Here is a 144179-nt window from a genome sequence, read left to right on the forward strand (position 1 = left end):
ACCTCTGTTCAGCTTCTTAAAATCCAAATCCAAAAGTGACGCTGTAAACGTCTTCGGCCTCCCCGCTGCCCCTCAGGCGTAAAAACGCGCGAGGTCGGGTTGCAGTTTTCTCACTGACAAAACAACGGTAGGGAGCTGCTGTCCCATTAAGGGGGAGCAGCCTGGCAGGCAAGAGGCAATTCAAAAAGCAATAGCTTTTACGATGTTTGCTGTCACCGCCTTTATAACTGTCTCCTTTTGTCCCACACAATTACCCACATTATCCGGACCCGAGGCCTTTTACGTGGCAAGTCTCGACCAGCCCTTTCTACAAGCAGCCAAGAGCTTGTTTTTAAGCACAAGGAGCAGCAGCGAGGGGGAGAGGGAGGCCTGGTTTTTGGATACGCCGCCGTCAGCAGCCCACGCGGGTGCGGGCCCTCGGCGGCTCGTGCCGTCTCCTCGGCCCGGTGCTCGCAATGCCGGCTCTCCACAGCGAGCTGTCGCCAGCGGAAAGGCTTTCCTCGGCACTCAAAAGCAAAGCTTTTCATGGGAGAAGAGTCACAGAGCAATGACTGCGGAGACGTGACCTACGGAGCTGACCACGGAGCGATCCCTTGTACTTTATTTACTTATTAATGTTTGCAACGCTCATGTAATTATTTACTGAAAAAGAAAAAGCAAGCAAACTTCACCAGAATAAAATTAAAAGTGGCTTCACACCAGCTCTTGGGAGAAAGCCGGCTGTGCCGCCCGGCTGAGCGGTGCAGGACCATACACGGCCGGTGCCCGGCCACCGCGGTCCCTGGGTGCTGCGGCACGGAAACAGTGCCCTGGAGCTGCCTTACCTCGGGTCGCCCCGAGCCCTCCTGACCCCAGATACTGTCCACAGAGTCCAGCCTCGCCGGGTTTCCAGGTCACCGCTCCAGGAAGAGAGGAGACGTGGCGGCTGTAGCGCTCACAGCTTCCCAAGGGTTGCCAAACAGCTCTTCTCTTCACTTGAGGGAGAGACAGCTGGTCTCGACCAAACCTTATCTGCGGCATTTCCCTGCTTCTTTCCTCCACATCCCAAAACCATCGTGGGCTGAGATCCGTTCTCCGGGGTACAGATCCTCTGGCTGTGGCTCACGGTTTCTTCTCCTTTTCTCCCTGTGCTCCAGGCAACTTGCTGGTTACCTCAGCTGGTCCCAGCATTGCACAGAGGCAGGCAGATGGGCAGGACAGCTAATGCTAAAGCTTCAGGGATCACAAACCCACCTCCAAAAAGTTTATCAACCTGTGTGTTGACCCAAAATGTTGTATGATTTTTACAGGGCTGACTGCCCCAAGGCCTGGGGGAGTTCAGCCCGGCTGCAGGAGCTATGCTTTTGGTGCCTTGCCAGCCCCAAAGTCACTTCCAGCTGCGCTTCCTGCCCTCCCAGCCACCCTCTCCACATCTGACCTTACTGAAGCTCGTCCTCACTGGCCCCCTGCACCTTTTCCCGCTCCCTCTGCCTCAGTTTCCCTCTCAAACCCCTCCTTGCCCTGACTCCTAGATGAGCAGCTTTACCGAGTGCAGAGCAAGGCTCCAGCCTGCAGGATGCACGCAGGGCTGAACTGCTGGGGTCTGCCTTGTTCCCACAGTGCGAGTCTCCTGCTGGAACCCCAACATGGCTTCGCCTGCGAGCAGCAGCTCGTGGGACTGCCTCTCTTGCCAGGGCAAGGCCCCAGCCACAACCAAATCCATGCAGCTCTCAGGAGAATAACACAGAGGGAGCAACCCCGCAGGCACTGGCGCAGAGGAGCAGCTAGGTGATTGGGACATCTGCGGCCAACTTGCCAAGCAGTGACTGATGCACCAAAACTGCTGCATCATGGCATTTATCCGTGCAGGCACGAAGCTGCTCGCCCGCTGACAGCTCTGGGCTGGCAGCTGGGCTCTGCCTGGGGCAGGTGCCTGACTGCAGAGCAGGCAAGCCAGCTCAGGCAGGGCTGTACTCACTTTGCCCCACCACCGCTGGTGCAACCTCAACGGCTTTACAGAGGCCAGGGCTCCTGCCACCTCCTCCCCTTGCATGCCGGGGAGCACCCAGCAGCGCCTTTGCAATGGGAGAGGTGCAAGGCTGCAGGTCTCGTGATGCAGTGAGAAATAGATCAGTCACCTGGAGTCAGAGCCCTTCTGGCTTTTCTCAGCTGCTGGAGATTGACACTTGAGTGTCCCCTCGGAGGCAACTGAACACACGGACTCAACACCATTGCTGGGGAAACACTACACCCTGTTCCTTTCCCCCCTTCAGATTTCACTCCAATTCCCAGCAACCGATGCAGCTGCAGCAGCCGTCCTGTGCTCTACCTCTCCCTGCCTACGACACCCGGAGCTCAGGTGTCACCTCAGCTACCATGTCCACCCCACGCCAGCCCTGGGCCCTGCCACCCCGAAGGTTGTGATCTCCCTCAGGGGGACTGCTCAGACAGCAGCTACAACCAGGTGACCGGAGACCCAGCTTTGACACTTGGACATCAGGGCACCTGCTGCCCAAAGCCTGTGCTCTTCCTGGGGTGTCACAGCCCCTGGCAGCCTGGGCCGGCTGTGAGGCTTGGAAGCCAAACTCTCCTTCCACCCTTGGAGGGGGCCTCTGCCCTGCGCGTGCCTCTGACCAGCAAACAAAAGGCCAAGTTCGCCACTCTGCAGGCCAACGCCAGGCACATCTATTTACTCAGCATGTTGTCCAAGAGAACCAGTGATACAGCAGGAGCACTGCAATTTAATGCAGTTGACACTGCTCACCAGATTGCTTTCTCGGGTATATTTGTGCATGTATCTGAAGCGTGCAGGATGGACACATTTGAGACATTGCAAAATAAATAACACTTAATCTACCAGGCATGCCATCAATTCAGAGACTGTGTGCACAGGAGAAGGGATCGATGGGATAATGGAATATAGCCCTGCGCAAACAAGAGATCGCAAAGTGCAACAGCACCTGCCACAGCAGCTACTGAAAACTATCCAAAAAGGAAAAAGCCAGAAAAGCCTTCCATGGTTCCGTGAACTATGCAAAGCTATCCAACCAAGGAACAAGCAGCCCTGGGGGTGCTAAGTAGCATAGCCCAAGAAGAAAAAGCAAAACAATTGTTTGGGGAGACCTCATACTTTATTAGACCAATTCATTTAGCTGAAGAAAAAATAAACACGAACCACACAGAGGGGCATATAAGCTTTGTGCTCTTGCAAAGTCTTGAAGAAAATCTCTTGCAATTCATTTTAATAGACAAAAGACCCCTGGTGGGAACTGAAGACTGCTGCAGAATTCAGATTTCCCATATGAAGAGATGAAATCTTAAAAGCTCAACTGAGTATTTGTTATATTAGAGCCTCAAATCACACCCTAAGGACATAACCAAGATTTTCCTGTGAGGCTGACTGGTTTGGGAGTTCAAAGTTGCATCTTTAGAAATTTACCTTTGATCTAGTGTGATTCTCCTCTGCAGATAAGAGCTACTTCAAACACACATTTTCCTTTAATTCACTTGATTAATAAAAAAAATGAATGATGAGGTGGCAGGAGGAGGAAGGCGAGATTGTGTAAGCATACATGCACGCACACCACACCACCTTTGGAAGAAGATGCTTTCAAGTGCCCAGGAAAGAGGCGGTAGTGCTGGCTGCGATTTCACAACTCACAAGAAATGACCTGCAACAGGTCCAGGGTCACGCTGAAGTTTTCTGCAAGGCACCACCCTGCTACAGCAATCTGACTGTATGTCGGCTAACCACCACTCAGCTGTGGTATCTGTTAAAGGGTGCCAACGCAGGAGATGAAGCATGCTGCATCGCTCAGCACTTCAACGCGTTGCCTGTACCTCCCCCAGGGCATCCCAGGATTCACCTTCAGAGCAGGGAAGATGACTACAGTGCTCGACTGCCGCCTGGCTGACAACACACGTGGAGCTGGGTGAGGTCCTGCAGCATCTCGCTACACTCGGGAGACAAGCTCCATGAGTGCACATTGCACAAAGAACTAGAATATTACATGCATTTTTCTAGTCCAAAGACAATTCTGCCACCTATGCTGTTTCACACTGAGCCCTGGGCCTGCCTACACAAGACAGGATGTCTGAGGAACAGACGATAGGCCAGTGGCGGTATTTCAAGATAGCTGAAGGAGTGACGGCACAGCTGAAGAATATATGGAGTTCAAAGGCTGTCACAGCTGCACTAAAACAAAAGGCTTGTTGAGACATTTTCTGAACAGCAAACAACAGAGAAGACAAATGCCTCTTTAGACACTAGAGCAAAGGCAGCAATAGGATTACCCTCAAAAACTAGTTTGGACTTCATTCAGGTGTTCTCATCACCGTAAAGTCAACATCCATGAGTCCATAGGTGATGGCAGGAGGAGGAGTGTCATTTACCCACAGCTCCTCCCAGAAGGCACCAATCCTTCCCGCTGTACAGGCTAGCGATTACAGGAGATAATATCATACCAGAGACAGAGACTGGAATCACTGCAAACATCTCAAGGAGAGACCCGTAAAGGTTGTCACCATGTTGCACAGTCTTAGTGCTATCTGTCTGCAGGGACAACACAGGCATCCAGCCACGCATCCCTCTTGGCATCTGTTGCTCTCCAAGCCAGTTCACAAGCTCCACCACCTGCAACTCTCTCCCCACACAGCCATTAGATACCTCATCTGCTACTGCACTGGAAGGCAGTGTCCCAATGCTTTCATTTAAGCTCTAGTGCCAGCACAGACTGTCTGGCACTACAAACTCACTACCCATTTGAGCTTACTTATGGGTTTCCTCTTTGGTAAATTTTTCCTTCTCCCCCTCTCTCCCCCCCCCCCCACTTTATTTCAACACCAAAGGGAAGAATTCTAGTGAAACAAAATGCCACACAGCTTCCACACACACACACAGAAATTCAGTGGGTAGCTTGAAGTCAAGCAGGAAATAAAAATGGAGTCTGACACTAATTATTTCTTATCAGGGAATAGCAGCCAGCCTCCTATTGGGAATGTTTCTGTACTTTGCATAAGACAGTGAGCAAGATCACTTTTTTTGTTTTATAGATCCTCTGTCAGTCAAAGGAGGAAAAAAAACCCAAGAGGGGTGGAGGGAAAAAATGTGTTTACTGTATAAAAGACTCATCATTAGAAATGAACATATAAAATGTAATAGCTTGGTTTAAAATACATTTTCAATTAAAAACAGCAGGCAAAACAAAAAAATCAAGTTTCATAAAACATACATGACATAGCTGCTACTGTTATAAGACCCGTGTCCCAGAATATCTTATAGTGGAAAACAATTGTCAAATTTAGTTCACATACTTCATTAAACAGTAAGAAGAAATAATGTTCGTGTCCATTCTACCTCTATGGAAACTCTAAATCTACTTCCCTGACCCTAGACCAAGTTTCTGTAATAAAACTTCCATTTTTCAATAAAAATGTGTAAATATATATGTATTTCTATGTATCATGTTTAAAAATTCCCTTGCCATAGTTAAGATTATTCCCCATAATTCATGAATGGAAGCCCAAATGGCAGGTTCATATCAGCTTGGTATATATCTAATTGCTGCCCTGCTCTGCAGATCGTGGATTCCTACATGGGATTGCATCTGCATGCACAGTCTCCCCAGTGCTGTGCAGGAGAAGCTACAGGCTCACTTCTCTCCTTAGGTTTCAAACCTACAGGCTGCTTCCACACGCTCGCAGTCCTCGCTGTAATCATGCGGCATTTGCTCAACGCCAGCCCAGGGAGTTAATCACAGAGCGAACAGAAGAGCACACAGTGCCCAGAATGTCAGCAAGCCTCAGAGCCGGCAATGAAACGGAGGGGGAGGGAAGGAGGGAGGGAGGGGGAATGGACTGGTGAATGAACCAGCTCAGGATTGGTCCAAATACAGATCCTAGAATACTATAATTCATGCAAAAATCAAAAAAGTGTGGGGAGGGATTTCAAGCGGACTTCTAGTCTCAGCACCAAAGCAGAATCAACTATACCTGTGACAGTCCAGAAATACGTTCATCCAGCCTGACTCTAAGGACTGCTGATGTCAAACTCCACAGCCTCTCTAGGCAACCTGCTCTTGTTGCTAGAAAAAACACTTTTCAATGTGTAACCTGAATTTCTGCAATTTAAGCCCACTACTTCTATTTGCAATGGACTTGGAGAACATTTTCACACATTTGAAGGCTTTGCTTTCTTCAGTCTCCCCTTCTGAAGACGACGCCTCACCACACAACTCATCCAATCCTTCCTCACAGGCCACATTCTCTAGAGTACCAAGCAGTCTGGCCACTCTCCCGGGGTATCAGATAGACCTGCACCCTGCTTGAAGGGCAGGGCTCAAAACTGGGGACAATATTCCAGCTGAGGTCTTAGTAATGCCAAGTAGAGCAAAAGGCTAGTCTTATACTTTTTGCAGGCTATGCTCCTGTTTATACAACTCAGTGTGGCATGTGCCTCCTCCTCCCTAACAGCATCACATAGCTGACTGACATTCAGTTATGATTCAACCACCTCCAGATCCTTTCCTGCAGGACTGCAACCAAGGCAGTTGGTTTTCAGCCTGCATTGGTGCTGATTGTTCCTTCCTGGAAGCAGGACTCCACATTTGTCCTTTCCGAATTGTATCCTGCTTTTCTGGACCATTTCTCCAGCCTATCCAGATCATTCACATCCTACACAATGTGCATGCAGCTCTTCCCAGCTCTGCGTTGTCTGAAAGTTTTATAAACCTCTTCCACTACCAAGATCATTGAGTGAAAACGTGAGTGATACCAGACTCAGCACTCATCCTTATCTCTGCAAGTGATGGTCACATTCCACCCTGTGATTCAGGTTTTGCCTTAGAGATGAGTTGCCATTTACCTCTCTCTCTCTCCCTTGCAACTAATCACACAGTGCCTCTGCTTCATAAGCACAAACACCTGATGAGTAAATATTTTACAGTCTACGGTAGAGTGGCAGTTTTTGAGGTTTTCAGCAATCCCTGTTGCCAAGTGGGACTACACTCAGGATTTCTGCTCCCAGCTGCCCTTTTTTGGTCTCTCCCCCTCAGCTTGATGCCTTGTGATGTACACGAGGAACAGTGCCCTTGCCAGCTTACAGCCCCCGTTTCCCTGCTACTGCTTGGCTTACCGCACTGGGATGTGGCCTTCCTTTCTCAAAGGTCAAGTTGTTGACATCCTAGGACCCTGCACACGGGAACGCATGGGTTCACCTAGCCTGAGCTGCTGTGGCCGGCTGTGCTAGACTCCACGGAAAGTTTGCAGGAGACTGAAGTATGCTGCTACACAGTAATTCACCATCCACGCGAGTTTCTTTCTGACCCTGAGTCAGATTGAGTTTTCAAGTAACCTTGAGTACTGAGATTTCAAGGAAACTGCACATGCTCTTCTTGGGACCATCCTCTCAGACTTGGACACCCAGACCACCTCCAAGAGTAGCAGTAACACAGCCATTTCAGAACTCAAACTGGCAGCTCTTAGCAGAAGCCAGAACTACCATCACCTGCCTGAACAGAAGGGTTTAGAAGAAAATCAGTACCTTTTCTTCCATGTAGGAAAATACATGCTGAACAAGTAGGTCTCTGTGCGTTCTTTGAACATACAAGCGCGTGCTCACCTTTGGTGCATGTTAAGGGTTTGTCCGTTTTTAAATAACTACATTAAATATTGGTTTTTCTCTGTATATGGCATCCTTTTAGATGGGCTTCATTGTATATATTCACCGTATATACATGAACATCATATTTTTTATATATTATATATCACTTGTATGTACACATTTACAAACCTTCAAAAATATATTGCACTTATATACAATATAGCTTCATCTGACGAGTTCACACAGTTACTAAGGCGGGTTCTTCATAAGCAAGGCAGTTTTACATTCCCCCCAAATTAACCAAGTGATTTCAACAATCTGCCCTGTTCAAGAGTAAACATTGTAAAGTCTTTCTCCAACCTGCATGCAATTCCTACTAGTATCAAGTAGTAGTTTTGCAGCTGTATCTAGCAGAAAATAGTCCAATAAAACGTTATTAGTTGACGACAGGCTCAAACATGGATACTGAATAGATAAATAAGATATCACCACTCTAAAAAGCCACCATCCAGAGGTTTTTCCCCCTCCAGTATTTACTAGTGTTTTATACATGCTCTCTATTTAATTCCTGATCTTTGCTTGCTCATTTCAAGTGCAAATAAGGTCATGAGCATTACAGTGTTCCTTGGAAAGAACAGAAACAAATGTATTAAACAAAAACACTGCTCTGATTCCCAGAAGAAGTCAACACCTGGCTTTCTTCTGGAGCAGATGATTAGTGTTTTACCCAACATACTACATTATGGGAAAATGTTCACTTGAGACCTTCGTTTAAAAATCCACAGAGGATCAATGATCTTAAATCTCAGTGAGAGTGAGCTTGTAAGATCCTCCAACTTCCTCAATCTGCAACTGGAAAGTATCTTCATTAGAATAGTGCTTCACAATGTTATCATCCATGTTGACCAGAATTCTGGGAAAAGAAAATAAAGGGGGAAAATATTAAAGTTCCAAATGAGAAAAATTAGCAGAGCTACAGTCAATCTCAGTAACTCAGGATCTCTGCTCACCCATCTCTCTGACCCATCAGTTTCTAGCAGATCTGGCTTACTTCGGGTAAGTAGCTATCAAGGCTTGCAGCTACTTTCATGATCTGACAGAAAGCATCAAGTCTAGCTCTAGAACCAGGGAGGGAGACTGAGCTCCAAACTGGCAGAAATGCTTTTGAAGCTGGAGGCACTCAGACAATCCTTGGAGCTCCGAACTAGTTAGTTTGATGGTTATAAATAATTAGCACAAAATCCTGCAAAGCTTGCAGTGAAGCTGCTGATCCCTGTGTGCATATGCAAGGTTCGCAGGGGTCCATACCCCAACACCATCCCCAAGATAAGCTCTCCTTAGCGGTGGTTTAGTTACCACCGATTCAAAGCCTTTGCAGCTATTTGGTAAGGCTGGTTTGGTAATTCTGCTCTGAATGTACAGCTCTTCAATATATATTCCAAAGCTGCTTAAAGGACTTCCTGTACAAAGGGGCTTCAGGAAAGAAGGCTAAAAAACTGAAGCAAGTTCAGAGAACCACGATGATTAGAGTTCAGACTCTTCCCCCTCTCACAAGCTCAACTCTGGTTCAAATAGCAATTAACTTGGAGAAGTCCTGTCGCCTGTATTTATACAGGAAATCAGACTACATGTTTCTTTAGGACCTTTTCTGTCTTCTGCTCTGTGAGTTACACTGGAACAGGATTAGCACATTAGTGTATGTGTGTGCACACAAAGGCATTTGCACATGTAAAGCGTGTGGAGGGATTACAAAGCAGATTTGTCTAGAGGCTTGAAAAAAGGAGTTATTCTCAGACTGTTGTTGTATAGGTACATACTCACCCTTTTTTACATTTTTTGAAGATTTTTCCTATTTTATCAAAAGGAACATCGTACTTGTCAGATATCTAGAACAAAAGAAAGCATTTGTGAAGCAAGGAGACTGCTAGCACCGCCTTCTACTTTGTAGAGGAACAGTGAAAGGTCTGCAAATCAAAATAACTGCTCCATCCTAAGGTACATACTAAATCCTGAACTATAATATAAGCACAGTGATGAGAAGCCATCCTCTGTGGAGCCTGCTGACTTCAATAAAAAATAAAAATAAAAGTGTTCTAAACCTGGCCACTGCCTTTTCATATTGCAAAATGCTCCTAAAAAAGAAAAAAAGAAGAACAAAAGACCACCCTATACCCTGGTTCTCATTTTCTGTTGGCTCTCCGTGCTCTTTAGCTCACTGAAAACCATTTTTAAATTCAATGTCAGAGGGATCAGGTGCAAGCCAGTCACTACAGCGGCCAACATAGGAAAAAAAGCAACCAAGGAAAGCACTCTGCTGGTAAAGAGAAAAAGATCAGAAAGGCCTCCCTTGCCCAGCAGAGTGACCTCTCTGTGAAGTCACAGCCACTACACGTGGCCCTCGATTGTACAAACCTCCAGAGTCATAAGGTCAGTGTCCTAGGTCTGATTTGCTTTGGCAAACTGCTGTCACACTGACAACAAGCACCAAACCAATATGTTGGTTCAGAATAAAAAGGTGTAGGAGGTCTCTCCTGTCTACGTTTGCGATCTCTTCGTTGCCTGCTTTAAGAAATCTGAGTGAAACAATAAGCTGCAGTTTCACTTAAGGACAGGGAAAGGGAGGATTTCCACGGCCTTCATTCCTTCCCTGCAGTAGTCCTCATCTCAAGCCTTCTCATGCTGGCAAAGCCTTATGCCTCAGCACACTAACAGTAACAGCTCACAGCTACTGGAGCTGCTCCCAGTAATTACACATCAATAAAATCCTCTTCTGCCTCTTATTCCTCACCCAGGTTTTTAGAAGAGAGCGATCTAAAAAAACTTTGCAATCCAAAGTCCCGCACCTAGGAGAGTCTCATGTTTCAGAGCCATTTCTGGGTCCCAAAGCTACCAACAATACCCAGCTGTACAGCCCTAAAGCCTCTGTCCTCCGAGCCTTGACAAGGCATTAGTCACAGAAAGAGACAGCCAGAAACATCAATTTTGAACTTGTGCCAAACATTACACCATTCCTCAGAGTTAAGCTCTATATTTCCTTTGTAGCCTTACAGCAGCAGGGGTAGCGGAAGGCTATTTTGGAAGTCAAGTAGCAGAGACTATTTCACGGATATGCATGAGGATATATAAAATCCTTCAAGCACACTGAGAAACTGGGACTTTTCTTCTTTAAAGAAGAGCTCTTTACAGGCAAGTTAGGAAGGGAGAGGGGCAGGCACCTGAACAAGGCTTGGAAAGACTGAAATAAACTCAAGTCACGGAAGCCATTCTGGAAATCATTCCATCTTCTAATTTAAGTTTTATCTCTGATATGAGGGACCGTCAAAGTAGGAGTCTGCTGACTGCTTTTGACATAACTAGGAAGAGACAAACAAAGCTTTTCATGCAATTTGGCCAAAAGAGAACTCGCATGACAAGCAAACCTAGAAGCCTGTGTTTCCAGTATGGAAAGACATTCATTCTGGACTAATTCAGGTATCCAGTACTCAAGCCTGATCCAAGCCAGGAAACATCTTCCTATTAGCTCCTATGACTGCCTGGTGTATTACAACTGAATAGCCAGGGATTACACAGTCACTGTTTCCTAAACCAGAGTCAAGGACTGTAAGACAGCCTTATTACTTACAGCTTCCATTAAACCTTTCAGAGAGGGTGTCTTCAGCATAAGTGCATCAAAGACTTCCTCCGACTCTTTTCGGACATACAGCAACACTGGAAAACAAATGAGAGAGATGAATTTACTGCACAATCGCTCCTCAAAGATCTGTATACAGTAGTGGCTAAGTATGGAGTAATATACATTAAAGATGTCAGAGGAAACATGCATAGCTAGGCTAGCATGAAACATACTTTTTGCACATAGAAATACTGCATGTTCATGCATTGAACATCTTTATTGTCAAAAGACTTTCGCATTTTTCTCTATTGGATATTTTCTCTATTATTTCATAAAAGACTATATTTGAAACACAAATGAAGAAAGCAAAACACAGAGCTTTGAGCCTCTAGGGTTCTACCTATCTCACAGGTCACCTGCCATAAGACTGCACAATAATACAGTCCAACAGATGCCACCTTCTCATTTCTAATCCTTTATTGGTACACTCCCCTACTCCTCTTACACAGTCTCATCTCTCCTACTTTCCCTTGCCATGTTCCAGTAACAGTCATATGCTCCAGCTGACACAATGCAGATTTAGTTAGAAAAGGAAAGAAAGAATAAGAAACTCAATCAGGTAAGCATCCCTGGAGTTCTCAAGCTTGGCAGACAGTCACTGTACGTAACCACCAGCCTTGTTAACAACTGCATTAAGACTGAGAAATAAGCCAGAAGAGCAAGGAAGCTTGCACTTGAACAGCTTTTGCTGTCTTTAATCCCATCTTCTAACGGCCAAGTATTGCAACCTGGATTGTTTATGAGGGTTGATCAACCACAGCTTTGACACACCTGTGACATAAAACAATTATTGGGGTATTTAAGTCAAACAAGGTGAACTCGGGCCAGCACAGCGGCCTGATGAATTACTGCTAGTGGATAAAGATTTAAGAGACAAGGACAGCATAAAGCCTCTCAGTTACAGCACAAGTGTGACGACAGAGCAGCCAAAAGAAGGATAATCCCATAGGTCTCATTTTATGGCATGCCACAGTAAGAGAAACCATGAGGTCTCGTATCCTTAAAAAATAAAAACAAAAAAGCACAGACACACACACACAAACCTATCCTTCCTTATTGGTTTATCTAGGCTAAAAAAATGCAGCCTATTAAGATTAGGCTTGCTAGTTTTGACTTTAGTCACAGGCACAAGTTTAATTCTTGGCTTGGCATGGTCCTTCCACATGACTGTCACCATGCAGGTAATCCTCTACATAATCAACAAAAGGGACCTCGTCTTTCACGACAGCATGACAACATCAAATTTCATATCGAATAGCAAAGGCTGACAACAGATTTAAAATAAACAAACAAACCGTTCAGTCTGGCTCTCAACTAGGAACAGCTGATTTTCTAGCACTGTGATAGATGCAATAGTTTTGTACCTACAACCAACTCTCGGCATTAATCACCGAGTCCTACAGACTGTTTCCAAAGTATTTTGTACTGGATTAGGGGATGAATTCCCTCCCCCAGTCTGCCATGGAGGCAGTGTAAAGGAAGAGACATAGAATAGGTAAGCAGTTCACCAAAGTTTAGAGGCAATCAGTGTTTGAGCTGGAATCAAAACCCAGGAATTCTCGTAACGCAAGAGATCTAGAGAATTTGACTACATCCTGATATACGTGATTACTACTATACTCAAAGTCAGAAAAATCAGGCTAAAATATACTCCAAAATAAATTTAAATAACTCTTTTTAACCTCACATCTATGTCTCTATCATGATGGACAAACATTCCAACAATTCAGTCTTTGAAAGAAGAAAATAATACCTCTTTTTGGTTCCTCTATTCTGGCCATCTTATTTGGAGTAGCAATAAAATCCTCTTCACCAATGTAAGCTCCTCTCTTCAGGTTGGAGCTGTCATTAATAGAGCAAAAAGTTAGCAGCAGTATAGTTATGGGAACTTAGCTCTCTGCCTGGAAGTAAGACTTCAGTATTCTGAAGTAGCACAGCTCTTACCTTTCACCTTCCAATTCTTCTGAAGCAACAGGAAGGACCTTTTAAAACAAAAAGATTTTCTTGACATAAGCAGGAAAATGAATGCTGATTAGATACCTAGCTAGAACCTCACGTGGCATTCAGTCCTCCAAAAACATTACAAAGGGCTCCAAATTCTACAAAACAAATTCGCATAAGGCCAGGCCCATTTGCTGGGGTAGTATAGTCCTGTCAGCAATACTCTTCCATCCCTCTAGGCTTTACCTGTTAATAGCAGCTTAGCAACAGCTTTGTTTGCATTAACGATTCATTGGCATGGAACAGCAGATGTTTAATAGCATCAAGTTGTTGTTAAGGAAGAGGGAACTTCTGAACCCATGGCAAGAGCTGTGAGGGCAGCTGGATGGCTCACCTACCTGACTAAACCATAAGCCCATTAATACAGGAGATGGTAGGGAAAAAGAGGCTGTGAGGTAGGGAGCCTGCCTTGACTGTAGTGCTAGAAGTTAAGATGCTTCTATCCTAATAAACACTGCCTTCATTTTAGTAAGCAAGTGATACTTTTGCTTAGAATTGTGAACATTTTATCCAGAACCAGAATTCATTTCCTCTTATTATCTTTCAGCCCTGTATCAAATGATACTGGCTCAATCTTCCAAAAGCCAGTAAGCATCATCTTTATCTCTTTACAAAAAGAGAGAACTGAAAGGGGTCCAAAATGCCAAAGAAAGCCAATTAGCTCTTGTATGCTCCTATACAGACTGGCAGAGAGTTCTCTGACAGAGTCAGTAGTAAAGCCTCCATAGGCCCTACTATGGAACGCACTGCAGATTTTCTCCACTATGAAACATGTGGAAAAGTTTGCCCTGAGGATACAAAGTTTATTCTCAATCCCTGTTAGGAGATGAGACAATGCCTTTTAAAAAAAAAAAAAAAAAAAGTAAGATTTATATTATATTAGAGCATGCCAGAAATCTAAACACAGGAAAGTTCAAGATTTTGTAACTTGTTTGCGCTCTGTTTCCCCCCCCCCCACACACACACACCCTCTTTCAGTTTCCTGTCAGCTGGGACTTTCCAGGAACACTGAGGCAGGGTGCTCTGGCAGCCCATCACAGAACTGACACGCTTGCCGGTTCCAGAGTACGGCCTCTCACTGCAGCAGCAGGTTGGAGAGCCCAAGGTCTACAGCAGTTCACCAGAAACCCAACAGTTTTTACAAGAGAAAACCAGCCTGCAGCTAATTCAACAATACCTCTGAACTGGAGATGCTTTGGGAAAATCATTTCAGGTTCAGGGAAATGGGAGTTCACAGGAAAACAGTTTCTTCAGAAAACATACTCCAGCCAGTGCCGCTAGGAGCGATATCTCATTTGAGTCCTCATTTGAGTCCTCATTTGAGACTTGGCCTGTAACTGTTTACAGCATCACTGCAGACAGTTTGGCATTTCATATTTATGCACACACACAACATCCTAGACTCTTTATAGATACATTCCATAGCCCTCTTCATCCCCACACCCACAGGTTTACATACATGAGCACCACGCTGAAGATTTGCAAAGTGAACATCAGGAATGAAGAGGACTGGCTGAGTGTCTAGATCCATGAAGGGCTTGAAGACTGTGATGTCTGTACGCTTGTGCGAGGGAAGCATTGGCACTTTGACTTCAGAAACTGGAAGGAGATTGGAATACAGAATAGTGAAGATACTGACAGGGCTGTGGATTTCCTACATCATTTAAAAGGTTAAACTTAAAACTATTAAAATCATTGAGCAAGGATACACCATGGTCCAGGTAAGAGAGAAAACCCCCTGTGGTAGAGGAAGAGTTTCACCTGGTGAAAAACAAAGATCCAGAGTTTGGACCCTGAGGAAATAGCTTGTGTCAGAGAGAAGTGAGAATTTACTCCCTCTTACCGGGATGTTTGACCTTATTTAAATATTTTTGGCTAGAAAAGTGTCTGACCACTCACCCCAATACAGAATCCCAGGTCTTCTGTGTGCTAAGTGCATTTTCCAAACAGAGGGTAAAAACAAGTCCCCCCACCTTCTCCCTATCCATTCTCTCAAAAGGTCTCTGAATTTCCCCAAACTAGAAAGGCAGAAAGACGACAAACAAGGAGAAGAACTGCATCTCGTCTAGTTGCAGTTTGGAGTCTCAAATAGACAGTATCGCAAAAGCATTAGCACATTAAAGAAATGGTAGCAAATACAGTCACATTTCAAAAGATATGTGGTAAGTGTTGCATCTTGATTCCACATTTTCAAGTTTCAGGTTTTGTTGTTCTCATTATTCATCCAAGTCACCCTAAGCTGTCAGATCCCAGTTCACCCCCACTAGACCCACAAGGATGAGCGTCGTCTCCCACAGAGCACCGTGGCTCTCACAATGCGCTGGCTGAAGTGACAGAACGCACAAAGGCAATGGACATCACCCACAATGCCACGTCCAGGAGGGAGGCAGGCAGTCAGGGGTGCCCAAACTGCAGATCCCACAGCTGGCTGTCACACTTCAAATGTGCCCATGTGGCACTGGCCCCAATTAAAGTTTTCCATTCATTTCCACCGAGTGGAAACATTTAGATTTTGGATTAAACTAACTGCAACCCAAACACTGCACTTCTAACATCTCCAGTGCAACATTTTTTTCTTCCAGACCTCTGATTTCACAAAGGCTGATCAATCCCTTTAAAAATAATCTTGACGCCCCCCCCCCACAATTTCCACTACTCATCCATGCACGCACAGTATTTCTGTTCCTGGAGGTGGCTATAACTGCTTATGGCTTAAAATAATAAACTCCCCATGCAACAGTTAAGCAGCAGTGGATTGTACTTTCCAGGAAAAAAAGAAAAAAAAGAAAAAGGTCATGTTGGGCTAAGCCCAAGCCCAGGAAATTCACACTGAAAAGCAGCTATTGTAAAACTGCAAGACTGTAGAAATCACTATTGAAATTGTGTTTGCCCTTTCCAGGCGTTACACAAAGCGCTGTGTGTGGTAATCTTTCGGGAGTCATTTGGGGCTATTACATTTGTGAAATGCTAACAGTGCGTTAGAGTTACCTTTTATGATGTACTTAAGGGGAGGGGGGAAAAAAAAAAAAAAAACACCCCACACACAGCCCTTTCTGCAACTGCCCTTGAGCAAATGGGTTCCCTCATACCATCATCTTCTTCTGAAGCTGCTCCAGCAGCCAGTACTTGCTGCGTCAGGAAAATCCTGCCCAACAAGCTGTGAAGCAAACGCTTGCTGAACCAGTTGGACTGTTAATAGGCCAGTGCTGACAAGCACACCAAGCAGAGCAAGGGATAGCGTGCACCTGCCTCATGCAAAGGAAGAGCAGGGAGATGCATTTTCCTCTAAGCAGGTTTGTTAATGAGTAACTAGTCATCAAAACATAGGCTCTGTGGGAGTCAAAATACAAAAACCTCCGCAGCAGCTAAAGGAAAGATGCTTGAAAGGAAGTAGCTCAACAGCCTTTATGAACTAAGAGTACTGTGGCCTCCACATCACCTTGACGCATCAAGAAATTATTGGTATTGAAATTATTTAATAGTTTTATTACGAAACAGAAGATTGAGCGTAGGGCTAGGAGACTAGGGGCTCAGTCCCAAGCCTGCTGTGATCTTGCTGCACAGCTGTAAGCACATTTGTAATAGAAGTTAAAATTAAATCTCACCCTCACCATGTCACTTCAGCTGTTACAATATATAACCTAATTAAATATGTAGCAGGACCCTGTTTTGGGCAGGGAGAACTGTGCAGAAGTGAACTCCTAAGTGATCCAGTATGTTGCAAAACTATTCATGGCTCCAAAAACATTGTCTTAAAGCAAAAACTACTTCATAGTAGGATAAAATTTGTCTTATTTATAGGAGAGAGCTACTCCTCACGTTATTTGTCACCAAAATGAGATATAATATTCTAAACACTCACAGAATAATTTCTACTTACAGGCATTCAATTGAGAGCTGGGGTCACTGCATTTGCCTTTTCTTTTGCTTTGTTTTCGCTCTTCATCCCTGATCTTCCTCTCTGCTCCCTGCCAGGCGAGATGAAGGGAGGGGAGGAGAAAAGGTCTTTTCAGTTTGTTTTTTGGCTGCCCAGGCAGGGACAGCAATCCTTGACATTGGCCAGAACAGCCATTATTGAGAGCTGCCCAGTGTTTTTTGAAGTCCTGTCATGTAACGAAACCAGCAACCTTTCCCAATACACAACCACTTGCTTTTCTTTCAAACCAGGTAGGGGTATTATGACAAAAGATAGACAGTTGTTATAGCTGTGGGTATGTGTGGGATAAAATATATCTGAAATGCTTAAAACAATAACAATCTGCAAGTTCTCCCTAATTAGAAGGTGCACTAAACAATCATTAAATCCTGATCTATAAAAAAAAATCAAGCCACACTTAGACCACCTCTCCTCCTAAAGGTGCAAGATACTTACCTGCATGTTGCCCTTGGAATCAGCATTAGCTGTACTAGCCTTTGCAGATCTAAAGCTGTAGACATCCATTAGTTTAAAGTAAGCATTACTTTTTCTCCTTTTATGAGTGCCAGGCTACAGTGGAATCCACAAATAGCTAACTGGGTACTTGCCCACACACTTCCTGACCCTCTAAACCAAGCAGCGGTGGGGAGACATACGTGTATTCCGCAAGGCACCAGCGGGTAGCTATGATGGAGGGAAAGAGGGACGAATGGTTTGTCTGAGGCTGTGGACTGTAACTCCACACACTGGAATCATGCTTGCTTCTCCAGCTCTACACAGGCCTCCTGCGCGGCTGTGGGTTAAATCAGGGAGGTCGCGTTGCCAGCTGCACAAGGTGATAAGCCCATATTAGATCCCTAATACTCAATCCTGGTGTTAACATCAGGTCACTGCCTAAACAGGAGCGCACGAGCTCAGTCTGTCTCTGTGTGCCCTCCTGTAAAGCAGGGTAACAGTTACCTGGCCACAGGGGAATTACAGGAAGCCGTTATTTCTTACTCCCACCCCTGCAAAGCTGGCAGTAACACACCTACATGCGTGCACAGTGCTGGGGGGGGGAGAGAAGAGATTAGCCATAGCTGATGAGATGTCAAAAAAACATGTAGCAAGGGGGTGGGAAACAGTGCCTAATGCACAGTGTGTCAAGGAGAAGAGTAATAGGGATTTACCTCACAGTAAATCAATACCCTATGCACAACAGGATGTTATTGCCTGCTGGGTAGCAGAGGGGATGTCAGCACCAGAATTAAAAGGAGAATTAGCCTAAATATCTCATGCACATTAACATCTGTGACCTTCCCCCTCCCAGCTCATAGCAGAGGGGCAAGGAACTTAAGTCAGCTGCTGGAGGAAAAACATAATAATAATAAAGTACTAGTGTAGACACAGCCATTGCCAGCTTAAGACTCAGCTCAGCCCCCAAAAGCCCAGGAATCCAGAAGAAGAGGTTTAAAGTCGATTGAAGCTCCCAGGCTAGTGAAGATGACCCACCCAGACCTCAGCAGAAGTGAGCCTGAATCTATCTGCAACCTCCCCTACCAGAAAGGTTATAACATCTCAGTCTGACAGCAGAAGTGGTAGAAAGATTAGATTTAGCTGCAGTCCTATGTTTTCCATCTTTCACAATAAATCAAAATTCTGCTACTCAAACACTGTGCTACAGACCACCACCATCTTGGTAGCAGATAACATACAAAACGCCAACACAACGCATTTCAGGAAAACCTCCTTGATCCTCCCATGTCACACAGTCACACAATCTTGTTTTAAAGTCAACTTGTTCCAGGTTACAGGGGCCTAGGGAAGAACATCTCAAATCCACATAAAAAACAAAAGTCAGGTTTGACACAGGCCGTTCTGCTACATCTACCAGAGTCAGCAGAGCTCAGCTTGTCACTGACAGAGCCAGGATCAGATACTTCACAGCTGCAGAAAAAATAGGCTAATAAGGAAGTTCTCAACTTCATCACCTAGAGGATAGCCTGGAATGCAAGATTTCACACTCTTGTCAGTATGTTAAACACTGCAGGTGATTTCCCCCTCCCCTTTAAATCTTCCGGTTCTGCAACAGATTCTTGGGCTACAAAAAGAAAGCTACAATCGGGAGCATGCTGTCATTCCTCCCTCCTCCAGAGGAGCCTGGCTTGGTAACAGTAAGTACATGGGGAGATGGTGCAAAGCAGAGTCACTACACAGCCAGAACGCACAGTCAGACCCAGGGTCTTCAGGGCACCGTGGGATCCCCAGCTTCGTTACACACACTGCCTAAGACAGACTTCCACCGAAGATGGGAGAGCTGCTCCCAAGTGCCACTACACATTCACTTTGGCTACAGCTCTGGTATACAGCCTGCAAATAACTGGGTGAGCAGTTGCGGTAGCCTTCCACGTGGCCCGACTTGGAGGGCTTTTCCCAGCGAGCAGCATACCTACAAGGTGCCTGCTTCTAACCTGCAGCTCCAGCAGCTGAGCTGCCAGACAGACTGTCAACAGGGCAGCATAGCAGAGCAGAGGCTTTTTTCCCCTCCAGTGAAATAGCTGGACTGCCTGTCAGCGAGTTTGATGTCTGTACGTTCGAGAAAAGAGGCAGGGTGTTCAGCTGGCAGAGAAATGTCACTGCAGGCAACTTCCACTCCTAATACTCTCCCATTCATGGAAACTAGGGCAAAGGGGCTTGAAGACACAAGGGTGTCAGGGGACACTAAACCAAGTCTAATTATGGCACACCACTCTTGGAAGCAGTCTGAGCTCACGACCCACAGCATGCAGGCTGCCCCAGCGCTGACAGAGGGAGAAGCTGGAAAAGCAATGCTTTTCACAGATCTGCAGGATTGCGGCTTTGAAGTCTTGTTTCTCTGCTGTTGGGTTCACCAAGTAGGTCAGACAGGAAAAGGGAAGCTGCTGTAAGGGAAGTTGCTCTTTACAGGAGCTTTAGCAACTTCTAGGGTGCATTTACCCAGCTGGCGAAAGCAGGACAGAAGGATTTCCCTCCTCTCTTCCCCTCATCCCACTAGGGCAGTGTAGCATGTACTTTGCATCATGCAACTGAAGAGTCTCTATGTTACTATGCATCAACTGCTGCCTCCAGTCACCTCACAACACTTCTCTCCTCCCTGTAGTGCCTCACTCTCCTGTTCTGACCATTTCTAAACATCTCCCAACAGCACTGATCATTGCCATAAGAGTAAAGGCAGGTCCTAGAGGAGAGGCACTAGCTGTGGCCCATGAAACCCTGTACTCAATCTTCTCCTCCCTGGGGGGTGCTTAGCTGAAAGCACTGCTTATACCAGAGAAGCAGGTCTCTCCTTGGTACAGGTCAGCCCCCTCCCTGCATCGCCCAGGTACTGCCAGGGCGAACCTGAACCAAACTTGTGCTGTAACTTCCCAGACAACATTATTACATCTCTATTTAGGCCTCAAAACCACCTATGATTAGAGGAGAGACATTCCTCCTGGGCACAGGCAGGCCCACTTCCACACAGAGAGCGGGGGGAAGAGAGAAACCTACAGTGACATCTAGGCTTGGGCAGCAGCCAATAACTGGGAACAACCAGTAGCAGTTCCCCTTCCCTGACCTAAGCAGGGAAGCTCTCCTCCTTCACTCCATTGCTATGCAAAGGCCACCGCACAACATTAACCAAATTGTCTGACCTCCTGTTGGATACTTACCGATTTGTGCATAAAAATACAAACTATAGAGGATTGTCTTCCAGTGTTCAGGTTCAAAGGCAGTTCAAGCATGCAGTGTAGACCCAGCCTTAATAGGCAAAAGGCTAGAGCAGGTCTACACAGAGGTGTTGGAGTTAAGTAGCCAAAGTATGATCGTTTTGTGCTGGTTTATTCCAAATAGCATGCAGACTTGGCTCCCTGTTAATAAAGCAGGGATAAGCAGCACTTCTACAGAGAAGAGTGGTAACGTGAGGACAAATACATTAATATCTGTGCATATGACAGCAACAATGGTCCTATAGACATTCAAGTTAAGCTGACTGATTACTTCAGATTCAAAGCAGGGCTGTTGCTGGAAAATGGCTGCTCTTTCTGAAATGCTGATTACAGGAGTCTGGAGAGGAAAGCCAGCATCAGGGTTTGTGGGTCAGTATCTGCTGTAGGATTCTGTAGGAACACAGGGCTGCTCACTGGAGTGCTCCCCCAGTGCCAGACCCGGCCTAGGGCATTTGCAAACACAGTTTGATCCAACATGGTAACTAATAACATTCAGCTTGTCAGCATCTATCCCTGGCCCCACCGTCTGGTTCAGGCCGGATCTGAAAGATTGAAACTTCCACATCATTTCAATAGAAATAATGGCACAGAATCATCAGGCATCAACCCCACATTGACCACATGTTCACAGCATGTACAACAGGCAGATTAAATGCACAAAGGTAATCTCCTCTCGCACTCCCCTTCCAATTCAGGTCAAATCAGCAAAGTACCCAGAAGAATAAACCAGGAAGAAAGGTAGAAAAATCAAAAGGAAAATACAGGATACTGTAGTGTTACTGTATAACTGGATTTGTTGAAACTTACAACATAGATTCAAACAGTTTACTTTAAGCTATGTACTGACTGCATGTCTGCCCTTTTATTAACTAACTCACCTTCTTAGAAGTGGTGCAAGCATGTCAGTAATTTCAGTACCATGTCAGTAATTGACTGGACAACTTATAAGTAAAAGATCCCTCCCTTCCCTGAAGCAGGTTTACACTCACTGGTATTCTACAGAATAAAGTTCAATACTACATATAAGACTCCAAGATAATCAAAGAGTTTTAGATGACAGACTCTCCTCAGGCTCATTGTAAGAGAGGGGGTGGGGGGTAGGGGGCCTACAAGACTTGGGCCTGAATAATATCTGGGAGACCCAAGCTTTGTAAGCCTCTCCGTATTATAAAGAAAATAAAAGAACAAGATAAAAAAAGCCAAGATCTACCACACAACAGAGGGACTGGCAAGTCCTTAAGACAGGGCCTTTCTACATACAACAGGAGCAAAACAATATGATAGGGACAGGGTCTCTCCATATAAAAGCTGAGGGAGACACTATGACAGAAGAGCATCAGAGAAAGGGCAGCAACTCTGGAGAACAACATTCATAATTCTGGAAAATTCTTGGTAAAATTCATCACAACAGGAGACTTCTCAGAAGGCACGTGAAGGAAAATGACCAAACAGCCTTATACTGAGGACTACAGACAGCTTCTCCTAGCCACGAAGGAAAGCAAAGAGGCCTCTAAAAACAGAGACAGACAATAAAACTTGGCAGGATGGGTCGGTCAATGGGATACCAGAGCAGGGGCAGGTTGGAGAGGGCTCCATTTTGGGATGTAAGCAGGGGTAGAGCAATGGCTTTGGTAGAAGGACCTTCGCAGCAGCGTCCTGGGGAACGACAAGGCAAGACTGCACAGTACGTGACCAGTGCAAAGCCAGGACAAGAACCGAGAGGGGCGATGACGAGTCCGCTGAGAGCTGTAGCTGCGCAGAGAAGCATTAGAGATCTCACTTGTGAGGAGTCCTTGCTAATGAAGGCAAAGTCTGGATGCAAAGACTGAGAGGCCCTAATCAAATAGGATGCCAGCAAAATAGGAAGCCCCTGTGGTTCACAGGGATCAAAAGAGGGACTGGGGAAGTTGGGGGCAGTGGTCATCCCAGCCTAGAAAGATCTTGGTTGTTCTGGAAATAGCAACACCGCACATTAATTGCTCTGCTCCTTCAAAAATCTGTTCAGAGGGGAACAGGTTATGAAGGCTGAAGACATAATTAGGTTTGCAAAGAGGGGACACTTAAGCTTTTATAACTGCTTTCAGCTCAGCTCCTGCTTTGCTTCTTTTGCAGCCTCAGGTGATCAGTAACTCTGGAAAAGGTGTCTGTTCTCTGAGCGCTAAACATGTTAAGCGGAGCAGTTAAATTACAGCACCCACCTAGCCTATAAATTGGTTTCATTATAGTTCTGTATTTCACAAGAGCACAATGAAAACTGTAACGTATTGCTGTTTGCGAGATGTGCAAAGCTTTTCATTTTCAAAAATGAAACAAAAAAAACAACACTGTAAGAACACACAAAGAAGTTTGAAAGGAGCCACACAACATAGTTTGGGCAAAAACGAAAGCTTCAGTTTGTTCAAATCAGTTGCAATGATTTCTCCTCCTACTGAGGACTAACTCCATTGAGCCTTCTCATGTTTGGAGTGCCAACATTCAGTGTCTTCCTCCACTGACCAACCTTCTTCCAAAGTCAATGCTGACACAGTGCTTGGGAACATTTCTCAATGCTTCACCATTCTGAGAGCAGCAGACTTATCTGAGGTCACGTTAACATCTCTGAGCCAAGCAAAAACAGTTGAAATTTTTTTCTTGCAAAGGCTGAACACATGGAGTTTTCAACGAGTCAAAATAGCAAGTGGCAGAAAAAGAAAGGAAAGAGTCCTTTAAACTGGGGAACAGCCTTTCCCAAAGTGTCACTGCAGACTGACCCCAACCTTACCTTGTCACAGAAGACTTTGATTTGGCAGTAGGCTCTGTGGACTGGTTTGTTACTTCTGTTATTGTAGCTGTAGGTGTCAATTTGAAGATTCAGGGGCAGGCCTTTAACTCCCTTTTGAGAGGAAAAATCTGTGCTGAGGCAGTTCACAGAAATGAAGACCTGCAAAAGAGGAAACAGGTACCCGTCAGCAGAGACGCATAAACTCCTGGCAGGCCACTGAGCAACAGACTACTCAGCGCTGGGATCCAAATGCTGGTCGTCTTCACTACAAGTAGGACCTCTTGAGCTAACAGATAAAATTCACAAAAAGCAGTATTACGTTCTTAATTCTTCACATAAACCAGTCATTGCAGGCAACCAAAAACACTTTGCCAGAGTGAATTTAAACAAACTATCATGTTTCACGAACAATTCCACACATCTTTCCTAGATACTTCTGTCCAAGAGATCTCATTTGCCATGATCGAACATTTAGCAAAAGAAATTCTCTGATACCTGGTCTTCATTGGCCAGTGTTTTACCATCTTGCTAGGAACACGGCCACACTTAGAACAATTTACATTAAATTGGACAGAGGAACACAAGCTTAGCTATGAGTGCAGCTTAAGCTTGAAATTACTTGTTTCGTCCTTTAAAAATAATATTAAAAACTATTATGTTAGAGAAGTACTAACTTTATGCACAGGAACATCCCATCATTTCAGTGGAAGAGCTCCTGGGCTTTACAGTTAAAGATGTGAACATCAACTTGAATATTCCCCAGTATAACCTACAATATCCTCTTGATGCTCAGAGCAAAAGGGAGGGAGTAATGTTTCCATTACTCTAAAAAAATTGAATTATGGGAAAAATGAATTAAGAGTGATTTTCAGCATGTATAATTTCATTTTTATAATTGCCTAAAAACCCCAGAGAACAACTTTTGCGCTGCTCAAGAGTGAAGAAATTTTCTGATGTGTGTATGAACAGCTAGACCAGAGTACCTTCTGTCCAGAACATGTACTTGCTTTGTGCCAAGCTTTCTCCAGACACAGCGTGCATCACTGGTATGTCTCAGAAGAAGTTGCAACAATTAATTACCAGGAATTTATGAGCTAAGCTCTTCAAGACCCGTAATGGTTTCTCTCCTCTATGCCTCAAGAGCAGCAGCAGCTGGGAACTCATGCCTCAAAAAAGCAAAGCCTTGGGAGCCAGAAGTATCTTCTCAGAGATTTTGCAGGAATCGCTGTCCCATCACCTAATTGCTCACTTATTTTGCATTAAGCACCAGTCTGACAATCACTGCAGTGAATTAGTGCCACCTTCTGGAACCTTTCTAGTATTACAAAGTCTCAAAGTTGACTTTGAAATGCTTAACAAGTTTCATTTTGATATGTTTTGCTAAGTGCTTATCATTGTAGACCTATACAAAGAAGCCAATGTTCTTCATTTTTTTAACAAAAGGGAGAAAATGGAAATTGAATAACCTACATCAGGTTAGTGATATAAGCTTTTGTTTTTCTTTTTTTCTTTGCACATAGTATTATAAAAAGCCCCCACAAAAAGCATTGTACAGATAGGCACCTTCCCTCATTACAGCTTTAGTCTGAAAGTTCAAGTTTCATATGCAACTTGCAACCCCTGTGAGCACCACGGACACCAAGTTTGCAATCCCAGTGCAGCTGCTCAAGTTGGGAGCTGGTGTATGCAAATAACACACACAACTTCACAGACTTGAGAACACCCCCACTGTCCCACTTGAGTGGGGACAGATTGAAACGTGTGAATTATCTAATAAATGTCAGGAAGTCACACTGGCAGAAACCTTCCCCCCCACCAACCACGACTACCCGCATTTCAAGTTCTACAGCCCAAGATGCAAAACTGCACGAGATGCAACTGGCGCTGAAGCAGTACCTACGGTAAGCGATTGTTTAACACTGATTCTGCCCACTCGCCTTCCTGCTTGTGTCAACATCCTAAAACCCTTGTTGTTTTAAGGCAACGCCTCAACTTTTTTGAAACAAGTAAATACATCACAGTCACAGCCAAGAGCGTTATTTCAGAATAAACTCAGTCTTCAACAGACTAACTCAGATAGTGTTTTGCCAACTTCTATCCACCCCCTCCCCTTGTTACTGCTTTCAACTTTAAAAGGGCATTTTGCTTGCAGCACTGGCACACTCCAGGGGAAAGCTTGAAGGAGTCTGGAATTGCTTTCACCCTTTTCAGAACTATGTAATCAGATACATGCACAGCCTGAACAACAGTGTTTCTTGAGCAGGGTTTTTTTTTTGTTTGTTTGTTTTTTAAGAAAGCCTTAACTCTGGTGTTTGCATAATTTTACATTTTAAATTTTAATTTTAAGTTTATTTACTCATAATGAATATTCACACACAGCCCTTCCATCTGTATGAAAAAAGACTGTTCTTTAAAACATGAATGAGCAGCCGTTCCAAAAGGTTCACAGCCTCAAAGTTTTGGGGAGGGGAGGGGGCGGGGAAAACTCTCTTCACTGGAGTTTCACACCACTGTACTCCAGTATACTCAAAAGAGCACATCAGTTATGAGTTCCCTAGGAAACAGTATCACTTCTCTTCTGGAGAAAAGAGGTTTTAAGTTTTCACCTTTCTCCACATCCTAGTGACAGCGAGGTTCCCTGCAGCCTGGGTGTACCAGCTATGCAAAGCACGTAGAGCACTCTAGGCTAAAGGTAGGAGCTTTGGTCTCAACACGACAGATACATGCTATTACAGCAGAGCTGCACGGGTATCCCGTGGGAATTTGGGATAGTCTGTCAGATGACAAAGATTATCCTCCTACTGTAAATTCTCCATATTTGATTAGTTCTGGCTTTAAACAGCTGACTTCATTTTCATTCTATTTTAAGTCTTCTGGACTCTAGGCAAATGACAACTAAAACCTGATCACCTCTTATGCGCCTCCCTGAAGCAAGGGACCCAGCCTGTCTTCACCCATTCATTCAAAGGCATTTCAGTTCAACAGGATCATCTACTTTTCCCCATCCAGTCCGTAATTCCGTGTCTTTTTGTGTCCTTTCCCCCTGCCTCCCCGAGCGTGAAGTTGCCTCAAATTCCACAAAACAGAGTTTTAGAAAACAGCTCTTCCAGTTTGGGCCAAAACAGTTTCAGCCAGGCACTTTTCTTCAGGAAGATTTGACTTGCGTTCTTAAAGAAACGTAAGCCCAAGTTACTGAGCCAGCTACATCCCCACCCCAAAATTGCCAGAAGAAACAAAAACGTAACCACAGAAGTTGCTCTGCATCTTTAGCTTGCTGAGCAAGATTCCTTTTCATGTGTCCAACCTATTTTTCTAAGGGCAGTTCCGCATTCTCAGCTATATTAAGATTTGCTGTTACTTAAAAGAAAAAAATTTCATCTCATCTCCTAAGACTCAACATAAAGACAGCACTTAAAAATAGAGTTTATCAAGCCCAAGCACTTAAACATGTGTAAAACCCTCAAGAGTTAGGGAGATTTTCTTTTAAACAGAGATTTTTAAAGGGATTAGAAACCTATTCTTGAGTCATTTTGCTTGTTTGGCAGTTAAGCCTTTAGTCTATATTTAAATCATATTTCCAGGCTTTTCTCTCCAACTAAAGCCAGACTTTGGCATTTCCCCCCCCCCTTCTCTCTCTCCCCATTTTTTTTTTTTTTTTAATGAAAGCTGAGATTCTCATCAAGACAAATGGCTCCACAACAGCGGGGCTTTCAGTTAAAGCACCAAGCAGCATAAAACCTGAGCTGGCAAGGGCTTGAGCACTCTGCTAAAACCCCACAGCTAGAAACATTCACCCCAACATGCTATGGATACTCCTCCACCCAAGAGTCTCCTAACACCACATTCAGTTTCCTGCAATCTCTGGGGTTGATAAGCAGTGACCCAGCTTTACAAAAAAGGAAGTAAAGCAGAAGAATTACAGAAACTCCTCTGAGATCATCATGGAAGTCAGTGTGGGAAGTACCTGGACCTCATGACTTTCTGCTGAGTTTTAACCATACAACCACTCACCCCGCTCTGCTCATAACTCCTAAGAAATGCACTGTGCCTATGTTCAAGTCTACAAGAAACAATCTTCAATTCTAATAATGCAGGAAAAAATTAATCCAGTAGCTCTGTTGTGTGCCCTCAAGGAAGGGCAGCAGAGACAGCCAAGTTCTTTCCACGCAGCACCTTTTTCTAACAAGATCTGCCTTTCAGACAAACCAGGAAAAACAGGCATAATTAAAGGGCAATCAAAGCGCTACAGGAACTTCACTGTCAGCAAGATGAAAGATGCCTTTTTTAAAAATGAAGGCTTGCATATCCAGATCTCTTCTCTTCGGTTTATCTTGGACTCCATGCTCTTTTGTCACGCAAAGAGCGCCAGCAATTTTGATTCAGTCCAAAGACCGCATATGCAGAAGCTTTAGATGAAATGTCACCTTGTACAGCCTCTTCTTACTCACTGCAAAGCAGTGTTAAAAAGGAGCTCTATGCAGGGACATAGGCAATGATAAGGCACTCGGATGGGTATTAGTACACCATATTTCAAAGCTTTGGCCAGTCCCCATCAAACAGAGGCACAGGTAAGACCTAAAGTAAAGGCCGTTTAACAGATCTGCCTGTCACATGATCCTTGGACGTTCTTCTGCACCGCTGCATTAAGTAAAATCCTACACAGATGGCCTTTGGGACTCTGAGTCCAACCACCTTGCTCCCCATGGCTTCATTTTCCACAGAATATAGCTAAATTGAATTCACCTCCTTCCATATATGCTCCATTATATTTGTGTACCCAGAGGACAGAGACACTACTCTCTAATCCAAGTACATTTCCTATTTAGATAAAACTTCATTTCTTTTCTAGCACTCCCAAGCAGGCAAAAAGCCCCTCATTTTAATGTCACAGTCAGCTTAAAAGTGTCAGGATACCTTTCATTTTGGATTGTTGTATTTGGACAGAAGATGACTTTTTGAGTTCACAACACACCAGCCAGGAACAGATTAAACTGTGATGAGATTCTTTTCTAAGGAATGCAGTTGGATGCTATTTTTCTTGACTTTGCCTAACTTCAATGTTCTGCCTGAAACAGAGTAGACAAAGGGATTCCTGTGCATCCCGGGACCACTTCCACAACACATGGACACAATGTCAGCCTATGGACAGATTACCACACATCCTACTCACAGAGCCAGCCTAGGGCCTCACATGGTCCTCGCACAACAGGACCTACTGAATCTATGCTGCACCTCACTTTGCTCTAGGAGCAGCAAGCTCATGATTGTGGTCTCTGGCTGGGGAAGGTAGTAGTCCCTGTACAGCTGACTTTTATCTATGCATTACTCTCACTTTTTGTAGGACATAAGGCCACAGAGCCCCTAAAATGAGCCAACCCTCAAGTGGAACCTTTAATGCTTGTCCACCCGATTAAAAACCAAGGGAACAAATCAGGGGAAAGCATCCAGACCTAAGTAAAAGTTTGGGTATGGACCAGAGGACTCCAGCCAACTTCTCTGCCTGCACCGGTTCCCTCAGAGGTTAGAGGCATGCACTGTTGAACATGACAGAGATGGAAGTTAGACAGCTATCACCACCATGGCGCAACTGTCGCCCATCATAACGCAACCATGCTGCCAAGAGGAATTCTGGGAATGTTAATGCAAAGCCCAACAGTTGTCCGTCTCCCACAGAAGCATGCAATTCAGGGGTATGCCACCATTTGGTTACAGCTCTGCTTGCAGGCTAGCTGAAGGAACAGCCCCAGGCCAGAATTCCACACAGAACTCATTTATCAGCCATCCACTAAATAAAAACTGCTCAGAAGCTCAAGGGTTGTTGTTTGCATGCTGGTGGCCCAAAGCCTGTGGTTTACTCTAAAGGCTTTGACAAATATGAACACAAGAGGGAAAAATAAAGGGTCCTCTCTAAAGATGTGTCCATGTGGATGGATGCACACAAGATAGGCCTTAACATGCTTTCTCTGTACTGTGAGCCATTTGGATGCAAACCATCTCTCACCCAAAAACCTTATATCAGTGCTGCTCCAAGCCCTTCTGAGAGGTAGAGCTGTCAGCCTGGGCACTGCATTCTGCTAGTGTAGCTATGTGGCTTCCAGGATTCGAGCTGGGTCATGGCCAGGCAGCTTGGAGTGCAGGCAGGGCAAGCACAGGTCTGCCTGCACACATCCACAAAGGCATGTCCTAAGAATGCAGTACTGGCAACAGTTCTGTCTTAAAAAAAGAGCGTGGTACAGATCACCTGAGAGGTCGCTGATCTTACTGCTCTCACATTCACGTCTTCACCTCCCACATGCACTGTAGGCTTTACATCAGCAGGAGGCAAACCAGGAAACAGAGATAAAAAATTGGGCAACTTACGCACCTGTGGGCTCCCCAGCCACCTCCTGCCGTTGGGATCGAACACTCCAAATAAGGCTTGTCTGGCAGATCTGTGATAGCACTGCATCCGTTTCAGCTCTGCTCTGGGGGAGCGGAGCGCCATCCTGCTCAGAGCCTGCATTTAAACCTCCAAAGCTCAATTTGGGTGACCGACACAAACCACATCACGGGTTCCACACAACACCAAGGAATGCAGAGCGGGAAATATTACCCGTTCCCAGATAAAAGAACATCCTCGTAGCAAGTTCACGCCATCAACTTCACTCAATCAGCAAAACAAAAAATGAAGGGTAATGAAAGGAAGATACATATTCCTGCTCACAAAGAGCAATGCAGATTGTTATTCCAACATGTTCTAAAGCAAGGGAATACATGAATGCCTCTGTTCACAACACATGGGAAACGCAGGGACAGAGGTTCCCATTCCTAAGAATGCTTCCTCCCCACCCCCTGCTCTGATAAGATGAAGATGCAAGCCAGGTGTCAGCTTTTGTTCATTTGGTTTGAAATAAAGTAAAAGCAACAGCTTGGCAAAAAAAAAACCCAGCAACATGGCAGAGAGTATTGAAAGATTTAAGTCTACATGGACACAAGAAATATCTGAAAAAGAAGTTTTGCTATCAGGCTCAAGAAGAATTGAGGGAAAAAATCTTCCAATTTTCCCCCATAGAAAAGACAGCTTTAGGAAGATAGTCTTTTTGCTTCTGTTTTAAGAATTACGCTACAAGTTCTGCAGTTGGGCTGTAAGACCAGAAGGATGCAGAGTTTGGGACACCAAGTCCCTGGGGAAAGAAAAAAAAAAATTTTGTTAGTGGAAAAAACTGCTTCTAACTTGCAATATTCAAAAGCAAGAACGACATCTGCTTGTTCTTAGAAAAACCAGGAGAGAGCATGGAAGGGTCTGTATTAGAGGCTGGTGAGCAACACTTGCTTCGACTTTCCCATGTCACAGCCCAACATATTATATGTACTTGTGCCTCAAAGTACTTGTGGTCTGTAGCCTTGGCTTCAGACCAGTATCTTTCCTTTTAAGTATGCTTGACTCATCATATTTCATAGTTTCATTTCCAACTAACCAAACCTGTACCTCCTTAATACTACTGAGGATGGCAACACCTTTTTTAACGAGACATATGACTGCTGTTTCATTGCAATGGCATCCATATAAATACACGAAGTATTCATCAATCAAAAGTTAAAATTCTTCCTACAGTAAACACCAAATGCAATTTATGCTACAATAAACTCTCAAAATAAATCAATGCTGTACAGCCCAGTCTCTCTTCAAGTTATAGCAAGAGATACACCCTCTCTAAAAATTAAGCTCATCTGAACGACAAAATCCTGCCCAAGAACTGCAGTCAGTATGCATGAGAATCTGCCAAAAGACCACTCTCGTTGGGCAATCTGCTATTTCAAGAGGCCAACCCAAATTAGCCTCAAATTACCTTAATACAGGACTGCTCCACCTTTCTTGGACAAAAAAAGCAGTATTTAATTGCTCTGTCATTCAGGGCGTCACTTAGAGATGTCACAGCACGTTCCCTTCAATAGAAATGGCAAAAAGCTCTACCATGAGGTTCTCCAGTTCTAAATGCCACTGTTACACCTTCACTACCTATGCCTTTTGAGCAGAAAGGGTCTTTTCATATAGAGCATCTAGATTGCAATGCCTTTTTGGGGGAGAGGAGGGGAGGGGAGGGAAGGAACGGGAAGACAATAGAGCCCTGAACATGCAGGGACATCATCTTCGGCTACAGTCCCACAAGCCAGCCTAAAGTGAGCGAGATGAACGACCTCCATGGGGCACTTCTCTGGGAGCTGCAAGAAACAACACCATGTCTCAGAGGCGACCCAAGAGGAAGCAGTGCTCCAGAACAGCAGCAGGGTCATTGCACTGTCAAAACCACAAAACCTGGCAAAAAGGTACCTGTGATCAGTGTAAATATGATTTTTATTGTGTTCTGCCCAATTTTTTTCCTGCCCAATTATGCCTCTTCTAGTCTTTCAGCTGAGCAGATAAGGAGTAGAGCTGCCGCTGAATACATGTAACCAACACCTGCCCGTCACCCCAGAGGGGAGGACGGCAGCACCAGAAAAATCGTATACCTATCCAACTTCATGCAGAACTGCTTCTAGGTGAACACATGAGCCTTTCTGCAAAGCCCCTCTCACCTGGCATCAAAGCATGCTGGCTTGCCTTGTTCAGATACAAGGCCCCAGCTTCACCAGGGTCCCACAAGGCAGGAGCTCAGACAACATTTCGGCAAAGCTGGATCCAGCAAAGCCAGTTATCCCTGGGGAAACTGATCTGTCCAGATTGTTCAACTGTCACTGACCTGAGAGCAGGCCATGTCCCCAGGCCAAAGTTAAGGGACAGAGAATTTGCTTCACAACCTAACCGGTAACACAGGAGAGGTTAACAGGACAACGGCCAACGTTATGAATAGAGTAGCAGGCAACACTTGGGTGGAAGCGTACATTTACCATGCACGTGGTGGCAAGAGTCATTAAACAACTTCTATGGGTACTAACCAAGAGCAGGAAAACCAGGCATGCTGGAAAACTGGAACAAGATGGTTCTCAGCCTCAAAAACTCACAACCTGAGCCTACAAACACTTCTCTTGATTGACGTATGGAAGTCAAAAGCACAAGTGGCCTGCAAAGAGAAGATTTATCTTCCCTAACTTAGGTAACTGACTTTAAGGATGGTTGAGCTCACTACAGTTGATGAGGAGAGGCAGGCACCTCCAGAGAGAGTTCCATCCCAGCTACAGACATCCCATCTCTAATGGGAGTAGTAGAAACAAAAGACTATGAGCTTGGGTTCAGACATCTGAAAGCTGTTAGTAGGAAAAGAATCCTACCTGAACTGTCTGCCCAACATGGCAGAAGGCCAGGACAGAGTGGGAGACTGTTTGGAGCCTCCACAAGCCCCCGGGTAACTCCACCATTATCTGTTGCATGCAGGTGAGTGCATCAGCAACACGTCTTTGTCAGACTCATTAAATCATGCTTCCACCCAACTAGAACTCCTAACTCAGTAGTTGTATTGGCTTTCCTAAACACCCAGCTCAGTAATTCACCAGTTCACAACCTCCCCCTTCCTCCTCACAAAGCACAACCCTCTCCTATCCGGTCCTCTCCTTACCTGGTCCCTCAGGTGTCAGAGTCAGATCTCACCTCTTAACATGGACCCCTATAAGCCACAAGAATCACTATTTCCCCATTCCACAGTGTTTCCTTTCAACCCTTCTGCCCCACCCTCAGAAGCAACACTTGGGGGCAGTCTTTCTTTTTCTTCCTTCTCTAATCCTAGACTTCCTCTCCACCCTCAGTTCCCTTCACTGTCCCAAAGCAAGAAGCATTTAGGTGTTGAGCACTTTTCCCAGACTGAACACACTCTTGCAGAGAGCTCAGAGAATACTTAATCCACCACTCTTCCATAGGGTTGCCACATCTAGCGACTCCTGTGTTGTTTCAAAGGAACAGAAGAGGGCAGAGAGGAGCTGCAGGAAAGTGTCTACTCTCTACACGCACTCTGCTCTAAACCCCACAGACGCTATGTGATCCCAGACTGAAAAATGCCTGCTGTGCATGCATTACTCCTGTTTTTACATACACGTACTCACAAGTACTTCACAGACATAGCCAGTTGCATGATGACTCCATTCACTCAGAGCAACATCTGCCCAGTGTCCTGCGTGCACAAAACACATCCCAGCACTCAGCTCTCCCAGCAGAACACAACTGGGAGATAGTGGATGCCAAGGGGATCTCTAACATCCTCCTTTCCCTCTCCAACTCTACAGCTGAAAAAGGAAAAAAAAAACTGTAAAGTTTCCCTTTTATGGAGTGCATTGCAGCAATATTAACACCTGAAAAGAATATTTTTTCTACCAGAAAGTGGATTTTGGAAAATCCTCAAAGCACCCCAACTGACTGGAAAGCATTCACTTGGGCAGGTGACATCCTTCAGAGCTGACAAAGCAGCAAAGGCCCGATACTCCCATACATCACCACAACCAGGGTTAGCATAAAAAAGGCAGGCAAGTATTTAAAAATGCATTGGTACCAGAGCTGCTAGGGATAGCACTTCTTGTGATAATATGCTGTTTGTCCTTTAAGACATCTGACACACACCCAGAGCCCAGGGTGCCTAAATGAATAATTACATCAGAAATTCAGAAGCAGAGACTCATCACCTCCCATTTGACACCATTGTACTATGCTGCACAGGACTAAATCATTCCCCAACAAACTGGAATCAAAAGCAAGAGAGAAAGGGGAGAACCAGCAACCCCAAAGAACATTTCAGCTCTGGTCCTGGTAACACCCAGGGTGGAGAAGCAAGTTTATGATAATCAAGACTCACAGGCTGGTTAAACATACGATCTATACAACACTGTTGCTCTTATTAAGCATAACATACAGCATATATTACTATGGAGAACTTTCTGTAGCATCAGAAACTCAGCTCTCTTTATCCCCTGCTGTCTTAATGGACTTCACGACACACACATACACACAAAAAGAGAGAGAAAGAGCATGTGTGCGCAAGCAAGCATGCAAAGTAAATGAACCATGCAATAAAAATTGTTGAGATTGGCTCAGGCATCTCCTGATAAGATCACAGGAGTTGAGAAAGAATTGCAGCTCTGCTGATGAGAAGTCCAATCACCGAACGCATCCACTCGAGGGAAAAAAAAATAAAAATAAAGAACTTAAACAGTTTGACACTTAAACACACAGAACTTGCTATAAACAAGAATTCTCTGAACACTGAAGTCCAGAGTATTTTTTTCTTAATACAATTCTTATTTCATGAGCCAAGGCTTGTACTCTGGCACTAGAAATCCCTCTGAACAGCTTCATATAACCCAATACTGAAAGCACACTGATCTCAGAGTGAATCTGGGGGCACTCTTGTCTATGGCCACAAAACCAGTACAGGTCATGTTTTCCTGCACCACCTAATCCCACAGCTTAGCCTTGACTTGGGATACCGCCTTGAGGGTCTTTGGACACTTTTAGTCTGCTACTGGCAATTTTTTGAGACCACTCAGTCAGGTGATTGTAGAGCACCTGGGAAATAACCAGCTACACAAGCTTCATATAAGTACATGCAGGTTGGTAAGCCACCTCCTGAAGAACCTTTTCGGTTGATCTTTTGCAAGCCCTAGATAAATTCTGCTTGTTGCACTAAAACCAGCCCCTCTGCCTTGACATGCCAAGGATAACACAGAGGGCTGTCAAACAATTAACTCCTCCAGAAGAGCTTCTGAACCTTTAGCATCCTTTGCCTGCTTTTTGCCCATTTACTTGCCATGACTGCTTTGAGAGGTAGAAAACCCAGAGTGTGGGTCCGGGCTCTGTCACCTGGTGGTGGGGTGGGGGTGGCTTTCCTTGGGGCAACCACTGGGTTCTCAGCACCAGCTCTCAGCCCTGCTCCTGTTCAGGGGCCTGTCCCTACTGCTGCAGGATGGCTTAGCCATAAGAGCGGAAGCTGTCAGAGTTGCCAGCTCCCTGGGGACACGAAATCATTGCTGTTGCTGCAAGATCCACCCCTGTACTCAAATCCAAAGCCTTTGAGTAGATCACAAACACAGACCACCCAAGTTCCTTGGGCGGAACGCACTTGGCCTGGTTATAGCAGCTGGGTAACGTTCTGGGAACATTTGCTGCCTCCTTCTGACTCCTCCAGCTTTATCTGTCTGTTCATACAGTGAAGTGTTTTCATGCCTCAAAATACATAAGCTTTTTAACTTCCTTCAGCAGGTAAAGCCCCCTGCCATCATTCTTAGCCTGACTTAAGCCAAATCCAAGTGCCAGGTCTGGTGAACGGGGAAGTCTGGCATCCAACATCAGCTTCACAAGTGACACTGCGCATGCTGCAAGCCAGCATTTTTTCTAGTCAGCAGCACATGCAGCTCCTCAATGCTGTCCGTCACACACCCCAAACTTCTCCCACAGAAGCTGAAATTTAGGGGACTAGCCAACACCAACGTCCATGCAACCTTCCCGTCTGTTTCCTCCAATGCTCTTTTGCAGCACAGAGCGAAGCTCATGATGACAGCAGGCTCTGTGCAGATACACCATCTCCCTTGTGCCTCTTGCAGGGCACAGTGGTACACATAGCTGTAGAGAAGCACCTTTGCACTCTCTACTGAGAACTCCTCTGTGTCCTTCTAACCCATTTAGGGCTCTCCCTGGGCACAGTGCTCTGCAGCTTTATACCATCATCAGTTTTTCTCTTGAAGCTGGTACAACGTACTAGCAAGGGAGAGGCCAGTCTACAAAAAATTAAAGGAAATAGTCCCCAGTTTTTAAAGAAAACCCAGTATCGCCAGCCCTGGCATAATCCTCGTGACCAGTAGAGACAGCCCAGGCAGCGTGGAAAGCCTCCCAAGGGAGCTGCAACTCCAGCAACAAACTGATGGGAAATGCCTTTGGAGCTGGGGCGACTCCGTTCTCTCTGACCTGCTATGCTGGTAACTGAAGACACACAGGCCTTTTTCAAAAGCTGGAATGGCTTCAAACAGCTCCAGTTAACTACAGCAAGGAAAGCTGCCCATACTTAGGCACCTACTGTGGTGCTCAAAGCTCTGCAAAAGGATCAAACCAGAGTTCACCAGGAAGCCGTTCTGGCTGAAACGGGTCACCGTGTGCTGGGATCTGTGGTTTCAGCAACATATTCTTTGGTAGCTCAACAACAGCAGCTACTCCCTCTTCTGCTTAATACAATTGCATTGCCGCAGTCTCAACTCCTGAGAAATTGCCCCCTGCTTCCCACCGGGATACTCTAAAAGACTGTGCTAACTGCCAAGCCCAACTACATTCAATCACACCTTCAGCACCAGTTCTTCACTGCTCTGGGAAACGTTTGATGCTTCCTTTTGTCAGTACTTGTCTGTCAGGCAGGCAATTCTGCCAAAAACCTTAAAGTAGTTGCAAAGCTCTCCACAGCTGCACATGCAAACCCTCTTAAGAAACAGCCAGAAGGTTTTGCCTAACGCAAGAGGGTAAACAAACTTGTTACATGCTAATCACTAGGTAGGCCACACACCCTTCCCCTCCTCCCCCCATCTACTGAAAGGACAGGAAATATGATCGTGGTCACATACCTTTGCTTCCTCATTGATGTCCCAAGTGAAGGATATGGCATTGTATGCGATCTCTTCAATGTTACTGATGGTGTTGAAGCTCTCCTTGTAGTCGGCTATCAGAAAGAAGAGATGAGGGAGAGGAAGAGGCAATATCATCTGGACTTCTTAATCATACAAAGCATCTAGCTAGCAACAGCAACTCCTATTCAACTCCTTAGGAAAAAAGGGAGCTTAACGGTTTTCAGAGCGGATCATTAAAAAGGCCAGAAATTGTTCCCACACAAAAAAAGAAAAAGGAGGAAAAAAAACCACACAAAAAACACAAGAGGAGAGATGAAACCAAGGGACTGAACAGAAAAGCCAAACTAGAAACTGCAATGAAAACAGCAGACATCCCAGGTATTGCATGTCTCTGTGCCATACCCTGCTATGTGCGGGGAAACTCTATCCTGTAAGGCAAGGCTATAAGGTCTCAATAAAACTCTTTCAATAACAAACAAAGATTTGCATGCGCGTCTGCTTTAAGTGCCAAGTGATTAGTCCCTTCCTTCTGTGAATAAAAGCAGGGATTAGGAGTACAACCCAGCATACAGCCAGAGAAGTTTGGAAGCCAGCCAGCCACGGCCTTGTCTGGAGGCAAATCTGCAAGGGTTTTTTTTTTTTTTTTTTTTTTTAAAAAAAAGAGTGAACCAAAGACCAGTTGTGAGCAAAGCTGTGGAAAGGAAGATGATTAGCATCGAGGTATTTCTGCTAGGATCTTGACCTTAGAAGAAACATAACAGATAGGACAACCACAGAGTCTAAGCTGCAATTTTCCTACAACCACCAAGATATTCCAAAGCAACAGGGAATTGTAATTCCCAATGCAAGACCCTAAACCCAGTCTGTTCACCAGGCAAACAAAGCCCTCCAAAAAATCAGTCCCTTTAACAAGTCCTAAAAACCACAACACTAGCTCAGAGCTAAAGGGCTTTCAGCAAAGCTATGGAAAGCACAGAGCGTGATCCAAAGATTCCTTAATCTAACAAATCATCAGCAAAAAGCCAAACCATGCCAAGGAATTAGACTTGGAGTTTGACATCAGCAATCAAAGCATTTCTTACCTATGTCAATGCATCTTTGTTTGGCTGTGTGCTGCCTTGAGTGCCAGTATTTCCAGTGTCTGAGTTGATCTTCTCTTGTTTTGTCTTCAGCAAACACCACCATGATGACACTCTAAAAGAAGAGGGTGAGAAGTTAAGATTAAAAAAAAAAAAAAAACACCACACACCACACAAACATACAAAAGAAAAAAGGCCACAGACTGCATCCATTTTGGAATTCCTCCTTGGCATTGGAAAACATTAGGCTTTCTAACTGAACAAACCCCAGGACACCGGGCACACCGCTGCAGAACAGCGAGGCGGGCAGACAGCACTGCCTTCTGGGTCATAAACAGGGATAAGCAGAACTGCCCTCCTAACTGGAGTTCAAGGACCTCATTCCAGGTGTTGCATCATCTCTACAGAAGTGCTGACACCACTTAACAGACTGAGCCAGGATGGGCTGGTCTGGAAGTAGGTGGACAGCAAAGGAACGAACACTGACGTAACAGCGTGGGTTAGCTGGCTTCAGTGCTGGTGCTATTGTTTAGGTTGTTACAGTTTGGGGGATTTTAAGGCTACTGATACGAACACACACACACACACTTTCCCAAGAAACCATGAAAGCTGCCACTCACTCGGACTTTACTGATGGGGTGATGGATTCCTTCACTGCTGCTGACTTCTTTCAGTGTGATTGGGTAAAACTGACCCTTATTTAGGTAAGTCATCGTGCTGTCCCCAGGCTTCTGTCGGAGGGACTTGGAGGCTTCCAGAGTGTATTCAAAGTTATTCCTATGAAGCAAAGAGGACAGTGATTGCTAAGGCATTTTCCTGGAAAGCCAATTAAACGATCTACATTTAATTTGGAGAAATTCCAAAGTTGTTAGTTGACTCACTAAGCCTTCAACAGGTGAGGAAGTTGGAAAACAGGATGAGCCCCTTTTTCAACTATTCCCTTCATGAAGGAACATTTAAGAGAAGTTCTTGGCAAGCTAAATCCCTAGACCCATCAGTAGGCAAGACTGGAAGCTCCCTATTCAGACTCAGAGCAACACGCTACTTTCACTTAATAGAGAAGTATCCATTAGCAATTAAATTAAATACACAAGTTAATATGCTAGGGTCTTCTCTTCCCTCTTGGTCAACTGCAGCTAACCAAAAAACTAGCTTAGCCCCTCCCTTGGAGCTCATATACTAGTTTTACACATTCTGTTTATGCTTCTATGCTGTAGATTTCCAAAAGGAAAAGAGCAAGGCTAGCAGGCCAGGGAGCGCAAGACAGCTGGAAGTCAGCTCCAAGAGATTTCTGTAACACTGCATCTTCCAATAGGGGTTTACCATGGTTACCATGGGGTTTAACCCTGTAGTGAGCTATAAGGAGAACAACTAAAGTGGCGGGCTATTTCGAACCAGGTATTTTTCCTCAAAGACACAGGCAGAATTTTAAACTGTGAAGAGCATCTACCAAGCCAGATTCAAACGAGCACACGTTGCTGTGCTTTGAGATCCACAACCCAACAGAGACTCAGTGCAGAAGGGAGTACTGTTTACTCATGAACACGCCAGCTATGAGAGAACAAGAGAATATGAGCCACCAGGGGCTTAGAGCATTACCCAGAAATGCTGTCAAAAACATAATCTTCTGAATTCATGTTGGCCATCCGGAGATTCAGTTCAGCAGGAAAGAAAACCTGAGATAGACACAAAACACAAGAATTAACACAGCAGCAACAAGAAAAGTCAAGATTAAACAGATACTTGTTACCACAGAACTTCTGGCAGGCAAACTGATCATCAGATAACAACTAATTTTGGTTCTGCACAAACAGAACACTTGAGTAGGGCTTTAAAAACTTGGGTGTCAACTATGTACATCTTACAGCCCTTCTGAGCCAGCCCACGGCAACATTTTAAAGCTTTCCCAAACCTCAAAGAAAGGGCATAGTTACACAGCTCCCTGATACTTGGCTTAAAACTCAAAACATGGTTACTCTGTTTTCACTTGATACCATAAAACAAAACCATGGATCTTCATCCAGGTTTAACTCTCATCTAAGCCCCTAAATAAAGGGATTTCCCCCCCCCCCCCCCCACGACACACACCACACCTAGAAACTGCCTGCAAGGAAGCTTACAAACCTAGTCACTTCATTTAGGTGCCTGCGAAGGCACACTGTTGAGTGCCGAACTCTTGCAAAACCTGGCTTAGTGCAGTGGATCAAGATAATTATTTCCACATGCTGTCGAGCCAAAAGCTCTGTCACTGGTAAGATTAGTCATTTGCTTCTGATAGTAAATAAAACCTCTACAACATGAAATTGTTAAGTTGTACTTCTGCACCTTTCTGAAAAAGGTCTTCTATTTCTATTTCACTGGGCAGATTTCAGGCTTACATAACAATTAAAGATGGGACCAGATCTCTCCACCCAGACTAAAACATGCACACATGCACCCAGTGACTGCCTCTCTTGGTACCTCTTGTACTCCTTCCTTAAAAGTCTCTGAGAAGGTGGAGTCTGGCGTTCGTCTCTGAGAGTTCTGGGGCTGAGTGCTGGAATTGAACTGGTCAGGATTGAGATTCCTGTCGAACACCACCACCCGCTCAGGGGGCTCAGGGTGGTAGACGCTTGGAGGGATGCCCACCGCAAAGCCATGGGGTTGAGTCTCCGTTTTGATGGAATGAGTGGGCATCGTTGCAATTGAAACCGTGACGGTCGTGTCAGGGGTTGTCAGGTGACCTCTCTTGTCCATGCCCATCTGGGGTGTGTGCGGAAGGACAATATTGAAAGGCACATTTTTCAGAACCTGGACTCTATTTTCTCCAGTAGAAATGAGCGATTGTTCTGTCACATTTGGGATGCTGTTCCTTTAACGTGCAAGGAGAAAGGACACAAAGAGTTTGGTTTTTGATTAAACAAGAATTAGAAATACTTCTCAGCCTTTTGGACAAAGTAAGATAACCCCAGCCCCTCTGCTTATGAGGATCAGCTCTATCCCAACCGAAAAACTTAAGGCACTCATTCAAACAAACACCGATTATTAAGGGCCCCATATTGGAGGCAAATTACCCTAGAGTGAGCTAAGTGTTAACAGCCCACGATTCCGATGGCCTGGAAAACAGCAGTCTGATGCCCTTCTTGTCAAGCAGCAGCATAGGCAGACTCACACTAGGCTCCCTGCAACTGCTTTTTTTGTGGAGAGGAGGCCCCAGAGCGAGGTTGCTGCCCTTCGGCACAAGAACCCTGTGCCACCTGGGAAGCGCTGATGAGGAAATTACAGCCCTCTTTCACATACACACCTCCCTAAGAAAAACAACCCAGAGTCCCTGGAGCATTTTGCATAACTTCACACTCTCCATCCCATCACGCTCATTTCTGTGAGGATGACGTTTACATCTGTGGCTGTGCTGACCTAATAGCTAGTAGCCACTAAAGGAGCTAGCCCTCCTTCCCTCTCAACAACATGGTCCTGCCCTCTCCTTTGCACCATTTCTGTCCCTGACCTCTTGGTGAGCCGGTTCAGCTTGCTCAACTGGCAGGAAACTAGTCACTCTTTTTTCCTGCTGGGTTATGGGTCAGTAGAAGATCAGACTTGGTGCAAGTGGGAGCAGCGGGAACACATGCCTGGAAAATAGACTGCTCCTCTCAACAAGTCATTCAACCAGCTCAGCCAAAGCACAAAACCTCACCCCAAGTCCTTAAGATGTTCCAATCTGTCCAGAGGAACAAGAGGAGCATAGTAAGAGCGGAAGCCTGATTGAATGAACCTAACATTAAGTAAATAGTACAAATCAGTATATTTTTCTGCATGGGGGGCAGGAAAGAGGGAGAGCAGGAGGGTAAAAAAAAGAAAGGAGTTCCCAGACAGAAGTCTGTAAGAGATACAAAAACAAAACTGAAGTCACAAGCACTTTGAAGTCCTTCCCTATCAGCCCATGCATGAGGGAGAAACCTGCTGGTGCCTGAGAAAAAGGAGAAGAGCAGTGAGCAAACGAGGCAACCACACACAAAAATCAAAGGGTCAGTCACCTCCGCGTGTCTTGGGAAGGGCTGCCTGCGTTTCCAGACTGTGCTGAAGGTGAAAGAGGGCAGCTCTGGCTAGGCCAGCCATCTGACATGAGGAAACAGAAAGCATATGGATGGAGATGAGAAGCAATTTGTGCGTCTCAGCTCTCCACATCCCACCTCAATCCCTGTCCTGCTCCTGAGGCAGCACAGGAATGTGGAGCAAAGTAAAAGCAAACAATTTATCTCTTCCAGCATAACACTGCAGGGCAACAAAGTTACTTCTCTTCAGCAGCTTTGGTGGTCTAGGAGGGAAGGGAGATAAGCAGACACACAATAAAAAAAACTAATACCTTTTGCTGTGATCTTGGTCAGGATGTTCTACCTCTGGTTTAGCTGTTGAAGATCTCCTCTCCCTTGGAACCTAGGAAATACAAGACACGCTATAATTGTATTCTTCCCTCTATACAAAAAAGGAAGTGATTAGCTCCTTATAACACAGCTATTAGAGCTCTTTCACCTATTTGATGCTTTCTTAATTTGACCATTCTCTGATATCAGTTATTATTAGTAATGGTACCTGACTGATGTCAATGTTCCTATTGCTTTGGGATGCCAGGCCTGTCCTACACGCTGCTCAGAAGATCCTACAGTAACCAACCCAGGCAGCTGCACGAGGCTTGGCCTCATGCCAGCGTTAGACAGGGTTAGAACTAGTGCAGCCAATAGGACTTCTTAAGCTGAAGCATCAGCATCTGAGTGAGGGGGATCAAAAGGAAATCTCCAGAGGTTTCAATCAGCTTTCTGAAAAGGAACAAGGTTCACTTTGCTGGATGAGCTCAAGGCTTGCGAGAGGAAACTGCTCCACGTCTCTGGAGAGAAAAGCCCCTTTCTCTATAAACAGATTCTCTAGACGACTTGCTCAAAGACAATTTGAGGCTTTTTTTCCCCCCACCACCACCACCAGAGACGAGGGTATTTGGGAAGGACCAGGTTTAGACGCGTTCCCGAAGTTTGTGCTTTCGGCCCTCCCTTGAAGTCGTCCCCTTCTCGTGAGGGTCAGAGAGCCTCCTCCTCATGGGCTGGGAGCACCTGGAAATCACACCCACAGCAATTCTTTCAAAGCCACATAGCAAATTCTGCACAAAGCTAGGATGATTTTTAGCAGCTACAACCTACCCAGTCATATTTTCAGTTAAAGTTTGCAGGAGTTGAACAGGGCCAAAACTAAGACAATGAGAAGTGTATCAGGATGCTACAGCTAATTATCATACATGACCATTTACAGTACACTGGCCCATCAAACTATACTAATCCTTTTAAAAGCACAGGGCAATCACCTCTCACTAGACAGGTGCTTTGGATTTAAGGCACAAAACAGCTCAGTGTTGCTTCTGGTATTGTGTGCCATGGACAGGATTCATCCCGCAAACACTACACACCGTAATATCTGTTACCTAAGCTACCCTGTTCCCCCCGCTGACCGCTCTTTCCTGTTTAGTAGCGGGACTGGATTTCCCAGGCCCAGCCAGCAGGGACTCCATGGGTATTTCAGGGCAGAAAGCAGAGGCTCTGAAACGCGTTTGCTTAGCAAACGGCCACAGTGGTTTACAATGCTCCTCGCCCCACACTCGTGCCTGTTTGTCTCTGGCTCTCCCAAAACAGAACACACATGCTCACCATGGGTGTCCCACTACATGGTCCGGCTGCTTCACTTAAACTGATGATGGAAGCAGGTTTGAGCTTTGCCTCAGACATGGTGCAGCTGAGACATGCATACATGCATGTGCGCACACACCACACACACAGACACGTTTTCCTGACTGTGCTGCACGGCCAAGCCCTGCACAAGAGGGTAAACTCCTCGAACCACGGCAGCCAGGTTCCCCTGAGCACACTGTCAGCATTCCAGCAACTCCGAAAAGGCCCCACTACCAGCAACATGAGCCCATGGTGTTCACATCCCCACAACTGCACAGCAAGTACACATAGGGCTCTGCAAACGCATGCATGGCACCCAGGGCTTTCGCTACCCTCAACATGCCACCCGAATGATTAGAAGAAACATTTTTCCATATAACAAGGAATTAACTTCCAACACTTTCCACTGCTGATGATGGCTCCACAAGCACATTTGGATACTGCTTGTGTTTGCCAGCTCAGACGGAATGCAAAGGGTACTGGAATCACCCCTTTCCTGATAACAGTAACACTAAGGCTGATGATGCAACTGCACAGAAAGTGCACTTCTCTAAGTAGCTCACGATGAAAATTAAATCCTGCACCTTTTACATTATATCATGACTCTAATAGCATCAGAAGAATCACTGGATTTTTTCAGTGACTAATAAAAATTCTGAGAGCCTCTAAAGGGTTGATGCTAACTATTCACAGGAAAAAAAGACTCCTCCAAACTGCACTCGGCTGAAAGTCCAACACTTATAAAACTCTAGATCTTGATTAAAAATTCATTTCCTGTAAAGCCTTAATTAAGATAGTTGAACCATCAGTCAAATGGAAGAAAACTCAATTTTTGGTGGTGGTGTTTGTTTTATAAAAGATATTTAAAGGTCAACTCATCATTTGGCAGGAGGAGTGCAGAAAGCATGTTCAAAATGCCTACTCGTTGTCCCGCTAACATTACTTCCCAATAGCCTTCAGTAAAGCTTTCAACCTCTAACCATTTTTCTTCACACAGCTGTGCTGAATACCTTTTTTTCCCCACTGATTTCTCTATACAACTACCAATAGGCAAACCAAGAGGAAACCCTTAATAAGGCAGTAACGTACAGCTAATCCCCTGTGCTTTGCTAAGCACGAAGGATCAGCATCAGCATTCTCTTCGTAATCTGCAATTTTAGAAATCGGAATCGATTTTGTGAATTAAAATCGTTCTGGTGAAAGTGTTTTTTCAAGAGCACAGCGAGTGCGGGCATAGACTAAAGTAGAAAGCCAATTTTCTCACAAAACTAACTAAATAACATTCACTTCAATGAGCCTGTGGCATTTTATCGTATGCGTAGAGTACTAATCTCCATATTAAGCATTATAAGAACATTTTGATACATAAGGCCATGTTCACCTCTTAAAGAGGCAGGCAAGGACTTTGAAGATAGAAGGCAATCCCTCCTAGACTTTGGAGGATATACTAAGGCTGGTAATGGTACTGTTAGAAGACACTGACCAACAAGTCAGGTATCTCAGCCAAGTCAGCCCTCTGGCCTCCCTGCACACTCAGGGTAGAAGAAACTGGCACCTCCATCAGGCGAGCCAGACCACTCTAATATAAGTGTCTCACGTAAGTAGGATGCCTCCCTACCTGGAAATGAGTATCGGTCTCCATTGACCTGGATCGGGAATGAAGACAACTACCCCAGCTCAGGCTTCTAATACTTAGGAATTGAAAATTCAGTGATAGGTATCCCACACAACCAGAAAGCTATCCGTTTGACTTTATTCAATACACCTGTGCGATTCTAGAAAGCCAAACATCTTTGATAATACCTTGAACGCTAGGGAAGACAATTGCAGCTGTCAAGAGGCTAACAGGTTCTTGTAGCTCATGCTCACTAGAAGTCAGAGCGATATAGACAACAGCTCTTTCAGGCTGACTTTTTCCTCCTCACAACCAAAAAATCTGTAGTATCTCAGCTTACACTGAAGTAGCATATTAGAGTTCCAGTAAAAGCTCGCAGTGCCACCACAGCAGGGATCACATGAGCAAAAGAGAAGAACTTTCTTTCTCCTTATATATTTAAATTCAGGCATGGACATGCTTCCAAGTCTCATTCTTTACGACTATTAACTTAGAGTCAACAGGTAAGCCACACCTGAAGCCTTTGGCCTATTACAGTAAGATCCAGATGATCCTATTATACTGAGCTAAAAAAGACATTTTTTCAGAAGATCAGCATTTTTTTTAATGTTAAAACCATACAGTTCAGAGTTGTTATGATCTATTCACGGTTTCTATAAAATCCTCTAACAAATGATGCTTTATTCACAGGTGAAACAAGAGCTCTGCTGGCTCTCAAAGCACACGCGAGAAAATGTACCTTGTAGTAATCATACAGCAGTCCAAGGGCAGCTGCACTGTCTTCATCACCATTGATGCTCATCATAGCTTTGGTAGCTGCTGTAAGGGGATTTTCAAGAAAGGATTTCCAGGCCTCATCTTCACTAGTATAAGGACGTCTCTGGGAGTAGAGAGTGTCATTCTGAAGAACCAACACAGGCCTTTTACTGGGGGGGGGGAAAAAAAAAAAAAAGAGTTGTTAAAATATATGGAAAAACATTATCAAAGTCTGCAGCACTTCAAAATTAGCTGCCCCAGTTTAACTGGGTTCATATTCTGATTCAGTGCATTGCACGGATTAGTCAAACACCCAAAGCTCAGAAAGCTAATTCTGATCTCACTCACACTCAGCATAAATCAAGATTAATTTGACCAAAGTCAGTAGGGTTACATCAGTCTATATAGAAATCACAAAGCTGTTCAAGAGCACAACTGACCTGCTAACAAAAGTTATATGCACTTACTAGCTTACCACCCAAACACCTCTACGTCCTAAGTAATACTACCGAGCCATAACTTGCTCCCAGTTATTTACCACGACTGTCTACACTCTAGAGCCAACACTGCTGCCTCTTCATACAGAGCTAGAAAGCGTGAATTAACGAAGCATCTTTCTTACAGAGCCTTAAGAAGGAGTCTTAATTGCCAGAGTATATCTGAAAGTAGTACCTAGAAGCAGCTGATTAGGTGCGTGCTACACATGGAAAGACTACAGGTCAATATGATGGTAAATTTTTCTGGCAATGGAAGCCAAACCATTTACCCTCTGGTTATCGCAGAAATCACCTGCAACACCAGTTTGAAACAATGTCAGCATATGACTGGGAAAAAACAGAAAAAAATGATTTGTTTTTTCCCTTCATATTGTACTACCCTGAAGAAAAATCTGGGACATACTCTGAACATGTTGTGCTTGCTGTGAAAGAGAAAGCTCTAAGACCTGGGCCCTTGGCCCAGAGGTGAAAGAGGGGTGTCCATAGGAAATGCTGTTCTACCAGCTCAGACAAGCCAATGTATTTCAGTTCTATGGAAATACAGAATTTATGCTCCATCTCTAAAGTCATTTAAGCTATTATCATTTAAATCTGGCTCTTAAACAACGTTCAAACAGTTTTTTTTTTCTAGTGGGAGCAAAGCATTAGTTGACTACAGATGGGGGGAGCGCTGATTTTCTTAAATAATTCAAAACTCGGTATTTTTTAAATAAATTGATAATAACTACTAAAAAAAAAAAAAAGATCACTACCAGCACCGTAACACCTCTACCCCAGAAGATAACCATCCTTTCTATCTGCTATTTACCTAGACGCATTCAGAGATGAAATATACTACAAATACAAAAAGTTGTGAAATATAAAGTTGTGAAATACTCTAATCACTATAATCAGCTTAACAGTATCCTGCATTTATCACCGCCTTCTACCAAAAAGATTGCAAAGCACTTTGCAAATTGTGTGTTCCATCCTTTATCAGTTACACAAGTAGTCTCATTGAGCTTCAATGGGACAACTTGCCTGAGTTAAAGATACTTAAAGTGAGTGGGAGTTTCCAGGACTTTTACAGCCACAAAGTGCTCTTATAAATCAGTACTATACAGTTGGAATAAAAAGCAAGCAAGCAAACAAAGAAGATAAGGTTTAGCCAAACCTTTTTTCAGGTCTTTCTACATATTTACATATATATTGACACACAGATACTAAAATGTGTAGTCTCTGGTATCCAGGACATCCCCTTCCTATTAAAGATTGCACAGTAAAAAATAAAGTTGAATTTTCTTTAGGGAGATTGTAGAAGTTGCTAGTTGCTCTTCTCATGCAATGTGATGAGAATCCTTAAATATCCGTAGCAAATAGGTAAGTCCTCAGGTTAAAGTCACTTTTAAGAAAAAGGCGGCCAAAGTAACCTTCATGTAACACTCTTTAACCGTTTTTGCAAAGTGGAAGGGCTAAGTCAGCCTTACTTGGACTTCCCAAGTTCAGACCACTAAGCTGCTTCCCTCCAGCAATGCAACGTTTACATGGAAAAAGAGTCAAGGTAGAACCAAAAAAGATTCAGAACTGAAACAGCCACTAACCCAAAATCCAGCAAATGCAAAAACTACAAGTTTTTGTGCGATTTCTTTCCCATTGCAACATCCAAATAAAACCTACATTGCCCTAAAGGCAACCTACCTCCTCTAAAAGTAGCGTAGAAAGAATTATCTCTTGGACTATCAAGAAAAGTGTACGGTTTGGCAGTAACTCAATTCCTTAACAGAACTGCAGGTTCTTTTAGGAAAACGAGAACACATTAGTAAGAGAAGGCAAACATATTTTTTATGACAAATCAACTTGTGATAAGTTTAAGGTTTCAAGAAGACTGCTGGCACGTGGATCTGCTTGTAAAGCAGTGGACGCTACCAGCAAAGGCTGGAAATATATTTCCTATTGTGAATTTAGCTCTTTTAGAATTTTACCTTCTGCTTGATCACGTTGGAAGCAAAAAATATTTTAGAAATATTCTCTTTGTTTGCAAGGATTCCACAGCCTGCAGTGCTCCTCGTTCCAACGATAGAAACTATCCCTACTTACTTCACTGATCTAAAAAACCACCCTTTCTCTCCCTTACCAAGGCAGCGATCTGGCTCGATGCGTTAGCAGACCATCAACAGCAGATGACTTTGTATCTGCTCTTTGCATATATTCAATCCGGTCTTTGCACGCATTTAATGCTGTCGCACCAAAGGTTTCCTTCCCTGATTTGTAAAGGCGAGAAAAGTAAAATAAAATACATCTACCTAAGCTGTGACGGCCTCATGCGTGAAGTCTCACTGGAAGTAAAAATACACGTGCTAAATCCTAACCGCAAGATGGATTTAGCGAGATTTTCGCTACTCCTAAGAGGTAGCACATTCTAAATTAAAAGTGCAGAAATTTGGGAGAAACAAACAAAAAAAAAAGTAGCTCTTCCTCGTTTTCCTACATTTAGTCCACTGACCGTTCAAACCGCAGCAATTTTATAAAGGCTTCCGCAACCCGGCCGGAACGGGCCACACGCTCCGCTCACTTACGGCGCCCGTCACCGCCGCGCGCAGGTGAACGCGGGAAGAAACTGCGCAAAGACCCCCACGCCGTTAACAAGAAGAGGCCAGTCTGCAGAGCACGCAGCGGCACTCATCCCCCTGCAGCAAAAAAAAAAAAAAAAAAAAAAAAAACCACACGAAAAAACCCCCCTTCGGCCGCCTTACCCGGCGAAGTCCACCTTGCCGGCCGGGTGCGCCTCATAGAAATCCATCCGAGCGGCTCCTCACCGCCGGCCGCGCCCGGCCCCGCGCATCAAGCGCTGCCCGTCCCGCCGGCAGCGCCGTCCCCGGACCCGGCCCCCTGCGCGGCGCTGCGCGCTCCTCCCGACAGCGCGGCCCGCTCGTCGCCGCCGCTCGCATTTAAGGCGCGGCGGGGGGCGGGCGGCGGCCGGGCCGGCGCGGCGCGGCCCCACGCCTCGCTGCCGGTGTCGGGTTTCAAAGCCGGCCCTGCCTCGTCGCTCGCCGCCTCAGCACCCGCCGGAGATAAAGGCCGGGCCGGGGGCGGGCTGCCCGCCGGCCCCGGGGGGTCGCCCCGCCGCCCGCCCCTCCCGCCATTTCGCGCCGCCCCGCCGGGGCCTCTCGCTGCCCCCCTCCCTCGGGGGGAGGGCGCGGAGCCACCCGCGCAGCGCTCCCGCCGCAGGCGGCCCCTCGCGGCGCCCCCCGCGGCAGCCCGCTAACGGCGGCGAGCGCCGGCCGCCCCCCGCCCCGCGGCGGACGGAGGGGCAGCGCCACCGGTCGGACCGGCCCGGCCCGGCCCGGGCTCGCCCCCCGCCTCACTCACTTGTCGTAGTCTTGTGTCATGTCTGGCGAGAGCAGCGGAACTGGCCCGGCCGGTCGGGACGGCGAGAGGCGCGCGGGGCGACGGGGGCGAGCGGAGAGAGCAGCGCGCAGCCCGCCACACCGAGACGGGTTTTGTCGGCTTTTCTCGCCCGCTCAGGTGGCTCCCGCAGCCGCAGGTGGACGGGCGCCGCGCGCCGCCGCCCATTGGCCGCCGCGGCCCGCGGGGCGGGGCCGCCGCGCCCCATTGGGCGGCCGCGGGGCGGGGCGGGGCGGCCCCGCGGCCCGAGTGCGGCGGCCCGAGTGCGGCGGCCCGGGGAAGGAGCAGGCCGGGCACGAGTAGAACGGCGCGGCGGGAAGCGCCCCGCCGCCGGGGCCTCGGCCGCCCCCTGCCCGGCAGCGCGCCCGCCCCCGGCTCCGGGCCGCTTCCCTGCGGAGAAAGCCCTTCGCACCCGCTCGTTCCACCTGCGCGCTTCGGGTAGGGGCCGACGCGTGGTGCCGCAGCACTGATTTGGATTTAAATCAAAAATATCCTGAGTCGCTCCTTGAGAAACAAGGGTGGGAGGTTGCTTGTCGAAGTAACAAGTTAAAGCGAGCTCATCCAGCAACAATGCTGTCTATCATATGCTGAAGATGCTTCAGAGAGCTACTACAATTTGAAAGTATGTATGCTAATAAGAGGTCTGTCTCTCTTCTAGGTCAAAATTCCTTCCCTGTTTGTATAAGACATACCCCAATGCAAAACTACAGAAGGCAAATCAAGCAGCCAACCAAAGGAAACATGAAACTGAAGGGAACAAGCTTTCGCTAAGGGTCTAATCCTGGAAGTTGCTTAACATCCTCTGACTGGATCACCACTAGCATTCTAGAAACAAAATGCTTTGTTTGGTTCTGCAAACATTGCCGTTAGGATGGCAAAAGATAAATATCATAATCTTCACCGGGATCTTGCTCTAGAAAGTGAAAGGAACTGATTTAAGTTGTTAAGACATGCAATAAAAGGTAATCTGTGCTTAACACATTTTAAAATCTAGTTCTAGATTACACTGAAGAAAAATTCTCTGCTTGTATTTATGAAAAAAGTATTTTCATCCAAGGAGATGTCAGAAAATTAATTTTTTCCTAAAGAGTATACATCGATTGGTTTCCAATATAAATTGCAAAACCAACTCAAAATGAGAAATGCTGGAAAGGATTGCTAACTTTCTCCAAAGTTACTTATTCTTAACGCTCATCACTTCTGTTCTTAGAACGCCGGGATGTGCACACACCAGCACTGCTTTTCATTAACAATAAAATACAATACTGCCCTGTAGCTCCAAGTGAGGCTGATGCTGTCTGTGTTCAAGGTGTTTACATTGCACCTAAATTGCTGAAATCTTAATTTTATGCCAAGTTTTGTACCTCCGCTTAGCTAGAATTAACAACTTTTTTTTTTCCCCCAGGTAAATCAAAACTGTTTCTTCTGCTTTTCTTAACAGCCTGATTCACTGATGAAAACTCAAGTTATCGACATGGCAATCACTTCCACATTCAGGAGACAAAGATACAAACACCGGATTGTGACACCACTGACTAATCTGCTGGTCACAATCTAGACTCTGTAACACCACTTGTAGGTGTATTTCCGTGATGTCACTAACTGGATTGCATCATCACTGAATAAAATCAGGCAAGAAGCACAAAGGAATTTAAGAAAGCTTTGGCTTGGGCATAAAGCCATCCCAACCTGATGTGGGAGCACTCTGGCAGGACTTACCCTGCCCTGTGCTGACTGGTGTCGCTTCAACTTCTTCCCTCTCTCAGCCCTTTACCCCTCAATCTCACTGCTCTACTGCACCCCTCATGCCCAACCCTTTACCTTTACCTTTTCCTCCGGCTTTGTCCTGTTTTCAGTTCTTTCTTCCCCTTCTTTATGTATTCATTCCCTTTCAAGTGAATCCCACTCTACACAAGCAAGGAGCCCTAGAGAACTCACATGCCATTTGCCACCATCTAGCTGAGCACCCTATTGATGTGCTACACCTTTTTCTTTTCTGTTCTTTGACATCATTGTCTACGGACACTGTGAGTTATTCTGGACAAGAATTATCTGTTGTTACGATTTACCTAACAAATAAGGTTTTTAAATCTCATAGATGATGATTATCATCGCTAGCCATTCACACCAGTCAAACAAACAAGCATCAAATCTATGACTGTGTTTTTGATACTTGGCAGCAGGGAGACAGGGCAAGGTACTTTCTATTTAAGCTGGACCCCTAGAACTTCATGGCCAAGTAGCAGGGCTGGCTTTCAGGAGTACTGAATCTTCTACAGTTCAGTACACAGCACACTAGACAAGTTTTTCTTTTCTGCAGTAGGTCTGTAGTCAGTGACTATGGGGTGGAAAAGTAAGCCCAAAGTTGATCAGTGCCCCTGCCCTGAATTAGCCTGAATGCATCAAAGGGCTGAAGGGCTGGGGAAGGAAAAAAAAAAGAAAAAAGAAAAAAAGAAAACCCAGGCTAGGAAGTGAGGTAAAAGCAGCGATGGTGGAAACAAACAGAAAGACAAGCAACAATGGAAAAGGAAGCTGGAAATGCTTTAAAGGAAAGGGAAGATGGAAAAAGCTGGGAGAAAAGGGATTAAAAAATGAAGCACAATGTGTGAAATATGGAACAGGATAATGAAAGAGAAGCAGTTTGCTTATCATGTCAGCATTATCCCTGTAGCTGATCTTGCAGGCATTCCTTAAGGATCTGATTTCCCCTTTTAATTCTGTATTTATCCCTGTTCTTAAGGTAGAAATTGTGAAGATATTAAGGACTTTTGAGGGGTTATTTGAGGGGAGATTCATCAGCCTGACTTAGGACATTTGAAATAATTACAATATCAATGAATCAATTTTGCAGTAGTCTACATTTTAAAAAAGTCAATTTGAAGTCTAGAATTTATCTACAATAAAATCTTTGGCATGCTAACTAGTCTCCCTGAGTACTTTTCATCTCTGCTCAATAAAGCACTTCCCTTGGATGTGCTTTTCTTGTACGTTTGTCCCACCACGCAGGCTGACAGTGCAGTGGTTTTCACCGTTCTGTTGGAAGCGTAGCAAAGATCAGCATGTGTAATTCGTTTGTCGCATGCTGTTCAGTGCTTAAGGTTTTGTGCATAATCCACTTTGCTCTACAGCATAAAAATCACTCAGCTGCCCAGTTAAAAGTCCTAAACACCATGGATCCCAGTGACTAACTGCCCTCCCGTAAATGAAATGTTTTGTCACAGTCTTTTATTGGAATAGCGCAACTTACTGATGATCGAGTAACAAGCAATCTCGAGAGAGATGAGATCCTGGGCAAGATGAATTCACTTTACAGCATCCCAGAGTTGGACCATGTTACCAAGCAACTGGGAGAGAGGCCATCACCAGGAGCCTTGCAGGTCCACCTTGCAGGACCACCATCAGAGCTGTGCTACAACAATCACCCTGACCCCAGACATGAAGTCTGCCTACTTTTTCAGGAGCTGAATCGTTCACCAGGAACTCACTAGCTCTGACATCTAATATCCCGACCTTATTGCTGTGGCCCTTCGACCCTCCTCTTCCTCGTACATGTAATAAGGTGGCCTCTTCACTCCCTCTCTCTTGCAGCAGCCACTTGCTCCACACCGCTCAGGCAATCCTGTCAGAGGCACGACACGTTCACTCAAACCAACGTTGCTGGTATCCTCCATGCAGCACAGAAGCATCCTGGGACCCAGATCACGCTCGTTAGATCACAGCACAGGTGCTAAACACACTTGGTGAACGTCTTGGTAGGGAATGGCAGGGTCTGCAGCTAATGAGCAAAGCCACTGCTAGGACAACAGGGAGCCTTGGAACAGGCACAGACATTGCTACCATCCAGAGCAGCCATATGAGATTATAGGAAGAAGCTGCAGAAAGGAAGAATTTCATAGTGTGTGTTTTCTTTTAAAACTATTGGATTTACTGATGGAAGTAGATTTTAGATGCTGAGGCTGAGGGAGAGGCGAGGAGTGCTCTGGCTCCTTCAAAATGCTGCCGTTAGCAGTTGCAGAAGGGCAGCTCTAACCTCATGTGAGGACACAAGCATTCATCGTTTCGCGTTCTGCCAATCCTTACTCAGTCCTTTGTTCACTCTTTCAGCAGTTTCCTAGCACAAGCAGCAGTGAGGAAAGCGCTTTCATGCATACCTGTTTCTACACTTTGGCATCCCCTTTATGCTCTCCCTCATCTAATCTGGCCAGCAGCAAAGGAGTTTCACATCTGAGGGGACAAGACACTAATAAACACAGAGGAGAGACTGGAAAGTAAGCATTTTGCATTTAGCGCTAGGATAAAAGCACTGGAAGACGCTGCTTTGGCCAGTCCACATACTAACCTGCTCAGCCAGGAAATACATGACCCTTATTTCCTGGGAAGCACATTTCATTTTGGACTGAAATACGAGATTCGTTAAACAAAACTGTCCTGACTCTTCAATGCCTCTGCCTTACGCAGATGTGGGGAGTAGATGGATGGCTCAGAGAGCAGACAACTATTCAGAGACTTCATATTTTCAGACCGTAACTTCCCCCAAAGGCCTGCAGTCCCTGCCCTTTTGCTCTCAGCCTTGCTAAAGCATCCTCTGACAGCTTCTCATAGACACCCCTGGAAGAACCTCTCAGGAGCATCAGCAAAATTGTTTCTGTCCATAAAGGCAAAGTCATCAGTGTTAGTCATTCAGAAGAGAGGATTCTTGTGAGCTTTCTAGAAAGTTATGAGAGCGAGTTACTCTTCTCACATAGCCTACAACATTACACAAAGCTTCCTCAAATCTTCCAAACGCCATTGTTTCAGGGGACATGCTAGAAATAGAGGGTTGGGATGCAATTACGGTGAAGACCACACAATACGCTACGGCCAGTAAACTGGACTAGTACTGCGTAGAGGCACAGGGCTTCCCTGCTTCTCTGCAATGTTGTTCAACCAGGTTCAAGGCCCTCAGTCTGCATAAGAGGTCAAGGAGAAAGTCAAACATCTCCCGTTCACGTCTGGAAAACGGTATAAACTTTAAAAAGGGTATTTTAAGTTGTTCTGTATAACTAACGACTGATTTTAAGTCGATATTGAGAAGGCAAACACACTGAGGTAGTGAAAAACTAGTAAGGTAAAATTCCAATTCTGTTGAAAGCTGTAACTTCCAAATGAGAATTAGAAGACCTCTCCTATTTCTCCATTAAATCAGGAGAGAGAAAGGTTGCAGTATTTAGGAAAATTCATAAAACAAGGTTACATTGGTACTCTTAGAGATAGAAAAATTTGCATACTAAAATACAATACATGAAGTACAGGAAAAGATTAAATTCACTTTAGAAGGCATATCACGGTCTCAACAACTGCTACGTAAGGCATCTGCTATGTGTAAGTTAACAAAATCATTTTACTGTTCTAAATTTTTCAATATATAATGTTCTGAAATTTTAATCTAAAAACCACAGAGCTTTTATGTACTGCACTGTACAAAAAGTTGAGCTTTCCTTGGACATTTTCAGCAAACAGTTATAGATTGGAGCTACAACTTAAAGGACAGAAAAGGTAGTTGGAAGTGCTGGGTTGAGGTAGACATCCTACCCTTCGGCTATCCACCAGTAGCTGTCTGTTTAACCAGTGTGACTCCACCTCACAGTTACATTAACTGGACTCAAAGTAGTTGTCCCAAGAGAGCTCAGCTACACTTCACTGAAGATAAGGCACTCTTGTGGTTCATCAGTTTCTTAAACGTCATTACTCCAACATAAGTGTTGATTGATTAAACTAGATGGAACTAACATTAAGTATTTTAGAGGCACACCCTTTACTTTTAAATCCGACTCTTAACCTATGTGTCCAGGAGGCACATGGCTCTTGATGACTAATTGCAAGCTTTATTCCAGTTTATTAAAGTACAATTTTAATTTATTCTAACATCTCAGGGAGCTTTGTTACATTTGTAACAACGTAACAAGGAGCACAGCATTTTTAATTTACGAAACTCAGATTTTCCTACTACAGAAGGTTTAAAAGAAAGGTGAACCTATAACGAAGTGCAAAAGTCTTTCAAATAAAGACTTCTGAATTAAATTAATGCTTTCTGTATAATAAGGTGTCTTTTTGATAGGCAACTCAAAACTTTCACAGACATAGTAAAAAGAATCAGATGCTTTTAGTAGTTTGAGCAAGGCTTAAAAAGAATGACAATGTATATTTCATTTTTGTAGAATTTTAACTACTGATACAAGTATTCACCTAAAACAAGAACAATGAATATTTTTTCCAAAGACCTACCAACTGTAGTCCATCACTCAAGTGAGATCTATCATATTAAATTTAATAGGTAATTTTAACATACAAAGAAAAACAAAAAACTCAAGAGCTGATTCAAATCGGTGTATTCTGATTCCATTAGGTGTAATTACCAGTTCAATACGCCTTTTCAGAAGTGTCTGAGGTATCTAGCACAAAGTGGCAGTAGATTTAGACATACTAAACTACACCACTTATGAAACAGATCTAACACATACAACAAGTAACAACTCCATCTGCTCTTCCCCCTTCCCCTCACCAACCACACTGTTCTGCGCTGCTAAAACTGTGCTTCCTTATCTGCATCACAGGCATGTTACAGCACTTTATGGGACCGCTGCACTAAATCCCTGTTCTACTGTGATCTTAAGAACTACTCTGAATGTCTGTAAAAGTGAAAACTTCCACCCAAACCGTATCTTTTCTGTGACCATAAACAAGGATACCACTTTCAATTACTTTCTGCTCCTACTTCTGAGACAGCGAAGCCTCCTGGTTTGCCAGCATTTCCAGCTGTTACAACTCATCTTTAACAGCCTACCCTCCCTGGCTTCCACACCTATCTGTCTGCTCTACCCATGCTTGAAACACTGTTTTTTCACTGTGCTCCAGACAGGTAGGGCAGCCCACCTCCTCTCCTATCATTCACCCGTTACCAGTTTTTGAACAGCAGCTTCACAGGTTGAACAGATTTAAAACCCTTCCCTCATACCCAGAGCCTGCCACTTCACTGAAGTCCAAGCTCCTTGCTCAAGAAGTAAGATTTTATTCTTTTTAAAGTCTGCACACAGCATTCTTCTTGTCTGTAATAATGTTTACAAAGAGCTGTTTTGTTGTTGATCAAACAGATTTAGCAACTTCTGTATGCTTAGTGTGTGGGATGGAGTTGCTGGATTTTATTTCACTCCACTGAAAGTAGTATTATTCATCTGGATATCTACTCAACACCTCTGTTCAACATATGTTGAACATATGCTAGGGTGTCTTTAATGTAGCGGTAGCACCCAACTTCATTTACACATTGTCTGAGACAGTTTTTAAAAAAACCATAGTGTATAAATAATGCTGAGCATGAGAAACTGGTATAATGGCTGAGGCTCAGGCTGCTGAAGATGCAAAATTATAAAGTTATCAGAAGAAATTAAGTGCAATTCAAAAGACAGTCGCCTTGCAAAAGAAAAATGACAGGAGAACCCGGCAGTGACTGATGCACAAGCAGCAGGAAGGGGAGTTCTAGGCGTCGAGAGTACCTGCAGAAGAACCACGAAGCCTGGAACGGAACCTGCTCAGAAAGCACAGAAATGTAGAAAACAGTGCCAGAGTTTCTCCAGAACAGACTGTTTAGATAAACAATGACTTAACAAATCACCACACTGAAAACATCAACCATCTGTTGCTTTTATTTGGTAGCACGCTATTTCACAGAAAAGTAAATATTACTTTCTAGAAATGTATTTGCTGTCATACAACAGTAGGTAACAAAACAGCATTTTAATTGCAAAATCTTACAATATAATTAGATGCTAACATGCTGTCCAGCACACTCAAAGTATGTACAATTATGCCAGAAACGCTAACTTCCTAGCCTCCTGTTGGCTCTCATACAAAAGGAGGAAATAAATTTTGGTAAACAGTTTCCTTAGTAACTCTCCCATTTGGAAACTGGTGACTTTAGATTATAGATAAATGACACCACAACCAAAGTGCAGTAGTAAATCTCAGCACTGCTATGTTATCATAAGATTTCTTCGCAGGCAAAAGGATCAGAATAAGTTTAGATGTGATATCATGGTCTGGGATGGAAATAACTCCTAAGGTACACAACCTGAATACTATTATTTTTAGGCCTTTCTATTTCCTTCGGCCTGGGTTGTATTTTGGCTTTTTATAGAGCTTTTTATTAAAAAGTTTGTGTTCTATCACACACACCTCTTCATGGATATAAGAGGGCTGTATCCTCAGAAGAAAGGAGAACAACCTTAGTACAAAATGGTAACTCTGAGGAAAGTCCAATTCTCTGTAATGAGCCAGATGACCACACAACCTGAAATGAAAGATAAAGCCCTAAATCAGAAGCGTATTTAGTTAGCATTTAGTTAGCTTGTATATACTGAACTGTAATTAGACGAAAACGCCAACATTTTATCTATACCATCAGTCACAATTCTGGCCTATAATGCCAGCTCTGTAAAAGGATTCACTCCCATAAAACCTTAAAAGACTAGGCCAAAAAACGTTCAGAGATTAGATACAGATATGGTATAGGAGAAAAACGTGTACAGCTTCTTGCACTGTGAGTCAGGATCATACTGAACCAGACGGAGGGTATGTTCTTCAGCCTTCAGAACCAAATTCAAAGGGTATTTTTTCTGGTGGCTTTTAACAAATATAGCAAAGTGTAAAAATAGCTATCTTAACCTGTTTTTAAAATTACTAAGCCTGTCCAATGCAGACACCCCAGGCTCCTTCCTCTTCTCTATTCTCCTTTGCACGTACTCTCCCTAGGCTTCGCTCTCTTCTTCCTACCACTATGCCATGTGATTGTAACCAGTCCATTTCTTGTCCATTGCCTTTGTATGCTAAATATAAAACTAAAAACAAAAGGGAAAAGCTTAGTTCAGGCCAATGAAGTAACACAGGAAACAATAAGGCAAACATTGGTCAGGCTGATAGAAAGAGGAGTGCTATAGTAACCTTCTGCTATTAGCTATCATGACAAACATTTTATGAAGAACGAGGAGGTAATCTTACTGATGAAGTATATAATGAAAATAGCATACTGTTCTTACTGGTAACAAGCATCAAACTGGAACAAGAGATGACTCGGAGGACAGACTGTGCAGACAGCTCTGCAAACGACCAGTAACAGGGCACTGTTCAAGTGCAGTATTACTTCTTGGTTCAGTGTTTTAAATTGGAAAGAAACCTCAACGTGGCTTAGCCCGACATTTGATTTTATTAAACGTGCTGAGTTTACAATAACAGAAGATACAGCTATTTCAATTGAAAAAAAGAACCTTTTACATTCATATGGGGACTTAGGTGCCATTCACTGTATAAGCCCCAAACATCATCTAGCCTACCGGGGCATTGCCTTCGGACGGGCAGAACTGCAGTTTAGACTTCCTCTCTGTCTGATTCAGAGCAACAGTTTTAAACGTTCACCAGAACAAGGACTGGAACCTGTCTGTCCCAATTTACGGGCAAGTGTGCTAATTACTAGACTACAGAGTCATTTGCTCACTCCCTCTGGCCCAACAAACATTTACGTTTTACCTCAAACTGGAGCAACAGAGAGACCCATTCCAGAGCGTCATGCAAGCCACACTTCAGGGAGCAAAGTCTTCGTTTAAATCCTTCCCCTGAGTTAGGCAGAGAGGGAATTTGAAACATGGTCTCTCACGTCCGAGGTCCATCCTCTGCCCTACAGATCTTTCCTCACGTTCTGAGAAAGCTGCCAAAGGCCTCTTACGAAAACTAAATTAAGTTGTTCCTTTCAGCAGTGTCAGAAAGATCCAGCTGACTCCACAGCCCAACCCATGTTTTTCCTTCACCCCAAAGCATGTGCTAAATTCAAGCTTCTTTTCTAAAAGATTTTGGTTGAACCAAATCTGCATTTTCTGGCCAACTGAAAAAACAAACAAACAAACAAACAAACAAACATACCACGGTGTCATGTCCTAGCCTTAAACTTGCGATTCAGCAATTATAGCTCTTAGGATAATTTAGGTGTCGAATTTCAGCTTTCACTGGGGAGGGGTGGGAAGAGACGATGCTTTATATTCTGTGGCAAATGCATTACAGCGATACTGTAAAGCATCTATTTGATTAATTGGAGCTGCCCTTTTCACAAGAGTACCTAAACACACACACATACATACATGTACATCTTTTCCCATTTTGTGCTATTTTTCCAGCTGTTTACTGTAAGACAATCTAAAAAGAGCTAATTAAATTTAAAATCACTTCACAGTTTTGATGTACTAAGGGAAAAGATCATCCATTTTTCTCAAAATTTCTCATATATTATAATACATCATCCTGTATTATTTCAAAATGCAGTTATATACCCAGTGAATTTAGAATTCAGTTCAAAATTTAAAGCTTTACAATAATTGAAAACATAAAGACAAATGATCAACGATTTTATGAACCTCAGCTCTGCCCACAACGAAATCATACATTAGCCACAGTATGAAAGTATTTCAGTAGTCCCAGTTAGACCACTCTGATTTTTAGAGAAAGAATTTGTAAGTTTGCTTTTAGTTCTATTATACAGACACACTCTTATGTAGGATAAAACCTCATATCTGAGGGAGTATATTTTATTTTCCAAAGTTAAGTAAGTGTCAGATGTATAATTAACTACTTGCATTGCAAATGATATAATGGGAAATTTAACTGGTAAGAATTTAAATTCAAATCTTGTTTTCATGAGGGCTGTGAGTTTGCCATTAACATTTTAATATATTATATATGAAAATGTAGGTTTAAAACCAGACTTTGCATGAAAAGGTTATTCACACAAACAAACTGAAATATCTACTCATTCACTGTGTATGTAAGATTTACGCAAATTTGCGGTAGAAGGATTATTACCCCTCCTCCCCTCAGAAAAGCTTCTTGTTCATACAAAAGAATGAATCCATACAACCAAAGCTCTTGTAATATAACACTGTGTTTACATTATTCCAACCCATTTCTGTCACGGTGGATATGTGAAAGGTAATATGAAAAGGAAAATAAAGATAAGCAAATAAATCCAGTAAAAGACAGCAAAAAACCTGCACACATGTAAAACCCAGTTATTCTCAAAGGGAATATACAATATTTTAAAAATCAGAAATGCATTACTAAGTTTCTGTAGCGGCTATTGCTCTCTTAAGCGTGAAATGTAGAAGCATATATCAGATAAAGATTTAAGATGTTATTTAACATACTAATGTGAAATAAGATTTCAGTAACATAGCCTGACCTCCTTCCTCAAAACACACTCGAATTGCACACACCAGAAATTCAGGAGAATTCAATCCCTCCGCAAAGACCATCTTTTCCAGTGAAGTTCACCAGTACATTCACCTGCTGGATTAGGATTTCATGATACAAACAATGGCAGAACCAAAAGCGGGCATACAATTCAGTAGCCTTACCTACATCACCAAGGGAGTTTTGTGAGACTCGGTTTTAGATATTCCCTGCTCCTTGGGGAAAACGTTACTGAACTCGTGCGCTCCCTCACTAGGGCTTTTGCTTTCTATCGCTAGACCGTGTTGGCCACGGTTCTCTGCCAGGACCCACCAAGTAGACTACTCACTGGATTTTGCAGAATTTGACACAGGAGCAAAAGGTATTAAAGGAGGAGTGATAAGTCTGACACAAACCAGGCAGACAGTGAACTATCTATACGAATTTCTACAAGCCGGGTTAGCGAGGCTATCGTTTTCTCCTTGCTTTTTAAATCCCTTAATTATTTAAAGAAAATAATTATATGAAAAAATAGCATGACTGTTTTGAGATATACTTAGCTGAAAAATTAAAAGATCAAATTCTACTTTGCTTGTGAAGTCAAGATTTGAGAACAGTTCTCTAATAAGACAGACATTAAATGCTTTTCATAGCATAAAACATTTCCTTTCCCCAGATTTCTTCTTTTACTATTCCAGTCTGCTTGCAAAAGATAAAACGAAAAGATACAACTGTTGATAGCTGAGATGTTTAGACGAAATAGTGATAGTTTCCTTTTCACTCCCAATCCTTTTATTTTGAAATATATTTTGGAAGCACAAAGTGCAACTAATTGAACTCCAATCACTAATTTTAACATTAATTAAAGCAGCATACTGATTTACAAAATGAATTCTTATGCTTTTTTTGGAGAGGTTGAGAGGTGGCGGTGGGGGGAAGGGGGTGAAATAGTTTTCCCTTTCTCTGGAGAATTGTGGTGCAATAGCTTTGTCTAACATACTGTGAAGAAGGAAGTGAATATTTCTGCCTAGCTGCTACTCTTACCATGTGACTTCAGTTGTTGATTTTGTCTCATCTCCTCTCTTCTCAAAAGCTCACTTTGATCATTCTTCATATTACAATTTGTCTACACCCAGTCCAAGACTAACCACTGCGCACACACCCCTTTCTACAAATGATTTTAACTATACGTGAATACGTAACTGTGCACTCACCCCTTATTTGCCATTTATAAAAATAATGGTACTTTATTTTCAGAACTTTCAAGAAAAAATAAATATATTTATAACAGTTTGAGTACTTACTTCTCAGTACATAGTTTAACTGTACACAGCCAATAGTCAGGGTTCATGGCTGTAAGCAAGCCACATTTTTCTTGCAAAATTCCCTTCAGGCTATGCCCATGAAAACAACTCCCATTTGTGTTTTCTTCAGACCAGTTTAACTGAAAACTTGAAGGATTTGGCTTTTCAGCAGGTTGCACTGAACCAGACAGCTTGCCAAACTGATTTTGTAAGTTCACAACGATTTCTGTACAAATAGAAACAAAAAAGCAAGACAAAAGTATAGAATACCATTTAGAGGTGATTTAAAAGGGAAAAAAAAATAAGGATATTGGTGCTTTTTTCTTTTCCCCATCTGCATGATATACCGAGAAAGCCTAAAGGTCTATATATTCTCTCCTCCTTTCTATTTTATATTCAAGTCTGTCATTTGCTTTAGAGAAAGATTTTGAAAGACTAATCAAAATACCATGTCTTTCATACCTAACAATATTAGCACTGGGGTACTCCCAAAACACGCCCAGTAAAGCCAGTAAAATCCATTCAATACTGCTGATATTTTTTATTCTGCTAGCACACATGTGCCAGGATGCCTTTCACTATATTTAATTGGTCATATGCTATCAGTCAGAGTGGACAAGATTTACTGAGTAGTGAGTAGTTTCCTGTGAGGTAGAATTAAGGATGTCTTTTTTTCTACACATGTGCATACAAGATTAAATTTGTCACCGTGCAAATTCCAACTGGGTTTTAAAAAAAAAAAAAAAAAAAAAAAAGAAGATACCACTTTTCCCCATGGCTGGTGTAGCATACTCAGAAGTATTCTTTCTGTTGTCTAATACGGGTTAAAAAACAAAAACAAAAAACACACCACAGTTTTCCTTTTAGTGGGGATATTTTATAGGATCTCTTTCTTCTCCCTGTCTTCCATTTTCAGAACTCAAGAAGAACAATATTATCTTTGAGACGTCTACCCCTGCCAAATGGGACAGATTATGACCAAACTTTCATTAGTTATTGAAGCAGATGGAGAGAAGGTATGACGACGATAGACCAACACACCCATTACAATCACATATGCCTTTTTTCCTTAGGATAAAAAGCAGGCTAAAAACGTTGTAGCTTCAACTTATTTTTTATGAGCAACATCAAGAAAGCTGGGATCGGAATAATCCCATTCATAAATTGAAAAAACACACTGAAGAAATCCTAAAGTGATCTAAGGAACGGGAAGCTTATCTTTCAAGAGGACACTAAAATCCACCATTAAAAACAAAGGCTGAGGAAGGTTTCTGAAAACGTACATCAGACACATAAGTGTACGGTAAACACCAGGAAGGGTAAAAAGCTATTTAATTTAAAGGAAAGTTCCAGGACGAGAAACATGCTAACTGCCCAGAAAAAACAATCACCCCAAATTAGAAAATGTTCAAACATTGTTTAAATATCAGAAGGAGTACAATTCTGGAGCACTCTTTGCATAGGTATTTTTGGTCTCTACTATTTTAAATTTGTTTCAAAATGAAACTTGACCAGTTGTAATAGCGGTACGTAGTATTCTTGCTTGCAATGGCTAGTGACAAAGTTCAGTGATCTAGGCTCTTCCTAGTTTTAAGAGAAGCAGAATCAGAAGGGGTCTCTAGAGTGGAACAGAACTCATGACCAATGAATGATTATTCACTTTTTCCTATAAACACAAGACTAAAGGGAATCGAAGTGCATGATCAGTCTGAAATAAAAAAATATATATTTTTCTACAGAACATGACTTAACTGCAGGATCACCCTTACACAATGTTGAGAAGAGTATAAATAGGTTCAAAAAAGATTGCATTCTTGCAAGAGAAGTCCAACAAGCGATATTCATACCAAATATGATGTTATAGCTTGTTTAGAAGTCTCTGGACCACTGCCAGAAGCTGGCAGAGTGTATCAAGGGAAAAAATATCACTTGCCACATTTCTTACCATCTCTCTCTCTCAGTATCTTTTATTTGGTAGATAAAACTTGAAGTTCTTCATTCTGTTTATTTGGCTGAATAAAATTCTGGTTTCCTGTATTTCCACAGGTAATTTTTTTAAACTGATACATTAAAAAAAAAAAAAAAAAAAAAAGGAAACAAGGAAAAGCCAGTAATTTCTTATAGGTACTTCCAGGACTACTGAAATAGGATAGATGGACCTTTATTCTGACCATACTGACCGCATATAGCTAGCCATTTAAGTAAAGTCACATTCAGACAAAACCCCCTGCTTTCTATAGGAGACTGCAAGAACGAGTAGGAGAGAAGAGGGATATACAGGATCTACCAAAGGACATACTGGGGGAGTGATAAGAGGAAGTAAAGGGGAAAAGGCATACAAAAGCCATGGGAGAGCAATAACAATTCATGAAAAGCAGTTATCTAAAGGCAGCTGACAAACGAGACGAGATGAGGACAGAATTTTCATTCTGAGATTAGGTTAAGTAGGTCATTTAGGGACATCGGCAAAGGCAGTTTGAGCTGAGCTTGAGGAAAACGTCTGACTGAACCATGGGTTGTAAAATAGTACATTAATTGAGCCCAGAGATAAAAGAGAGAAGGAAAAGTATTTTAGGATGCAAATATTATCACAGTTAGGGCTTGCAGATCTTCTGTGATGGGAAAAGCTGGAGCAGATTTTTGTGTTGATTGAAAGAGGTAAAGTTTACTCACGCCTTCTCTTAAGAACTTTAGACTTCTTTTTGGCTGAGTAAAACAGTGGCTTTTCACATCTCCACAGATACCTATCAGTAAGAGAAATAAAAAATGTAAGGAAAAAGACAGTTGAAACAAGCCTATAAAATAATAGTAATTTCTTGCAAATAGTGCTAAAGCTATTTAAAACAAAATTGGAATACTCTAATGGTTAGTGCCATTAACACCCCGTCCACACACTATGTATGCAGTAAGTCTTTTTTCAGAGTAGACAAACTGAGGCATATAATCATAGATTTACTGTAATCAGTTAATTGTTTGATTGTATAAGCCACTTGTCACAGACAGTGAGCATTTAATTATTATGCTGGATAAACATTATGAGTGTAAATAGAAGACTAAGATAGGGATTTAACTGTTTCGTTCACCCAAGCTTACTGTATTGAAATACGGGGCAAATTCCTACCCTTTTCAACTGCTGTGGGGAATCTTCACATAAGACTGTCTATCCAAAAAAAAAAGAAAAACAAAGGTTTTTTTAAACCTCTTACTTGGCTTTTTCTTCATCCAGTTTCTTCTGCTCCACATCCAAGGAACTTTTTATAACCTTGTACCACTTTTTGAACTCGAAATATGGACCATCTGAAGAAAACATTCAACATCCACATTTTAGGTTTAAGAAGAAATGAAAGAACTACGTAATATTCAAAAGGTGATCTACATGCAGTCAGACCTTGTGTCTTCAGTTTGTAAAAAAAATCTGAATTGTTTATATCCACAGAAAACATACCTGAGCTAGCAATTCATCTGTCAAAGAAATGAAAAGTAGAAATGCAGAAAAAGAGCAGGATTTCTTAAGAAGTGTGGAGGAGCTCCTTAGCTTTGAATAGTTTTCATAGATTTAGCACAATTCAAACCTTCCCTCCTTTCTAGAGGTTAAGGCTGAAAACTACCTCCTTGTCTCTACCAAATGAACTAGAGCTCTACTATGTGAACCGACCTTCATCTTTTTGAAAGCTGACTTCAACATATTAGTGAAACTTTATAGATCAAGCTTAAACATGAACAGTTAAGTTCTAAGAAATTCAGATTACAATTTCAAGCAGTTTGATTAACTCCACAGTCTTTCCTACTGCCTGTGAAATGTTACAGAGCAGGAAGGATGAACCTGACAATTGCATTCACTTCACATCAACCTTCCACATTTTTGAGTAGAGGAACTTGATTCACTGATGTGCGAACAAGTATTTACTAATACATGCAAGACACGAAGGCAAATGGCGTTCTAGCAGTATGTTTACCATCGATGCTCCAGAGAGCACAGGACAGGAGCGAATCAACACGGTACAGCAGTAAAAGAATCCTAAGCAGAATCACAGCGTGGAGTATAACTTTTAAAGTACAGTCAACTCTTATTAACTGTGGGTGAATTATCTGCATTGTGAATTAATTAGGCGTTGCGTTTCCCCATCACCCCAGCTGCACTGCATGTGATGCTTGCATCATGCTTACTTTTGCCAGCTAGCTATTTAAACTGTTTTGAAGTTGACTATACTGTTCTTATAAGTAAGCTTATATATGTTTTGTGCTATCTATATTTTTGCTTTATTCAAGTTATTCTGCCACAAGATGTTTTGAATGCTCATATAGATGGATTCAAAAAGTGGTAGACAAATGCAAGGAAGAGAAATCCATCACTGGTTCTTAAGGTTCCAACGTGTGGATTCAGTTCTGCTATGAACTCCTCAAGTCACAGTCTGCTGGCAGGGCATGCAAGGGGAAGGAAAATTTTGTATTTGTCTTAATTTTTACTCTTTCCTTCAACATCTATCAGAAGCAAACTCACTGTCAGAAGCACCTTACTACGCTGTATTAACCTTTTATCTGTCCGGTGCTGCTAGACTTATTTTGATATAGTTGAATCAATTGGAAAACGTACAGCTCTGTGATACAGAATACTGTTTATGTTCAGATAAATATGTGACTGAGATGTATGTATGTATGTATATATGCATGCAACTCAAGAACATATACACATAAAAGTACTAGGTAACGACAAATATCTACTGTGTAACTTTCAGTCTGTCTTGAAAAAAATGTAGAACCTAAATTCCCCTTTTCTCCCCTTAAGAAAGAAAAAGAACACTAGAAAAAAGAACTGTTAAACTGAAAATTAACGTAATATAATATGGATCTTTAAAACTCAGAACTAATCATTATTCATTTCAGTACACTAACTTTGCCAAAATGCCAGAGGCAGTTCTGAGCTTTGGCACTAATCAGTACTCTAACAGAAATTCTCACATCAGCTCTTCTGCACAGCTGCTCGCCATCATTGCAACATTTTAAGAATAGGGACAACACAATACAGCATACAGCATGCAGCATTCTGCACCAGAAGATTTCAAGGTTAAAAAGTGGGTAAAGAATGAGCTGTTAACTCCCAAAGGCAACGAGACTTGTCAATAGGGGAGAAACCCCATTAAGACATTAATGGCTTGGAGCCTCAGCTTGTAAGGAGTTGTGCAACTTCTGCTCCCTGTCACTCTTACGAATTTCAACTATTCAAGGGAAACGGAAAAGAAAAATAAGATCCAAAATATGTTTGTGCATCTAGATGGAAATGAGTTATGTTTGGTTTTTTTTTTTTTTTAAAGTTAATAAGGATGACTATTTCTAGATGCAGCAACACTTGTGTTTGCACATTGCTAACACTGATTTTGTTATTGAATTACATTTTAAAAAAGTAACAGAAGGGTCAAAATGGACCCAAAACTGGATGGAAAACAAATCCCTGTAACACATCTTCGGTCTTATCTTCAACTGTGATCTGGATAAGAGCAATGGAACATCCTCCTGAAGATTTCTAATCTTTGCTTCAGTCTTTTTGCCCTCAAAGAGCCATGTTCACATCATTATCTTAATTGCTGCTAGCTTTTCCACACTCTCTCAGGATTATTTAGACTAAGGAAATAGATTACATCTGAAATATGTTACACACTAAGACATTTTATTTAACGTGACTAAACAAGTTTGGATTTTATCATAAATGTGGTTTGATGCCCCTAATAAGTATCTGCTATTTATGATCAAAGCGTGTTCCCTCTTCACTGTGTAAGCATTCATCTTTACCTAACGTACATAAAAGGACAAAACTCTAAACAAAAGAGGTAAACATGCACAACGAAAAGCAGAAGGGTATCTAGCAAAACGTGTACATAATTCGCCTATCGAGTACAATAAAAATTATGCAGCTAAACTGAGACAATTTTATGAAAATAAGATCCGCTCTTTTCTCTAAATAAAGATTTGCTCGAAAAAAAGCCTACCAAAAATGTATTAATGAATGCTAAAACCCACATTTGAATGATCAATAGCACTAAATCTTCCAAGCATGACTACAAAGTTATTTAATTTACAAAATCATGACAGACTGCTTCCGCTAGAATATTTATGTACCTTCTTTGTTGTTTTTATTTCTTTCCTCGGCAACATCTGACAGTAGCCTGAAAAAAATCAGATTGACTATTCTGTAGATCCAAAAACGGCACTTTTACAACTTTAAATATGAACTTCAAATACAACTGAAAAAACACAGTACCCCAATTTTCATCCCAAGTTCCAGATTTAAAATTGATGATTTCAAAAAATAAGTAACACTTAAGGACAAAACTGCTTTCAAGTCTATATGTTTTCCGTAACTGAACTCAACCAAAATTCAAATATATAAATAAAATATTAATAAAGAAAAAATATTTAACATGGTAATTTGCACTATTTGAATATTTGGGCTTTGATACCCATTTGCCTGTACGCTTACCATTCATAGTGATCATCTAGTAAAAACAGCAATTTGAGCACCACTACAATAACTGCTGCAGCAAGAACATCATATTTCACTTTCCTTGTTGACTTATTTCCAGGTGCAAAAGTCAGGAAATCTGTTTCTCCAATATGGATCTTTTTCACCACTCGACAAGTCCAGTTATGCAATTCATCTGATTATTATAAAGAAAAATATTAAATGAGTATGTTGAGACAAGCTAAAAGTATTTTTACACTACAAATATGTTAGTGATTTGAGGAAAAAAAAATGCTTATAACTTTCATGACCATCAGACAACGTTTTCCAGCTGAAAAGCATTTTTGGATATTTTTATAAATATTAAGTAATCTTCATTACATTTATATAAAGAAACAGTTGCAATTTATTATATATGCACAGAAGAAAACCACACAGTTCTAACAGTGTTTTGATGTTATTCTAACGATGTTATTAGATCGTCCTGAACACTGTCCCAGGAAATCGTATCTTAAATCTACATAAATACATTTAAACTCTAACTTTAAAAACAACAACAAAAACTAACAGCAGCAACAAGCTTTTCACAACCTTCTTCCTGAACGCAAGAAAGGTAAACACACACGCGAGAACAGCGCCAGCCTGCAGCATCGCAAGCAGACACTCGGGCACTCATCGCAGCCTGGCATGGCGGCACAGCCTTCGGCAGTTACCCGGACAAAAAGTAGTCTGAAGCACAGACGTTCCCAGTTTAGATGAAAATTGGCATTATGCTGTAAAGGCTAACTTCTTTGCTAGTGTGGTTTATATTAAAAATAAAAAAAAAAAAAAAAGGGGGGGAAAAAGAGGAGAGAGAGAGAGGACACGACTACAGCTCCAAAAGAAGCAGTATGATATCTATACAGTCTCTTATTACTTTATGCTTATTTTTCACACATACAAATCCCCGAAATTTCTCACCTTTCCTGTTTAGCAAGAAATACAAGAGTTGATTACATCACCAGCGGATTCCACAAAGGTTAGCAATGTATGACTAAGTGCAACGTTAATCCAGCTATACTTTGTATCCTCTTGCTGCTTACAAAGAGTTCAGCACGAACTATTTCTTAATCCTCTAATATATGGCAGTAGAAGCTAAGCAAAAACTGAAACCCATAAAAGCTCTTCCTACACACACACACATATATATATATATTTACAAATGTTGTCAGTATACTTTCTTGCAAGCTAGATTATTAAAATGGACTCTTTGTTGTTATTTAACGTCCTCAGAGACGCTGCCAACTCATTACTTAATTTACTTTTTTTTAGGAGTTGCTATATAACAACAGTAGTCCTTTTTCAAACAGTGAATAAAAGTTTCCACACAATAAAAATATTTAGTTGCAAAGAAAACATACACCACAAAATATTCTTCTTTTATAATATTTTCCAGAGTATTTAGCTTTGTATTTCTTTGTAATAAATCTGAATATGCTAAATTTGCAGATTTTCTTCTAGACTTTCCTTGATTTGATTGATACTTCAAAGCCTTAAAAATAATGGGATCCCACATAGGCTCTAAAGGAATAAATTAGCATTTCTACTCTGGAATTTCAGCCCTAAATCTGAAGGCTGTCTCTTCTTCATTCAATTGTGAGCATATATAAAAGCTATGTAATTTTATTCAATGCACTGCAAAATAAAACAATAAAAAAAACTATGAATTGCTCGAATTGACATGTTGTGAGGAAAAAAATAATTTATAGGCTATTTGTCTTCAGAAGTCATCTTAAGTGAAAGTGATATCTGATGGCAAGTATGGTAGCCCGCCAGACACAGTTCATATATGAGGACTGATCGGTTTGTTAGTTAATTAAATATACAATATCTAATTTTAGGATAAACAACAAACATTAAATACTCATACAATATATGATTTCAACATTAAATCAGAAACCAAGTGAGACAGAAGCTGATTTGTCAAACATCACTTGTTAATAATAAAATTAATGCTAATAATTCAAGTAACAAAGTTACTTTTCATTTCCATTCACATATATGGATCTCTCATGATGAGCTGGGTTTATTTTAATTCCTCAAACCAGCTTTTAATGGGAAAGGGGAAATCAACATGCAAAAAAACCCACTGAAATTCATTGTCTGCGCAGAAAGTTAGGATTTACAAAGTAGTCCTTTCAAATACTCTGTTAGCAATTGTTTGCCAAAACATTTACGTTAAGTAATAAAAGAGTGAAGCAATCAAAGCTGGAATGCACAGCAGTTTTTAAAACATGCAGATTAAAGAGAACTCTTTAAAAAATAAGTGAATTTCAAGAACACCTTTTCATTTAAATTGAGTTTATAAAATATGTATTCCAAACTCGCTCAAAAATACTATTTCATAAGGTAATCCCACTTGTACTCTGGTCCTCACTTCATGAGTCACCCAGGTTAATAAATCACTTGATTTCAACTAGTACCTCTTATTTCACATGGATACTCAGACATTTGAAATGAAATATCTCCTGGTTAGGTTTACAGAGTGAGCATCAGAGTGCTCAAAATCTTGCATATCTGGGCTTATAGTACGTGTCTGATGAAGGCACTTTCTACTTATCTTTCAGGTTCAAACTTAAACATGTATAAACCAGAGAGAAAAGAGTAGGAACTTTCAAAGTACTGATTCAAGTCCTTTTACTAGATTTTAACACATTAAAGAAAAATTTTATCTGTTCAGGTTGGAGAAAATATTCACCAGGTAAGTTAGCTTCCATCAAGTACTTCATGCACAACATGTCTGGATGAAGAAAGCAGATGTCCGTTATATCTGGAAAACGAGGCAGCTCTAAAAATGCGGCAAGTTGAAGCATTTTGTTGAACACTTCTTCATATACAGGCCATGACTGAAAGACAGGGTTAGAGTGTTTTATACACTTGCTCTATTACTATATTAGTTATTGATTTAAAATACTGTATTACTTAAAGCAGAAACACTGCCTTCCTTAGCACCCTATATGAAGCAATCATATATAAAGTTGCTCATCAGACCTGCAACCAACGCACCATCTTTCATGTAAAGGGATCAATGTGTCCAGATGCTCCCAAATTGAAAATACATCCAAAAAGGGGGGGGGGGGGGGGGGGGCGCAGCTGAGAGTGAAATTTCTAAATTTTAACAGAACACCAAATCACAGAACAGTCGAGGTTGAAGGGGACCTCTGGAGATCGTCTACTCCAAAACCCCTTCTCAAAGAGCAGGGTCACATAGAACAGGTGGCTCAGGGTCCACTTAGGTTTTGAGCATCTCCAGGGATGGAGATTCCACAACCTCTCTGGGCACCCTGTTCCAGTATTTGAACACCTTTGCTATTAAAAAAACCACAAAACAAAAACCAAAAACAACCCCATTTAAACGTGATTTCTTGTATTTCAGTTTGTGCCAGTTGCCTCTTCTCCATTCACTGAGCGCTGCTGACAAGAGTCTGACTCATCATCTTTACACCCTCCCATCAGGTATTTATACACATTGATAAGATCCTCCCGCAGTCTTCTCTTCCCCAGGCTGAACAGGCCCAGCTTTCTCAGCCTCTTCTCGTATGTCAGATGTTCCAGTCCCAGCGAAGGGCTGGACTCGCTCCAGTGTGTCCATAACTCTGTAGCACTGGGCAGCCCAGCACTGGACCTAGCACTCCAGACATGGCCTCACCACTGCTGAGCAGAGGGGAAGGATCACCTCTCTCAACCTGTTAGCAACACTCTGCCTAATGCAGCCCAGAAGGCTGTTGGCCTACTTGCCTGCAAGGGCACATTACTAGCTCATGCAACTTGCTGTGCACCAGGACCCTCTGGTCCTTCTTTGTCAAGCTGCTTTCCAGTTGGTTATCCCCCAGCCTGTACTGGTGCATGGGGTTATTTGTACTTCCCTTGGTTGAGCTTTATAAAGTTTCTGTCAGCCCATTTCTCCAGCCTGTCGAGGAGCCTCTGAATGGAAGCATGCCAGTCTGGTCTATCAACCACTACTCCTAGTTTTCTGTCATCTGTAAACTTGCTGAAGGTACACTGCCCCATTGTCTAGGTCATTAATGAAGATTTCAAACAGTATTGGCCCCAGTATTGACCCCTGGGGGATACCACTAGCGACCGGTCTCCAACTGGACTTCATGCCATAAATCACAACCCTCTGAGCCTGGCAGTTTATCCACTTTTCAATCCACAAGGCTGACCACTTTTCTAGTCTGTCCTTCAGTTGGTCATACATGATTTCCCCTTCATAAATCTGTGATGACTACCTCTAGTCACCTTCTTGCCCTTCTGTGTTTGGAAATGGCTTCCAGGATTGTTGGCTCCATCACGTTCTAAGGGATCAATATGAGGCTGACAGATCCAGTTTCTCCTTGCCCCTTCTGAAGGCAGAGAGGACGTTTGCGCTCTTCCAGACCTCTGGGACCTCTCCCAAGAGCCATGACATTTCAAAGATTATCGAGGCCGTGGCCTGGTAACAACACTGGCCAGCTCACACAGCACTAATGGGTGCATCCCATCAGGGCCCGTGGACTTACATATGTCCAGTGTGTTTAAACATCCCCTAGCTTGATTCTGATCTACCTAGGTAAGTCTACCTTGCCCTGGACTTCCCCACTGGCTTCAGGGATCTGGTATTGCTGAAGGCCAGAATTACCAGTAAAGACTGAGGCAAAGATGGCATTCAGTACTTTGACCTCTGTGACCAGGTCACCATTCCCATTCAGCAGTGGGCTCACATTTTCTAGAAACTTTCCAAAGATTTTCTTGCAAAAAGAAAAATCTAACTCCATATTTGCATATTTATTCACAAAAATCAATCTGCAACTCTTTCTTTTAAAAATTATTGACTAGATGAAGAAAGTTCTCCCTACTCCTACTGAAGCTTTTCTGCTAGAGAATGTAACTTAGAGATTCTGACATGCTTATTTGTAATGAACTTGGCAGGATCTGGTAAAGTTTACTGAAGTAAAGTAAAGTTTGGATTGCAAGATTTGACTCTCTTAATATTTTAACTGTCTTAGTAAACATTGTACTGTACTCAATTCTTTATACTTTAAATGATTACTCGAATATACCTGTTAAAATGACCATTTTCAGTTGCTCAGGTTACTTCACTGTTTTAAATGTATAATAACAGTGCATTTTCTGCTTGTTTGTCATTGTGATTCAGCACCTTATCACATATTCATATTTATCAAGTCAGTTATGTTCATAACGTATTTTCCCTATTAGGAATTTAGCATGCGCTTACACTTAGCGCATAGATTTAGAACTTTTCAGAAAAGAACAAATTCAGGCTTCTTTTTTCATAGACCAGATTAAAAACACACAGTAATTACATTTGCAACAACGGTAACACTGAAATAATGCCTTTTCATTCAGTTCTTTACCTTAATCTGTTTTAATATAAGCTATGCAGCCAATGCTCAAATTGCATAGGTTTGAACAATTGCCAGCACTTCCACTTATTTTTTTAAATGATCTCCCCTCAGATTGCAGTCAGGACTTGCTTAATTGTATGAATACATGCTTAAGCAAATAAGTAATTCTACTGTCGCTATTACACATGCATTTTTATAACAGTTAGGAAGTCGTATCATGTTCATTGTATTTTCTAAACAGTGTTAAAAAGTGGCTTCGACTTCTACAGGACTGTCTTGAGAAACAAGAAAAACACGCATTACCAGACTTCTACAGAGGCCTGAGCTTACAGCACTTTCCATTCCTTCTAAAAAGCAGTTCTAAACCGAATAGCAAAACAGTCTTGAAACAAAACCTGAATGGTATGTAACTTCTCTTGAGTGTATTTAGAGAAAAATTAAAGTCACATATAATTCAAATAAAAATGTCACACCAGTAATATTCCTAATCGGAAATAATGGAAATATGATTTTTCTTTACTGAAAAGCAGCTGAAACCAGTTTATTAAAAGCATATCAGAGATGAAAATGAAAATTAAGACACTAGAAATTCAGTCACTGAAAGCATTCCCATTCTCAAATAGTAAAGTATCACCAGTGAAATTATTTAAACGTTCTCATTTAACAAAGAGGTACTTTAAATACAGCTCTTAATTTGAGGATCTAGGGTAGGTACCTTCTGTCACTTTATAGATGAGCTTCTCTTACTGCATAAGGAGATAGTTTTCCTGTCCTAGCTATTAGTGAATCAACCCTTCCTCCTCATGCCCAACATTTACTTTTGTTTCAAAAGTTTTAGTATCCAATCCAGGCTTTGGCTTGCAATTTAGGGAAGTAAATTTGGATCTTTTTTAAAATGAATATAAATGCTCTTTGCTTCACAATGGCAACTGATGCCTTTTTGAATAGCAAACACAAATGACGTGAAAACTGAAAAAAAAAAAAAAAAAGAATACCTACAGCTATCATTTGGCTTATTTTAAAGAGGGTGTTAACAGACAAAACTATTCTTAATTGATAAGTGTTGATAAAGAGCTGTAAACACAGTAGGGATGTACAGATCTAGGAAGGGCATACTAATCCACCATAATGTATCACCAACCAAATGCATTGCTATGTACCAGGGCTTAACACCCTAAACTCAAAAACATTCACTGATCTTTCTGTAACAGAGTGCTGAGTCAGCACAACGCAAAATTAACTGAATGACACACTTCTTGGAGTACACAGTAATCTCTCGAACTGTAAACTAGAAGTGGAAGTTGAATCAAACGTAAGGCCAAGTCTCACTAGGATGCATCATAGCAAACGCCCGAAAGCTTGAAGGTTGAGGGCTGAAGACTGTCAAGCGCGTCAGTAATCAAGCACTGAAATTTCTTACCAATCACTACATACGTTTGATACTCTGTTTAACGTCTCTGAAAGAGATGTAATTTCATACACTAAATCTCTTATTCCATACTCACTGGAGGCCCTAAACAAAAAGAACACCCTACTTTCATGCAATGAACATATTAAATATTAGTAAAACACATTAAGAAAAAGCAAAATATATAAAATGAGCAGCCTCAAAATTAACAAAATTTATCACCTTCCACCTAGCTACATCTCTCTCCCAGGAAAAGAAAAAAAAAAATACCACTAATAAAACAAGTTGTACTGAAAGTCAACCAACGAATCAACTAGGAAAGCAAGCTCCTGAGCTGCGGCCTCCTTCAGCTGAGAAAACTGTGCTTCCAGCACCTTGTGATTAAACTTCAAGGGAGGAGCACTTGGGTAAGAGGGGACAGTATTAGATCATATGCCACATGTTCTCCAAGAATAACTTTCTCTTATCCAATCACAAATTTAAAAGTTTTGCATTACATATTTTCAGTTGTGCTTCTGTGCAAAATGTTAGGGCCAACTGCCCCATCCACGCAGATACTGGGCGCTCACCTTCTGCTTCCAGAACTTGTGAAACATTCAATGAATAAACCTCATCTACGAACGTCTGAGAGCACTTCATGCCAGGAAGACTGTCAGAAAGCCATTCTAAAGCTATACCATCTGATAGCCTTTTCAGGTGTTTCACAAGCTGGAATTTGTTCAAGATTGATCAACGATTGACAAAGTCTATAACACGTCTAGATTTGGATACAGAGCTTATTGAGGACAAACTTTTCTTAACAGTTACATCTTTAAGGTCTTTGAATCTTGTTCCCACACATAACGAAACTTCAGATCTTCTCCAGAAAGTAGTAAAAAAGCTTAGTACTATTTGAGAATTTTTTTTTTGCCTCCTATACCAAGTTGAAGTCAAAATACACACTGCTCAGTCAGTAAAGAAGCATCTAGAATAAGATATTCACGGTGATAAATATTTGTTAGACTATTTAAATCAGTTGCCTTTGTCTTTCAAAAGGTGCAAAGAAATTTTTCACCTGTATTAGAAAAGAATAACCTGGTTTTCAGAAGAGGAGAAGCCAAATTATTAATATGCTAATCAGATCACAGTAACAAGTAATTGTTTCGGGTGAGCCAAGATTGCAGCCTCTCATACTTGTTTGAGCAGTATCAGAATGCTGCTGATCAACAAGCAGAAAACTGTAGACATTGGCTGGCTTTCTAGATTCATTCATTTTTGTTTTACATTTGCTCTGATTCTTCTTTCTTACACGATTGTATAGATCATTTTCTTCTTCTCTATCATGAAGACATCCCAACAGTAACTATCTACATATGCACACTTTAATTTATTTTATTGCAATGATGTTTTATCCTTTTCGAAGAATGAATTGTAGAGTTACTTGTTTCAAATCCTCCCTTTTATCATTTTTCTTCCCTGCATACACCTCTCCTGTCCAGTATTTTTACTCTGCACAGTTCTCTTCCCCTTCCTCCTTCTTCTACCTGTGAACTTCCATCTACAGATTCCTTTCTTCCCATGCCTGCCTGTTTTTTAAGACTCTACATACTGTTGTGCTCCTGCTGTTCAGCAGTGGCCATATTTTCTAAATTATTCTTTAGTGACCTTTTAATACTGAAGTCTAGTAAGAACTGATGTCACTTCTTCATTACCAGCTTTTTGTTGGCCTCAGGAAATCTCTTTGAAATTTAGAGTTTGGATATGCTTGGAATTCTCTGAAAACCTGCAAGATGGTCATCCTTAAGACTATCAAGACAATCTCGATCAATTTTGAAAAAGAATCTGCCAGCTTCTCAAGAAATGGACTGAAAAAGTAATTATTTAAATATAAAGATTTGGAAAACATCAAATTATAAGATTTAGAGGTTGGTTTTCTGCAATACTATCCACAAGTTGGTTTAATCCTTGTCATTCCATAAAACAAAAGACAGTTATTGTAAAAAAATAAAAATAAAAACAAAAAAAAAACCCTTAATGTAAGTTAACATCTCTGAACAAAGCCTGCATTGAAATATACACTGCTGAGAACCCAAACTAGCTTTACAACTACGTAAGATGTTTACATTATCGTTAGATATCAACAATGAGCACAGCAGCAGGGTGCTCCGTACAGTCTGGTTCACCTTACTTTGCTTCTGCTACTTAACTGGTTCAGATACATCAGTTAGTTTACAGTCTGCAGCATAAACACGTGCTAGCAGACTGGTGTGGGATGAAGCCAGCCAGTACCACATGCACCTTACATAACAGAACCGACAGTAAAGACAGTAACTGTATCAGCTATGACATTTATACCCAAATTGCTAACCAAAACTGAATGAAATGACCTTGTGACCCAATCTCTATGTACTAGAGATCCTTAATGAGGTTGGCAGGACAAAACTCCTGCAGTACAGATTTCCCCTCCATTTGTTCATATTGCCCCTCATCAATTCAGTGCTCTCATGCTGTTCTACCAATCTGGTTACCTCCTATACAAACATGCCCTAAAGAATCTTGCTGATGTTTATTTTTTTTAAATGTCATTTTTTCCCCTTGCCTAACCTTTATCCACCTCTCAGGGATCATCACCATCCCACCTGGAAAAGCAGGACATTAATGCAATAATTACCACACAAATTAAAGGAGCTTAAAGGCTGTTAAAAATAATACACAGTGTTTATCAATAATAAGTGCGCTTACTAATACTTTTTTTTTTCCCCAGCTACGTTAGACTGCAAGACTAACGTAGTCAGCTTTGTTGCACAGCTAGATTCTGTGTAGTCTCAAGTTAGGTTTTTGATGAGTGATTTCTTTGGCAGAGTACCGAGTATAGAGGAAAGACATATGCAATGTAAAAGATGGGTATTGTATGCTGTGTAGAAACGTTCCAGACTTGGGAATTGCTGGAAAGTATGAAAGTACGCTAAGGAAGAACCATTATACCCTGTTCTTACATTCTTGCTTAAGTCACTATCAGAAACAGGAGACCAGATTCAACAGAGCTTGCATCTGATGTGGTACTGTCTTTTTATGTGGATTGAGCGGATACATTTCTTCAAATCCTGGTATCCATGAATCACATCCAGATGCTGATGTAACAGTGAAAGGGTGTGCCTGGCATTACTGAAAAGGAACCAAATGACAGGAAGAACAAAGGAGGGTGAAACTCATATGACTCCATTTCGATAACTACTAAGAAAACGTATAGCTCATAAGAGCTCTTCCACTAGAAAAGATAATGAAGAGACCAAGCACACCTTCAAACTTGCTGCTTTACAAGCCTCCCATCAGGCAGAAAGGAAAATTGAAGTAGTTAACATAGGACAATAAAAATTAATTGGTCCGTCTTGGAGCCAGGTAAACGCAGTGCCCATGCTACCTGTTCGGCAATAAACACACAGGAAAAAAAAAGTAGCCAAGATACCATTTGAAAATCATATGAGAAATAACACTGGCAGTCTCTCTCTCTTCCTTGGTGACTGCCCTTTAAAATCTCAGTCAGAACAGCTACTCAGCTTAAAATCCTAAAGTGTTCCTGAACGTTGTTGCAGAAGAAGTGAGAAGGATCTTTGTATGGAGGGAAAGTGGGGGGGGGGGGGGAAGATTCATTTAGAAGATGAATTAAACAACGTTTATACATTTTTTGAGAAAAAACATTCTAGGTGTGCTAGGATGTTTGCCTGCATTGAATTACACATGCAGGTTTTAGTGAAGCGTTCAAGACAGCGGTAGATGAGCCAGTGACCCCCATGCACGAGAAAAGGTTAACCGAGCATTCACAGTCAAACTCTTTTCCTAGACAAAGAAGAAAGATTTTATTTGGATGTATGGGTGATTTTTTAAATACACTACTTTCAGAGGAAGATATTTTAGTCACTAAATGATTCCTGGCCAAGGTGGCCTGTGAATAAATGAGTTTCAGTATTATTAAACCAACAGAGACGTGTTTTGAGTGTTGCCCTGCTCATACTCCCAAGGTAAAACTGAATGACAAATACCACTTTTCTACAAAACGTAAAGTCTTCTTATAAACAGAGTCAGTCATCCAATAAGGAGATAAACTGACCTAATCCATTGAAATTTAGGAGTTTGGGAACAAATTTTATTGCATTTCCTAAATATTTTGGTAGGTTTGTTTTCTTTCTTCATTAAGTACTGCTTTAAGACAGGTATGGACAAGTTAAAGTTTCTGTTACACAACAGCAAGTTCCCATGATAAACTTGATTACAATAACCCTTTCAGCAGTGAACTTCCTCCTCAGCTTTTTCTTTTCTTTCCTTTTTTTTTTTTTTAAATAAAAGCCTCACCCTCATTTTCATTCTGCACTATTTTCTAGCCCAAAAAAGTACTACATGCACCTGTTAAAACACACAAAACCACAAAGGTAGAAAGAAAAAAGAAATAAACAAAAAACACATATCATAGAGAGAATCCTCCCAAGAAAAAAAAGATTACAATGCAGCTCAAAACACTTACAGACCAAAGCAGCAATTGCTGTTTGCTCTAGAAAGTAAAAGCAGCATAGTTGATTAGCAGAATTTGTATGGCTGGAATTTTATATCTCTAAGATTTTTTTTTTTTTTAATAAACAAGAATGACTGGCTCGTGTGCTAATTTGAAATTCTTTGATGAGTTACCGTTAAAAAAAAAAAAAAACAAACACATGGCAGTTAAGCTTATTCAAATTTTAGTCCGGAAAAGAAGATCCTTACACATCGGACCTTGAAGGTGATTTTAAAGGATCTCAGCAAATATACGAGCTTGTCGAAACGTAATTCTTGGTGGACACACTTTCCAGGGAAGCAGAAAGACATTGCCATTCCAGTTTGAATTCTCTGAGAAAAAAACAGAACAAGCATTTCGACCAGTATTAATGAGTAAATTAATATATTTAGTGAGGAAAGACATAGTTTGAATCAGAACAAAATTAAAATATAAACACACACTCCGAACTGCCGCAGTGTCCTACAAGCTGCCTGATTACTTGTCTGGATATTGGCAGCGGTATTAGTCAGTATCGGACTATTAAGTGAAATAATATCCTTTTGAAAAGCCAGTATAAAAAAAAATGGCAAAAACTTTACAGGACTTAGGAAATCTTCAGGTCTACCTATGATAGTACTACAAACTCACCCTGTTGCCTCCGGCAAGTCTCTTTGTCCCAGTTTTCCACCTTGTAAGAGAGTACCAATATACCATTTCTCACAGCCCAGGCTTAAAGAAACAGTCCCCAAATAAGTGAGGCCACTACCATGGGGTGTGCATGAACGAGGAGCTTCGAAAGAAGAAGAAGAACCCAGTATTCGGCAGTTGCTCTGGCTTTACGCAGCAGGCTTAAACCTGCCCTAAAGCAGGCTTAAACTCCCACAGTAAATGAAGAAAAGGAAAAGATACACTGCACAGCTCATCACGCTCGGCATATTGAATTAAGACACTATCTTGTTTCAGAAACAATACGAGATAAATGATTAAGGACTATCACCTAGCACACTCATACATCAGTCTCAACTAAAAGCAGCATCATTCCAGTAACTCCTAAATTACAGAATCACAGAATGGCTGAGGTTGGAAGGGACCTCCGGAGATCATCTAGTTCTGCATAGCTAACTTCAAAACCTTAATCGCTATTCAAAGACATGAAAAGAAGATAGTATTAGCTTATCTATTCACAAATCCAAGCCCTACGCTTACTTTCAGGGCCAAAAAAGAATTGCACAGAATGGAAGACTGTGTAGAAGTATTACAGAAAAACTGCAAAAAAAAGGATAGCCTGCTACTTGTTGGGTTTGCCATTCCAGGATAGCTCCCACACGACCTGTTACTTACTCTCGCATGGTTTGTCATGTTTCTCCTCTTGCTACTTTTCTAGGCCAGGATTCCTGTAAACGTTCCTTCTTGCTCCTGGAGCTAGGACTACCAAAACTATTCACCATTAGGAAATTTTGTAAACAAAATAAAAAAATTGGCAGGTTTTTAAAGAAGCAATTCCTTTAGTTGCTCCATCAGAAACCCAAAAGGATCATTAGAAAATACAAGCAAGTAAAATTTTTCTCCAAAAAGCAGCTTTGGCTTAGGAAGATTTTATATTTTTCACTACCTAAGATTCTTTGCCATACGTCAGAGATATCCCTTTCAAGCAAGGATTTAGCATACTTATCACTTAATCATCCTTCAGTGTTTTTAAGTTGACCTGAATAAGAAACAAACCCAGATCTCAAATCGGAAAAATTTAAAGGACATCATTAAGTTCACCTAACTTAAAGGCTGGTGCTATGAATTTAAAAATAAAAAAAAGTTGTTAGGTAACTAGATAATGAAAAATGAAGTTTTACAAGCTTAAAAATCTCCTCAAAACACAAAAACCACAAACTGAAACCCTAACTGCAATCCTAGACCATGAAGAGTGGCTGTACAACATCAGGCCAAAAAGATCTATCCGGCCTTGCATCCAGCAGTGAGCAACTGCGATGAGGGGGGAGGAATTTAGCAGCCACGCAAGCCATAATGACACTTTCCCAATTATTCGTCCAGCTTCACAAAATCTGTGGCTGAGTCAAGCAGTGAGGTCTCTAGACCTTTCTTGCAAGGCTTTTGTCCAGTCATTACCAGACCCTTTTAAGATCCAAAACGTACTAGAGCAAGGAGTTTCACAAGTCACCCACAAATTGTATAAAGAAGCATTTCCTGCTGTTTGATTATGAACCTGCGGACTAGCAAGCTTTATTCGACACCTCCCAATATTTTGTATTGAAAGAGACATTGAACAGCTGCTCCCGAACACTTTCTACGAACCATCTCTGCCACATCACCTCTTTGTTACATTGAAATCTACTTAGTTGCTTCTTGTAGGAAAAGTGTCCCAAACATTTTATCATCCTTATGATCATTTTCCTTATTTTTTCTAGTTCTTCGTTAATTTTTTGAGATGACGGAGGGGAAGGAAAAAGGGAGGGAAAACGGAATTCCATTCAGCATTTAACACACGGGGCCGTGATCAATTTATACATCAACATAAAGCTGCTTTGTGCTCTAGCCCTTCATTAGAAAGCAGGAATTAGAAATAATTCTAATGTTGTAGCTGGGCTAATAACAGCTGCGTGTTCAAAAACAGCATCACGAAGGGATTGTAGAAACCTGCATAATTAAGACAATGCAGAATTTTAAATTAAGATTGGCACAGGAACAAAATAGTATTGATAAAACCAGCTGTCAGAGAACAATATAAATTTTGTATATAAACTAAAAAAAACAAAAAACCCCAACATCTTCAAGCATTTTTCCGGTAAAGAACTAAAAATCACTCTCTGTTTAACAATGGACATATTTATCTGTTGACATGTACTGTGCAGAGGTACTGGGGCACAAAGCAGACATCGGTGGGAAAAAGCCTATCTGTGTGTTATAATAGCAGCTCACAGGTCAATGAACTGTAATCTCTTTCAAAGAAAACTAAAAATTGATAGTAATGCTTACCCATCATAGGGATGCCATACAAGAAACAAAACCTGCATTGTACCTGACTTGGGTTTAACCTCTCCTCCTTCCAACTCTTTTTTTTTCCTACTATTTTTTTTTTCTCTAAATAGCACGTTAAGATACTTTTAAGTCAACTGTTGGACAGACTCAAAATTTGAGAAAATCCAAATTGTATTTGCTTCATCTGTATCCTCATAACTGTGAAGCTTGGAAGATGAGGTATTTCAGTATATGCAGAATGGGGCTGGGTTTTTGCAAGAAATTTGGTTAAGAGGGTAGCATTTTTCAAGACTTCTTTCAAATTGCTTATAAAATACCTTTAAAGTTTTTATCAGGAAGGAAAAAATGAGAATAAAGGAACTCATATGTACCACTTCTGTTTATACTGGGCTTTCTAAATTTAAAATTAGTATTCTTCAAAAATGACTTTTGCAAGCATCAGTCATGTTTACTTGCATCAACAGCAAGAATTTTATTTTTTCTACAGTGGTTTATTCATCAAAAATGGCCAGTGGATGATTTTTTTTTTTATAAAAAGCATCTTCAGACTAGAAAATGGCTTAGCTTATTAGCAAGCTCACTTTAAGACTGATTTTGAAACAGTAATGTTAATTTAGAGACTACATCTTTGTTACCTATCAAATTAGCAACACCAAAGCAGTCACCAAACAGTATAAATCATTTCCACAGTAAGAATTTCAGTAGCGTGACCTCATACAATATTCAGAATACAAGAAAAAAAAAAAAAAAGAGGAATTTCACTCCTCCTTAGAAGGTGGGACAAATAAAATAAAGCCTTAAAACAGTGATTCACTTCATCTGCCCCTCCTAGTATAGTACTATAATTAGGACACTAAATCCACACCCACAACTAAAGAAATATGAGCACTTAAGAAATACTGTCAAGTTTATAAACTTCCATTAACATCCCCAAACTCTGTAATGAAGCAAATGCTAATCCTTCTGCTTTTAAGTTGATGAAATTACACTCCTGTAAACAGCATCTTTGATATAAAATGATTCCAAAGCATGAAATACCACTTGCTGTATAACAGCACTCAGCCACATTGCCTCCAGTTTTAGGGTGCAAATCAAAGAATGATACAAGCAGTAAAACCTGAAGGAGAAATCAGCCAGAAGAGCAGGACAACTGCTTGTATTTTTGTGACACCAACAACAGCTTATGTCACATAAGCTTAAGCCACCACTGCAGTCTACCCAGATATCTAGCCCCTGGCTCTGAGTACCAAGAAAGGCAGGTGGGAGTAGCCATGCTGAAGCCATTCCTAAATAACAACATCCTCGCAGACATTGTGCTGTCTCCTATGCACGACTGGAGTACAGACCTCACTCTTTTCTGTGCCTCAGTAGAGCTCACTGCTCTTCTATTTTATTATGTGAGAAAATACCCTTCTTTCTGCATTCAAAAGAAATATGAAAAGGTACTTAACCTTTGTTCTCGGTGCAAAGTGGGAGAATTACCAAACTGAGTGAAAACAGCATCCAGATTATAGTAAGCTTGCCCAGCCCTCTGTGAAAAGAACTGAATGTTCTCAGGGAGAGAGAAGCATCAATACTCTAATAACGTCCATCTCCTAAACTCTATCTGTACTTCTTAAGTATTAACTTATACCTACATTTAAGGTATCTAATGGAAACTCACTCCTAAAGTAAGTCAACAAGGTATTTTCAAAGCCTCCAAAGGAAGATCCTATCTATCTAAGCTCAGGCACTTCAAACACAGTAAAATATCAGTCATGAATAAGCCAGGTTAACATACTTAGATACATAAATGATAAAACATTTTCCATGTGTTATTCCATGCTGCAAATTAAAAAAATAGTTTCAGGTAATCTGCAGTACTGATGTAATACTACTTCTGCTCCGAACATCTCTCTCCTACTCAACTAATACTAACTGGACATATTACATGAACCCCATCAGACTTCAGAGCAGGCTGGCAGAGATAATTAGAAATTAATGAGGACCGAACGCCAAATTACTTCTAAAATTGAGCCATTAGCCTTCAAAGCTTAAGACTATAGTCCACTGCGGTCCTACTTTCAGTCACATACAACAGGTAATTGTCGAAATATTGAGCAATCATCTTTTCTTAATCCGTGAGAAATGCTCCGATTGTGTGTTTTCCTTCAGGCTGATGATTCTTCTGCCCCCAACATTCACAGGGAAACCAATACCAGTAGGAGTCAAACTTCTTTAACTGACAAGTTTAATTTACAAAACAAAATGGCTTTTAATATGCTGGAACAATGCTAAATTGATTCAACTACATTTTTGTGGCACATCCCCGTTTAATTCAAACCATTCAAAACAAACCTGCATCCAAGCTATTAGATGAGCACAGGGCAGATAAATGTTTATAGGGCACTAGCATTAATATTTGTATTTCAATTGCAACTTTGACTATAACCAAGAAAATCAGAAAGAGGGGCAAAATCCAAGGTCAGACTTCTTTACCGTTCTGACATGGGGAAACTCAAGAACATTTAACCTTATTGTAACATCCACGATTAACCTTATGTAACCGGCTTGAACATGGAAGAGAAGAGCTCCCACAGTTGGCAGTGCTGCACAAGGCAAGTCCCAACTTTAAACCTTGTTCTCAAATAGGATGGTAAAAGACACAAAACCACATGTGAAAGCACACAGTTTAGACCACTCCAAAGATGAGCTCAGCAGGTCACCGATACTTCCCGAAAGCACTGTCACATCCCTCTTTTTATTGTGGGATAATGTGATAAAGGGAACGGGGAAAGGCATAAATGGAAGCAGAGGGGGTCCTGGCTGCATCTTGCTCGGAGAGACAAGCTCCGGCATAAAAGAGGCAAGAAATAGCACTACAGATTTTCTACAGCAACAGTAAAGGCAACTAAGTTGTAAGGAGCAAGGAAAGTACCCCCCTCCAAAAAAAAGCCATATGTAAACAGTTAAGTCATAAAATAAATATGAAGGAAAAGCTAGTTTGCTCTGGAACTGGGAAAAGAATGTAGCTCCATCTTTTAAAATAGTGTGTGCAAGGACAAGAAAATTTATGTCTGCAAAAACAGCATATAAAACTGAGTACTTTAAAAAGGACAGGCCTACATAATTTACACACAAGAAGCTTCAAGGAAATAACTGAAACACAAATGTTGGCTTTTAAATAATCTTAGGAAATTTCTAAAGATCAAAGGACTCTCAACATTAGTATTAAAAAAAAAAAATGCAAAAAGGGAAGATTCAGGAACTACAGAATAATTAGCTTGGCGTGGGTCCTGAACAAAATAATACAATGACAATGGGAAAAATGGAAGCTAAAAATACCCTGTCAGGCAGGCAACCTTCATAAGGGCATAAGAGGAGAACCTGAAGCTTCAACGCCAACAGAGACGACAGCACAACCTACAAACGCTGCTGCTCGGAAAAGCTTTTTCTTCTTTATAGACTAGCTAGCTGTTGTAAGGGGCCCAAATCAAAAAAAGTTACTAGACAAATTCAGTGAAAGACAGTAACTCATAACAACACTCAAGATTCAGAGATAGCTGCTCCGCTGGGAAACAAAGTGCACAAAACATAGGAGCAAAACAGAACTGCTCCTGATAGCAGAGAAAATCTTGGCAAATTCATCTCAGAAATCAGATCTCTAAAATCCTCAATAAAAGTGAGATTTGATTCGAGCTGATAGAGAAAAAAGGCTGGTGGAAGGATTATTGAGAGAGAAATATGGATACAAAACTGCTGCTAGGAATAAAATTAAGCAAAAAAAAAAACCAAACAAAATAAGGTAAAGAATGAAATGGAGGAAAAAACAAAAAGAAAGTCCAAGCTATAGAAAACTGTAAGAGAAAAAAATAAGAAGAATTAGAGGCCTTCCAGACAGTGTAGAGAAGGGAAATCATCTATCAATGTTCAAAGCAGCCCTTCACTCCTGAGTTAAAGTGGAAAGAAATTTAATAACCAAAGCTAGAGAGAGTGTGCACGCATGAGTGCGCCAGATATACTCCTCCAGCTCAAAAAAAAAAAAAAAAAGAAAAAAAAAAGAAAAAACCCATCATACTCGGAACAAAATATTCTGAACAAAAGAAGAACTTTCTGAAAAGAGCTAAAGAGTTCTCCAGTCTTTCTTTAGAAATACATATAATACCTGTTTCAACATTTATCAGATGCTACTTCAAAGAAAAGAAAGACCCTGGATGAACTATGCCTTTTCTTATGGCAGTAAATACACGTGGGGATTTCTCTTCAGACTTGCCCTTTTCCCTATCAAAGCCAACATCACATCATAATGGAGTACGAGGAGTTAAAATTCTGCCCAGAATTCCAGGCCAAATCTGACACAGACAATAACAGGTGTCACTTTAACGTAGAATGATAAGCTATTAACCTTGAAAGAGCGAGCCCGGTATCAGGGGGACAAAAGAGAGGGCTGCAGGCCAGGGTCACAGGACTACAGATACGCTACATAAATTCAGTGAGCCTGAACCAAAAGAAAGGAAAAATGCAAGAGGAAGCATCATATAAAGAAAAACAATGCGTGGAGTGAAATATTAAAAAAAAAAAAAAAAAGAGGAAGAAAAGGTGTACTGTAAGGAAAAAAATTCTGGTAAGGGTAGAGTAAATCTTATCAGTTTAGTATAATATAGCAAGCAACTGTAAAGGCAGGAGAAAGGGGAGAAAATCCTGAAACATGCTGCTGAGTTTCAGGAGTCTTCTCCCTCCTCCTGTCCACGGTGCTAATTTCTGACAAACACAACATATTGCTGCCACTTTACCAGGCTGCACTCAAGAATTGTCCACAGGCAAAGGTAAGGAAGATGCTAATACTTCTTTGGAAGCCTAGAAGGAATTTCTGTATCATGGAAACCTGAAAAATAACCTGAGGAATAACTGTAAGAGCCATTAAGAAACCAAGACGATTAGGGAACAGAAGTAGGTAAATAATACAGAGCAGAATTCAAACTGACTAGCGCGTCCGTTAATAAAGGTAAGTTGGGGCTAGGATGCATAAAAGGAAACAAAAAGAATAATGCATATTAAGACAACCAAAAAGTAAGCTGGATATTAATTTCCTCATGTTGCAAGAAACTCAAGCTGTCTAAATCAACACATTTCCTGTTGCCTGTTGTAGGCAACAATACTCAATGGATTATAAAAATAAGTAGGAGAAGGCAGAGAGGAATAAAATCAGATTCTAAAAACAAAAAATATGTTTTAAAGATATAGAGACTTTGCAATGGAAGATACTCCATTGCAAAGGTATATCAACATTTCTATAAATATTACAGAAATTAAAGTACTCATTGGCTCTCTCAGAAGACAAGAAGGTTTTAGACAGACCTAGGATTCTGCAGTTACCCAATTCTCCGCTGAAAAATAAAAGAAAGTCATACAGGGAGGCCATTCCATGACTACACTCCAGGACAGCTGGGCAGAAAGGAAGCAGCAAAGTGAATTTGGTAAATATGTATTCCTTTTGTCTTCCAGGGCAGGCTGGTGGACACTTCCTGAACAGAAATCTAACAACCATCTTGTAATATTCGCAACCATGCTCAACTTTCTCCTAGTCCCCCCTCAACTTAAAAAAAAAAAAAAAAGTTTAAGTAGAAAGGAGTTATTTTCATGTTGGAGGAGAGAATGAAAGAAGAGAACTTCACAGAAGTCACACATTTTGTTCTTTCACAAGTCCAGACACCTGTGAATCAAAAAAGGAGACTATTCCAGAAGCTTTTCAAAAGAAAATGATCTGAAACATATTTATGAGATTACCCCTATCCTGATCCACACAGCACATACTCCAAAACGACATGTTTCTTATCTTCAATACTTTGGTAAACCAAGTTGCCCAACACCCATGGGAGTGACCTGCTTACCTATACACACTCGCACATATTATAAGTATTAAGAACATGAGAATGAAAAACAAACATTATTTCTGGACATATTAGTATGTATATGCACTTACACGTGGAGGGGAAGGGTTTCAGTATCACAGACAGTGACTTTGTGCGGAAAACAAAAGTTACACAAATTCGGCTTTTAAAAGAGATGCAACCGCCTATAAGCTAAACAGCAGATCACACGAGACAGTAACTCATCGTAAGTAATGTTAAAACAAAAAATGTCAGAGGAAATGATAGTTTTCTTCCAGTTTGCAAAAAAAGAAAGTGTGTATATGCTATGCGTGTGTGTAGGAGGGAAAGTGAAGTGGGTATACTCCCTCTTTTTATATAAAAGGTGAAACTAGACTAACGTGGTCAGGTCATGGTTCTCAAACTGTGAAGCTGTGCAGTACAACTCCCAGGTCAGGGCACTACACAGTCAATAGCGGAAATGTGCTTATGGAGGGGTAATTGGGTAATCCAAACCCGCAGCTCTGGGAGAAAGCAAGCTAAAAAGGACCGACGAAATCAACTTCATCAGCAGCTGCCATATCGTTCTGCATGCCAAAAACAGTTCCACCACATAAGAAAGCAGTAGGCTCCTGCAAGGACAATTTACATCTCCTCTCTTTCAATCCGATCTCCCACTTTCGGTGGTGCGTGGTACAAGTTTTATGGCTGTAATTCATACGAAAATTTTAGTGTGTGCTTTGTAGGGTGAGGCATATTGTTACTTGGTCAGCCTAAAATATGGGTTCTGTGAAACCACTTTTGGGAGGTAAAGGTATCTCCAAGAGATGGAGGCAGAGAAAGACAGAGAGACAGAGAATATATGTAAACAAATAAATAAAAAGGCCTAGGACAACTCGCTGAGAAGTCTGTATCTGCATTTCAACTTGATGCACCTTTTCTATTAAGAAAAGGTCTAAGACATAGAAAGAAATCAGGAGGCTTTAATTATATGTCCTGATTTTTAAAAGTTGAGGTTAACATTATTATTTATCTAGGCAAAACAAAAAAAATACATAAACACATAAGAAAACAAAAAAACAAAAAACCCTAAAGGTTATCTTTTGAACAACTAACCATCTGTTGAATGCAAGCTATGCATTTCAGAATAGCAACATTACTCACATCGCTATCACCGAGGGCTTGAGCACCTTATGGCAGATCAAAATGTAGCTTTTCACGCTAGCAGAATTGCTGCTTTCTCGTCTTAAAAGCTAACATTCTATTTGCATACCTCAAAAATGCATAATTAACTTCTTTTTCTGGAGCACAAATACCTATGGGCGACCATGACCAAAATACATAACAACCCTAAATAAGAGATGATTTACATTGTACTCAACACTGTCCAACATCATTTAGCTTCTAGAAGATCCATAACTCTTTATGCGGATTTCAGGTTTAATCTATTTCAACCAGTACAGCAAGAAACGGAATGAGACACAGTATCTAAAACATAATTTACCAAAATAAGCAAATATAAACAAATTCAAGAGATACTTTAAATAAGCACCAAAAAAGATAGCATATTGCCCTGACAGAGTATGAAGCCAAATTCTACTCACCAATTTTCCAAGAGCTCGTTCTGAATATCTTTTTTTTTTTTTTTAAATCACAAGTACTTATTGATTTTGTTTTAACTTAGATAATCAGCATAATAAACACTGGTTAAAGATTAAGGCATACCAACTCACTGAGTGGGCTGGTTTCTGCACAGGCTCCAATAACGTGAAACACGAACTTTACAACATAAAAATAGATCTAATCAATGTGTTAGAATTTTTAATTTTTTGGTCATTGTACTACAAGATAACTAGTTGCGCTCTCTCTTTCTTTTAAATCTTTCCCTTTAATAAAAGCAAAAATTTACCTCTACACAAAAGATCTTCAGATCAAGTCCATATAATTTCATCTTCTCTGGAAAACATTGAAAAACATTCAAATATGGAATGTGACCTTCAACAACAAACCTGCATAAAAAATGAAGAGCAAATCAATATAGTATTTAGCATGACAAAAGCATGCTTATTCTAAAATTACTACATAAAACATATTAATTTCAGATTTGATGCAACACCAACATTAAACTGCACAAGCAATTCTATCTGAAGTTACACAACCCTAAATGTTCCATTACCATGAAAACCAGCTCAATCATTCAGTTCAGTAAGCCTTTAAAATCAAGCTTAGATATGATTGACAAATGATAACATTATAGCACTAAGCTTACAATCAACACACTTACATACACCTTGTTCTGTACATTCGTCATCCATTGCATTTTTGAAATTACTTAAAGCCTCCTTAGAACGGTATGGAATTTTTCTTTCAACATCGAAAGCTTAAAGTCAAATTTTAAAAATTAAACACACACTTTCCTTTAGAGGAGTCAGATAACGGGGTTGGGAAGAAAGTCACAGAATCATCAGCATGGACGCAGAACTGAACCCTCTTAATTAAATTCTGCCTTCTGATGAAAATGTATTCTTTAAGTATAAATAGAAATGATTTTGTATACTAATAAATACAAAATAATTTATTTTGTATTTGCACCCACATAATGCATTTTTAGTTAAAACCTGGCTTTGCTAAGAGACTGGTAGTAATGCTTTAGATTTTTCTTGACTTTTTCATATCTCCATGATGGGATTTAACGACAGCTACTAATAAAAAAAAAAATTACCATTCAAAACCCCTGCTCTTATCTAACATCTTAGATGACATTCGCATCAGGCAAAGCAAGCACTGAACAAGAAGGCATCCTCACAAGGAACTAGACACTACTCTCATTCCAGACTAAAGCATATTAGTGGTCTCCCACAGGATTAAGGTAGAACTGCCTTCCTGTCTCCTCTTCTCCAAAACAGTTTTATTAAAATACTAAATTAAACCAGGAAAAAAAAAATACACTTCAACAGAGAATACCCTGCTCTTTAAATAATGTTACAGATTTGAAAACAACTTTCTCCCCTGCCACCTGTGTCTTCTGCACAGTATCCCTCCAGTCTTGCTATGGAGACTAGCAACTTCTGGACCTACAAACTCTGCATGTCCCTCCTGGGTTCCTCCTGTTTGTAAAGCTTGGTTTTACATCTGCTCCCAAGGTGGGGTGGGATCTAAACACTTGTATCGCTAGTCGGGTCCATAAACAGAAGCACAGAGCTCATTATAAAGCACAGCAGTCAGTCACTTTGATTCAAAACATTTCTGGAGAAAAAAGAACAAAAAATAAGGCAGAACAATGTCTTCACAGTTAAGAGTATCCAAAGTTGAAGAGGATTCATCTCCCTCCTGAGCCTAAGCCAATTTACAAACCCACCTTCTGTTTCTCAGGACAGTATCTTAAGCACGCACTTGCTGCACGTTATTTAGCGTGTATGTGTGAAAGCTGGCTAAGACTCTATTTATAAAGACCAGTTACTGCAAGAGAAGGTTATGCTTACTCCTTAAATTTGTTTGAAAATGTTTTTAACTGGATTTTCCATTTAATTAAAAAAAAAAAAGAATCTGAAGTAGTATTAAAATGAAAAGTACATTCTCACTCAAAACCATTTCTCAACCAGAATTAACCCAGCACTTGCAACGATTTCAACAATCTGAAAAGATCACTTCACCCAAAACCTTTTAGTCTGAAGATCTGCGCATTGGTTTCTTAAATGAAGAGATAAGAAAGGATCTTGTAGTGTCATTTTATCACAAACTCTGAGATGTACATTTTTTGATAATGAAATGTTTACAGTAGCTTTCTCAATTAGTGTAAACAGCAATTCCCCATCCCAGCTGGAGATGTGCACTGGTTCACCTATTTGGTGAGCTCTCATCCAAAGCCAGCAGCAGTTGCTCGTCTTTGCCATCCTGCCATGTTTGCTAGCTGAGCAGCTTGCATGGCAGCTCCTTAGCTCATTTTAGTCAAGGTCAGTTGTGACAAATGAAAGAATTTAAACTGGAGGTATGCTTTCACAAAATGAATTGAGCCAACCTAAAAGCTTGACATAACTAGGCTTACTTCCCTCTTACCCTCTTCCTGGCATGGCTGTGTGCTCCTGTTACTTACCATCCTCCTCCACAAATCAATTTAATTTGCAAAAGCAGAAGACTACCCTATAGCAAAAAAGAGATGATGCTGTTTCCTGTCATTTTAACAAATTGAATGGGCTCGCAGAAGGGTCTAACAAGTGCTGGAGGTAGCAGAGGGTAGGGGATGCATGGCATAGCCAGGAAGACAGAAGAAAGGGAAGCAAGACCTTTGCCTTTCAGCAGCAGTGAGCCATTACTGGCACAGCTGATTATGAGCTCTGACTGACATACGTTAAAGAGCAATCACATAAACGATTAGGTGTCAGATCTGAAGAGGTGGCACCAAAACACTGAGAGTCACAACCTTCTGAGCCAGCACAGCAACAGCTGGAAGAGGACAAACAACGAGGACCTCAGGGTGGGGTGGTGCTTGCAGCTAAGCCACCCTCCCAGCTAGCTGCTGCTGTGCTGGGAAATCCCAGCCTCCCTTCTATCCTCTGCCACAAACTCTGGTCTCCTCCCTTGCTGACAAAAGCACTTGCGTGACTTCTCAGCCAGAGGATTAGCCTGAAAACTGGCCTTTTGTTTTCCAGGGTTTGTTTTCAACCAGATAAATTTCCGACTCAGCTGACTGCAAGGACACTACCGCTAGCACAAGCTGGAAAGGAACCGCAGCAAAGCGAATTAAACTGCAACATTAGTCTTCTGCAGATATTAGCCTTTTACAATATCAGTTTTCTGCAGATTTACTTCTTTTGACTAATTCACGGAGGCTGGATAAATGCTAGTAGCCAGCGCAAGAGAAAGGGAAGGAATGCTTCCGTGAGACCATAGCGACACAAACACAGATCAGCTTGAACTGAACGCAGAACCACATCCTTACACTGCAAGAGGCAAGCAGTGCCCATAAACCCCCTTAAAAAAGGGAAGTTTTCACTAACTTGACTGTGTCAAGTCAAAGCATTGTAAGTGGTCCAAGAAACCCAGTAACGACATCTTTCCTAGCCTGAAATTACTGTCTCCATACAAAAAAAAGTGCGCTGCTCTCTCAAGTTAAAGTTGGTTTCACGTTCTAAAAAAACACACAAAACGTTATAAATGCTCTGTTTTGAATAAAATGTGCTGATGATTCAGGTTAATGTTTACTCTCAAACTCCCAGATTTGGAATAGCTTTTCAGAACAGTTTCTACCTACTGCTCACTCTCCCAAACCCTCCACTGAACTGACAGATGATCAAAAAACTTCTAACACTATGCGGTATCACTGAAGGACTTAAAAACTTGAAAGACAGATAAAGTACACAGTCCATGTTCTTTTAATTATGGCAGCAGCGTACCTTAGTCAGGTCCCAGTATGAAAAAACCTTAGTCCTATGCATACGACAAGGAAATGATGCACGTATTAAAGCCACACAGCAGTGTCACAAACTGATTACAAGTTTAGTCTTGCCAGCATTGCAAGGTATCACCTCATCTGAACAACAGCATTAGCTCACAGCCCCACAAAGTCCAGCATCTTGAAACCTTTTCCACAAACCAACAATTTTATTTATTATTTAGGTAAATAATATACAGCACACTAAATATCGTCAGTTCATTCACAGTGGGAAAGGATTTAATGCGTTGTGTAGACTTGAGCAGCAGCTTGTTAAAAATATTTGTTTTAAAACAAACCATCCCTTTCAGATGAGCTAATTGTAGTGTTTTCTGCTAAGTGTGTCAAATAGCAAGGAGGAGAATATTTTTGGTGTCGTAAATCCTTTAAAAGCTGGCAGACTGCCCTCCCAGGGTGCCTAAGCATGTATCACAAGGGAGAGGCAGCAGTCAGCTGACTTCAGGCTTGGGAGAACACCAAGCAAACCAAGGTAAAAACAAGGCAGAACTTTAAGCACAACTGTAATTCAGGTGGTTTAAATAAAATAATTTGCCTATAAAGATTTAAGAGGTAATGCTGAATATTTAATATTTTCTCTGCATCGTTTTCATCTCTGGTCTGTTGCTGTTTTGATCTGTGCATTTTAATACATGCAAAAATGTTAACAGTCTCATTTTTAAACTTAACTATTCAGGAGTTAGAAAACAAGAGTTTTAGGGTAGTACATGCAACTTAAAATTCTTCCCCCTTCTTCATCAAACTTGTGAAAGGCACAGACCTCAAAGGTAGGGAGGGAAGCATGATAATGTAATGACAGTCTTCTATAACTATCGTATCATTGTAAAACTTTGCAACACAAATAACATCCTTTTAAACATCACTTTCTGCATTTAATTCAATTCATAAGCTCAGTGCCTTTAAAGCCACTGGCTCATTCTGATTCCCCACAGAGTTTGTCCACTTATACAAGTATTGAACCCATAAATTGTATCTGATCAAACGATATCTTCTAGAGAGGAAGGAGTTCCTTCTAACAGAGGAAAAGAAGGCAAATACACCAATTCCCTTGGTAATTGGCTCTGATATTTAAATTATTCTTAGGGTAAAAGACACGTGCCTTGTTTCTCATTCAAATCATCTTGCCTCAATTTCCAATTATGGGTTTCTGATTATGCCTTTCTCTGCTGGACTTTTAGTACCTGATTTTTATCTCCCTTTTTCAGGTTTTTTTGCTGTTTTCACATTTCCCCTAAATCTTTCTACATAAGCGTGCTGAACTCTGAAGATATCAGTATCAAGGAAGTTCTCCAGGTTCTAAATCATCTTTTTTTGCACTCTCCAATCCTAAAATGCTGAATGCAACAATATACCATTTAATATGCAATGAACACAAGCCTTCTAATTATTGGCCTGTTCCTATAACTGTGGACTTTGAGACTATTGTGCTGTGTTTTTTTTTTGTTTTTTTTTTTTAAAAAAAGGGTAAGACAGGAGTTCCTGAACGTGTACTTGCATAGTATGACCCCTAAATGCTTTCCAGAGACAGTTTAGTTTCCAAGGTACAGTAATCCAAGAACAGGATATTAAATTATGCATTTTGTGTACCATTTGCCCTGCCCAATAACTGTCATTTATTACTTCAATTTTTGCCATATACAAACATTATCAGACATGATTTATTTATTTCCTAATAATTGATAAAATACAAAGTAGGCTATGACAGCTCCAATTCCTGCATTCCTGAGGATGTATTAATCAGCAATAAATCTTGTCCTAGTAAACTACTGTTGAGTTCTAGTATTTCTTCATCTGCTCAATATCTACTTTTGTATCGCAGGGTGCTAGTTTGAACTTCAAATGCTCCAGCATTTTAGGCCAAACATTTTACAAGTACCGTTTATACAACAACAGCATATCCAAATATGCAACACTGCAATTCTGATTGATGAAGGTAACAGCAGCGCCCTACAGTTAAATCAAAGGGTTAAAAATGTTTTTTTTTCATAGAAATAAGTTAGCTAGCATTAACTGCTGTACTTAAGACATACAAACCTCCCTGTTCTTAAAAGTACTTGGAAAAAGAGGGGCCTTCAATACCCACTATTCTCAGAAAACTTACACAAAGTTGTAATTAGAGAAAAGGGGGAGGAGGAGGAGGAAACGGGGCTCCAGAGGCAGAGAGGTCTTCAAGGAAGATCAGGCTTGGGGTAAACTTCCCTTATATGAGCCAAACATTCAGCAGCAATACCAGTTATATGCATCATGGGGTGGGGGCATGTCCTTGTTGCCTTGTTTTTTTTCATCTTTAGTTGTTTTAGAAAGAACCGAATTCTGCCATATCAACTCAATCTTGAATCAGTGTTTCCTTTATTTTGTCCAAGTCTGACATTCAGACTGTAACCAACAGTTAAAAGTTACTTAAGTCTTCCAGTTCCTTAAATTTGGGGGGGGGGGAAACAAAACAAAAAAAAAATTTCCCCATCTTTTAGAACTATCCAGTATTTCAACACTTGTTAAAAGGGAGTATCATTATTCAGAAGGTCTCAAAAAGCAGTTGCACAAATTCTTCTGTCACAGAAAACATAACTAACTACAGTTAGCAACTATCTATCTCACTATTACTGTGCATATTAGTAAGAGGGCAAAGATAAAGATCAAATTTTAAACGAAGCTTATTATTTATAAAAGCAACAAATATTTCACTAGGGACTATTCATACCTTAAGAGATCAGATAACGTCATTGGTTCTCTCAGCCAGAGTAATGCCATGTAACAAAATGAAAGGGTCATTGGCATTGACATCCTCAGTTTGTCCTTTTGGTTCTTCATTAAATGCAAGCTGCCATCTACTGATCCAGAGCAGACGGAGGTGCTTTCTTTGGTTTATTATAAAAAGAAAAGAAAAAAGGTGTTTGATATAATATACATATGATACATGCTATGCAGAAAATAATATAAAGAAACATACACAGAAGCTTGCTTAGCCAGTTGTAAAATTTTCAAATCACTACTTTGGGTTAGTGTGTTAAATAGCTTAACTTTCAAATTTGTTCTTCTACCAAGATATAAGACGACGAATTCATGAACTGCTACCTCGCTTAACTAGGATCCTGGATTATATGAAGAAGCGAAACTCACTCTGGAACCCATCAAAACAGATCTTTCAGGGGGACCTGCACGTTACCTTGGAATTCCAGAAAGCTGTTAATTCCTATAAAACACATAACCTACAGCAGGTATGAGCTGCAAATACTATTTTCTATTTGAGGAACAAGGAGATAAAGAGGGATATACCTAAATTAACACCTCAGAGTTGAGGATTAAAACACAGAATGTAATAGTTCCCAAGTACTGAGTTTTAAACTTTAGCACAGTAAGAACCTAAAGAGAGCATGATTTACACTGCAGAAATTTTATTGCAGTAAGGATACTGTATATCCACCTGCCATATATTCTCTAACCACAGAAAAGTATGTATTGTTTTAAAAAAGTTGAAATTCAAAGAGAACAAAACACCTTCAAAATACAAATGCAGCAAATTGTAAAGAGAGTGAAAAGAAAAAAAACTAGCCTATTTTCTTACTGAGATGAATCGCTAAAAACTGAGAAAAGCAGAAACAAGAAGTTTAGTATAGGGGGGTGATTCCTGAGTTAGAAACCTTTTCAGCAGCGAAACCTGGGAGGTCAGGGAAGGAAGGAAGGAAGAAGTCTCTCTTCCCTACATCATGAACCAGGACAAATGACAACATTTTGTATATAAAGCACACGAGTGCCAAATATCAGCATTGATTCTGCAGAGGATTTCTCACTCTGTTTAACCAGTGACTGTTCACCTGTTAAACCAGGAGCATGGAGGGCCAATTCCCCAGCTGGGATCTGCAGCCCACAAAAAAAGCTGCAGCTCACAGAGCCTGGCAGGTCCGTGGTTGTGCTGGGAGCTCCTGGCTTCGTGGTTAAGAGATCTGGCATCCACTGGCACCCACTATGAAGACACAGCTATAAATATTGCCTTCCTGAGCCACAATTGGTCTTTGATGCCACCTACCGGCTTCAAAAGCACTGGTCAGTAGGGACACTGCAAGAGATTAAAGGCACCATCTCAACCGTACACGTGGTATAGACTATGAGAGCATCCCAGAACAACCGCTCCTGTCTATAGGGGTGCTGGGAGAATAAAAGCAGTTAATCCGCTCCGTCAACAGTTTCACCTCTTATATGTACACATGTGCTTAAAGGCAACTTCATGAATGAAGCTTCCTGATTATAATTCCACATTTGACCCAGTTTAAAATAATCCTCATTATATTTGTGGCCTCAATGATGGCACGCAATTTCACTTACTTCTTCCAGCTTATTCAAGGCGTGACAACACAGAAATACACACGTCTAATGATTTCAGTTGTTTCATAGGCTTCTCTAGCAGTATCTCCATGCTATACTCAGTGGAATTTGCTATCATCACTACCCAAAAATAACAAAAAATGATTGCACAGTAGACAAGCCTCTTCACAGGGGGGAAAAAAAAAAGGAGGGTGTTAAGGTTTCCTGTGTGTAGCAATAACAACTCAGTAAAAACGGCACAGAAGAGATCTATGAATCTTCACAATAATTTACGGTTGACTGAAACATCAATCTAGAATTACTTGTGTCAAATTTCACTATATAACACAATTGCTATGTTTGTCTAATTTCTCCAAAATGCACTTTCAGTTTGACTGAGCTCTTATCCATTTCAAGGGCTTTTAGTGAAATAGGTATGACTACTTAAAGCTGAATTCAATCTCTGAAACAAGAGACTAAGAAAAAAGTATCAAATTACTTCCTATCTAAAGACTACCTCTCTACTCTAAAACTCTTAGAAACACAACTATAAGATGCAAACAAGCACCAAGGAAGAAAGGAGTTGCTATAGACTTCAAAAAGGGAAAAGAAAAAAATCAGTGGAATAGTTTCACTAATTTTTTTTACTACATTCTTTCTCCTTGATATAATATATACTTGCATAATACCCAAGTACTGATTATGTATATGAGCACGCAGCAATCCTTCACCAGAAAATCTTTTCATTTTAGTAGAATAATATAAGGATGAAAAGCGCTTGCATCATGTTCATAGAAATTTGTGTCTCCATTTTTGAACCTTTTTCCTCACTCCAAATAGGAGGCATGGAGCAATCTTGTTATAAAACAGAACTTCCTCCTGCATTTCCCATTGGATTTGCAGGCCCTGTTCAACAACTATCTCCTTGGGGTGGGGGGGGAAGGTGTCTTCTACTTCGGGTAGCATATAAAGTACTCTAGTGGCAAGTAGGACTGAAAACTCTACACTTTCCAACAACAGGTCAACAAATTCTTCCAATGCATATTATATGAATACATTTAAAATATATATAACTACACAAAAGTGATTTCTAGATATTTCATCTCATTGCTCCTACCTGAGACTTTGCCAGTTGATGAGCCAAAGCTGCAATCAGTCAATAGATCTCCATCACTTTCAGAGAAAGATAACAAGTGAAGAAGGCTAGGTCTCTCTGGTTCACTATCCACATCCGTACTGCTATCGCATCCCTGTTTTGTGTAAATATGTCATAGTATTATCTAGTGTTATTGGCTGTTTTAATCTGAAGAAGCCAAGTACTGTACCTCTAAGATCAACAGTCAATGAAGTTTAAATCGGAACTGTTCATGCTTTTACTTGCCCTATCAACCACCAATAGGTAAAGAAATCCTGCAAAATACATTCTTATTTTTAAACGATTTCTCAAGGTGAGAAAGATCCCTAGTGTTCATGTCGCACTCCAATCTGCTATAGTCACCTGAAAGCAGACAATATATAGAATCAAATATTGACGAAAACTCAAGGAGTAAGTTGAGGAGAGTGGAGAGTGGGGATAAACAATGATAGTTGATGACAGCTTTTGTATTACAATTTCTGCTCCATCTATTCAGAGGGCAGTACTGTCTACCTATGCCAGAACAAAGCAGTATTTTTAAAATAAGCAATTTTCCATATTCAGAGAAGTATCTTTTTTCTTAAAAATGGGAAAAAATAAAATAGATACTTGGAATCCAGTTTAAAAGACATACGGGAGCGACATTAGTGCAAGTTAGATATATAGCTTGAACAAAGATTTCTGTTGTCGCTGTTTAAAAAACACGCAACTGCTCACAGGATTTGAGCTTTTCACTTACTGATAATACTTTGATAGCTTCTCCAGCTGGTCTGTTACAATACGCTTGTTGACTCTTCTGAAGATAGCGCCTCCAAAAATTGCACAGAATTTCATCCTGATAAATGTAAGTAGACAGTGATTAGTCCAAAGTATACAAGTTCATTAATTTCTGAGAGAACAGATTATAATTTACAATTCAGGAATCTGAAAAATGTTCTGGCTTCAATTTTATTAACTGCGATTTGCAAACTCTGTTTAAAGTTACCAGGGAAACTAAGTTTGTTTTCATATGCTTAAAGTTTTTAAACAGGGAGTTACTTGACCCACTTTAAAAATCACAGTCTTTTAAAATAACGCTCGCTGTTACACACTCACAGTGTGTAGATCTTACCCTGAAGTCTACATACCTTCATTTGTGGACACGCTCCTAATGCTTCCAAAGCTTCTGCTTGTTTCTTGAGTACAAACTGAAAGCCTTCACAAACATACCATTCCCAGCCTTCATCTAAGAAAGAGAAGCCAAATTTGTTTGGTTGATCGGTTTTTAATATTTTGTTGTCTTAGTACTAGGACTAAGATGTAGCTCTGTATTTAATAATTTCAGATCCTTGGAGCAAAGTCCAGCTATGTTAAATAGGCTAAATGATCTTAAATAAAACTACTGAACAAGAGCTGTTCTCCACACATTTCCCAAGAATAACATATTTCACTATAATTTCTAATGTGGCACTTGTAATCCAGTGGAGAGTAGTTACGTGACTAGCTTTAAAATTACTGAAAAACTGTCATAGAAAAAGGAAATATTATCATTTCTCTCCCATCCCCAGCACAGAAAACTGGAACACATCACAGTGGCGAGTCAGGCAAAAAACAAGCAATATCACCGTGTTCTTCACCATTCTCTCCCACAGAATTATACACATTTAAATAAACGAAACCTGTTCTGACATTCCGAGCTTCTAGCAAAGCTCGGAACAACATGAATCCCATATAGAACGGGCCTGCTCCAGTCTACTCATTAGCACCTCAGACTGTGTTGCATGTACTCTCCACCTTTAGCTCTCCATATATACAGCTCCTTTCTACAGGCTTTTTGGTCTTACAAGTTTTCTCTGCGTTTCTCAACTTTCTTTTCCTTCCCATCACACCTATACTTCATTATGTTTCCTTCCAACTGACTATTAGATAATAAAACATCCTCTTTCTTTACCATGTATCGCAAACGTCTGCTTTACTAACTCCACTTGGACCTCACTATCTTAAAGCTTATCTGCCCAAAGTTTCTGTTGTGCTTTAATACTGTTGGCTTTAAGTGTTTACTGTAAATCTTGCTTACTCCTATGCATGTAGGAAAATAAGCTGTGAGAGTATAATGTAACTGCACTCACAGAAGGGACTGCATGAAGCTAAGGATTTCTTTTGTAGGAAGCCTAAGGGATGGCTAATGACATCTCTAACAGAGAAGTAAAAAAGCAAGAAATAGTAGAAGGCTCAGACTTTAGGAGCAAGACAGGATAAAAACAGGTGGAGCTGTTAAGGTTGTTCTCCTTTTCACTCCTTCCTTCACTTCCCCACAGTTGTTCTTTCCAAAGGAACGCAGTATTCTACCGTCACCACAGTACAGTGAAGGTATGTCAGCATACCACAGAGACAAAGGTATCCCCACGTTTTATTTACCATTGTAATTTATTTTTGCTTTTTCGAGGGAAGTGACCACAGCACTAAAACATCTATCCAGCCATCTCAATATATGTAGTTTCAGAAGCAGCCTTACCGTAACATCCTTACGGCATATTATCATATGTAATCACTACTATTCTTCTTAATCATGAAATAAAAAGCATGGAAGTGACTCTGGATGAAAGAAGTAACATTTAGCTACTATAACTACATGAAAGCTCTTTCATGTAGGCTTATGCATTGGCTACAGCGCCAAGTACCTGTAACACAAGCCAGACATACTCTAAGAGCCAGACCACTGTTATACCTCACCTATGAGCACAGACAACTTTCCTGTTTACAGTCATCGCAAGGAAGAATTAAAGCCATCACCACAACTGAATGAATGCCACAGATATCTTCAATGACTATGGGCTCACACAAATCAAAATGATGAAAGGTATCATATAGTTATGTTCAATGGAAAAAACACCACCAAGTTCCCAGAGGTCATCTGCCACTCAGGAAGACACTGAAGTTGGACTGCTGAAGGTGATGGCAGCGTTTAGGGGGATGTACTATGTTTCTGTTCTTACAGTCTTTCCTGGCTATCTACTTTTGGCTAAGAGATAACCTGCGAGGTGAACCTTCGATCTGACCCACTACAGCCATTCTTATGCAAAACAGAGAGAAGTATATACATACCAGTTTTTTCCTGCTTTCTTAAACCTTTGGAGATGGTCTGGACTCTTGTGTTAGAAATAACATCAGTATTTACAACTTCTCTAGTTCTCTGCAAAACAGTAACGTATCTCAGCAAGGAAAAGGCCAGGCCTAACGTGCACAGACTGCCCCATCATACAACAACGGAGGAACTTGTTAAGATATGAAAATCTAAAACCAGAGAAGTTCCCAAGACATTCTGAACCTTCTATTCAGGAAAAGCAAAAATGGAGAGCTACCATCCCAGACAGACAAGTGACGTGCATCAGGGTTTGTCTACACGAGCACTGCTGCAAAGCGCAGCAATACCCATGCACCACTTCTCATGCATCTACAGCGCACAGTGGCACCCGAGCTACAGTAACACACTGCTTTAAGCTAGCACTTTTAAAGGTTGTGAGTTTTCTGAATTAGTTGCTATAAATTATGATTTGAAGGAACAGTACTTCTAAATAGCATTAAGTAAAGCATGACAGTGGGACGTTGGCAATACTGCCTTCAATTTTTAATGCCAAGGAGAAAATCTAACATTTTCTCAAAACCAAGAAACAACGAAACAGAAATACCCTTCCCAAAGACAGCAGCTTTTTACCTCTATAACATTGTGGCAAGTTCTGCAATAAAATCTGCCGCCATCAGTGACTCCCCAGTTTACTTCTGAACACTGTACGCAGCGTTCATGATAATCTTCCTAAAAGGAAAAAAAAAAAAAAAAGAGTTTCATATATGTTCAAGTTGAACCAATAACACTATTACCGGGCTACTGCACAGCTTTTGAGATTATTTACAGAACAGAATATTTCTGCCCCCTTATGTTAGCTGTAACCATATAACAAGTACTCATAGCTTTCGCTATCAGCTACAGATAAGAGAACAAATAACTTCTTTAGCTGACAAACATCAGCTTTGGTGTACGCGAGCATAAGGGGAATAACAACCTACACCTAAAACATATGACGTTAAAAAAGATCAGAACTAGAAGAGACAAGAGGAGGCGGGAGATGAAAGTAGCATGTTTCCAGAAGAGCAAGACGGGCGTGCAAGGGAAGACGGCGTGCACAAGTAAGGGCAGAGACATACCCAGGAAAAGGGGAGACTACTCAGAGAAACGATGCTCTCCCGAACGTCGGGAGGAGAAAAGAGGGAAGCCAACAGGACAAACGTTTGCTAAAAGCACCCTAGGCAAGCGGCTTCGGGAAGGGGCAGCTGATTCCGGGGCCGGGGGCCTGGGGAACGGCTCTGGCGGCCAAATTCAGAGCAGGCAGCGCAGCCGCCGCCGCGGGGCAGCGCCAGCGCTCGGCCCGGGGCCGGCCCCGCCGCGGGCACGGCACGGCCGCGACGCCGCCGCGCTCCGCCGGCCTCCTCCAGCCCAGCGAAACCAGCCGCCGCCCCCACCGCTCCCTTGCCCCGGAGCTGCCCGTCCGCCCCGCACCGCGGCCTCCTCCTCCATGCCGGCCCCGCAGCCTCCGCCAGGGCAACGCCGCCGAGCGCGCCGCGCCGGGCCGCCCCCGGGAAACAGCAGCCCTGGCGCTCGCGTTCCGGGCCGGCCGCGCCGCCCGCCCGCGCCTCGCCTCGCCGTGGGGGCAGGTGCCCCCCGCGCCTGACAGCGCTGTGGCCCGGCGCCACGCCGCCCAGCTCCCCTCGCCTGAGGGCCGCCAGCCGGGGTGGCATGGCCCCGAGGGAGGGGACATGGGGCGTCAGACACCACTGAGGGGACGTGGGGGGCTTCGCCACTGAGGGCACGAGGGGGCTCAGACACTGAGGGGACGTGGGGGGCTTCACCACTGAGGGCACGGGGGCGCTGAGACACTGAGGGGACGTGGGGGCTTCGCCACTGAGGGCACGAGGGGGCTCAGACACTGAGGGGACGTGGGGGCTTCGCCACTGAGGGCACGAGGGGGCTCAGACACTGAGGGGACGTGGGGGGCTTCGCCACTGAGGGCACGAGGGGGCTCAGACACTGAGGGGACGTGGGGGCTTCGCCACTGAGGGCACGAGGGGGCTCAGACACTGAGGGGACGTGGGGGGCTTCGCCACTGAGGGCACGAGGGGGCTCAGACACTGAGGGGACGTGGGGGCTTCGCCACTGAGGGCACGAGGGGGCTCAGACACTGAGGGGACGTGGGGGCTTCGCCACTGAGGGCACGAGGGGGCTCAGACACTGAGGGGACGTGGGGGCTTCGCCACTGAGGGCACGAGGGGGCTCAGACACTGAGGGGACGTGGGGGGCTTCGCCACTGAGGGCACGAGGGGGCTCAGACACTGAGGGGACGTGGGGGGCTTCGCCACTGAGGGCACGAGGGGGCTCAGACACTGAGGGGACGTGGGGGCTTCGCCACTGAGGGCACGAGGGGGCTCAGACACTGAGGGGACGTGGGGGGCTTCGCCACTGAGGGCACGAGGGGGCTCAGACACTGAGGGGACGTGGGGGGCTTCGCCACTGAGGGCACGAGGGGGCTCAGACACTGAGGGGACGTGGGGGGCTTCGCCACTGAGGGCACGAGGGGGCTCAGACACTGAGGGGACGTGGGGGGCTTCGCCACTGAGGGCACGAGGGGGCTCAGACACTGAGGGGACGTGGGGGCTTCGCCACTGAGGGCACGAGGGGGCTCAGACACTGAGGGGACGTGGGGGGCTTCGCCACTGAGGGCACGAGGGGGCTCAGACACTGAGGGGACGTGGGGGGCTTCGCCACTGAGGGCACGAGGGGGCTCAGACACTGAGGGGACGTGGGGGCTTCGCCACTGAGGGCACGAGGGGGCTCAGACACTGAGGGGACGTGGGGGCTTCGCCACTGAGGGCACGAGGGGGCTCAGACACTGAGGGGACGTGGGGGGCTTCGCCACTGAGGGCACGAGGGGGCTCAGACACTGAGGGGACATGGGAGTCTTCGCCACTGAGGGCACGAGGGGGCTCAGACACTGAGGGGACGTGGGGGGCTTCGCCACTGAGGGCACGAGGGGGCTCAGACACTGAGGGGACGTGGGGGGCTTCACCACTGAGGGCACGGGGGCGCTGAGACACTGAGGGGACGTGGGAGTCTTCACCACTGAGGGCACGAGGGGGCTCAGACACTGAGGGGATGTGGGGCACTTCCCCACTGAGGGGACGTGGGGGGCTTCGCCACTGAGGGCACACGTGGCCCTCAAACACTGCGGGGTTGTGGGACACTGAGGCAGCACGCGGCAATTTGCTGCTGAGGGGACACGGGGCGCTCAAAGTCTGAGGGGACAGGGGGCGCTCAGATGCTGAGGGGACGTGGGGTCCTTTGCCACGGAGGGGACACAGGGACGGGAGAGGACACAGGCTCCTCCACCCCTAAACTGCCGTGTCCCTCCCCACGGAGCTCCTGCGGCGCCGTGGACTCATGCTGCCGGATACGCGTGCGTTGCTGGCACCGAGGCTGCGCTGAAGCTGCTGAAAGGGGCACTGTTCTTCCTCTCACTAAAGGAGACTATAAGAATTCATTTAGCTGTGTAAAGTGCTTGGAGATCCTTGAATGAGGGAAACTATGATTTCAAATCCACTTTCAATTAAAAAAAACCCCAAACCTCCAGATCTTGATGCAGGCCTCTGATTTCTTGTATGCTAATAATAATGTTTAAAGATGTCTAAACACTGAGAACTGTGATTGCAATGAATTTGCCCACAAAAGTGGAGAACAGGTTTAGGTCCTTTAAAAAAAGAAGTCCACTAAGTGAAAGCATGGGAAAAAATTAAAGCTAAAATATGCATAGAGAGAGGTGAGGCTCCCTTGACAGCTGTGGTTGCATTGAAGTTGGAGGATATGTACAGAGCTAGAGGGGAACTCATTATATTCAAGAAAAAAAGTTATTACTCATACCAGCTGTGATCTTTTTTCAGTGTGGGATGAACATTGTAACACCCATTAAAGAGAATTATGAATGTAATTCCTGACATGCTAAAAAGGTGATTGTCAACCTCATAGAAATGTAGCTAATACTTTGATGAAACAGATCCTACTTGCGATTTTGATTTCCATATTTTTTGTTTGTGAAAATACTATTCTGGGAAAGCATGGCCATTTCATTTGATGGAAAGAGTTTGATCTTTTTCTAATGAATTTCTAAGATGAAATACTATCTTGAAAAAAATCAGAGTAACTACATCTATGATAAAACAGGAAGACTTATGTTGTAGTTTGGAAGATAAGGTATTGATCCTACCAAGAGCTGTTTTCATGTATGACTTCACACTGCGAATAGCAATGGGCCTGCTCAGTGGATTTACTGAGGCTGAAGAACTTATTAAATTAAGCAAGGCAATTACTGCTCTGGTAAGGTGGGACCTTGGAGTTAGGACTTTTTTTTCTAATTAGAGCTGATCAAAAATATTGCAAAGAAAGCTGAATTGTATGGCTTTGCCAATTTGTCAAAACTAGAAGCCTTCATTTTCAGTGATAGCAGTTGAAGATAAACAAGAAAAGTATGACCAACTATGTAGGGAGCTGTACTACTGTAATTATAGGCTGATGTAACATGCCAGTAAAGTTTTGAACGGGCAAGCACTTTCTTGGGGTTTGGACAACCCACTTAACCTTCCTGAGCTGCATTTTCCATGAAGGTGAACTAGAGATATAAAAAACAACTAAGCCTTGGAAGGTAATTTGAGATCCACAAAGGAAAGTTATACAAACATTGATATTGATATTACCACTTATGTATTAGTATTTGGGACTCTATATAAATGCAAAGCTTGTTTTAGTATTTCTTAAGTCCATCAAGTAATTAGTGCAGACTAGTAATGTATTAGCAAAAATTCAAAGCGCCATGGGGGTAGCAAGTCATCTATCTTTCTTAAATTTTTTTTGAAATGACACGTATAAAACCGGTTTTTCAGCACATAAAATTATGTGTAACCTTTGTCCCTAATTACAAGTTACCCAAGCATACTGATAGGGGTATGATAATTTCAAAGCTAGGAGACAGACTGTCTTCCTGCTTCAGCTCACTTTTCTAATTAAGATCATTATGCATAGTAGTCAGATTGATTCAAGGCTTAGATAAATAATATGTCCTGTTGTTTCCATTGATTTGAATTTGTAATGAACTGGGTTCCATTGCTGGTATCGCATTTCTAGTTCTTGACTGCAGATTTTCTGCATGTGAGAAAGCACAAAATGCGCATTGAATGACATTTCCCTTAGCCTGTCCCTCAGGCTACAGCACATGAAACTATATTGGTTCCAGGACATGAACTTCTTTAACAGAGATTCTTCGAAGACTCCAACATAAACTTTGCTGCTTGTCAGATACCTACTGCAGGAAGGTTAGAGCAGAAGAGCAATCTCAACTGCTCTAAGGATTATGAAGATTAACAGTGGGCAGATCTATCAAAATCTAGTTTATAGAAAAATCGGCATAGTTATTAACACCTACGGTTTGATTTTTATACCTTTAAAAAAGGGAAGTCTCTCCGTGGAACAACTCATGTTTAAAGAAAACAAAGGAAAATTAGGAAAACAAGAAATAGGTGCTTTTAGCCAAACCAGATGGATTCACTCTAAGCAATCTGTAACAGAGACTGCAATATGGAAAAGGTCAAGGGGAAAAGCTGTACCAAGCAGAACTGCAGAGGAGAGAAAGCCACAGAGAGACAGTTGTGCAAGAAGCTAACATGAGAACAGGAAGGTGGGAACAGCAGCAGAGAGCAGGGGTTGTAGCAAGCTCAACAGGGGAGGATAACTAGGGAGGGGCTGAACTGAGCAGAGCTTTGAAGGAAGAGGCAAGAAGCTTGAATTTAATGTTACAGCTTAGGCACACCCGGCATTGCCTTGTGATCTTAAGTGTTTATTTTACAGCTTCAGCTCTCAAATTTTATTTTTAAGTACATTTCTACCCCAGTGTGAAAAAACTGAAAATAGGCCCCTGACCATCTCAAGCGACAGAAAGCAGGTAACATCTTCTTCAAAGATTACTCAGGTTTTCTTAAGCCACTCATAGGTAGCAGCATGAAGCTGGATTTTTGATAGCCAAAAGTGGCAGTACTGCACGCAGGAGGTAGGGCAGACTTATTGCACTGAATATGGGATTCATACCATCAACTTCTGCTTTGCACACGTGCTGCAGTCTGGCCCGTCTCACGCGGGCACATGACACGTGCCACAGTGCTCCAGTTTCACATGTGACTTGCCCCACTGTGGGGAGCTGGGAACCTGGGATCATCCAACTAGCTGTGGAGACACAGGCTACAGGGAAGGATCTCACATTCAAATGAGCTGTTCTAGAAGGTAAAAGTCTCTAGATGTAGCCTCACAGGACCTGAAACCATGCTAGCTTGTGGTCGGCGAAGAAGTTATTTGGGAGGTCTGCCTAGAGACGCTGGAGACCTGGCTGGAGCGGCGAGCAAGTACAGACCTCGTTCTGAGCTTTGGCCACCTTCTCCTGAGATGCAGTAGTGGCACCAGGCTGCTTTCTGTCTGTCCATATTAGCAGAAATTGTACTTGCCAGCCCTTGGCGACTATGCTAATGTGGTCCTTCAGATATACAGAGCAGGGGTAGGACAGGTCTAGAAAACAAAGTGGTCTTAGCAGCTGCAATTCAAATGAACAGAGCAGAGAGTGGGAGTGTGAATGTCCCATTTCACATCCCAGGCATGTACAATGCTTTTATTTTCTCCTTTCTAATATTTTATTAAACAGCTAACATGAAACATTCCTTCAAGTTATAATACTTTTAATTGTATCAGATTTTGTCTAGTTTCCAGCTTTACTGTAAGCAAACTGCAAAGCCCGCTAAAGGGGATATGGAGTTCCACTATAGCACTGTGCTTCTGTGTAGCCCCAAAGATAATTTTCGGAAGTGTTATAATAGACAGATGCAGTAGCATTTTTCAAGGAATAGAGAGCCACCTTGTGGAGCTGGGATTCCTTAAGGGGTTCAAAGTAATATGACAACCACTCACAGCCAGGAATTCAAATCTAAAAGAGTTCTGTAGGTTGTTAGTCTGGTGAGTATGTACATGCTTGTGCATATTCAATAAATGCACAGTGTATCACACAGCTCCTCTGTTGATTAAAACTAGGCAGCAAAGAAGAATACATGTGGGCAGTGGAAAGCAGGAATGTAAGACTGAAAGCAAAATGCAGAAAGTGGCAAAGCCAGGAAAGCACAGTAGTGCATTAATTATATTCTGCTAACACCTAGTGGTGTTTTTTTTTTTTTTTAAGTTCATGGGCCTAGAAACACTTTTTATTGTGTAACTAATTAAGTCCTCAACAGTTTTGGAGTCATTACTGTAGATTTCTCTAACAGACTTGCTTTCTCCTGCAGTCATTTGTTAACATCAACAGCTAGGCCCGCCAGGGCCCAAATACTGCCCGATGCTCTGTGACCTGGGAAATAGCAAAGATGGGCGTCATCCATAACTAAAAGTATTCACTGCTCATTGTTCCTGCATAGAAGTAATGAGTAGTCCTGGGCCTGTTAAAAAAACCCTGAGGTCGCAATAGGCACTACAGAAGGCTTTTTTACCATTTCTCTCCCATCATTTCTCATGATGAACGCTGCTCATCTCAGCTGCTTGTCAGTACCAGCATGTGGAAACCAGCATATAATTTTACCAACAAAGGGATCTTTTATTTTCCTCAGTACCTTAATGCAACACTATCTTTATTTTCAGCATGGTGTCATTAGGTATGTCTTAAGAATGTGTTTTATATAAACACGCATTTTAAAAGTCTGCCTAAGTCGTAGTCATTAAATATCTAAAGAGACACACACACAAAAATGGAATTGTGCTATTAGAGCCATTATCCAGGTGGTAGAGATGCTACTGTCGAGGAAAATGGGCATGCTGGTAATCAGCTGGTGATGAGACTGGTTATTAAATTGTGACACAACAGAGTTCAGAACGAGACTAGAATACTGAGCAGTCTTGCATGCTTTTTACCCATTTTCCAGCCAGCTAAGTTTCAGCAGCAGAATCTTTTAAAATTAATTACACACTAGCAGAGCCCTAAGTTAAATTACATTCAAAAAATATACCACATTCAAAGTCCCTATTAACCAAACAATAATTAATATTCCAAACCATGCCACAATGTGTACACAGTGAAACCAGCATGAGAAACCGTTCTTTTTAGGCAAAACCTTAACAGACAAACCCAAAATATCCTTTATGCATAATGCAGTTCAGTTTTTCCTTTTGTTGAAATGTTGTTTTGGTAAAGAGCAGATATCTGTTGGTATCTTCAATGGCCGCTTCAGATTGGTTTAATTTTTTTTCGCGTAATTAAAGTGTAATCATCTCTAAAGTGGCATGTGATAGTAGTACAACATGCATAGAAACATACAGAATGAGGTTATAGCAAGGAATCAACAGCTTCTTTTCGGGTTTTCAAAAAATATAAATCTCCTTTAAAAATGCACCTTTTCATTCCATCCTTCCATGGATCCTGCTAGGAGCAGGTTTCCAACATTTGTCCCAAAAAGCATGATCATGGATTCTATATTTGAATACACAGAGATAAAGGAGTCAGGTAGGAGAACAGTCCCAAGCTTTGCACTCAAATCTGGCCTTTCCAAGTTGCCTCTGTCAAAAGGAGAATCCAGTAGGATTCAGGAGAATCCAGAAGAACTAGTAGGATCACCTTACCCAGGATGCAGTACTCCTCAAAGCTGACTTGTATATTCAAGGTTACAAAGGATAATTGATAAATGTTAATCTAAATTATGCATGGTCTTGGAAAAGTAAATGTTCAGCAAAATAAATTGAACTAAAAACTGTATTTAACGTACCCTTAAACAACAATAAAAATTAACACATCCTTTCTCGATTTCTATTCCTACCACAATAAACAATTTTTCTTATAGTTTTTGTCATTAATACTCATGCGGGACTGCAGCATTTCAAAAGGGAGTTTCAAAGTATGTACTTGCTGTTCTAACTACAACGTTCAAACAAATTGAAAACACTTAACTGAAAAATGCAGTTAAGTTTCTAGGAACCCATGCAGTGCATTGACTATTTTTCTAGAGGAGGGCTATAAAAAGTAGTTATGATTGCTTTATAATAGGCCCTGAACAGAACTGAGATGTAACTGAGACGATGAACTGAGTTCTTGACGAACTGTTTTTATATAGTGGATTAAATTGCAGCACTGTACAGCTCTAGAAAACCTTTTGTTTAAGGTTATGCATTTATCAGCAACAAAGGGATTGAGTGTTATAAACAGGAGAAAAATGCTGAAGCCTCTTTTTAATAGAGATTTTGTGCAATGAGAATGAAGAGAGAAAAACTAGGGGTGACTCATGCTCTGTTTTTATTCAGTTTATTGATATATTTCATCTTCAGTCTTTTTTAGTTTTTAAATGATACAGTCTCTACTTGAGGATAGTGATATAATTACAACTGAAGATTGTCCATCTGGTGGCCTAGTTAAAATTATTTGTTGTGTTCCTGCACTAGTTGTTTTCCTGTTTTTTAACATAAAATTATTTGGGTGCTCATTAAAATGTAAATTTCAAGATCCCATCCAAAACCCGTTAAAGACAGTAGAAAGATTTTCACTCATTTCAGTGGATTTTGGATCATGCCCTCTGAACAATGACTTGGGCTAGGTGTATGTGTATCTATACTGTAGGACTTATCGCAGATTAATGTATTTAGCCTTAGCTCACCCTAGGGAGATAGAGGAGTATCATTGTCACCAATTGCAGCCGGATGTGTAGATCTGTACGCCATAATTTCTCTTAGTTAGATCAGTGCATAATCCTGCGGTGCATTATTTTGCTTATTATTGCACTAAGGTTTTTTTTTTTTTTTCATTTTCCCTGTTGTGTATGTGTGTGTGTGTTTTTTTTTTTTTTACGTTTACTTATACCTGCTTTTACTGTCCTGGCACATTAAAAACTTATAAATAATGAATCCACTTACAGTCCCCATTTCTTGTGTTATCTTTTCAACATTTTTTGTTGGCTCTAGTGTTTTTAAAAAATAGTCTTTCTATTTCCCTAGATGCGCTACCTACCTAGAAGGCCTCTTGGGATGAGATCTCCTCCAAAAAGACTTTGAACCAGAGGTGGGATGCAAATCTACGACCCACAGAAAGCTCCAGGGATCCCACCCTCGCCTGGAGGAAAAGCCAGCACATAGCTGTGCAATAAAGTCACCTTCACTTAATGGGTGGTACTTGAAGGTATGAGTGTGATCTCATGGACCGTGGATTTGGGGCTTGGTTTCACCTAGAGCTTTTTTTCAGTGATAACCAAATAAATGCTTTCTTTCTCACGTGAATGTAATGTGTGGTGAAAAGGCCACGTGCCCAAATTAATGATGCCTTCACAATCTTTATTCCATTTCTTCATTTTAGCCAGACAAGTAAGACACTACACGCTAATTCAAGAGTATGTCCGAGGTAGGGAAGGGATAAGCTAATCAATCCTACTACCGATTTTAAAATCCTAATGTATTCTAAGTATGCTTCACAATCATTAGAAAGGAAGAAGGAGATCTTAAAGTCAGGCCAGGAATCTTATTTTCATTTTGTCCACGTCCATAGGACAAGGGCAAGGAATCACAAGCAAAGGCATAAACAGCATACACCCATCCCAGAATTGCTCACATCATTTAGGTGATTTAGAACAGTAAACAAAGATAAGGGATCTGCATAGAAGCAGCTTTAGGTGACCACAAATGGATACCGCAGTTTAATTCAACCCTCTCTCACCCTAAACGAGTTTGTTTTCTCGGCAGTGTTTGTTTGTAGGAGGGAGTGCTAGGAAAAAAATTCCATCTTCCTCCAGATTATCTGCTTCAGTGTTGTGAAAATTCAGTATTTCCCCAGCCTGGGAATATATTCCTCCTACAGACACGCTCTGTTTTTTTGCAGTGTTTCCAACGTTTGTTTGTTGGTTTGTTTTTTTTCCCCCTTTAACTCACAGCGTTTTGACAGGGATTGGAGATGGTCTTCCAAATAGAAGAAGCCCTGCAAAGTTCAGTCCAGAAGGAAAACTCCATCTGATCAGCATTTCTGTCTCAAGAGGCAGGGAAATGAGGAAAGTAGAGATGAATCAGAAATATGTATGTGAAAGCTAGAATAAATAAATTGGGGGATGGTGGAAGGGGCGATTGCAAAAATGTATAACTTTTTTGAGACTGAAAAGTAGAAATGTTGAGAAAATTATAAAAACTTTTGTGTGAAATGGTTTCTTTAAAAACATGCAGTGAAATAATTTTTAGACTAAAATGTTTAACGGCGACACGGTTATCTACTCTTCAATCCATCAAAATGCTTTTCTATAACTAGCACACATTTCAACCTTTTTCACTTCCTTGTTGAAACATACAGAATTACACTTCTGTTATTGTTCTCTTGGTCTAGATTCTGGCGACCAAGCTTGCTCTCAGTCCTCACTATTGCAAAACTTTGTTAACCTCTCAGATGCAAGAATTCAGAAGTAGGAAAAGCCCATCAGTTCAGGGTAGCTTTGTTTTCTCTCACCTCCCTTTTCTTCCATGCAACACCAGGCCTGGAAGGGTGGAAAAAAGCAGCCCACTGTTTTTCCCCCATTTTCTAAAGTCACACGGACACACTGACTAGCCAGAGCAGTGCACATAGGGCTGGATGGGTATATAAAGGAGGTCTGACATATGGGCCTCCATATGGAAAGGGGAGGCACGTGTAGGATGGGAGCTCCTGCATCAGATTCCAGTAATTTGGAAGATATCATAGTTTTCACATATATGCACATACGGACCGAAAAATATTGAAATATGAAGAGACAGATCAAAAATCCTCAATTTCTTCTTTAAAGAAATAGAGGCTAGTTACCATGTATTTGGGGCCTGACACATGATTTTTGAACTTTCAAGGTAACAGTCCTTGACATATTTCACATTTTGGTAAGGCAGAGAGAAATCATCTATATATGCCTCTTTACTACACCTCAGTCGATTCTTTTGCCTGGCAAACATATGGTCTGCACATACAGGGCGAAAACATGACGTTATTGCAGAATTAAAATCTGAAGGTATTTGTCAAAATCTGCCCACTTTCCACACTTATTCATTCAAAAACCCATGAGAAAAAACAACATATATTATTATTAGTTAACTTAGCAACTTTCAAACTTGCAGGAAGGTTCTTTTAACAAGATTATATAATAAAGTATGTTAAAATAATCCATTCACAATGCAAGTGCGAAATAACTTTGAAGCATAGGTTGACAACAATAGAAAATACTCATATATGACCCTTAGCTTCAAAAGAGTTAAGGTACTGGCAAAGGCATAGAGATTATCTCCACCCGCAGAGGAAAACATACAGCGCTGAGTAGCTCTGTAACAGCAAATGAGGACACAAAACAGTCCCGCCCAGAGCTGTGAAGGAAGAGGTAGGTGACACTTTCTCTTCTGGGTGACAGTGAGTTTCCAACCTGGCAAGCAGATCAGAGACCTGCGATCAGACTGAAAAGTCTGAACGCTCTGTCCTTGCGTTTTCATCTCTCTTTAGATAGGATGTAACCACTGTGAGAAAGCGCTGCTGAAACATGTACGCATATTGTGGCTATTAAAAAAAAAACAGGACAGTACGATCCAGATTTTTACAGCTTCCTCTGATGTCAGTTGATTCTGTGTGGATGAACTGTCCCAGGGTAAGTGCCCTGTGCAGAAGCCTGCTAGACGTCACACAACACACAGCGACATCTGTGCGAGATCAGTACTGGAGTGGTCCAGGTGGACAGAGCTGTTATATAGCCGTTATCTGGGTTTGTTAGGCCCTTTTCAAACAAATACTGTTAGGCACTCCTTGCGCCAAACACTTCATCATTTAGGAAGCTAAAGTAATACGTAAGGAGAGTGAGGAGAAGCAACATTAATTATTTATTATTAAATATACATATATATAATACGTAGGAGTAATTCTCACAGCTCTCTACTTAACCAGCGCTTTCTGAGAATATCTTGTATTAAGCAGGACTTGAGGAGGGATAATGCACAACTTAAATATTCTCCTGGCCTAACTCAGAAACATATCCTAAAGAATGATCTCACTAGAGTTAGGAAATGCAGAATATTTTTCTAAGTCTTCACTCGAGATGAAAAAGATAGAGCAAAATGCATATTTGCCACTTCTTTTGCAGTTGTCAATTCATAAATCATGAAATTATTGTCAATGTCATCACTGAAGCGCAGAGCTTGTTGCTGTTATTCTGCCTTGGATGTTTATCATCAGAAGAGGAGAGAAATGATTTTGAGAGTGAAGTTTGTGAGCAATGTGGTCACAGTGGTCAGTATATAATGATCTGGCAGCAGTCTGCCTTTTGTAGCACACACACACATCACACTGGGTTGTTTCTTCTGTTCACCTTCCCTTCTCAGTGGAGGGTACGCACTCCTCCACGTCTCTCCAGGTCAGTTTTCTCTTTTAACCCCAAAGACACAAAGTTAAGCACATGAAGGAGACAATTCCTTAACTCTGAGGAGTTTCACTGCAAGACTCTCTGGGAAGAGCTGATCACACTTTGTGTGCCTTCTTTTCCTTGATATTGCTGTATGCGGGCATGACCTAGGCATTTTAGCACCGTCTAGAAACACATGTCCTACTAAAATATTGACAGGAATGTCTGAGCCATGTGCGTAAAACAGCTTCTACATTTACTGCTGCTTATGGAGCTGCATCACGCAGGCTGGACCCAGTCTGTAAACAGTGCGACACAGGGTCACAGAATCACAGAATAGTTGAGGTTGACTGAGACCTCTGAGGATTGTCTAGTCCAAACTCCCTGCTCAAAGCTGGATTAGCTAGAACAGGTGGCCCAGGACCCTGTCCAGACAGCTTTTGAATAACTCCAAGGATGGAGACTCCAAGGATGGAGTCTCCACAACCATTCTGGGCAACCTGTGCTAGTGCTCAGTCACCCTCACAGTAAAAGTGTTTTCTTATGTTTAAATGGAATTTCTTGTATGCCAGTTTGTGCCCACTGCCTCTTGACCTTCACCGGGCACCGCTGAGAAGAGTCTGGTTCTGTCTTCTTTACTCTCCCTCCATCAGGTATGCATACACACGGGTAAGATTTCCCCGAGCCTTCTCTTCTCCAGGCTGTCTAATATGTCCATATCTCTCGTGTTCTGGGGAGCCCAGCACTGGACCCAGCACTCCAGATGGGTCTCAGCAGTGTTGAGTAGACGGGAAGGATCGCCTCCCTTGGCCTGTGAGCAATGCTCTGGCTAATGCAGTCCAGAAGGCTGCTGGCCTGGGTTCTAGTCCCTTTTGTATTATGGTGAGACAGTAAACTGGGCCAGCAGAAATTACTGCGTCCCATTAAGGCAAGATTCTAGCATCTTCGCTGTCAAAGATTGGTTACTGGGCAGAAATAACATTTGGAGCAGTAGAGCTTCAGTTCTTCTCTTCACAGCTTTCTGTCAAACAAAATCAGGCTGCTGAGAATTGTGTAAAATTCGTTTCCAGCTCCTGACGAAGTCATTAGCAACATCTTAGCTAACTGGAAAGAAAAATATCACGTCCTTCTATTCAGAGTCATTTCCTCATAGATAGCTCAAGACAACTTCTCTTGGGGGTTTTTCTCAAAAGAGAATCTTTCTTCTGGAGATAGAGGCATCCTGTAAGAGAGGCAGCAGTTTGAGATGTTCGGTGTGAAATAGTACATGGTTACCTTCTTGCCTGAAAATGAGGAATAGCAAAGTGGCAAAGCAAAGCCATGGTCTGAGAGGTTTGCAGGATGGCGAAGGGAGCTCAGCATTCCTTAATCGCTGTATAGACACAGACTGGTGCTGTAACATTTTAGGTACAGCATGTAAGTGACTGAAAGACATTCTGTTTTAGATCCTGCCTTTATACCCAGTCATTTCTAATACAAGAATGGCACAGTTTGGTTTATTGCTGGAAGATGACTTAATGGAAAGGTTGACATATGGCTGATACGAGCCTCCTAATGAAGACAAGCCCTAATTTCATATTGTCTGAAACATCCCCTTAGAATACTGGAGCTTCAAAAATGTCTTGCTTCATCATGTAATGGTCCAAAAGGAGGATTTTACATTTCTTTGCAGTCACTAGAATTAGCTAACCTATTAGAAACCCACACTAAGATGCATTCATGATAACCTGACATGTAACTACCAAGGTCTCCTGAAATGCTCCTCTGTATAAAATGACGTTATGCTACTTCCAAACAACGCAAAGAAAGATGCTTATAGCATACTTTTTTAGACATATATTTTTGCCACCTCAAATTTTACACCTATAAGATCACAAAGGACTCTAATGCATTCTTCAAAAGTTTTGCGTAATACTATTTTGCAACCTGAGGTAGTTAAACCAACAAATAAACACGATCTTGTGCTTCCAATAAATTTATGTATCTGGATGCCTCCCATTATACCAGTAAAAATGCATGGAATTACATTTATGTAATACATTATGTTATACAGATTCCTTTGCCCTTGAATACACCATTTAATATATGTTGGTTTTAAATGACATCATTCATAGCATGCTGAAATTCTGCTGATAAAGCATATGTACCAGAAACAACTACATAAACATTTATTAATTGAGCCCTTAAGCAAATAGCTGTAGTAATACATCACTCATTATCTATCCAAATAATAAAACTGGGCTGAATTCCTAAATGATGCAATGTCACAGTCTTCAAAACACTATGTTTAGCTCATTGTCCTTAGGTAATCATTACATGAACTTGACAAAGACAAGAGACTTTAAAATTCTGTTGAAGGCATATGTACAGTTTTGCATCCCAGTTTTGGAATATCTTACAGTTTGGCCTTAATACAGCCCTTTTTGTAGGAATAAAGGTTTTAAATTATGTTTTTCTAAGGGTTCACTTATTTCGGCTTTCTAGTATATAAATAGCTGAGGGTGCAGGTAGGTATCCCAATCATTGATCAATTTAATGTGGATGGAAATGTAATCCTGTTATTATTGTCTTCATTGTTTTCTTTATTTGAATCCCAATATTGCTTTCACACCAGTGCCCCATTAAACTTATCATTGATTTATTTGCATTGTGGAACAGAGACTGACAGCAGATAATTTATCACACATTTTAAATAATGTATTTTTGTATCTTCTGCTTGAATGCACAGCTGTAAGCATCCACTTCTCCAGTATATTTTGCTTCCCACAGTTTTCAACAGTCTGGGATTTCTACTACTTCTAATATCAATTTGCTTAGAAATGTTTGAAGTGTTATAATTTTTAATCACGTCAACATTACATGTAGTTCTCTTGCTGCAGTCATCAAGGGGTGGTCATGGTAGTTCTCTTAGTGGAAAAAAAACATTTACCAAAGTTAATGGCACAGGATTTGAAGGACTTATTTCCAGCCAGGGCTCAGAGAGAGAAACAAAGGGTGTTACTGTCAAGTCCGGCCAATATTACAAAATGTTGCTGTCTGAGCAGATTTAACCCATTAAATCGGTTCCAGTAGTCACCCATTATCCCATTATCAGTCTAGGAGCTCAGTGTGGTTTAGCCACCAGTGGGCACCAGGACAAAATGTGTTGAACATCCCGTCAGCTAATCCCAAGGAATCCCTGGAGGAAATTTAACTGGCACAATCTTGGAAACAGCTCTTTTCTTGGCCTGCACTCATCTCCCATATATATTCAGCCCCTGTTGACAGCTATGGCCAGACACAAATCAAATTCCACACAGTGGGGGACTCTGCTGGTTGTGAGTCAGATAGAGAAATATGGGGTATATAGCCTGCACAATTATCTTGTATTTCTGAATTTACTGCCTGTAAAACTGCAATGAAGGAGCCCAGCCAGAGAATTCTGTTATACCAGAGCCAATTTGGATTAATCCAGAACCAAGCAATAAAGTTAAGCTTGGAGACGCTGGTCTTTCGTCTTTTGTATGTCTTCTGGTAATTTTTTTCTTTCTTGTCAACTTCCCCTGAACCCAAGAGGAGTAGAATTGCCTTAAATATGTTGGATGATTGACTAAAGGAACGGCCTCAGTGAATGTGCTTTATTTTTCAACAATGTCATCCTCAAGGCTTCTTCTTGAATGTAGAGAGTTTATTTATTGATTGAATGAATTGCTGCCTTTTCCAGCTACTTGTCATATCTCTCTATCATTTGAAATATATGAAAACATTTTAGAGGGGTTTTTCATTTTATTTTTACTTTTGGCAGTTTGGTGGAGACTTTTATTCCAGTAGCAACATGGGGCTGTGCTTGATATGTTACAGCTACTTCTAAGCTTTAAGACTTTGAATGCAAAGACTTTTTTGGCTCCACATATGGAAAACATAAACGGTCACAAAAGCTTCTTGATTTAAAAGGTGGGATTTGTTTTCTATTTGCTAAAGCGCTCTGATTTCCTGAGTGTAATACATTTGCTGTGATGAACCTTACTTGGCTTCTTATTGCAATGGAGAAATCCATGGCATGGGATTGAAATTCTTAGGTCAAAAAAGGGGTTTTTGTAGTGGGATTTGTCATAGCAAGTTGAATAGTGCAGCATAAAGGTGAAGATTCATTTATAGCTGTGCAAAATATATCCCTTCTCTTTTCTTTACAGCTTTATGCTTAGAATGAGGAAAATTTTCCCTTGCTTTACACACTGTGCAATGCAGATAACAGTTCTGTGATTAACACTGTTTTGGACAAATTTTACATACAGAAATAATGGTTTCATTTTATTTTTGTACTTAGCATGTTGACTCAATACAATGGCCAGGACTACCTTTCCCTAAATAGATAATTAATGTAGTTTCTGTCTGTCTTTGTAACTTTGAAGCTTCTGAATTTCTTGCTGAGAATTTCAGCCTTTATCTACCAAAACTCATGTCAGGATTCAACAGCTTGAGTAACTTTCAAGATCAAGAGTTGTTAAGGCACAGCAGTATTAATGCCGGTTAACAGATATATGTGCTAGAACCTATTGCTTCCCAGCTTTTGCAGTATGTGTCCGATATGCCCTCACATTTGAGGAGTGGAAGTGGAAAGGAAGGGGTTCCCGTTTTGTCCATCCCACCTGGGAGGTTCCACCTGAAACACTGTCTCCTGGGACGCTGAGGGATTCTGACCTGGGAAATGCAAAAAGGGAAAGGATTCTGGTCTTTTCTCAAGGCGATCATGTCTAAAAACTTTTTCCAGGAGAGACCTTATGTTAATTGCTGAACTACCATTGCAAACTATGCAAAAAGTTCCTTTAACAATCTTTAAAAAGTAAAATATTAGGTAACCTAACTACATGCTAATGCTCTCCTAATAGCTACTACTCTTCTTGCAATATGTGATATATGAGGTCTAGATGATGTGAAAAGGAAAGGGCTGAGGTTTGACTAAACCTCCAAAGATGTGAGGATTTTAGTTATTCTGAGAAGAGAAGCATTCTAAATAATTTATGTAACCTTTTATAGTACCACTAAATCATCTACTGATAGACAGGCAGATTTTTTACAAAATCTCTAATAAAAAATAAAAGTATTTACCATAAAATGCTGCACTTAAGCCAAGAGCAATAGCCCGGAAAAGTTTTTTTGTGTATGTGTCTGTGTAGGCCTCAAGGTTAAGAATTACCATGCAAGGTGGCTGTTTGAGAAGCATGACTATAAAAATCTCCTCGAATCTATGGAGGACAATATATTTAGTGCACAAAAATAAATACTCATGTAAAATTGATTGGGAAAAAAATTAAAATAGATAATCATAGCTCTAAATCCACTGGAACTGCGGGATGTGAGCAGCATAGTTTGATTAGATGATTTGCAAGTTGATTAGTGATCCTTATTTTTTCCTCCAGCATCTAATTGTCCCTGTTGGTCTAATGTGGCCTGATGAGTGATCGCAGTATAGCATTTTTCACCTAATCACACAACATGCATGCAGGTGCTTGGAGAGAAAACTGTATTGCTGCAATACTCTTCTCAGAGCTTTCTTTACAAGGGATTTTCACAGTGCCAGAGGGATTTTGACCGGCATGACTTTATTTCCCAAGACCCTATGTTATACATCTAACAGTTTTTCCATCTTCTCAGCCTAGTAACTGCGGCTGACTTCTAGCGCGCCGAGTCTATTACTTTCCATTTGAGGGCCCTTTCATTTTAGCTGTTTGCTCCCAACACATTCACCTACTCCTGGTACTCTACCTGCACCTCCCCAAAAGCTCTTTTATGCCGTTACAACCTGTCTCATGTGTGCGTGTTTGTGCGTTTACACACATGACTAACGGGCGGCTGGGTAGCTTCCGTTAATTACTGCAGCCACAAGAAAATAGCCTATTTTACTTAAGCCTTCTAACTAAACATGGGAAATACAACCACACAATCAAATAGCTTCGTAATGTTACTAAACCACATCTGGTGTCCTAGCAACAGTTTAGAGGCTGGGTTAGAAATGCAGTGCTATAATGCATGGAACAGAAAAATAAGACAAAGCCAAGAACAGAAAGAGAGCTGTTTTGCTGGAATTTGCCATCCGCTTTGTACAACACATCTGAGGGGAAAATTTGATCAGCATCATCAAAATAGCAAGTACCGACTTAATGCTTAACCACTGATAATATCCATCAGTTATTGATAAGTTGTAGTCTTGTGTTGCATTTTTGCATTTTAACCGGAAGCAGGATGGTATCTCTGGAGGTGCCTGACTGAGACATATGTGACTGCATCTGCGTTGTGTGTCCTACCTCCCTCCTCAGGCTTCCAGCTCAGTCCAGCCCTTCAGTCCTTGCAATCAAGCTATCAATAGGGGTCACTGATTACATAAAAATACAGCGCCAAGCCTTTTGACTTCTTCTGGTGATGTAATTCTAAGTGCTTGCAGATTATTAGGCAACTATTCATGTTATGAATCAGTCCAATAAGACTTACCTGGTAAGCAATATCGTAGAAAGGCCTCCACCTACAGCAACACTTTTCTGTAGCTGCGCTCACCATGAACAACGGTTTTAAAAGGCACGCTGAGAAAGCATTTCATAGACATGCTTGAGACATTCTATCCTTTCAAAAATAATTGAAACTTTAGGTGTCTGACTATTATAGTCGTACTTTCTTTTCATGAACCTCTTCAAGCAAAAGTCAACAGCACCATGCAGAACAAATAGCGGTGTAAATCAGAGCCTTCAGGCAAAATGAATCTCAGGGAGGGTATTCATCTAACCTAACTTTGGACATGTAAAGGTTTGTTGTTTAAGATGAAGATGAATCCCTTACATAGGGCCTCATGCCAAAATAGGAGGTCAAGGTTCCTGTCCACCAACTATGAGGGAAACCTGAGGTTACAAGCACCGTGTTTGCCTGTTTCACCACTATAGTTGTCTGACTTACAGTTATTGGGGATCAGCTAATCCCCTCAGGTCTCTTGCTTGTCTACAGATTAATTCCAAGCTTATAACAAAACCAAAAATTTATTTTTAATGCATGGTCTTGCCCTTTAAAGCCCATCCTTTTTTTATTCCTGTGGTTCTCAAAGTCCTTCAAGTTTTTAAACTGTATTCTGATTCTTCTGTCTTTGTCTATGGTAAATTTAATTAGCATTGGCATGCTTTTTATGTCAAGCTCACTAACAAAAATAGTAAGTTGATTCCAAGATCAGGTCTTTTAGTAGCTCCTTAAATAAATAGCTTTCCTCTGTCCCAGTAATCGGTTTAGTTACCATTTCCATTTTAGCCAATTCTTTACACGCCTCGCATATCTCCCTTCCTTAGCTCACAGTTTCCAAAGTGACATGAGATGCTATACTGAAAACAAGACGCAATAAATTTGGGGCATTTTTCCCCTCTAAGAATCAATTAACCTTGTCAGATAAAGACATCAGGTTAGTGTGGTGTGACGTATCTTTGATTAAACCATGCTAAACTGTACTCTCTTTCGGTCACCTCTGTTGACTGTCAAAAGCAAACCAATGCTTGATGTTTAGCTAGATTATAATTTTCAAAATTTCTAAAATAGAGAAACTGCTGTTGTTATTCTCCCATCATTAATTTCTGAGTTGACTTATCTATTTACTAGTTTTTGAAGGTTCGTATGCTGGTTCTGTCAGGACTGTGGATGAAGATGAGGCAATTTTCTTTGTCTGAAAACGTTAAGCCCTTTGGTTTTTGTTTCTGCTACAGATGCTCACTTGTTCCCATTAGTCTTTGCCCCATATGAATATGCTTACTAAAAAGTGAAGCAAAGTTTTCATTTAGCTTTTGGCCTATGCCTAGCTTAACTTTAATCCCTACCCAATCTTTACTGCATAGCAGTCCCAAATTCCTCCTTTTTTGCTATTTATTTCTATGACTAAAGAGCATTTTACAATGTGTTTTTAATTTCCTTTGCAAGATCTAACACAGCTCAGCGTTTGGCAGTTCTCACTTTCTCCCTACACTTTCTGACCTGCAAGATATAATTTTCCATGATAATAAGCCACTTTTTTTCCGTTCCTTGCAGGCTCTGTGCTTACTTCTGATATCCTATTCAAAGTGAATTGTCATCAGCTAAGTCTGGAGTTCTTCTCTGTGAGTTTTTTCTCCTTCCTGGAACGCAAACTCGAAATAGATTTTACACCTTTGACCTTAGGAATCTCCTTTGCAGTCAAGTCTCCTGGTTCCTCAGTTCAATTGACTACACTGTTTTGAAACTGAAAAAAAATCATGAAAACCCAGAAAAACATACAACGTGGGTTTGTTTATGTTTCCATTCAAATCAGTATTCATTACGAACTGCTTCATCGAGGCTATTTTCTACAGCCATCACTTCTGCAACATCCTTACTATGTCTGAAATACCACTGCTCCCTGGAGGCTTAATAGATATCTTATTGAAAAAAAATTATCAACAGTTCAGATTCAGGAATATTTTAGTTGTATTATTGATGTCATTTTTCCTCTCATCTACGTCAAGGAAGATGAGGTCTCTCACAGGTCCTACATATTCAGTATTCTATAATCAAATTTTACCTAGAGGGTCTTTAGTGGACCTATACTACTACAGTAATGACATTTCTTTTTTATAGTCCTTTGCAAGAATGATTTGGACCTTGATTAAGTTTATGGTGTCCATGCACCTCCTGCTTTACACATTATCACATCAGTAGTGTACCGTGCTGTCCCTGCGACTGTCTTTTCTGAATACTGCTATCTTTTCAATGCAATGCCTGTGTTCCAGATATAACGGGCATCCCACCATGTTTCTGCAATGTTTCTGTTTTTGTAATGTCAGGGGTCTATATCCTACACCGGTAGATCTGGTGCCTACATTTTGCTGCACAGGCTTATTACGCAGTGTGCAAAGAGTCAGCTATTGCGCACTGACCTCGCTGAATTTCCTAGCCAGTTTAGTTGTTCCACTTCCTACCTTTTGCTTGCCTGGCGACCTATCTGGTGAATATAACTTTGTGTTTTCTCCTCACTCCCCAGATTCCTCTCTCTGGTGTGCTTTTTCTTCCTTCTTCATCACTTACTCCATTTTCCCTTCCCTATGAATTAACTTAGGGTGAGATAATTTGAGTCTGTTCCAGCCTTAACCCCAGAATTTTGGTACTCCATATGGAAATGTAGTTCAGCCACTGAGAACAAATTTCCTTCCATGAAAGCTTTCCAATAGTCGAACGTGCTGAAATCATCCTTCATAGCGCTGTCCTTGAGCTAGTTGTTGCTTTTTGTTATCTTGACGGGCTTTTGCCTTTTCTTGCTAGGAGCTATGATAATTTAACTGCGAATCACTTAAGCCTTCACTTCTTGAGTAAGGAGAAGGAGGCGCATCATAAAAAAACATTGCTGACTGATTTTTTTCCCTAGTCTTCGCTGGTAGCACAAAGAGGTCTAAAATGCACATACATACATTTTTCACAAGGGTAGCAAACAAATAAAAACAAGACGTAGAGAAAAGGTGCAAATTAAAACCAATCATCTCTATCATTCTAGTTTTTTTCTGTATTTCGGAAGTTTTGCAAATGCAATACTTTGCTGCTTTGCTTTATGTTAGTGATAGCTTCTTATCTGCCATGCTACGTCAAAGGAGCTCTTCGCTTGTACGGTCACTAATGTGACATGTACTCTTAAGACAGTAAAGAGATGAAACTTACGCGCTCACTGTCTGCTTGGAATGATATGTGTTTCATTAAATATGTATTTGGAAATGAGGAGGTTGCTATAAATTAGTGTGTATTGTCAAATATTTAGGATAAAATCAATACAGACCATCTTCCTAAGCTTTATATTAAACAATAAAAAATGTTAAATGAACAGTTTGTAGTACAGTTTCCTATAGAAGGCTTTCCAAGAGACAACATTTAGTGTCTTCTTCGATACATACACATTAATTTAATATGTATGCTTTGCCTAAGAACATGAATAAGTCATTCCTTTTAATGTTTTCATTTGCATGTTTAATTCGAGTATGGAAATCAGGGAAAAAGCACTTAAATGACTGTGTCAGATTATTCACTTTGTTTTGAAAATTGGTGCGTGCAGTACGGGCTAGAAAGAAGCAATCCAGGTATAAGTACAGTTGATGGGAAAGTAGGTTATAATTTACTCACACATTTGTACATGTAGTGGACAAGCAGGCCAAATCTCCAAGGGAGTCAGTAGTTTGTAATGCATTAAAAATGAGATTTAAAAATACTATCAACATTACCAGAACCAGTTTCTGTAAAAATATAACTTAATTAACTAAATTTCCTAAGCTGTATAGTTCCTGGGCCAGCCTTGCAGCTCTCGTGCAAGTAAAAATCCCTCTCATAGAAGGGCCATCCTACCTTCAACTGCCGTTGAAGCTGAGAGAAATCACACCACTCATGGAGGCAGAGGCAAGGTTTTTGTGAACATTTTTGACTTTTGTTTACACAGTTCTCTGGAAATAACCTCTCTGAAGGAAGTCTTTAGGATTTCTTCAAAAACTAACTGAGAAAAAACACAGAATGTTAATGGAAATTTCTGTAGAACATTTCTGCAGTTGGTTAACAAGTCTGTAAAAACAGGCTATATTTTAAAAAGATATTACTTCCTATAAATTATAAAACGTGATCAGAAACCATGAGGAAGAGCTATCTTTTTTTATAATATCAAGAAAGGTTTGTGGGTGTACAGTTTATAGGAATAGGAAGGGAGAGGATGCTATTATTTCAGCGGCAACACCCCAGGGACTTTTTAATGCACTGTTCCTGTTAGAGCTTCGTGAAGCTCTTACAAGCAATGTGATACTGCCTTGCACAAATCTCCATCTTTCACATGAAAGACCCCTATAAAGCGCAGTGCAGCAACGATAGGATCCACGCGCTGAGGGCTCCTGAACATGCTGCAACATCAGAAAGCCCAGCACGGTGCCCTGTGGCACTCTTCTCAGAGGGGATGGGGCTTATAGCTTGTAGCCTCCATCTGAAAAAAGACACCCCCAAGCTCCTGCTCCCCACTTGTTTCTTCTGCATGCTGCAAACGCACCTAAAAGTGCATTTCAGCAACTAGGTGAAACCAACCTGTGGACCTGAAAGTGACATCTTGTCAGAGCAAAAGAGGTGACAGAAAACAGGGAAGGGAAGAACTTAGGAAAGACCAGAAGATCTTACAGTTACTCGGTTTTAGGCTACGTACTTCTAGATGGTGTTGCTAATTTGTTTCATATTTGCTTGACAGTTATAATGGCCGCACACCTTGTAGACACTGCTGAAGAAATGAATGTTAAGCAGAGATTTAAATGCTGTGCAGGAAAAAGGCTTCCTTTAGATCTTTTGCCTTTCTTGTTTAATCAATGAGTTCAGAAAAGGATTGTAGCACAGTAATGTAACAGCAAATTTGTGGGTCTTTCTTTAGAATTTTAAGCATCTTGTCTTCATTATAACAAAACAGCCCCAAAGGCTTATAGTTTCTCTGTTACCTTAAGTAGCGTACTACAGTGTACCTGCTGCTTCAGGAAAATCTGCAAAAGCCTGTTTCTTTGTTCTGCTGGACAAATGATCCTGATAATTCAAAGGCAAAGCATGCTTTATCGCATAACATTGCACTTCCTCCACTTTTGGAAGTGAGTGCCCCTGCCATCACACCAGTTAAAGATAATTTGCTGAAAGCAGAACTGTACAATTCCAGCTCTTCTTTCTGCTTCTTTTTAAATAACAGTTCAAACTACAGAAGAACTCAGGCTGGGTTTATCTTCCTTTTATTCCTTGTCTTTCTTAATAAATTTGCATAAATAAAGAAAAAAATATTATTTTTACTGAAAGATCATACTGTTAAATAATGTATAGCAAATAGTGTTTGGCTATAATAAACAAAGGGCCTGGAATGCAATTCCATCTAAAGTGAGAAGTTGGAGGTTGTACTTTATGGCACTGGGAAGGAAAACATCATGGTAAGATTAATAGAGGGTCACTGCTGTGAGCAATTAAGTGACCTCCATACTTAGACAAATGCCTCTTTTGCAGAGGCATTGTTTTTACATGTTGCAGAATTGCTCTGACACTCATATTGGTGACCTCCCAGATTTCTGGCTGTCTGCCGCCCAGTTGGATGTGGTAGCTGGTCCTCACCCTGAAATTCAAATAAACTATACAGAGCAACTCCACATCCCCTGTGTAGGAACCCTTTGCACCTTGGACCTGCAAATGTTCACAAATGCGTTTGCTATATCAGCTACAAAACACAACCAAATACAATGCTGACTCTAATTCACACTCTGCCTCAGCATTTGGTTACTGCTCGAAACACGACTAACGTGTTAAACAGAAACAAGGGACCTACTCTGGTGAGGGGGGACTGCAGTTCTTGACGTTTGCCCTTTGCTGCTCCTCAGGTCTCCAGGTATCTGTAGTCCTTTCTGGATGCTTTACCTTGTGACAGCATGCCAGAGATACTTTTCACTCAAAAACCTACATGCTTTTTTGTGCAAAAGGCAATCAAAATAGTGGCACTTATAACCTAGGGTGGGATTCATTTCACTTATTTTTAAACACCTAAAACTTAAGCAGGAAAGGAGAGTCCTCCCATTTGCTTTAGATTGCTAATTTAAAATAAAGTGAATGCTCCCTCTGGAGGTGCTTGTCTCTCCAGCAAGTATAAAAGCACCCTAGATATCTAGCTAAGGCAAGTAGACTCTGCTGCTTGAAGAAGTACCCTAACTTCTCTAAGTGGGGAGAACAGCAGGGAGAGGATGGGATTTACTAGGATTTACCTCTTCTTGCTTTTTGCCACTGGGCAGCTGCCTGGGTAAGAGCTCTGCACATCAGGCACTACTAAAAACGTCACAGATGCTGCTGTTGTATATCTGCCTGAGGAGGACAACTGTGGCAGGGCTACAGCCCTGCTCGGCTGTTGCAGGATGTGGCATTTTATGTGATCCCAAGAGGACCTGACCCCTGACACAGGAGGGGACCCCAAGCAGCCGCCAGGGAGGAGGACACCACTCCGCAAACTGCTCTCAGCCCTGGCTGCAGACTCTGCAAAAGGCCTCTTCTAACTTGGTTTCCCTCTCATAATTTTTAAAACCAACTGATTGGTTTCAGTGATAAAATAGTAGAGAGGCAGAGGTCTCAAAGCTAGCAAGTTCCTACAGGTTTTAAGAAAATCCATCTCTGGGTAAGCAAAAGAGACATAAATCAGTGCCCTTGCTGAATGAAAGGTTACAGCGGGGGCTCACCACTTTCTGCTCCACATTGGCAACCAGCACAGGCATCGCAGCCCACGGACGGGGGCATCTGCAGCTCCGAACCACTGCCGAGCGTGTTGCCTCACGCAAAGCCTCTAGTTGGGAGCCCTGGGAAGGAGCTGAGGTGCTGTAGGAGATTTTTGCGGGTTGTGTGGGAGAATATTGAAAGTATTGTGGGAAGAAGGATGGGAGGAAGCACATGGGATGTGGGAGGGAGATGAGATCGGCACAATGGGGGTATGGAGAATAAAGACCCAATGCTGTGCGAAATCGGGCTTCCCATGTGCACTTTTTTTCCCCAAAAGACGCCAACCTGTGTGCGCTTCAGCTGGAGTGAGTACACATGTATATGACCTACCCGACAGCAGTAGTGATGGAGAGAACAAATTCCCGCACATTTCTAAGTATTTTGGCAGTAATTAATTTGGCAACCCATCTTGCTACATGCGTGCACAAAAACGCAATCCCAGTATGTAAAATCAAACTTGTTTATTTTTTCAGTCAACAGAGGTGAAGAACTTCACTGAAAAGCTAAGTCAAATTTGGTCCAAATCCAGCTGAATACAATAGTTATAGAGTGCAATGTAAATGACACCAGTGTCATGTACAGTGTAATGTTATAGGACAGAGAGACCATAAGCACATCGGGAATATTTGCGTCTATACTGGTTTGGCCAGACACTTTATAACCAAGAAAGTATATGTTGTGCAAAGCGGATTTCAAAGAGAAACTTATACTAACAAACTCAGCATTTAAAGACAGAGAGGAATAAATAAAGTGTGTTTCTGCCTGCTACAGCTCTATTGTGGTTTACAAAATTAGCCTAAAGCATTTTCCAAAAGAGTTTCAACACTCCTAAACACTTCCAAATTATGTGCTTTGTTTGATTTGGGGTTGTTTGGGTTATTTCATTTATAGAAAAGATACATCCTTTGTTGTGTCTTTTCTTCAGAAAAAAAAAGAGCTATGATGCATCTTTCTGGCCATACTGAATGACATTGTAAGCTACAGTTCTCCCTCTTCCTAACATGCTACCTCTTCTTTCATTCCTTGAGGATGATGGAGACCTTTTGCCCGTACAGTTTCGCTATCCAGATCATCCAAAGATGCTGCGGTAGTAGTCTGACGCAACAGGGAAGTAAAATCATGGTTATTTCCAATGTAAAAGAAATTCTCTTCCAAAAGGTAAAACTGGTGTGGAATTACCTTTGGTTTGCTATAAATTACTGCAGCATTTGGAATTATATAGAAAAGGCAATGTATTATTTTGGGGTAGTCTTTTATCAGAAAAGTTGTCCACTTTCTAATTATTGTGACTGATCTTTCCCTTATCTATGCTCTTTTCCTGTTCGGTGCACAGCTCTCACCCTCCAACGGCCTCTCATCCACAGGGCCTTGTTACTGCTCTGTTTGACAGAGACAGAGGGACAAAACCATAGGCTTAATTTATAATTAAACAAGAAAAAAATTGCATCTGTGAAAGAATTCATAATAAGTATTCCAGTGACCTTTCAGACCTATTAAGCCTTTGCCAGCCCAATTCATATTTGATTATTTGGGCAGTATTTCCATAAAGATGCATTTTGGGGAATCGAAAAGGTCTGGATTAAAGATGCATCAGAGACCAACGGTGCCAGGAGAAAACAGCAACCCGAAAGCCTCTGTTGACCCCGCAGCCGAGCGGCCTCGCTCCCCGGGCTCGGCACAGACACGCGGGGCCGGGCTCCGGCTCCTCACCCTCCCTCACCCAGGGTTAACTCCATCATCTTCCTTCTTCTTCTTTTTTGTTTTTTGTTATTCCCAACGTAAGGATATTTGTCGGTAGATAAGTTTGTCTTTTTATGGTCAGGGCTGGAGTTTCCATGGTGAAATTAGCCAACATGAGCTTCCTCTGTAAAGCAGAGCATATCCTTTACCGGCAAAAACATGTTACTATGTTGGTTGGGAGGAAGTGTCATTGTCCGAGACCTATTATGTTTTTTAAAGGTTCTGTATCCTCAAAGACATATTTTTAACCTGAAAGGAGTATTTATACTCTCCAATGAGAATATTTCACTGGATTATTTTTAGTTTTGCTTGTGTGTTTGCTTTATTGGTGCATTATTTTTTCCCTATTTATCTTCTTTTACAAAGGTTTAATGGAAAATGAAACCAAAGGTAACAGATTATACTAATTCCTGGAATTAATCCCCCAAATGGACCAAAGTAACATTGGGAATTAATCTGATCTGCCATTGTCGATATGTATCCTAACTGACAGCAACGCTATCAATACGATATTTTCTGAAAATGTGGGAAGCCTTTTTGCATTCCCACAGCCCTTTACGGCTGGAAGGGGGAGCCAGAGTGTGCTCTGAACCTCTGCTGGTAGTGCAAGCCAATTAAACACAAAAATACCTACTGTCATCAGACATTACATGTGCAGGGCTAGAACATGGACAGTTTTCTTAGTTTAAACTAGGCTTCTTTGACCAGGAATTAGGAAAAAACTGATTAAAACACCTTATGCAGAAGCTCTGTTTTTAGAATACAATTCAGTTAGTGGCCTAATCCTGATCTCACAGGAAGTGAATGAGGACTAACTTGATTAAAATCACAGAGTTATAACATTATAAGCCTAGCGTGAGATGACAGTCAGAACCAAAAGGCATCAGAGGAGTATATATGTAATAAGTTGGAGAAGTTTGTTTATTTTTTCCCTTAGGCCTACTTATCTTAATAAATTGGCATTTTGCTGATGCTGAGTGTATAAGGCCCATGCTTTTTTTTCAACACGTAAGCAGACTTGCTGAAGTCAGCACAACTGAAATGCTTAAGATTAGACATGTATTTCAGTGTTTTGCAGAATCGGGGCCTTATAAAGCTTATCTGTTTTAACTTCCTTGTCTTTCTTTCCTTGCTGCTTCCCTGGGGGAATGAAGCGACTGATTGATGTATTTTATGTTGTTAACAGTAGATTATAACTATCTTCTACCTCCTGACTGAATAGCTCTGATTCTGCCACAGAATAATGAGAATTAATGACTCATCTAGTAATTATGCTTTTGTGGTATACATTTTTGCTTATTTTCTGCAGGAGCTGAGCACCCTCAACTCTTACTGATGGCAAGGCGTGAAGCACCCTTGAAATCAGAATACCGGATGATGTATGGACACAGACATGAAAACTTGCTAGAGCCATGGTGCATTGGTCTAATTTGCACTGCTGAGATAGTCGGTTCAGATCTGCTTTTTGCAAAGGAAGTTATGCTTTTGGCAGCTCTGAAATGTCCCTCCGAAATATGTTCTGAATAATGCAAAATGATGACACAAACAATTCTTTCTTTCTCAGCATTTTTTAAGCATCGTTATGAAGGCAAAGTTTAGATAAAATAATTCAGATTGGAAAATTCCAAATATTCTGTACAAAACATACTGATACTGAATTTTTCATCCCTTCCTTTCAAAACAAACAATTCAGCAAAGCAGAAATAAATGTGGTATAGAATATGATATTGAATTTGAACCAAAAAGTTTTCACTAAAAAGCATCAAACACAAACTTTTCATCAAACACAATTGATATATGCTGATGCATATGGAAAGAGAGATTGTGCAAAGCTCCCCCTTGCCAAGCTTTGTGAAACAGGCTCAGACCTTATCTAATAATGAGCTCAAATCAGAACACCAAACCCACACAAGGACTTCAGATTTTGGCTTTGGTATGAACTTTCAGGCATAATGTCATGATTCACACATGCAATATGAGTGACAATATGGAGCAGTGGGATGGTTTTATTGTCACAGTGTTAGAGTAATCACCTTGCTCACAGGGGACAAAGCTATGAGTGGTGACAGGTAGTTCAAAGTAAGCGTCAGATAAAACTTAATGATACTGTATATTTTGTTTAAATTTTTGTTGGCTTTACGTGTAGTTGTGTGTCCACGGTGCATGAGAGCGTGAATACGAAAGGCATGGGATTGGGCTCTGAGCTCCAGAGCTCTCAGCCTTCTGCTGTCACTAGCTGTCTGTGTGGCCGGCAGTAACTCATTTATCCTTTCTGTTTCAGCTTCTTCAGAATAATTATACTTAGCCCACAGGGGTGTTGAAACAAATTAATTAACTAAGGTTTGTAGACAGCTTTGAAGATGTAAAGCACTGTAAGTGCTGATTATTATTAATGTATGTTATTGCACACTGTGTGCAGTATGGGATTATGTAGCATTTGATATTGTGCAACTGGAGAGGAAAAAGAAAAGAGGAACATCGCTAGGGAACCTGACTGGTGTGCACTTCTAAAACACAGTTCTTTCCCCACCTAAACGTTATATTCCATTTAAATACCTTTCTCAAGACCCTAATGATTTGCTATGAAGCAATCAGATATCCCTATGGAAATATTTAAGAAAAGGCATAATTTATAATTTACTATTTCCATTAGTTTCTTGGCTGTATGCCTAAAATGGCCACAGCTGCCAAGAGCACAGTAACTTTTAGCCAGAATCACTCAGCTTTCAGTTGAATCAGCTTCCTAATCCAGCGGTCCATGTGGCCGCACAAGTGCTAGTACCTGAACAAAAATAGATACATCCTCCCAGCTGGGCTCAAGGGGAGCACAAACCACCTCCTCCCGTAGCAAGCTGCACTTAACACTGGAAAGGTTGGCGCCTTTCTAATTTGAATGTTTATCCTCACAACATCCCTGGGATGAAAGAAAGTGCTATTATCATCAGTAAAATGAATGGGTCTGCTCACAGAGTAAAGTGTCACACATTATGGCTAAACCTGATACAAACTGGGTTCACTGACTTCAGTTTGCTTGAAAGTCACCTGACTCCTTCAGTATTGATAGTAGGATTCAATCTCCTTTCTCTATAATCACAATTATTTTGAAGTCCCTATAATCCTCCTTCTCTTCCCTCTGGTCATTAAACAAACCCTGCCCAAGCTTTACAGTCTCTCTCTGAATGGAGAGCTTACCTTCCTGCCGAACAATTGCAGCTTTCACGCTTTCTCTACCAGTTTGCAGGGAACGAGCAGAACGGACCAGAGGGTTCCAACAAAAAAAAACATAAAACTCTTTTCTGTAGAATTGTTCAGCATTCTCTCACTTGTGTAAAAATGTGAAAACTGCAGCAAAGATTAAATAGCTCACTTTGTGAAATATTATTTATAGTATGTGTGAATTATTGGTTATAATTACGCACCGTAAAATAGTATAAGATTATAAAATATCTATTATTTATGGTTCATTTATGACTGTCACAAGCAGAATAAATGCAAATTGTCTCCTTTCAGGTTATCACAAACTTGGCAGATACCTTGTGACCTTGTAACAGAGACAAAATTTTAAGATTTTATATCTCCCACGTTATGATCTCCCTGACTTTGGTTAGACAGTGTCCAATATGGTCTGAGCCCATCTTATTTAGGTCATAATAAGACCCTCCACATCATCCTACGGCAATAAGCGCGCCCTGGACAATAAGGCCCATGTTCTTTACAGAGCTGTGTAGCTTCTCTAGCTCCCTTCAGATCTTCCTAAGAGAATCATTTCCTCTGTGATCTTCATGCGTCTGTTGTATAAATTACACTTTCTAATTTGTCGTAATTTCCTTCTGCAGGTATGGCAGAAATTTCTCCGTGTGCCACACCTTCTCTCTTCTCTCCTTAGCTTGCAGGAGGACTGAATTTGCACCTTCTGCTGCATCAAGAATACTTGTAGCACTTAAAACCTAAGCCTGAGATGATTGGTTTGGTGGAATGGTGGCTGATATTTTCTCTGGGCAGTTTTCCCTTTGTCAGAAGTTTGCTTCTGAATGGGAAACTCCCTCAGAAAACCTTTTGTTTTAATTATGTCACGTTCACAACCCTGACATGGAGGCCAGCTTTAGCTTAAGAATTAAGGAGTCTGATGGGAGCACTTGTTTGAACAGAATCATTGTTACATGCTGGGGAAGCCCAGGAAAGAGTTGTATGCAAGTGAAACTTCTTTTAGTCTAGGATACGACAAGTGCGACGGGCAGCCAGAGGGCACCAAAGGAAGGGTGCGCAACCAGGAGGTGAACCCAGCCTGCAGGACCCTTCCTTCTGGTCCACCGCTTTCTCTGCCAAGGCTTTCTGACATGACCAGAGAAAAACAGGAGTGGACGGCAGTGGCAGCAGGTGAAGCCGGGGTCTTTGTTGAAAGCTTTGCCGAAGGGCATTCGGCTGGGCAAGGTACTGCTTCCTAGGGGTGGGAGACGCTAGAGAGCAGCCACAGGGAGTGCGGCCAAGCAGGCATCCATGGGGGACCCCGGCAATGGTGGCCTGTCCCATTGTAGGCTATCTTGGCACAGGGCTTTGGAAGACATTTGAATTGTGGTCAAAGGTATATCTCCGCCAAACTGGGGAGTCATCAGCTTTCCCCTACAGCACCTCCCGCCTTGGCGGGGGCTGAGCAGCCCTCGATGGGCGCTCTTCACTTGGCAGAGGCAGGGCCTGGCAGGCTGCTGGGGAGACCTGCTTTGTTAAACAAGTTGAAACACGCTGACTACAAGCTAATTAGAAACAAGGGTATGGAAGTTCACACACTATTAAAGAGGAGGAAAACGTTCTGCCTGAATGAAGATGATTTTCTGTGCCAAAACTCTGCATATTCATAAGCTTTTCACGTCCATTCAGCTTTTATCTTCTCCTTATACTTCTGCACCGGGTGGTGCGCAAACTTGAGAAGGTTAGATCATTCAGACACACTGAATTTCCAACGAGGAAATTACTATTCACAGTAAAACCAGTTAACAAATCTGAAATATTCCAATTTGCTGGCACATTACAAGCCACAAATACCACACAAGAAGATGCCTGTGATCTGCAGCCTATAGGCCATATCCTGTGAGAAGGGGGAGGCACACAAGAGCACATTGTTCTTCAAGATGCAATTCACTGAAACCTAATTTCATTCTTACTGTTTCTCTTCAGAGCATTTGCAGTTTAACTCCCTAGGGGGTGGAGGGGAAAATATACATGAGGGTTGCTGAATGTAATTTGACTTATCCCAGCTACAAACTATATATAAAGCAGAAAAAATAATTTTATTACTCCTCTCTTCCTTCTTTGCGGTTCTCAGCCTCTAAGAGAGTCATTTTGTTGAGACTAATCCTTTCTGTTTATCTCGAACTGCAATACACAAATAAATAAGCCACTATGAAAAGCACAGACATAATAGAAATTAGAGATGAAAAGACTGATTACATCATACTGTCTTTCTCCCTTCCAGTGCTGGATTCTTTTCCAGATTATATTTTAGTACTACCCTATCCAGTTTTAAATGTCCCAAGTGATAACTTTTCCTTTTGAGATATTATTATATGAAGGGAGTCTCATTTCCCAAATATAGAATGAATCCATCTCACTGTTAAAATCTGTCTGGCTTTAATGTTTCTACAGGAACATAAGGTATAGGACCAGAAAAGCCCTTCTGGCTCCTTTGGTGAATTCTATTGAAAGCAATTCTTGCATTTTTAAAGTTCCATCTTAAAAGTAGTCGTCTTGTTTCTCCCACGGAGGGATTCTGACCAAAGTGTTTAATTGCTAGAATAATGCAGCTGTATTTTATCTTACTTAAATGTATGGTCGGTGAGAAGAATTTTAAAATATTTTACTCTTAAATCTCTAGTCTAGGTCAAAGTTCATATTAACTGATATTGATTTAAATGTATTATTCAGGACTTACACCAAAGGTATATGTTGATCAGACAACTTCTGATGCATAAAGAAAACCTGCAATACAGAAATATCACCCCCATCTTTTTCGCATGTGAGGCCCTATGCAATGGTGAGAGTACTTGATGAAGGTGGAAAGTTCTCATCACACATTTCATGTAAGTGAAAAAATTTATGCATTCTGCCTGCTCCCCACCTTCTTCTACAATTTGATTTAGCATTCACCTACTATTCTAAATTGTCAGGGAGAACATAGCTGGTCAATTTTTATATACTTTCAAGCAGCAAAGACCACAAAGTCACAAATCCCTTAAAAATTACAAGATGTGCTACAATGAGTTGAAACCTGTGGGAAAGTGATTAATAACCAGCCAGTAGATTTGATGAAGGTAACTTGTACCTGATATGATGATGAATGGCCAGAGCGGAATTATCTTTGTGGAAGGGCTCCTCTGCCTCTGGAAAGGTGGAAGTTGGAAGTTCAAACGCCAACGGGCAGACCTTCATCCTAGAGACGCTTTAGAAAGACAACGGAGTCAAACTCTTCCCAGCAGTGACAGCTGATATAACAAGGGACAGAGGCTGCAGCTTGGGAGGTTCAGACTGGACAGAAGAAAACCTCTTTCCCCAGGAGGATAGCACAGACTGAGATGGGTACCCAGAGAGGGATGGGATTTCTGTCTGTGGGAGGCTTCCAGACACGGCTAGAGGCTGGCCAGGCTGGCCTGCTCTCACACTGGTGGCAGTTCCACTTTGAGTAGCAGGCTGGACTGGAGACCCTCAACCAACCCACCTTTCTGTCATACTGTGATTCTGCAAAAGCTTAGGTGAAGGCTGCAGGAAATTCCAGTTCAGTTCAAACCAAGATTTTCTCGAAGCAACTCTAGAAGTTAACGTTTGAGGCCTGTAGCACAAAACCTCTGGATGAGATCACAGGAGCAGATGACCAAATCTGGTCGGTTTCCAGCCAGCACCTCCGACCCCAGAGTAGGAGACAAGACAAGCAGACGCTACAGAGGGTTCGGCAGTTACAGAGGGGTCTTCGTCCAGAGACCTTGCTCTAGCAACCCTTCCCCGAGGAAGAGGTAAGAGGGTAGGCAATGTTGGAGACTGCCCCTGCATGGTACCTTGGCTGTAATCCGCAGTCCCACCTACTGTCCCGCATGCAGCATCAGAATTGTCTAACTAAATTTTCATATTGTCCGTTGTTTTCTAATCTTCAAACAGACAGCGTTCCCTCAGGAGCAGGACCTTAATGCTCTACATCAAGGGCCAGGTAATGAAGGCTGTGCCTACACCAAACGCTTATGGAAGGCATGAGGAGTATTAACTACGGGCTTGTCCATGTGAAAAGGTTGCACCATGTTTTCTTCACGGTCAAATCAAAACAAAGCTGAAAGGCTTTGTAAGCATGTGATCAAATACTAAACCTGAAAGAAGGTTTTCAGTTATGAAATCAGTATGTAAGTGTGGGAAGGAACAAACCATCCTGACAATTCTCTTCTTAAAGTTCCACTAAGACATTTTGTTCCCTTTCTATTTTCTCTCTCTGTTGCACTTAAGCAGTATTTAATACATCATTCTTCACTCCGCATGCTGTTTAGGTATGTAATTCCTCGCCTTCATACAAGGGCAAACTTTCCACTGAAATTGCATTCACTATTTATATTAAGAAAAAACACTTGAGCCCAGTGCTGAACATTGCAGAACATCTTTCCAATGCTTTCATTTACTTCAAGATAAGTGGCTGACACGCTACACATTGTAGGATGCTCTCCTGCTGTGTCTATGCAAATATGAGCTTGGGTAATTATTAAAATCTTAATTTCCATTGTCAGCAATAGTTTCAGCTCTGCCTGTCAAGGAGAGTTGAAGCCACGTGTCTGACAGCAGGCTTTGGGCACCAGATACCATAGTATTTAAAGTCGCCCAACACACAAAAACAATACTTTACAAATCTGGTGCTTTAAAAACAGCCATTCCTGACTACAAACATGGCATTTGGCCACTCATTCATTGCCTCACAGGCCTGGATTTAGTTGCAACTTCAGACCGTAGCCAAAATACGTGTTTGAAAACAACGCTATTCATCTCCACAGAGTTAGCGCCAGATCACGTGTCGGTGGGCAGACACTCCTCTCCTGTCTGCAAAGCCTCCAGTCCGTCCTTCCACTATTCCCTTTTCCTTTACGTTCATCTCCTTCCAAGATGTCACAGCATATAGTTTTCCATTGGAAAACAATAAGGGATTTATATATTTAATATGCAGAAGCAAGTAATCCACAGCCATAGCTTTTTGGGGAGACAAGCTTTTTTACACCTACGGTCAACACTGTGCTAAATTACAGTTGAGATTCAATACTAAAAGACTCTCAGATGAAACTGCAGACGAAACTGATTATTTGAGCATGGCTATGTAAGGCGCTGATACGAAACAAAGAAGCCCTATTATTTTCTAAGAGAAAATTACAGCAGTTTCCTTATGTTCAATATCTGCCCTAAATGCATAGATCAAAAGATGTATTTTTAAACCTCATCTGATTTTAAAAAAATGTAAAAGAAAGAAGAAATAAGAAAATGTCTAGACTTTCCTAAACTAGTTTATTGCATTTTGATCAGTCCTATCTCTTGTTTTAAGTATAAAACCTTAAATTTTGCAAGCACATAGAAGCTAAGTGCTGCTTGCTACGAAGCCCCTGTTTTTGTTAGGAAAACATTTTTATTGTGCTACAATCTAGAATATGTTACACCCTCTCAGTTAGTTGTCTCTAATGGTGAAGCTACATGGTTTATTTGTTTTTTTAACTGGGATCATTTCAAGAGTACATGTGGTCCCACATTTGCAGCGCAGCCATAAATGACGGGGAAACTAACTGTGATGAAGGGGTAGGAGTGAGTCGGGCGAGGGACAGGAACCTTGTAAGCCAGCTTTGCCATTACCAAAACGTTTATGCAACTACATAGTGATTTTAATATGAAAACAGACTGAAAGAGAAATTTGTATATACTTACAATTATGTTATATTGAAGCAAATATTAATATAAACATATACTACCAGTTAAAGCTACACTACTTTGCTATATCTGATTAGCATAAAAGACATCATGTTTTTCACTTCTGTCATAGTGATGAACACAAGCAATAAAAGCACCATTTATTGTGAGGGAACTTTGTTTCTTTCTAGTGTTCCCCTAGCCTAGCCAGCAGTCTGCATAAACTGACAAAGAATCCTATATAACTCTCTGCATAAAGCTTTCTTCAGTTTCACAGAAATATATCAGTCTAGAATTCAACAGTATATAACCTAATCTTTTATTATTATTTACATTTTTATAGAGCATATATGTGGATAATATGCATTGAGATATTCAAAGTGAATAATACACTTTAAAATCTTAGTGAAAAAATACCCCAAAACAGTCTGGTTAGCAGGTACTACCTAGGCATTCAAAGCTTAATTATATTCTTAGTCATTTCTGATTTACATTTAAATTACAAATTGCATTTTGCTAGCATTAATTTACAATGCTACTTAAAAAATACATATTCCATGGTGCATGAATAATAATTCAAAGCAGCCAGATCTTGTTGGATTGCTATGCTCTTTTGGTCGTGGGCGCTGAATATTAATATTTCCAGAAAGTTTTCTCCATGTGAATATAACATTTCTTAATGTGTAAGCCTTGCACATTTTAATTCAGCCAGGCAGTCATGGTGCAGCCAGTTGCCATAGAATTTGCAGAAAGATCTGCCTGCACATGCATTTTTTAGAAGACTGCAGAACAGCTATATGGAAAAATGCTCTAAAACACATGCAGTCATTACTGGGCCAGAACAAGGAGCTTTCTATGAATCACTTCAGCCTGTGACCGTGTTAAATGTCAAGAACTGAGTAGGATCAATTTACGTCAGTATGTGGCTGTGAGTTTTTCGAGGAATATTAAGAGGCTACCAGGAGAGTTCATCCAAGTCCCAGTTCAGTATGATCTCTATTCTACTGCCTGATTTTAAGCTTTTGCTTCCACAGAACACACTTTTCCACCAGTGGTTCATGTTCTCCTTTTCACTACAGGCATAATATTATGGCACATTTTGCTTTGGTGGGTAATTATTGACATCAGTCTTGGTGAAACTGAGTTTTTAAATTGCCTTTGTTAATTCCATTGCAGTGCCATGATAGATATCATCCTTTTGGGTAAGCAACAAAACTGCGCACTGACCTCTAATTGCAAATTCACTTGCAGTAGGCGTGTTCTACTACAGCTGTGCTGCCCTGAGCAAAGGCCAGTCCTGGCAATTACGTTGTGCATACCTAGGGTTATTCTTATTATTTCACCTGCAAATAATGCCCTTAAGTTCACGCGCATTTGTGTGAGTAGCTTAAGTGTGTTGGAATTGGAGGTAGTCAGGATACTGCAGTATTAAATTTCAGTTTATGAAAACTTCAGTCTTGAAGTTCAGAAACATTAAAGGGACATCCTTATTAAAAAAATACAGAACCTAAAAAATCCATACTCTTCTGTAAGAAAAGGTGGAAAGAGGTTGTCTGTGAAAACAAAAGACAAAATAAAGCAGAAACATAGTCACTCACGCTTACTCACAAACAGTGATAATGACAAATGACTAATAGGCATGACTGTTCGTAAAGCTGAATTTAGCTCTAATTTCCTCTCTCAAAAACTTTTCAGGAGAATGAGCAATATCCCTTGTTTCAACTTTATTTTACCAGAAAGCTCATTTTCTGATGGGAAGGAAGTTGCCTTGCAAATGTAACAAATTCGCTTGGATTATATCACATTCTTTTCAGCTCGCCGAGACACGGTTTGTTGTAGAAAGGACTCATTTGCGTCGTGTGCTTTTAGGTGGCTTAAAACAAAATACATTTAATGAAAATGTGCAAAACAGAGAGCCTAGCCACTTTTAAAATCCTTTTCCACCTCGGTATAACTGAGGGAGAAAAACATGTGTTAGCAGCTTTACAAAGATAAACTAAGGAACTTCAGCAACACATCTTTGAGGTAGTTAGGCAAGAAACTGAATCCAAAAGGAAGCGAATGTTGTTGAAATGATGAAAAAGGAGGCAAGGCAGGATGAAAACCTCAAGCAGACCACTGCACGGCCCTGAGTGCCCTGTTCCTGTTCTTCCTCCTTGTTCGGTCTCTGTCACCGCAGTAGAGGCTAAATGCCCAGCACTGAGTCGCTGTCTGCTGTCAGTGACACCACATACTCCTGTTCAGTGAAATGCAATCAGGATTGTAGTTTAACCAGAAGATCTTGGCTACAAAGCATGAAAGCAAACTATTTGCAAAGTGAGTATCTTGTCCACGTTATCTTTGGTTCAGAAGTTTTCATTTACTGTTAGTCTTCCTGCCAGTGACCTGCCAAACAAGATGCCTCAATGCATTAAAGCCTGTGTTCCTTGTAGGGAAGGGAAGTGCTCTGTGGTTAGGGGCAAGCAACTTGCTTTTGCACAGTTGGCATAGCCTTTCCAATAAAAACAGTATCAGTCAGCAGAAGGGTATCATTCAGGAAAAAAAAAAAAGAGTATAACTTTGCATATATGAGGTATTGTACAGCTGATTTACTGTGGTGAGTGAGTTGATTAAGTCAGATATCCACCTAAATCTTCCTTTTTCTACTAAGCAACCATTTTTCTAGTAAAAAATTAACAACTCTCACAGACTTTCAAAGGATGTGAATGGCATCCATGTTCCAGGATGGATGAAGGAGGAGCTGTCTCCTTTTGGTTCCTTTATGGTAATTAGTAATCCTTTAGCTTCAGTCTTGCTGGTCAGTCCTATGATTCAGGAGGATCTAAGGTTGCTTATCTATCACTAATGCAATGGTCTTAATGATCACAGCATGCAACATGATACTAATGTGAAGTCAGAGGAAGCTATAGATTAGTTTCAGTGTTGTCACTGCTGATTGATGTAGGTACTTTATTGACTGGGAATGTGAAATGAACCTCACACTCCCGTTTGAGTGCCCTCCTTGTGGTTGCACAGCCCTTACGTGCACTGGGGGGAGCTTGGCGTCTGGCCTTGTGGCTCTGCTTTGGTGGCTATCTGTCAGGCAGTGGGCGGCCATCAGCCTCCATACATAAGTGGCCCTTTCCCACCTATGCAGGAAGCACCTATGGCTCCATCTCATACCCTAGTCCCTGCAGCGAGCCCTAGCATGCAGAGTGAGCCCCCTTAGCCTGGGAATGGGGCAGTCCAGCAGCGAGAACAGCACTGAGGCTCTCACCCCTCCTGACGTCTGCTCACGATCACTCCTGCTCATATCTGTGCTACGGTGTCCCCTATTACAAACTTCAAAGGTCAACACCCAGTGCAAGTGCTGTGAGGATTAACCACTTAGCTCTCCATAACATTTGAAGCTGTCACAAGGGCCATGTTGATATCTAACAGAGGATCCATAAACGTGAGTCTCTGCACATTGTAGGAGTTCAGCTGGATCTCACAGGTCTGGACCTGGCAAAGTCCTCCACTTCTTCAGCCACAACCTAGGCAGGATCTCTTGAGGCGTGGAAAGGCTGGGAAACACTCATCTATAGCTTCATGTTTCAAATAGAGCATCCACT

General features: G+C 41.6%; 1 protein-coding gene across 3 annotated transcripts; it reads right to left on the reverse strand.

The window, feature by feature from the left end:
- Window positions 1–5071: 5071 nt before the first annotated feature.
- On the reverse strand, window positions 5072–104871 carry GRHL1 (grainyhead like transcription factor 1). Of its 3 annotated transcripts, XM_068937201.1 has the most exons (30): window positions 104756–104871; window positions 103916–104014; window positions 103306–103393; window positions 101349–101446; window positions 100961–101056; window positions 100204–100336; window positions 97486–97642; window positions 91245–91344; window positions 80723–80845; window positions 71931–72078; window positions 69212–69389; window positions 68851–68897; window positions 65943–66033; window positions 65410–65480; window positions 62737–62962; window positions 46288–46474; window positions 42586–42656; window positions 40704–41094; window positions 39843–39919; window positions 38864–39020; window positions 38247–38358; window positions 37162–37256; window positions 23656–23814; window positions 17134–17221; window positions 14713–14852; window positions 13197–13234; window positions 13006–13094; window positions 11202–11287; window positions 9401–9465; window positions 5072–8492 (listed from the first exon to the last, which is right to left on the reverse strand). In XM_068937201.1, exons 1-30 carry the CDS (start codon window positions 104771–104773, stop codon window positions 8378–8380), a joined length of 3543 nt encoding a protein of 1180 aa, XP_068793302.1. In that variant the 5' UTR covers window positions 104774–104871; the 3' UTR covers window positions 5072–8377. The 3 variants fall into 3 exon arrangements, with proteins under 3 accessions (XP_068793302.1, XP_068793303.1, XP_068793304.1); XM_068937202.1 differs by lacking the exon at window positions 80723–80845 and having other exon boundaries at window positions 104756–104862; XM_068937203.1 differs by lacking the exons at window positions 80723–80845; window positions 104756–104871 and adding an exon at window positions 104404–104621.
- Window positions 104872–144179: the final 39308 nt, after the last annotated feature.

This window comes from Struthio camelus, chromosome 3 (assembly GCF_040807025.1).
Source record: "Struthio camelus isolate bStrCam1 chromosome 3, bStrCam1.hap1, whole genome shotgun sequence".
Lineage (NCBI taxonomy): Eukaryota > Metazoa > Chordata > Aves > Struthioniformes > Struthionidae > Struthio > Struthio camelus.

Excerpts from the sequence above, each read along its gene's own strand:
- GRHL1 (XM_068937201.1), bottom strand. Across the intron at positions 69,390-71,930 it reads GATGGAAGCTAACTTACCTG|ATGAATTGCATAACTGGACT; the intron begins GTGAATATTTTC and ends TATAATAATCAG. Across the intron at positions 8,493-9,400 it reads TTCAAAAAATGTAAAAAAGG|AATTCTGGTCAACATGGATG; the intron begins GTGAGTATGTAC and ends TTCTTTTCCCAG.